The sequence below is a fragment of the Budorcas taxicolor genome, chromosome 15 (assembly GCF_023091745.1).
Source record: "Budorcas taxicolor isolate Tak-1 chromosome 15, Takin1.1, whole genome shotgun sequence".
Lineage (NCBI taxonomy): Eukaryota > Metazoa > Chordata > Mammalia > Artiodactyla > Bovidae > Budorcas > Budorcas taxicolor.
Window position 1 is genome coordinate 54,125,085 of NC_068924.1, and position 142,933 is coordinate 54,268,017.

General features: G+C 50.7%; 2 protein-coding genes across 3 annotated transcripts; both read right to left on the reverse strand.

Moving 5' to 3' along the window:
- Positions 1–20,422: 20,422 nt before the first annotated feature.
- On the reverse strand, positions 20,423–34,371 carry LRRC32 (leucine rich repeat containing 32). Of its 2 annotated transcripts, none has more exons than XM_052653368.1 (3): positions 34,245–34,371; positions 29,500–29,590; positions 20,423–24,634 (listed from the first exon to the last, which is right to left on the reverse strand). In XM_052653368.1, exons 2-3 carry the CDS (start codon positions 29,584–29,586, stop codon positions 22,730–22,732), a joined length of 1,992 nt encoding a protein of 663 aa, XP_052509328.1. In that variant the 5' UTR covers positions 29,587–29,590; positions 34,245–34,371; the 3' UTR covers positions 20,423–22,729. The 2 variants fall into 2 exon arrangements, with proteins under 2 accessions (XP_052509328.1, XP_052509327.1); XM_052653367.1 differs by lacking the exon at positions 34,245–34,371 and adding an exon at positions 33,487–33,689.
- A 23,929-nt stretch (positions 34,372–58,300) lies between these two features.
- On the reverse strand, positions 58,301–93,617 carry LOC128059923 (guanylate cyclase D-like). The gene is given in 21 exon segments (XM_052652173.1): positions 58,301–58,422; positions 59,783–59,881; positions 60,804–60,978; positions 68,533–68,721; positions 69,137–69,304; positions 72,566–72,714; positions 76,678–76,827; positions 77,115–77,144; positions 77,147–77,270; positions 77,499–77,626; positions 77,629–77,674; positions 79,808–79,889; positions 81,121–81,274; positions 81,425–81,507; positions 82,160–82,239; positions 85,742–86,095; positions 88,512–88,777; positions 88,780–88,824; positions 92,900–93,006; positions 93,008–93,365; positions 93,368–93,617. Coding segments are annotated over 21 exon segments (3,159 nt in total).
- Positions 93,618–142,933: the final 49,316 nt, after the last annotated feature.

Sequence of the window (142,933 nt, forward strand, 5' to 3'; positions counted from 1 at the left end):
CAACCATCCTCACAACCGTCCAAAGGCTTGAATAACATGAGGGACCCAACACGGGAAGGCAGCTCATTCTCCTGCTGTGCACCAGAACCTGCTCGATAACGAGGGGCACTGAAGATGCCTTTGGCTGCAAGTAAGAGAAAACTGTCTCTAGCGTCTAAATATAACAAGGAAATGTATCACCTCTCACCACTACAAGCCCTCAGTGGGTGGTTCTGGCTCCAGCAGCAATTCCTTGTATAATCAAGAACATAAGCTTTTCTATTTCTTCCTTGTCCTTGGCTGGTTCTCTTTGTGGCCCCATGACAGCTATCAGTGACAACAGAGGCTACACATTTCCGTGTGAAATGTCCAGCAGGAAAGTGCAAGAGAGGACTTCTCTCCCAACTCTGGACTAAAGTCCTTTTCTTTAGTTTGAATAGGACAACCTGGGTCATGTTTCCAGCTGGTGATAGTCTCTCAGGGAATGCCTGTGCTGGTTGGTTTAGATCAATTGGCTTAGATTAATTGGGCTTCCTATGTGGCACTAGTGGTAAAGAACCTGCCTGCCAATGCAGGAGATGTAAGAGATGCAGATTTGATCCCTGGGTTAGAAAGATCCCCTGGAGGAGGCCGCAGTAACCCATTCCAGTGTTCTTGCCTGGAGAATTTCATGGACAGAGGTGCCTGGCGGGCTATGGTCCATAGAATGACAAAGAGTTGGACACGACTGAAGTGACTAAGCACGCGCAGTGTTAAACTTGCAGGTTGAGAGGTTGAGCAGAATTGAGGTCGTGTAAGTAAGGCAAGCAGACTGCAGTAGAGGCTGGATGGGCAACCAACACGTCTACAGGATGATAAGCCTCTGTCCCCCCTCGGCTCATCCAACCCCCATTCAGCCTGGGGGTCAGCAGGATGGGCATCCTCTCCAGGTGACTGCTGAGGTCACTGAGGCAGAGGGTAGGTGGGGTGCCTTGTTTGTGTCACACAAGTGGGTAAGTGGCATAGCCTGAACTGAGAAAAATACACAGCAAACAAACAGCAGACCTCCAGCTGCGAGCCTGAGTCAAGCTCCTCTGGGTATCCACAGCGCCTGTCCCCAGTGGCTCAGGGTCAGAGCCCATCTTGCGGTGTGGAAGGCCGCCTGCCTCTCCAGCCTGAGTATGCACTCACTCGCGACGCAAGGCTTCCCAGGAGCTCTGGGACCCAAGGCCAGGGCTGGGGGTTCAAATCCTGACTTGGAGCTTCTGTGTCTTCCTCTGTGCGATGGGAGGGCTAACCCCACCTTCTCTTCTTGGCATGATTGTCGGGAGAATGTAATGAAATGAGGACATGGTGTTTTCCTAATCGTGAAGTGCATCTGAACCATCATGCCTCCCCTCTCCTGGTGGGAAGTGGTCATTCCATGGGCCTGGTCTGTTCTAAAAGGCAACAGGAAACAGGCAGCCAGAGGGATTGCCAATGAGATCGCCAGACATGGATCCATTTGGTGAAATGTGTAGTTCGATGCATCACTCGATAGATGAAGAAATCTGTTCAGAGAGGGGCAGTAACTGCCCAAGGTCACAGAGGACTAGAACCCAGACCCTGGCTCTCAGCCCTGTTCTCCTGCATCAAGTCGCACAGGTCAGGTGAGGTCTGCTGCCCGGCCTGAGGTGGTGGTGATACAGCTGCAGTGTGGTCTGTGCCTGCCAGCACGTCCCCAGGTTTCTCAGGGGCCATTCTTCAGGGGTTCACTGAGGCGAGGCCACACTTCCCCTCTGGTGGCTTCCTGTTTTGGCCAAACAATGACTCTTGCCGGGACCTAGTGCCAGCTGGCTGCAGCTGTTGCCAAGGCGTTGACTTCTTGCATGCAGAGAGGTGTGATCCTGTCCGCCCCCAACTGTGGCAGCCAGGAACCCCACACTCACACATGGTCTTTGGGGCCCCACTGAACTCAGCAATCCCTTCACATACTGATCACATGGACTTCCCTGGTGGCTCAGGTGGTAAAGAATCTGCCTGCAATGCTGGAGACCCGGGTTCGATCCCTGGTTTGGGAAGATCCCCTGGAGGAGGGCATGGCAACCCACTCCAGTATTCTTGCCTGGAGAATCCCCATGAGCACCTTGTGGGCCAGGTTCCAGCTGGGTATCCAGAACACAGAGGTACATCAGAGGAGAATGTAGCCTTTCTACAAACCATTACCCTCTGCCCATGAGGAAGACATTGTGTGAGGTAACAGTGATGCAGATATGAACAAGAGACACCCTATAATCTTGATGACTGAGGCACCTATTTGTCCTCCCAGGCCCTTGCAAGAGCTCTGAGTGAGTTGTCAGTCATTTACACACTCATGTGAATTAGTGCCCACAGCTTCCTCCTGAAGGAAAATCTCAGAGGACGTGGGAAGGTGTACCAAGGGTATGAGCTAAAATAATAAAAATGCACTGTTTATGGTGACTATTCTAGTAGATGAGAAAAGTCAAGATTCAGACATGTCAAGGGACTTTCTTAAGGTAGGGGATGGAGCCATGGCCTTGACCCAAGTCTTCAGACCCCAAGCCTTGCACAGCAAGATGCTTCAAAGAACATCTCGTCTGACGTAGAGATAAACAGGATTGGAGGTGCAGTGGGAGTGCCCATGTGTACATGGAGTAGGGAGCTTTTTGCTGAGTAGAACTGTGGGAGAGATTGGACCATGGAAAGGAAACATTGAGTGCTCTCTATGTGGCAGGCATCTCGCCAGTTGTCTCTCTACGAATGAGGAAAATGAAGAGGTGAAAAGCCTCCTTGAACATCTGGAAAGCGGAGCAGCTGGCACTTTCACCAGAATCCATGCCGCACTGGTCACTCTCCAAACGCCCCAGCTCTGTCCTCCGTTCTGCTCTGTGTCCCGGGGGTCTGACTTCTGTGGAGGCTTCACCCTTCTGTTAGGTTCAGCCAAGAAGAAGCTATGGTGGGAGGCCAGGGAGGGAGGAGAGAGAGGGCAAAGCATTCAGTCTCTCTGCTCCTCCCGCCTGGCCACAGTGCAGGCTCTGCTGGCTCTGGGAACACCATTGCTGCAAGTGGGGAACTGCTTCCAGCCCCTCCGTTGCTGGTCTGGACGTCGCTCCTCACCCTCTGTCGGTTCCCTTCATCTTCCCATCATGTCATTCATCTCTCTTCAGCCCCTCACCTTGAACGGCCCAATCTCCTGCTGGGGTCCCAGCTGAGACCAAGCTGGACCTTCTCCCGCCTTACTACCATGTTCCCCATCTCCACTGGGATGCTCCCCACAGCCCCATCCCCACCCATCTGAGACAGGAGGGTGACTTGGCAAAGTCTGCCTCCCCGTTGAGTCTCCTGCCTCCCCGTCGAGTCTCCAGCACCTCCTGCCTTTCTGGGCTGGTGCTGCTGTGAAAACAATGAAACGGGTTTCCAGGGGCTAGGACTGAGTTCCTCTGGAGTCCTCATCTCCTGGGACATGCTGGGTCTCCTGGGCTTCCACCTAGAAGAAGCAGAGTGTCCCGAGGTTGGGGGTGGGGTCTGAAACTAGGTTTTGTCTCCTCCTCCCCCAGCTGGGGGACACAAAGAAGAAGAAGCAGCAGAGGTTCTCCCCACAAGCTGCAGGACACTTAGGAGTGACCTAGGGTGACCCCTTGGAGAAGGCAATGGCACCCCACTCCAGTACTCTTGCCTGGAAAATCCCATGGACAGAGGAGCCTGGTAGGCTGCAGTCCATGGAGTCGCGAAGTCAGACACGACTGAGGACTTCACTTTCACTTTTCACTTTCATGCATTGGAGAAGGAAATGACAAACCACTCCAGTGTTCTTGCCTGGAGAATCCCAGGGACGGGGGAGCCTGGTGGGCTGCCGTCTATGGGGTTGCACAGCGTTGGACACGACTGAAGCGACTTAGCAGCAGCTGCAAGGTGACCCATCTTGGTTTCAGCAGCAGGAACAAGCCTGCAAGTGATGCACACACTAGGTGGATGCCCCCTGTGTCTGCTTCACACCCAGGCTGTCCCCTGAGTACCACACACAGGCCTCCAAGTGCCCCAGGGACCTACCTAATCCAGGATCACTGACACCCAACACACTCCCCTCCCCCCATGTCGCCTCCATCAGGGAAGACACCAGAAGCCTGAAGTCATCTCTGACAGTCTCTCTCCATCCTCAACCTCTGACCTTATACGGGTTCTCATGAGTCCAGCAGTCTGACTTGCTAAACTGCTCTGGACCCTGCCCTCTCCTCCCCTGGCCATCTCCACTCCCCTAGTCCAGGCTTCATTTTCTACACTCAGTTGCAACAACGGCCTCCTCATTTCTCTCACTGGTCCCAGGCCTGCTACCTCCCATCCATCCTCTGTTGAGCAACTAGCCTGATCTTTCAGAAGTACAAATCTAGTTAAGCATGTCTCTTCCATGCTTAGAAGGAGCCCTGGGTCTCTAACCTCTGTGATACACTCAGGCCTCCCTCTCCAGCTTTGCCTTGGAAGCAAAACCCTATTCGATGGTCTGTGATCCATGAGCCTCTGCTGGCTTCTTCATGCGTGCCTCTGAGTCTCTTTCAGAGGGGCCCCCTGGAAAGGGTTCCTCCTCATTCCCACCAGCATCAACACTGTTGTCGTAGTCTGAGTTCCTCCAAATGCATGACTCAAGGTCCCAGTGTAAGCAGTTTATAGGGAAGTGATTCTGAGAAGCGGGAGGAAAGGGGTGTGAAGAATGCAACAGGGAAGGGAGAAAAGTCCACCCTCGTGTATTCTATCATCTGTGCACTGTGCGATGGGGCTGCGCTGCACCAGGACCCTGCAGAGCCTACGGAACACCTCCCAGAAATCGTCTACCTGCAGAAAGTTGCTCCGGACACTCACTCCACTGGGTAAGGGCCTTTACACCCCTTGTCTGCATAGCCTGCCCCAGCTAGTCAGGTGCTGAAGAGCCTGCAGCCAATGTGGAGATGCGCAGCACAAGCTTGGGGTAAGATGCTGGCTGTGGGAGGTGACCTTTGTCTGAAATCAGAAGTGAGCCAAGAGCTGTGACTATATCCTCCTGGCCTGGCTTGTTGGGGCTCAGTGCACATGAGGTGCCCCAAGTTGCTGAAGAGGAGGCTGTGGTCAGAGTGTACCTCTGGAAGGAGTTTGGGCTTTGCTGTTTTATTTCCTGGGTTCAAACTTTGGCGCCTGCAGTAGGTCTTCTAGTAGGCCACACCACACTGGAGCCACCATGTCGATAAAATAGGGACAATAAATTCTACCATTATAAGGTGTTTATGAGAATCAACCATGCCATCAGAAATGAGTGCATATGGCAAAGTCTGATGTCACACACAGCTGGTTGTGTTTGTTTCTTTCTTCCCTCATAGAGCTGGTGCTGTAGGCTCTTCCTTACTCTGCTCCCTCAGCCAAGAGCACCCCAGCTCCTCCATGCTGTAGATGTAGCCTGTGTTACCAGGAACCCTGGCCTCCTGGCCTGGCTTTGGGGTCAGCATAGCTGCAATCTCCTCCCCAACTCCAGGGTACAGAGCTGAAGTAGCTTTAGTGGAACATGGAAGAGACGTCAATGCGTGCCACACAGCAATAACACTCTTCTAAATTTCCATGAACCGTTTCTGTCTTTCCCCCCAACCCCTCTTCTGACCCAGCTGCCTTTCTCACATGGGTGAATTTAGCTTGAACCGAAACTTCCAGTTCTACTCCTCCATGCTCAGCCCTCCACTTTGGCCTCTGGTCTCTGTTCACCTGTTATGGGTTGAATTGTGCCTCCCCCCCGACAATTTCATATGTTAAAGTCCTAACTCTCAGCAACTCAGAATGTGACCATATTTGGAAATAGGGTTGATGCAGACATTCACTATTAAGATGAGATCAAAATAGAGTAGGGTGGGCCCCTAACCCAATGTGACAGGTACCCTAAGGAAGAGGCAAAATTTGGACAGAGACGCATACACAGGAAGACCTTCCTGTGAAGACCAGAATTGTGCTGTACATGCCAGGGACCCACCAGGATGCCAGGAGAGTGGCCTGGAACAGTTCCTTTCCTAGTGCCTTCAGAGGAACACGGCCCTGCCAACACCTTGATCTTGAACTTCCAGCCTCCAGAACTGGGAGACAATGTATTCCTTTTGTTTTAAGCTTCCTAGTTTTTGGTGCCTTGTTCCAGCAGCCTGAGCAAACTGACATACCACCTAAAAAGGCAACTTATTTTCTGTGTCATAGATCATGTTTCTAGCCCTCTTTTCTTTTCTATTATTTAATATTTATTTATAAATGAACAATATTCCTGTCCCCATATTATCCCTTGGTTTCTCTGTTCGTGTTTATCTTTCTGGACTCCCAGTTGGACTGTGAATCCCTTGGAGGCAGGCTAAATGTCATTCTCCTTGTTGTATCTTCAAGGCCTGGTGCAGAGCCTGGCCCACAGGAGTCATTAATTAAGGTTTGCTGGAGATTTTTTGAAAGAGGTAACTCTGATGCTTGCCCTTGAAGTGTGGCCCTTTGGACAGGCAGAGCCATCCGGAGAAGGCATTAGAGGGATGACAACGGTGCTAGTGAAATTCAGAGGCAGGATACACACTAAAGGAGTGAGTGAGTAACTCACTGTTGCCTGGACGATGGGGTTCGGGATTCTGGGAGAGATGGAGGCAGGGTGGGATAGAGGGTTGGGAAAAGCGGGCATCAGAGTTTCAGGGTTTGGGAACGTATTTAACTGAGAAGGCAATGGAGTGGTGGAGAATCATGGATAAGAGAGGGAACAACAGCGGGGCTCTGGGAAGATTATTTAGCTACGGAAGAGTCCAAAGACAGGGAGGCCAGGGAGGTCAGTGGCTGGGGCCACCATCCAGGTGAAAGATCACAGAGGCCTGAACCCTCAGGGACATGAGGATGAAAAGAAGATGAAAGACATTTCGAAGAAAGAAATGTGTGCCCGATGACTAATTTAGAGATACCTTCCCCTTTGAGGTGCCTGTCTCCAAGCTCTTCCTCCTTCTGAAGATGCCACGCTGAGAATTTCCATGATGTAGGCAGTGACGTATAAATCACCCCACCCCTGTGACCTCTGTGGCAGCTGTCAGTCTTGGGGATGGAGCAGAGGGATGAGCAACTCCCACCTCAGGCTGCTGAGGTTTCTGGTCCAGTATTCAAAATGTCATGGAAGCAAGTGATTTTTCACCTTTTTAAAAAACATATATAAACTTATTTTCTTTTCATTCATGACTAATGTAAGTTAACTGTATTTAAAAAAAAAAAGTCTGAAAGGATAGTAGCATTAGTTCTTATGAGTGTAAGGCGAAAACTGTTTTTGATAAAAACAACCTTGGGTAATCCCTTAAGTGGAAGGACCTGGGATATTAGAAATTCAGAAGACAAAGGTTATGTTGTATAACAACCTTTTGACTGTGACCTCTTTTTCCATGGAGCATCAAGGACCAAGATCTAGTTTGAAGTGGGTGAAAGGGCTGTTTGGAGGTGGTGGGTAGATAGATTAAATGTTTGCTGGGTATGAGTCCATAATATGGATAAGTCAAATAAGAAAATAAAAATCACCTGAAAAGTTACTCATTTTTTGGTGAATATCCTCTTTCCATTCTTTTTTCTTTTTCCCCTAATGCATTTTAAAAGCTATATTCAGTGGAGTCTAAAGTGCCTCTTGATGTGGTGACTGAGAAAGACACCTCATGTCTGTGGTATTCCTGCCAAAAAGGCAGAACCTGACAGAGGAAACATCAGACTAACCCAAACTGAGAACCAATCTATAAGATTATTTGTCCAGACTCATCCAAAGTGTCAGCGTCGTAAAGTGAAAAAGACAGTGAAAAACTGCTTCAGATTAGTGGAGATGAGATGGCGACCAAGCAGAGTGCATGATTCTGGATTTCATCCTGGGCGAGAGAGGAAATTGCTGCAAAGGAGTCGATGTTGGAGGGGATGTGGAGGAAAGGGAACCCTCTTGCACTGTTGGTAGGAATGCAAATTGATCCAGCCATTATGGAAAACAGTATGGAGATTCCTTAAAAAAAAAAAAAAAGCAACTAGGAATCAAACTACCATATGACCCAACAATCCCACTACTGGGCATATACCCTGAGGAAACCATAATTGAAAAAGACTCATGTACCTTAATGTTCATCGCAGCAATATTTACAATACTTACAAGAACTAGGACATGAAAGCAACCTAAATGTCTATCGACAGATGAATGGATAAAGAAGTTGTGGTACGTATACATAGTGGAATATTACTCAGCCATAAAAATGAACACATATGACTCAGTTCTAACAGGATGGATGAATCTCGAGCCTATTACACAGAGTGAAGTAAGTCAGAAAGAGAAAAACAAATATCATATATCAACACATATACATGGAATCTAAAAAGACGGTACTGATGAACCTATCTGCAGGGCAGCAATGAAGATGCAGACAGAGAAGAGACTGGTGGATACAGTGGGAAGGAGAGGGTGGGGTGAACTGAGAGAGTAGCCCTGAAATATATACGTTACCACATGTAAAATTAGATGGCCAGTGGAAATTTGCTGTATGATGTAGAGAGCTCAAATCCAGTGCTCCGTGACAACCTAGAGGGGTAGAATGGGGTGGAGGGTGGGAGGGAGTCTCAAGAGAGAGAGGATATATGTATACCTGTGGCTGATTCATGTTGACCTTTGGCAAAAAGAAACACATTAATGTAAAGTGATTATCCTCCAGTTAAAAAGAAATAAATTTTAATTTTAAAAAGGACATTATTGGAGCACTTAGTGAATTGGATTAGATAGTGGTATTATGGCAATGTTAAATTTCCTGAATTTTATAACTGCAACCTAGATAGCATGTTCAAAAGCAGAGACATTACTTTGCCAACAAAGGTCCGTCTAGGTCAAGGCTATGGTTTTTCCAGTGGTCATGTATGGATGTGAGAGTTGGACTGTGAAGAAAGCCGAGTGCCGAAGAATTGATGCTTTTGAGCTGTGGTGTTGGAGAAGACTCTTGAGAGGCCCTTGGACTGTAAGGAGATCCAACCAGTCCATTCTAAAGGAGATCAGTCCTGGGTGTTCTTTGAAAGGACTGATGCTAAAGCTGAAACTCCACTACTTTGGCCACCTGATGCGAAGAGTTGACTCATTGGAAAAGACTCTGATGCTGGGAGGGACTTGGGGCAGGAGGAGAAGGGGACGACAGAGGATGAGATGGCTGGATGGCATTACCGACTCGATGGATGTGAGTTTGAGTGAACTCCGGGAGTTGGTGATGGACAGGGAGGCCTGGCGTGCTGCAGTTCATGGGGTTGCAAAGAGTCGGACACGACTGAGCGACTGAACTGAACTGAACTGAACTGAACTCTTCTTTAGGAAAAAGAAAGTCTTTTTTCTCAGAGGAAATGAATGTCTTTTTTCTTAGGAAAAAGATGTTTAAAGATTTGGGTAACGATATATACAACTTATTCTCAAATAGCTTGGGGAAAGTGTGTATAGAGAGAGATAGAACATGACAAAGCAAAATGTTGACAATTACTAACAACTGGTGAAACTGAGTGAAGTATATTTGGAAGTTATTTGTACTATTCTTGCATTCTTCTGCAAGTTTGAATATGTTTCAAAACTAAAAGGTAAAAAAAGTCCAGTCCAATTAAAATTAAAACTTTGGTCTCTGGAAGAAAATATTTGAAAAGATATATCCAGTAAAAGACTATTATACAAAGAACTCTTAAAACTCAACACTAAGAAAACAAACAACGCAATTTATTAAATGTGCAAAATACCTGAACAGACAACTCACTAAGGAAGATCTATCAGTTGCAAATAAGCATGAAAATCATATGTTATCAGGAAATTGCAAGTTAAAACAACAATGAGATATCACTACAGAGCTGTTTGACTATCCAAAATCCAAAATACTGACAACACCAGATGTTGGTGAGGATGTGGAAAAATAGAAACTCTTATTCATTGCTGGTGGGAATACAAAATGGTATTCTTGTCTGAAAAATCCCATGGACAGAGAAGCCTGGTGGGCTACAATCCATGGGGTCACAAAGAGTCGGACACGACTGAGCAACTGAGCAGGCATGCACAGCCCCTTTGGAAGAGAGTTTGACAGCTTCTTACAAAATTACACATACTTTTACCATATGATCCAGCAATTGCACTCCTTGGTGTTTACCCAAATGAGTTAAAATTTTATGTTCACGCAAAAACCTGCACACAGATGTTTATAGCAGCTTTATTCATAATTGCTAAAACTTGGAATCAACCAAGATGTCCTTCAATAGGTGAATGGACAAATAAATTGTGACCCATTCAGACAATGGACTATTATTCAGAGCTAAATAGGAATGAACTATCAAACCATGAAGACATGGAAGAACTTTATAAGCATATTAGTGAGTGAAAGAAACCAATCTGAAGTGGCTACATACTGTATGATTCCAACTATATGACATTCTGGAAAATGCAAAACCATGGACACAGTTAAAAGATCAGTGGTTGCCAGAGGATGCAGGGAGAGGGGATGAATAGGCAGAGCATGGAGGAGTTTGGGGGCAGTGAAACTCTTCTGTATGATGTTACAATGCAGGATACATGTCATTGTACATTTGTCCAAATTTGAACACTGAGAACACCAAGAATGTCAAACACCAAGAGTGAACTTTAGCATAAACTATGGGCTCTGGGTGATAATGCTGGTTCAGTGTAAGTTCATCAGTTATAACAAATGTACTGTTGTGGTGGGGGTGTCAGTAGGGAGAAGTTGTGCTTTTTGGGAGACAGGGAATATGTGAGAACCCTTTGTACTCTCTGCTCAACTTTGCTGTGAACCTAAAACTGCTCTTTAAAAAATCTACTAAAACAAAATTTTAGTCTCCTACTATACTCCTATTAGATGGATTAAAAACAGCAACAACAATATCAAACTCTTGCTGAAGATGAATAGCAACTGGAACTCATTCATGGCTGCTGGGAAGTGAACGCTGTACAGTTTCTTTGGAAAACCAGTTTTTCAGTGTCTTTGAAAATTAAATACACACCTGCCATGGAACCCAACACTCCCACTCCTAGCTAGCTATTAGTCAAAAGAAAGGAAAACTTATGTTCACACAGAAATCCTATATATGAATGTTTATACCAGTTGTATTTATAATTCTATCCCCAAACTAGAAACAACTCAAATGTTCTTCAATAGGTAAATGGCTGGACAAAGGGTCATGTATTACTCAGTGGAATACTACTCAGTAATGAGAAGGAAACGATTCAGCAATGCAGATGACACTCAAGTGGGTTGTACTAAGTGAAAGATCCCACACTCAAAAGGCTACAGACTGTGTGGTTTCATTTATTCTGGAAAAAGCAAAATGACAACAAGAAATAGATCAGTGACTTCTAGGGGCTGGGCATGGAGGAAGGAGTTGATAATAGAGGGGTGCAAGGGAACTTTTTAGGGTGATGGGAATGTTTTACATTGTGGGTGTGGTGGTAGTTACACAACAGTATGAATTTGTCAGAACTCACAGGATTGTGTATTAAGGGTGATGGTAAAGAAAGCTGCCTGCAATGCAGGAGACCCGGGTTCGATCCCTGCGTCAGGAAGATCCCCTGGAGGAGGGAATGGAAAACTACTCCAGTATGCTTGCCTGGAAAATCCTATGGGCAGAGGAAACTGGCAGGCTATAGTCCATAGCGTGCAAAGAGTCGGACAGGACTGAGTGGCTAACATAGCTTACCATGACTAGATTATATCTCAGTTAGACAAAAAGACAAATGAAAAGAATTCCTCAAAGCTTCTCTCCTCCCCTACAGCTCCCAGGCAGACACACTTCAGAAGCCTGCGGTGGGGAAAGGGAATCTTATCTCTTTCTCCTCTGCATCTTCATATTGGGCTCAGGGTTGAGTGGGAGTCGGGGAGGTCAAGGAAAGTGCCAAGTCTGCTAGGAAGGGAGACTTTGTAAACTGTAGTCAGATCCCTCTAAGCAGCAGATGCCCAAACTCTAGTTCTTGCTGTCACAGAGTAAACAGTTTTGTGGTTATATGGAGCTCCCTCTGTGGTCTCCCCTCACTGGGCCCTGGGCTTATGACACATTCCCTGGCTAACCACCTGCCCTTTCCACTCTTGCCCCCCTCCAATCTTGCTGAGGGGGTCCTTCTCTAGTTCCCCTGCCCTGGAGAGCAGACTTGTTGCAAAAGGATACTTGGGGATGACTCATGCCTAGTACCCTGCACTGTGTCCCGTAGGTCCCTTGGGAAACAGTCCTCTCTTTTGTTGCCAAACTCTGGAAGGCGCATCCCCCAAACCCACCCTCCCCAGGGACAGCTCCCATGGTCCCCTCATCTTCAGACTTTTCTGTGTGAGAGGTGAGCTCAGGCACTGGGTCCTCTGAGCTCTAAGGAAGTCCTGGTGGCTTGAGCCACGTGGGGTGAAGCACAACACTTGGGCTATCCCTTGGTGGAAAGTCTCAGCAGCTGTTCTCCTCTCCCGGGTCAGCGTGAGTCTGGAGGCAGGTGATGGCGTGAGGATATTGCAATCTCTTGCTGAGTCCTGCAGTAATTCTGAGATAGGAAAAGTCCCACTTAGCATCCTATTACACATAACTAGCATGCAGTTTAACAAAACTGGGATCTCACCCATGTTTTATAATCTGCTTTTCCACTTCACACTGTTTGGAGCATCTCTTCATGTCAATAAACACATGTCAATAAACATGTCTACATTCATACTGTTTAAAACAGCTGATCAGTTTTCCCTTGTATAGATATATTGTGACTTACTATCTTGAACCCTGATTGTTGGCAGTGTGTTTCTAATTTTAGATTTCATTAACAATGCTATGATTGGGCCAATTTAGGTCTAGTTGATGGCACTTTAACTGTAGGGTCCTCACTTACTTTGGCCACCTGATGTGAAGAACCGACTCATTGGAAAAGACCCTGATTCTGCGAAAGGTTAAAGGCAAAAAGAGAACGGGGTGGTCAAGGATGAGATGGTTAGATAGCATCACCGACTCAATGGATGTGAATCTCAGCAAACTCCAGGAGACAGTGAAGGACAGGGAAGAGTGGCGTGCTGCAGACCATGGGGTCCCAAAGTGTCAGACACAGCTTAGCGACTGAACAACAACAACCTCACTTTGCACAGAACTTTTTTACACGCCCAGGAGAGGAGCTTAACAATATTTTATCTTCTTTTTGAGAAAAGGGCCCTCTAAATTGTATAAGCGTCAGGCCCCACAAAAGCTGGATGTGCCCTTGGCTATGATAAACATCCTCACAGTCAATTTTCTTTTGGCTACATTTTTATTTCCTTAGGATAAACTCCTAGAAACAGAAGTGCTGGGTTAAAGCAGATGCACATTTTTAGGATTCTTGGAACATATTGTCAAGAAGCCCTCCAGAAAAAGTGACCTAATTTACATCCCAACCCTGCCCTGGACGAGAATGCCCAAGATTGCGGTGGTTTCTATGGGACTGTTTCCCTGTTACTGATTTGGTCATAGCTGCCATTAGCGCCTTTTCCCAAAAGCAGGGGTCTTGACCTGAGATCCTTGGGACACAAGGGTAGAATTCCTGGGGCGGTGAACTCAGATGAGAAAAATTTACATCTTCCTTTTCATCACTAGCCTCTAGGTAAAATGTAATAGATCTTTCCATCCTGAACGTGGGCCACAAATCCCTGAACCATTACCAGGAGGTAATGGGAGGTTAGCAGCCCCACTACCTATAGAAATCACAGATGTTTTCATGTCAGCTGTTGAACTCATGCTCAACAGCACTTCAAAGTTATAGTAATTATCATATCTGCAACTAGATTTTGTTATTTTAACATGTTAATAAAAAGCATGTATCATCCAATCACAATTATTTTTTAGTAGTTTGAAAGCTGCGTTCAGTAGGATTGATTTCCTTTGCAATCACGTATTTTTTTTGTTTTATGAATTAGAAAACCTTGTTCTGAAAAGGGGTCCACAGGGTCATTAGACTGCCGAAGTGTTTATGCACAGCCATGGTCAGAGCCCTTCCTGTATGGGCCTCCTGACTCACTTGTTCTTGAAACTTGTGCATAATACAAAAGGAAAGGAATTAAACTTTCATGACCCCAGCCTGGAGTCAGGCTCTGTGTCGGGTGCTGGGATACAGGAAGGGCTGGATGGCCGCTTGCCCTTGAGGCGCTCACAGTCTCGCTGGGAGATACAGTTTCACAGATTCTGCCACTCACTGTCCTGTGGGCTGGGGACCCAGGTTCTCAGATTCTCCATGATTAAAAAAAAATAAATCAGAAATCTAGATCTTTTTTTATATGGTCCCATATAAAACAACTCTTTCAAGTTTTAAATGTTGGCAACAAATCCAGATTTTTATAAACCACTGTGTGGGCCAAATAAAGCATGTCTGAGGGCTAAATCTGGCTCAAAGGCCACCACTTTTCAACCTTTGCTCTAGGAGGAGAACAGAATTTCAGTTAGTGTGGAACGAATCATTCTGTGGAACAAATCGGCTGGGATTCTGAGTGTCCACCCTGCCCTGCCATGTAACACCTCCACTCTACTCCTGCAAATCAGAGACGGGATTGGAGCCCTGGTCTTGGAAAGAGAAAAAACATAGGAGAAGGAGCTCCATGGTGGGTTATGGTGGAGGTGGGGGTCGCTGCAACCTGGCTGCCATCCAGGTGAGGAGAGGTGGCTGGAGACAGATGCTACAGTGATGAGGGCATCAAGGGAGCTATGAGAACAACGAGGTCGATTAAGTGATTGTATACCCAGAAAACCCAAGAGCTTCTAGCAGAGAAGCAAAAAACAAAACCAAAATGAACACACAAAATAACCCTATTTGAATTAAGAAAAATTGATGGGCTACATCAATTTTAGGGTACAAGATAAATATGCAAAAACCAATTCTGTACTTTTTTTTATTCTGACAATAAACACATACAAATGAAAATAGGAAAAATATTCCATTTATAATCTTGACAAAAAATCCAAAATAGGTTAGGAATAGATTTAACAAGAAAAACATAGGGTCTTTATGAAGAAAGCTATACAGTCTTGTGGAAGGACTGAACATGAGAACTGAATATATATGGGAAGAAGTACCAATACTTCTGGATGGGAAGACTTAATATCATAGAAAGGTCAAAACTCCCCAGGTCAGTTCCAAATAGAGTGAAATCTTTATATGGAAGAGTAAATACCTGGAAATAGCCAAAAAGTTATGGAAAATAATAACAGTGCAAAAGAACTTGCATTATTTTGTATCAGAACAAACAACAAACTTCTCTATTATAGGAGCAGAGAAGTAGATCAATGAAATATACAGAACAGGAAATACAGAGATAGACACCAAACATATATCAGAATTTAGCATTTGACAGTGAGCTTTTGATTATTTAATACATGATGCTCTCACAATTACAGTACATTCAATTCAGTTCAATCACTCAGTCACGTCCAACTCTTCAAGACCCCATGGACTGCAGCACGCCAGGCTTCCTTGTTCATCACCAACTCCCAGAGCTTACTCAAACTCATGACCATCAAGTTGGTGATTCCATCCAACCATCTCATCCTCTGTCGTTCCCTTCTTCTCCTGCCTTCAGCCTTTCCCAGCATCAGGGTCTTTTCCAATGAGTCAGCTTTTTGCATCAGGTGGTCAAAGTATGGGAGCTTCAGCTTCAGCTTCAGCATCAGTCCTTCCAATGAATATTCAAGACTCATTTCCTTCAGGAAAGGAAATAGTACATCCAGAAGCAAGTAATTTTTCCATCTTCATAATAATTTCAGATTATTTAAAGATTTAAATGTAAAAAAAGAAAAAAGAACATTTAGACTCTATGAACAATCTGAGTGAAATACTCAAATTGAGAAGCTATGAAAGAAAAATGAGCAATTTAGAACAAAGATACATAAGCAGAGTCAACAGACAGATGAGAGATTTGGAAAATGTATGTTATAAAAATGTTAGATGAAGTTAAAAACTGCAAAGCATAGTGAGGTTTAACAAGCTGATAAGGAACCAATAACTCAACAAAAGTGAACATAGGACAAAAACAGGCAATTCATGGAAGAATAGGTCCAAACAAGCAACAAACAAATGAAAAACTGCTCAGATTCAGTAGCAGGGAAATGCAATGTAAAGTAACAATGAGTGACTACTTTATATCTGTAGCTATTACCCGCATTTCTGGCAGGAAGCATAGGAAAAGATTATCTCACAAGTTGACTGTGGAAACATGAAACATCATTGTTTTTTTGAAAAGTAGCTTTATTAAAATTATGTATCATATATATGGGCTTCCCAGGTTGCGCTGCTGGTAAAGAACCCACCTGCCAATGCAGGAGACGTTTATTATTTCCTCTTTATTTGTGTGTGTGTGTGTGTGTGTGTGTGTGTGCACGTGAGCATGTGTTTATTGCCTATTCCCACCCATCCCCCCAAAAAACAGCACCACCAGGGGAGGGAGCTTGTATGTACAGCATAGTATGACAATTGAATTAAACAATTTCCTACTCACTTATTCTTTTTTATTGACTCACTCTTTTATTCATTCCTTTATTCATTTATTCCCTTATTCATTCCAGAAACATGTTCTATTGGCCAATGACTTTTCCCCTGATCTGAATCTTCCACTTTCTAGGATGACTTTGGGGAGAAGGGGAGGCTGGGAGTGGGGACAGGACTGCAGAATTCCGGGAATGCATCTACAACTTGGGAGAGCTGGGTGAATGTAAAGCTCTCTAGGGAAGCAGGAAAGATTTCAAAAAGCATAAGGTGCTGGAGGATCAGAGAAGAGGACAAAGTTGGGAGTGATAGGGTGGAAGCTGGGCAGATGGAGATTTCTCTCTGCCCCCACCACCCTCAGGCCCGCATCTTCCCACTGCCCAGCATCTGGTCTGCCAGGCAGAGGCTCTCCCCATCTCTGCATGTTGAAATCCTCCCCTTCCTCACAGGGCCAGACCAGATGTCCTCGAAGTCTTCCTTGACTCCTCCAGCTGGAAGGGCCGCTCCCTGCTGCAAACAAACTTCCAAAGTCTGGACCTCCCTCGTGGTGCTGACCACTTCCTGCTTGTGCTATGGTGCGGCCCCTCCCTCTGCCCAATAGGCAGAGGCTCTGCCTGCCTGTTCCCAGGAATCTCAAGGGGCCCAGGGCCCAGCACCAAGTGGATGCTCAAGCCTAATGTGTGAGCAGCATTGTGTGTTCAGAGGGCAGTGATAATGACCCCATTTTACAGATGGGGAAATGGAGGCACAGATGCAGGGCATGATTTGCTTCCAAAGCAAAGCTGTAGCACAGCCTAGGCTCAGCTTGCATATCTGGTCCCAGCGGCAGGGCTCTTTCCAGGGCAGCTTGATGGGAGGTGGGGGTAGGGTGCGGTGGGGTGGGAGCTGGGTCCTGAGAACCAGCAGGCCAGAGAGATTTGGAGTTCGAATAGCCAAGTTCAGGGAAAGCACAACTGGGGAGGAGCCAAGGTATTTATTATGCTTGGTCTCCAGCTCCAAACAGAGCTGATGGATGGAGCTGCTCCAGTTCCTATAAACAGCTTGGGCCTCCCTCCCCTCCATGTTCTCAGCACCACAGCCCCAGCTGATCCCAGGGAGATGAGGGTAGAGGGGAGATGACTGAGGGAAGGGAAGGAGAAGAGGAGAGTAGAGGGCAAATGGGGGATGGAGAAGAGAAGCCAGGGTCCTAGAGGCAAGAGGAATCGAGGGGAACGAGGGTGGTGAAAGAAGATTCCTCTTCCCCAAAGCAGTCCCGCTGGGTCTCCGGGGTCTGTCTGAGAAGCCAGTCACCCATTCCTGGTTTGATCTTAATCTCCACAAGACTTTAGGTCCTAGAGGGCAGGGCCATCCATTCAGGAAGCCTTTTCTTTGAACTTGCCTCTGTGCTGGCTCACGGGCCCCAGGGATACAGGAGGGACTCTGGGTAGGACCTCCCTCCAGGAGCTCCTGGTCTAGTGGCAGGTCAGGCCGACACCTGATGTTGCGGCCCAGGGCAGCCAGAGCTGTCAGTGGCTGGAGAAGGGAAATCAGGATGGTCTTCTCAGAGGAGGTGATACTGGCAAGGGCTGAAAAGGAGGGGTTTGGCAAAGGGGTCAGGGTGGGTGAGACATTTTGAGTAGAGGAGGTGGGAGAGAGCTGGGAGCTGAGAGGGTCAGGAGGCAGTGCTGCCTAATGGTTAAGACCACTGGCTCCAGAGAGAAGCAGAGTGAACCTGGGTTCAGTCTCAGTTCTGGCATTTGGTAGCTGTGGGATCTTGAGTCTCGGTGTCTCTAAAGTGAGGATGACAATTACAGAAATGGTTTTAAAGTGTGTTAGACGCCAGTCTATGTCTGACGCAGGATACAGCATGCTTGGGGCTGGTGCATGGGGATGACCCACAGAGATGTTATGGGGAGGGAGGTGGGAGGGGGGTTCATGTTTGGGAACACATGTAAGAATTAGAGATTTAAAAATAAATAAATAAATAAATAAATAAAAAATAAAGTGTGTTAGAATTATCTTCGGCCATGTATGTCAAGCGTTCAGTGCAGGCCCCAACCTGGAGCTGCTAATTAAGGGTCAGCTTGGAATAAGAGGTGGGAGGCAGCCAGAGAGAGATGGAGCTGGAGGGCTGCAGGACCTGTGAGCTACTAAACAGCAAGGGTGCAGAGAGCAGACAGTGGAGCTTGGATTCCAGGGAAGGGGACTGAGGCAGCATAGGGAACCCACAGGGTGCAGCAGCTGGTGGGCCAGGGCTGCTAGCCTCCCACCCGCCCACCTGGCCTGCAAGCCTAGCTCCTGCTGGGCCCTGGCCCTGGTGGAGTGCCGCAACAGCTCACTGGATCAAGTGAGCCTGGTGACCTGGCACTACAGTCTGTCTGTGACAGGGCCTGTGCACTGGCCTCGTCTCTCTCTCTGGAACTTGCCGGATGCTCTGATGACCTAGTTGGCAGCTGCGTCCATGTTCAGCTGAAAACAGGAATTTCTGCCTTGCTGGGGGTCTTGGCCAGGTGAGCACACGCCTCTGTTTGCCAGGAAAAGAGGTTAGGGGCCTGGAGGCTCCCGCAGAGCCCTGGACTGAGCTCAGTCCGTGCTACTGTCCTCCCGTGGGCCATCAAGGAGCATCTCCTGTGTGCCAGGGCATTGAGTCACATAAATCCTCACCCCCCCAGCCCCATCCATGAAATAGGCATTTCAATTTTTCCTTTGGAGAGTAGGAGCTGGGAGCAGAAACCTCAGAGAGGTGAGAGGCCACAGGCCAGAGAAGAAGCTGGGCTGGAGAAATCTCCAGGGTACTTGGGGGATGGGGGAGGCAGAGCCGGAGCCTGTGGGAGAGAAGGTGGAGAAGAGAAGGTGGGCACCTGCAGAGGGGGTGGTGTCTCGCTGTCAGGCCGCTGAGAAGGGGTGATGGGACCACATGAAGATAAGCACAGGGGGCTGCAAAGTGGGAGAGGCCGGGGGCCCACTCTCTGCCCTCTACTCTTGGCCTCAGTGCCCCTCATCGGACTCCCACCCCCACCCCAGGTGAGGTGGCTCTTGTTGCTTCCCCTAGACCCCACAGCCCACACTCTCACCCTCCAACTCCCTTCTAGGAACCATGAATGCTCTTCTTCTGACCCCTCTTGATTCTTCCAAGTTCAACCTTGAGCAGCCTGGCTGCTCACTCTCAATCCTCCAGCCCCTGGGAGGTCTTTAACTCTCTAGCTGGGGAGGCCTTTGGGGGTCAGGGTAGCAGGGCTGGATGCTCAGGAAGGCCTGGGGCTGGAGACAGAGATGTGGGCCTCATCAAAGCGATGGGGCAGCCACATCAGTGAGGATGATGATGTTCCTGGGAGAAGAGTCCTGCTGATTGCCATTCTGATGGCTTGAGGAAGATGAGCACACAGCAAAGCCCCAAAAGGAGGGGCATCTAGGGTCCTAGATGTCAGGGGAGTGTCCCAAGGGGAGGGTGCGGGTGATAGGGGGATAGAGGCGGGCCCCACAGTGGAGAGGTCAGGGAGGCGTGGTCTGAAAAGTACAACCTTGGTGACCTCAGCCCTGGGTTGGGGAGATTGCTGGGGACAGCTGGAAGCGGTCTGGAATAGATTAGGATAGAGGGGAGGGGGAGGAAGCTACTTTACTGAGAAGTTTATCCATGATGTCGGGAAAGGAAGGGGAAAAGTGGTTTAAGGGTCTTTGTACTGTTTTTAAGATGGGCAAGACTTGAGCACAGCTGAAATCTGTGAGGAAGACAGAAGCAGAGAGGAGAGGCTGAAGTGAGAGCAAAGTGAGAAAATAAATGAGTGAGAGAGGACAGGACATGCCCAGTGCTGCCTCTGAACAGGGTGGGGAGCGGGTACAGAGAAAGCAGAGAGAGAAAGGCACTAACAGGTTCCTGCTGGAAGTCACCGTTTTCTTCGTAGGTGGGGAACGGGGTTTGCCGAGTGTGAGGAGACAGAGGTGTGGCAGGGGGCATGATGGCGGCTGAGGCACCAAAGGTCAAGATGGTGAGACCCAGGGCCTCAGTCTCCCACCCAGTGGTCCCCAGCCTGTCTCCCCAGGGGTCTGCCATGAGGCTTCAAAGGCTGGAAGGGAAGTAGAGGAGGGTAGGGTTCAAGTGGATGCAAAGATTCCCAGCAGCAAGGAGGAGGCCGGCAGGCTGCACCATTTCTCCAAAATTATTTTTTAATACATTCATGTGGGTTACACAAAGAGTGGGTCCTGAGGCCTGGGTTGTGGCCTGGCTCCCGGGAGGTGAAAGCAGCATCCTGTAGTGTTTTCAAAGATCAGGCATGAAGGGGCCCACACCGTGCCCTCAGGCCTGAGGAAGAGTGTTTGTGTGCAGTGAGCACCTGTGGTCATGATCCCGAACAGGGCTGGACCCACCAGCTGCCCCATTCACCACGAGGGCCCCCGGCTGGGGCCAGGCCACCAGGCCAGCTTCTGGCCCTGCTCTGCCATGGACTCCCTGAGTCTTTGACCCTCTCTCAGCCTCAGTTTTCTCATCTGTAAAATGGGGTGGACAGAGGGCCATTTTCATCATCTCATACTTAACCGAGCACCATCGTGAGCCTGAGTGCAGGCCAAGCACAGTAAGAAGGTGAAGACAATGATTCAGAGTCCTGGGTTCATCCCAGGGCTTCCTTTGTCCCCAGACAGCCCACGATTCCATGGGTTATATCTGCATGGGATTTTTCTATGCGTTTTTCTAGGGGGAAAAACTCCCTGCATGACGAGGACCAGAAAGGGAGGTTGGAGCCAGCATCGTCTTGTGATGTGACAGCTGAGAGAGAGACGGAAACTGCCCAGGTCCAACCCCCAAGCCCCCCAACCCTGACTCCCTCAGTGAGGTCTGAATCCAGCTCTTTTCACAGGCTCTGTCCTGACTTGAGCAGCTCTGAGCAAGCCTCATTCTCTTCCTAAGTCTCAGCTGTTCTACCTATGTACCAGGGAGGCTGGACTCCATGGTCTCAAATTCCAGGTTATGCTCAACAGAGGAAGAAGGAGGGAGGGAAGGGCTAGATGAGAATAGGAGAGCCCACCCAGTCAGCAAAGGATGGAATAAGAGAAACAGAGGCACAGAAGGAGGAATGGGCCTGTGGCTGCCCGTCTTCTCTCTGCCCGCCTGGGAGAGAGGAAGGAGAAGGGATGTGCCCAGATGCTCCCTGGCCCCTTTCCAGCCATATGGGGCCATTTCCTGTCCGTCTTACTGCCTGCAGCCCCTGCAGTGGCCAAGCTCAGGCTCTGGACACAGGAGGATGTGAGTCTGGAGCTCAGTTCTGGCATTTCTTAGCTGGAGATCCCTGGAGGGAGACTTTCAGAGCCTCTAGTTAAATGGGATAATATACCAACCTCAGAGGGTTGTCATAAAGAGGCAAATGCAGGCTTGGGTTTGTCACTGCTGCCAAGTGTGGTGTAAAATAGAACCAGAAACCTAAGGGTCTCAGTCCTGGCTCACTGGCCAGGGTGGGGCTGAGCTGGAGCAGCAGGCTTGAGCAGGACCTGGGCAGGGAATGGCGGGTGGGGGGGTGCGGCTAGGGCAGTTATCTGGACCCATGTGTGCAACCTGAGGGTGCCAGGTAGTAAAGCACCTGTTCAGAGCAGGAAACAGACCAGTCCAGTGCTGGGCCAGAGCCCAGGGAGACTGCCTCTTAACTGACCCTGCCAGAGCTGCCGCAGCCTGCCTGAAAGCACTGGATCCAAGCCTTACTCAAGTGGCTGCAGCTCTCTTCCGGTCACAAGCTCTTCATGTTCCAGAGAAGCTGAAAGTCATTATCAGAAGATGTGACAAACAGTCTGCTTGGAAATGTCTCAGACAAATTCTCTTGGTCTTGCCCCTTTCGTGCCCTGGCCTGGCCAGGGCAGGACTATCCACAGCCAGCTGAGGCTGCAGAACTTTGGAGCCCTGGCTTTCATACTCCACGTGGTGCCCACACACTCTGCGACCATCTGCCCACTCAGACTGGGCAACGCTGACGGCAGGGATGTGTCTCATTCCCCGGCGCCCCCAGTGCCCAGGGCAGGGTGTGGCACAAAACAGATGCTTGGCAAAGACCTGTAGATCTGATGGGGTCAGCCTTACACTCTGTCACTCCTGAAACTGCCCAACTTCCGGCTTCCACAGCTGGACCACGTGATGTGTGGCCTGAGAAGTGGGTCACCTACTGCAGGACAGTGCAGTGCAGCAGGACACGGGGAAAGGAGCCCTGGGCTGGAACTGAGAGACTGAGGGTCTTGGACCCTGGCTTACTGTGTGATCGTGGGTCAGTCCCCACCCTTCTCCGTGCCTCTGGCTCCCTCACTGCCCCAGCAGGGTCTCCTGACAGAGCCCGTGTGTGGCCTCCAAACTCTCTAGGCTTTGTACTGTTGGCTGAACTTCTGCCGGCGCACACAGCAGCAGGTGGCCAGCGTGGTGAGCAGGATGGCAGACACCACTGCAAAGGTGAGAATGATGATGAGGTTGACATTCTTGAGACCCCCCTTCTCACAGTCCTCGGGACGCACGTGACTCAGGGACACCTCCTCCTGAGAGCCAAAGCGGCAGATCAGGTCCTGGGTGGCATCCACGTCCACACGGCCCTGGTGCAGCTGGGCCGCCAGCCAGCCATTGCCGCAGCAGCTGAGGGGGTTCCCCTGCAGGTAGAGGCGCCGCAGGCTGTTTTCCAGGCCGCCCATGGCACTGCCCGGAAGGAGGCTGAAGCTGTTGTTCCTCAGGTCCAGCACCTCCAGGGACACAGCCTGTGTCCAGGCAGGCAGGCGGCTCAGGCGGTTCTCGGCCAGATTGAGCCGCTTGAGGCAGCTGAAGCAGGGCAGGTCCACCTGCAGGACGGCCAGCCCATTGCCCTGCAGGGCCAGGACCTCCAAGGAGCCCTCCAGGCCCGCCAAGGCCCCTGGGGCCACATCCAGCCCAGGGTTAGAGGAGAGGTCCAGCTCGGCCAGTGGTGTGTGGAGGAAGGCACCTGCCGGCAGTATCTCCATCTCATTGTCTGCCAGGTTCAGGACACGGAGGGAGGAGATGCCAGAGAAGGCCACACAACCTGAGGGTCCAGGCTCAGCTGGGCCCCTGCAGGGGCTGAGCCGGTTCCCCTGCAGGTTAAGCCTCTGCAGACTGGCCAGGCTGGTGAAGGTGTACGGGGGCAGGTCCCACAGGGCATTGTCCTGTAAGAGCAGCGTCCTCAGGGACCCCAGGGCCCTGGAGCCCAGATCCAGTGTCTCCAGCGCATTGTGGCTGACGTCCAGGAGCGTCAGGCAGGGCAGGGAGCCGGGCCGGGCCTCAAAGGTCCGCAAACAGTTCCGGCTGAGGTTCAGGGAGCGCAGGGAGGTCAGGCGCTCAAGAAAGCCCTCTGGGATGAGCTCAATCTCATTGTAGCTCAAATCCAGATTCAAGAGCTGGGAGAGGGGTTGGGTGCTGGCATTGCGGCTGGGGTTGGAGAGGGGCAAGGATGACCAGCCCTCGGAAGGCGCATGGAGGCCCTCGCCTCCACCCCGGGGTGGCTCCGCAGGGAGCCGGATGAGGTTGTTGGACGCGTTCAGGTAAATGAGTCTCGGGAGTGCGCTCAGGTCGGGAAAGTGGAGCAGTTTGTTCTCCCGCAGGTCGAGCCAGGCCAGCTGGTACTCGGCCCGCGGCTCCGGGGCCGTCTGAAAGGCCTCGATACTGTTGCAGCTCAGATCTAGGACGCGCAGCTGCTGGAGGCTGAAATCTGAGATGCAGGTGAGGGAGTTCCTGGAGAGGTTGAGGTGCACCAGGCGGGGCAAGGCCTCAAAGGCGCCGTCCTCGATGTCCATCAGCACGTTGCTGTGAAGGTCCAGCCGCTCCAGCGCGGGTGTGCCTGAGAAGGTGCGGCGGCCCAGGCGCGTCAGGCTGTTCTCCGCCAGTGAGAGTGTGCGCAGGGCAGGCGCCTCCCCCAGCAGCTGCTCCGCCAAGCCGCTGTACAGGCTGTTCCCCGACAGGTCCAGGGACGTCAGGTGCGGCAGGGGGCCCAGTCCCCCAGTATTCAGCGCCGTGCCCACCGCCAGGCGGTTGTGGGCCAGGTTGAGGTGCTCCAGGTGGGGCAGGGCCTGGAAGACCCCTGGCTGGAGGAAGCTGATCTCGTTGGCGCTCAGGTCCAGGTGACGAAGTGCCGTGTAGAAGCCCAGGGGCAAGGCCAGGATGCTCCGCAGCTGGTTCCCAGATAAGTTGAGGACCTCGATGTCCCGTGAGAGCACCGAGGGGACCTGGAGCAGGCCACGGCCCTGGCACCAGACCTCCTTGTCCACCTGGGGAGGGTGGGAGGGCAGGAAGAGCAGTGGGCATCAGTGCATGGGGTAGGAAGTAGAACCCGACACTCGCCTCTAGGAAGGATGACTTGAGCCCCTACCAGGCTTGGCTAGGCCTCTCTTCTGTCCTCCCAGCATGATTCAGCCTAATCCCCCTAGGTCTGCATGATCCCTACCCCTCCCTGCCACTGTCTTTGGTCCGCAGTACAGCAGGGCTGGCATCAGGGAGGGACTCAAGGAAGCTTTCATGGGTAGACCATACAGACGATAGACAGAAGGAAAAATGTAAAAACAAAAAAAATTCTGTACTGATTATTATCCTATTTTACCGGAAACTAAGCCACGTATCATTTAGAATGAGCCAGAGCCAGTGAGGAGCAGGGCCACGCTGGGACCCAGGCCTCCTCGTTCCACATCCCAAGTTCCTTCTATGGACCCAGAGAGTTAAACTTACCCAGCCGATGTTAGATTAGAAACCACTTTGGGAGAAATGTTTCCAAAAGGGAAAAATGCTCTTTCCACTCTAGTCTTCGGTTTTAATTCTGGTCTCGCAATCTCAGATCTCATTCAAATCCTCACTCCATGGGGCACAGCTCTGGTTCCAAAGCCTGCCTTCCTTGCTGAAACTCCCTAGATGTGACCTCTTTCCTGCTGCCCCATCTACCCCACCCCACCCTCACCCCCTCAGTGGCTTCAGTTCTCATGGTCCAGTCCAGATGGGCCCCCAGAGATGGGGTTGGGGCAGGGAAAAAGATGACCAGCGTCCCAACCCATATTCTTTGTTGACAAGAGCTGATTTTGCTGTGTGAGCTCCATCTGGTTCTGATCCAGAATGTAACTCATCCTTCCCCAATGCCTACTCAGCATTTTATATTTTATTTCACATTTTCAGACCCATGGTCTCCTTGGATTGTCACGGTAGCCTGCCCATCAAACATGATCACCCCTCTTTAAGAAACCCAAACTCACAGAGGGGAAGAGAGGGTCTAGGATCACCCAGCTGGTAAGGAACAGAGCTAGTAGCTTTTGAACCCCAGTCTCTTAACAACCGAAGACCCCACTTTTGTCCTCCACCACATGTGCCTTCAGGGGCCAGAATTCTTTCCATGTGAATGCAGTCTCCCTCTGTCATTTCCGGCACACCAGGAACCCCAGCCTTTCCCAGCAAAGGCTCTGACTTCCATAAGCACCCAGCTCAGGCCCACTCCACCCCAGCCTGTCTCCCCTGACCCCTTCTGATGGGTCTGCCAGCCAAATGCCTGGCAACTGTCAGAAAGTCCACACTGACCATGTTGCCCTTGACTTAAACCCCTTCCAGGCAGAGCCAGGACCCTCAGCAGGGTTCAACGTTTGTGGTCCCTGCTGATCTTCTCCTAACCCACCCTAGCCCAGCCCACACCTGACTACGGCCCACTGCACCCTCCCACACCCACCTCTCAGCCTCCTTCCTGCTGCTCCACGTGCTGGCTGTGCTCTGCCCAACGAGAGCAGGATCATGAACTCTGTGCTGAGCACCAGGGTCTCCTCCACCCAGAAGACCTCCCTAAATGCCGGGCAGGTCGGGGCCTCCTCTGGGCTCTCACAGTCCCTGTGCTTCCCTTTGTTTCTCCCTGTGACTATCTGTGTGTGGACCAGCTAGAAAGTGAGCTCTGGGCAAAGGGTTTGATTGAGTGGATATTTGGACCTGGCTTTTCTGAGCACCAGAAAGTGCTCAGTACATTTTTCAGTAGATGAAAGACATCATCAGCTTAATACAGTCACCTTTCTGAATGATAAAAGAAAAGGGATGATCCATTCATTCAGGGTTTCCCAGGTGGCGCTAGTGGTAATCAACCCTCCTGCCAATGCAGGAGACAGGGTTTGATCCCTGGATTGGGAAGATCTCCTGCAGGAGGAAATGGCAACCCATTTCAGTATTCTTGCCTGGGGAATCCCATGAACAGAGGAGGCTGGCAGGTTACAGTCCATGTGGTCGCAAGAGTCGGACACGACTGAAGCAGCTTAGGACACACGATCCATTTACTCAGACTAAAGTCAAAGACTATTAGAGCGCAAAGGGTTCAGCCCACCCCCTCCCCAGATGGGGAGACCAAGCCTAAAGATGGCAGTAACCTGAATGAGGTCACAGGTCAGCAGCCAGGCCGACAGGGTAGGAATACAGCCTGGGTGTTCCCTGCCTGGCCCAGCTCTCAGCTTCCTCCCAAGAGCCCAAGGTAGGGGGAGGGACGGGGGGAGGAACGGGCTGTCTTCCATCAGGCATGTGCGACTCTTCCAAGTCCACACGGCACAGTGACCAGCATTACTCAGAGGCCCAGGGACAACCCCTGCCACTGGGCGCCAGTGCAAACTAGAATCCTCATACTCTAGCCACCTTGCCATACCTGCCTAGCTCCTTGCTTCCTCCTCCCTCACAACCTCTCTGCCAGCTGGGGCTACTGGGCATAGACTCCTCATCCATGTTCTCAGCTCCCTGAACCATCCTGATTAAAGAAGAAACAACAAAATGAACAGACATAATGTGTTGTGTGGGGTGGGGAGCGCTTACCCCATGTATACACCCAGCCCCATTTCACCTCTGGATACTCAAAGGTCCCCTGGGGCACCAGCCCCTGAGAGTTGAGCCAGGACACAAAGCTGGCCCAGTCTAGCACCCAATCCTGCTTTCTGCCCAGTGCCCAGAACCCCTGTCACAGAGGCCCAGAGGGGGCTGCCGCGAGGCAGGACTGCTCAGCTCTCCAGTTCAGTCCAGGAAGGAGCTTGAAGGCCAGGGCAGCTCTCAGGACACCGTCTGTGGGGCACCCACTGCTCCCTGATTGCCGAGCCCCCAGCATGAGTGACATGTGGGGAGGGATCTTGGGAGCATCCACCCTTAGTCTGGTTCTGAGCTTCCCCCGATGGCCCCCTATTCACTCTCTCTGATGTGCCAGGATGCCATTTCCCAGCTTCTTTTTTGTTTAAGGAGGGAAGAGGGTGCCACTCAACCCCATCATACTATCTGCACACAGAGGGAAGCAGGGCAGGGAGAATCTCCCAGCAGTGGACAGCATGAACTTGGGAGGGAGAGGTCCGAATCCTGGCTCTGCCACTTCCTGTCTGTATGACCTTGGGGGTCCCGTCTCTTCTCTCAGCCTTAGTTTCCTCAGCTGAAAAGAGGAGTTCTGGGCAGGACAAAATGAGAGATAGTCCTTAGTGTAGAGTAGGCCCCTTGCTAGCCCTCGGCATGTGGCCATTTCTTTTTAATATTAAAAAGCATCATAGTGCCTTCCGTAGGAGTTCAGAAAGTCCTTTCCTGTCTGTTATCTCCTCTGCCCCAAATCCAAAGTTCACCCAGCTCCCTTCCGCCTGTTGGGTGGCCCAGGCCCTTCCTCCCTCTGAGCCTTCTGCCCCAGGTAGGATGTGGGGCTGCATGTGGCGATGTCAGTCCTTCTCTGCCCATTACTCTGGATTCTGGGAACCCTGGAAGGGCTCCAAGGAGCACGAGTGAGGTGGCGACGGCAGACACTGCAGACCCTAGGGAAGTGCTGCTGGCCCTGGCTGCTAGCACAGGCACTTCCCGAAGCAGCTGCCCACCCTGTGTCTCTAGGGCTTCTCCAGTGGCTCAGCAGTAAAGAATCTGCCTGCAATGCAGGAGACGCAAGTTCAGTCCCTTCGTTGGGAAGATCCCCTGGAGAAAGGAAGTGGCAGCCCACTCCTTTGCCTGGAAAAATCCCAATCCATGGGGTCACAAAAGAGTCAGACACGACTGGGTGACTAAAACAACACCAACTCTGTGTCACGAGCTTCCAGTCCCAGGTCCAAATGAGGCTACTGGAGGCCCTGTCCCTTCCCCAGCCCGAGCTCTGGCCTTGACCTCAGTGACTGTCCAGCCTTCCAGTTAGGCTAGATAATCTCTTTTCTCTGTATCCCACAGGGTCACAGTAACCTCAGAGCTAGTTTCCCTGACTCCAGGAAAATGGGACAAAACGGATCAAACCTTGTCACTGCCCTTGAGGACCTCTTGGTCTGGTAGCTGAGTCAGGCGTGGACCCATTTACCAACTACCCCATGTGCTCAGTGTTGAGAAGGAGGGAGGCTTAGGACTGTGGGAGCCCAGAAAATAGATGGCCTGGGAGGGGTCAGGGAAAGCTTCTTGGAGAAGGCGGCATTTGATCTGGGCAGTAATAAGTGAGAGGCATCACACAGGAATACGGCAGTTGGGCTCAAGTTAAGGAGCCCAGTTAGGGAGGGGATTTGCCCAGGACAGAAGAGCCTTTCCCAGCAGCCCACCCCAGGTTCCCCACACATATACATATTCTTCAGAACTTCACATGTGGCACCAGTTGTAAAGAACCTGGCTGCCAGTGCAGGAGATGTAAGAGATGTGGGTTCGATCCCTGGGTCGGGAAGATCTCCAGGAGGAGGGCATGGCAACCCACTCTAGCATTCTTGCCTGGAGAATCCCCATGGACAGAGGAACCTGGTGGGCTACAGTCCATGGGGTCACAAAAAGTCGGACACGACTGAAGTGACTTAGCACGCACACACACATATTCTTCAGCAGCCAGCTGGACCCACTGCCCTGTGGGGGCGGCTTGAGGAAATAGAGTCCCTAATGGCCAGAAGTGAATGACCTCGGACAAGTTGGCTAGCTTCTCCAAGCGGGTTTCCAATTCTCTGAAACTGGAATGATTATACTTAGCTGGCAGGATTAATAGTAACCAGGGCATTTGGACATTCTAGTAGGTGCTCATTAAATGTGAGCTTTAATGGCATTAAGTGGATCCCCTTTCCTCTTCTGAGCCCTCTAGCCTCTGGCTTCTGGGGCAGTAGGACCCCCGGAGGCAGGGGATATGAGGAGCTCTCCCTTACGAGGCAGAGCATCTTACCTTCCTACAGGGCACCTTGTCTCGGTGTTGGGAGGTAGCCAGGCCCAGGGTCAGCACGGCCAGAAGCAGCAGAATCTGGTGGCTCATGGCTCTGCACAGGGTAGGAGGAAAGGGGGAGATGGTAAGACCGCAGGCTCCTTCCCACCGCGGGCTCCCACCGCCCCCTTCTGTCTGCAGCTGCTCTCAGGGAACCCCAGACCACAGCGGGAGCTGGACTGAAGGTGCTGTGAATGGGGCCCCTTGTGAAGGTGGTGGGAAACAGCGCTGCAGCCCATCACAAAGGGCCTTCGGTGCCAGATGGAGGGGCTAAGCCATTACCTTGGACAGGAGTTTTTAAGCAGTGGGTGACAAGGTCAGATTTGGGTTTCGAAAGGCCCCATCAGGCAGAAACAGCATGGAGGAGGCGAGCAGGAGGCAGACAGGCCTGAAGGCTGCCCTGGGCCAAGCTCAGGGCTGGGCCTCTGACTCCAGGTCCACACAGGCCACAAGCAGGCCCCCCATCTGAGCTCAAGTTCCAAACGGAATTCCTCAATCCCCCCACCCGCAGAACTTTATTTTGCCCTTTCTCTTTTGATTTTCTGATCCCCGAGTCCCTGCCATTGTTTGAAGGCTGAGCCTGGAGCCTTGACAGGAAGCCCCGCCAGGAGGCCTGCCCTGCCCCCAGCACTGTGGCCCGTGGACTTCCCCAGGAACAGGCTGCCAGGCCCTTAACTTTCACTGAAGCCACCGCCTGCACAGTGGGACACCCAGGCCTGCTGGGCCAGCCCTTCTCTCTATGAGCAGCCTGGTTGAGGTTGAGGGGCACCACAAAGCCCCCAGATGGGTAGCATCCCAGTGCTGCTAGAGGCTCATTCACTGAGAACTTGGGTCAAGTGCTAGCAACACACAGCTCAGTCCGTCAATTTCATTCATTCATTCACTCATTCACCCACATCTTTACTGAATGCCTCTTCATGTCTGGCTCTGTACTGGGAACTGGGGACACAGATAAAGGCCCAGAAGTGACCATAATATAAATACATACAAAACATTAACAAGGAGAGACATATAATGCTCTCCAAGAGCACTGGACTCAGAGTCACCCACACCAGACTGCTTCCTCTGTCTCCTCCACTTACCTGCTATGTGACTTTGTACAAGTCGCTTCACCTCTCTGAGCCTCAGTTTCCTCTTCTGAGGCTAATGCCAACCTTGCCAAGTTTTGTTAAAGATCAAATGAGACGTATTCTATGAAAGTGTCACACATAGAGCTCTCATGCGCTAGGCACTCTTTTCGACACTTTACAGCTATGAACTCATTTACTCTCTCCAATAATTCAATGACTTGGTTTTATGATCACCATTCCCACTGTTCAGACAGGAAAATGGAGGCTCAGAGAAATTAAGCAACATGCCCAAGGTCACACAAATAACAAGTGACAGACGCAGGAAGTTGGGTTTCTGGATCTGTGCCCTTAACCTCTACGCTACAAGGTCTCCTGCAGGTGCTCAATAAGTATGTGCTGAATTGTGAATCTGAGGGATGCTTTAGATGATGCATGTATAGAACCTTTATGGGCTGAGTCTTTACTGTTAGAACCCATAAACATCCTTGCTATGATTTGTAAATGAAGATGGGTGCTCTGAGGTCCTTCCGTGTTCAGATAGGCAAAGAACGCAGTGGTGTCTTTTAAGCCCTGTTCCCTGGGTTCCCCCGGGGCCATGGGCCCCCTGCCCCACAGCTGTTCTTCCTCTCACCTGCGTTACAGGTTGGGCTCTTACAGGAAATTCTGTTCTGCTGTTTAAAAAGCAGAACATCACCACCCTTTTGAAAACCAGTATACTCAGAATTGAGTGGAAACCCCTCAGCAGGGCCTTCGAGGGCCTTGAGGAGTGTGCCTGCCTTACCAGCTCTTCCCTCCAGCTTCATTTCTCACTGTCCCTTCTCCTAGTCTGTGTTCTGGAAGCCTCGAATTCCCTTCAGTTCTCTAAGCATTTTTCACTGCCCCTAACCTTCACTTCCTCCCCTCTATTGTGCTGAATATCTCCTCATTCTTTGGGTCTCAGCCTAGATGTTACCTCCTCCAAGAAGCCTTCTCTGGTTCTCCGAGTCTGGGCTATATATTGGCACCAAGCATCCCATCAGCCCCTGGTTCCCTTCCCTTCACCCCTCCCCCATCACCATGGGGCGCATCCCCAGGGCAGAGGGGCCTTACTCTCCACTGGGCCCCATCTCACACTGCACAGGTCCAGGAAGGCAGTGAGAATCGGCACACAGCGCCTCGGTGACATGGTGACACTGGAGAAAGCAGTTTCTTTCCTGGACCCTCCCTTTACCTCCCTGCCACACTCCCTCCCCTCATCAGCAGGTTCTGTCTGCTCTTCCTAAAAAACCAGATTCTGGATCTGCCCATCACCCCACAGACTGAGGCACCACCATGACCCTGGGCCTCAATCCCAGCAACACCTTGTTTTCACCCTGATCTCTTCCAGTCTGCCCTAAGCATAGTAGCCTGAGTGATGTCTTTAAATCATGTATCAGACCATGAATCTCACTGCTTGAAAGCCTCGCATAAAATCCAGATGTACACAACCTCCTCTCTAACTCCATCTACCATTTGCCCTCCCTTCAACGAGTCCTAGCTTTCTCTCCATTCCTCAAGCAAGTGCCCTCCTGCCTCAGGGCCTTTGCCCTGCTTGCTCCCTCCACCTCCCCAGATCTGCATATGTTTTACTGTTTCCCTCGTTTTGGTTCTTTCCTAATAGCTTATTTCTTATTCTGAGAACAGGGGTCTAATAAGCAGTGCTCACTAAAGATCTATTGAATAAACAGAAAAGTGAGGGGTAGCAGTCCACTGCAAAGGGCCGAGTGGTGAGTAAGGATAAGGTAGGTAAGGATAAGGTAAGGATAAGAGAGGACGTGGGTTAGTTCTGAACCTTCTAAAGGGGCTCTTGTTTCCTGTTCCCCTGCCAAATCCCATCTTATCTCCCAGGTGGGCAGCTGAACATCCAGGGGGGCCCTTCCCTGCAGCATGTGGAACTCTGCCCTGCCATCCAAAGGAGAGGGGCCCCTTGATGGTGGGCACCCTTCAGCAGTACCCAGACAGTGTGTAGAATCTGAGGGCTACTTGCTCTCAAAAGGGAGGGCTGGGATCACTGAGACCCAGGCTCCCATCCTGACGCTACTGCTCACCAGCCCTGTGCCCTGGGGGATGTCCCTTCACCTTTCAGGGTCTCCATGTCCCATCTGTAAAGCATGTAGCCTGGTTCCTGTTTTGCCACTGTTTGCCCCCAGTGGTTGTGATGATCAAGCAGAGATGGCTGTGAGGGTATCCTGGACACATACTGTCTTTCCCAGAGGGAACAAACTTGCAGGGCTGAGCAGCCCAGGTGAGGCGAGGAGTGCTCAAGAGGAAGGCCTCTGGCCAGACAAGTGGCCCAGGGAAGAGGAGGCAAGAAACATCTTAGGACTATGGGAGAAGTGCCAATAAAATGTGTAGGTGTGTGTGAGAGAGAGAGGGATAGAGAGAAATGAGGTGGAGGGGCACTACAAATATTAAGCCCATCTCTAGTGTTTAAGGATGTTAGATACTCTTCTTAGCACTTGACACGTATCATTTCATTTAATTCTCACAACAGCCCAGTGAAGCAGTTACTATAATTTCCATTTTACATATGAGAACACTGAGACTCAGAAAGGTGAAGTGACTTACCCCAGAGTTACCCAGCTCATAAATGTTTTGGGATTTAGCCCAGATCTGTGTGTTGTGTTTTTTCCAGCAGGTGCTGAGCTGCCTGCCTCCTAGAGAATTTGCCTACGAGGAAAACTAGGCTCAGGGAGATGACTTACCCAAGGTCACATAGGCAGTTAATGGCAGAGTCAGGATCAGAATCCAGTCTGTCTGCCTCCTAAAGCAAGTGTTTCCACAACACCAGGCCAAGATCTCCTTTCTAACTCACTCCACACATCCCCCAACCCCCAACACACACAGCAGCAGACAGGCTCACAGTGCCGGCTTCGGGCTGCTCCTGGGTGCTCCTCTCCCTCCTCTCAGCCTGGATCACGGGCAGAGTCGGGTCCTGGGAGAGCTGCTGTGGATGTTCCCAGCCAGCAGTGAATCACTAAGGGCAAGCCCCGTTCTGGAGACATGTGCAGCCCACGGGGGAATTAGACCTTAACCCAAAGGAATGTGTCTGTGATGGCGGAATTTCAGGCAGCTGAGAGTGGGGGTGGGGGTCCCTCACGTCCTACCACCCATGAAGAGGGCTGGCTGCGGAAACCCTAGGAGAGAGGTGGGTGCCTCACCCTCTGCACCCCTAGAGATGGGCAGGCTATCTGGTGCGGTGGGATGGGAAGACCCACATACCCGCCCCCAGCCCCCTCCCCCCCGCCCCCGCCAGGGTTAGAGGGCAGAAGGAGACCAGAGACAAATCCTGAACTGCCCTTGACTAGCTTGTGTGTTCCCTGGGCAAGTGCTGGCCTTTCTGCGGTTGTTTTCCCATCTGTCAAATGGGAACGCCGGCCTCGCCCTGCCCTTCGCGGGAAAGATCCGCTGAGCTAGGAGCCTGGAGCCGAGGCAGGGTCAACCCTGGCCCCACGCACAAAGTATTGGTAGTGGGGTGGCGGGGGGGGGGGGGGCGATTGTTGAGGATCAGTGTCTCGATGAACCAGCCCCAGCCCAGCTCCGCGCCGGGTGCTCGAGAGGGGCTCGGGACCGCCAGTTCCCCGAGGGGCCGGCCAGCCTCGCCCGCTGGGCGGCTCCTACCTGGCTCAGCGCGGCCGCCGCTCCTCTCCCGGGCAGCCCCGGCACATTTTGCGCAAACCTGCCCTCCCCGTCCCACCCCGCGCCAGACCCCGGGGTCACGGCCCGAGGAGGCGCACAGCCGCTCCACCGCCCCACGGGAGCCCGATCCACGAGAGGGCGACCGGGGCTCCAATTTAAATACCTCTCCCGCCGACCCGCCCCACCACGCCCCCCCTCGGCCCGGCCGCGGGGTCCTAGCGCCCGGCCGGCGCGCCCCCGCGTGACTCGGTTTATCCGGAACCCGCGAGGGGAGGAAGCATTTTCTCGCGGCCGAAACTGCGAGGCTGGGGAGGGGCGGGTCGAAGAGGACAGGATGAAAGGACGGGGAAGGAGAGGGGTCCCTAAGGAAGCGCTGTGCCACCGAGGCCGCCGCTGCACGTGCAGTTCGTGGCCCCGCGGGGTCCGGAGGGGCGGGTGGCTCTAGCAGGTCCGCAGAGGAAATCCGGCCTGCCCCCGATTTCTCCCGCTGTTGGCGCCGACGCACTTAGGGGAGGCAAACAGGAGAGGTGACGGCGGGGCTGAACACGGAAGGAAATGACCCTTCACTGGCCCCGGGGCGGCTACAAGGGGGTTCCCCACACCGCAGCCATCCCCTCTGGTGGGTCCACAGTCCCCTCTCTGGATTGGGCTGTAGTGTTCAGAGCCTCCTCCAGCGTCTCCTGGACCCTCAAGCAGCTGTGGAAAGGTACCATCTAAGTCTCCAGGATTCAGGTGGAGAAACAAGTTAGGGATGAGGTCGTCGAGTATAAATAAAAATCATCTGTCTGGGACTAGTAAGGTCCCCATTTGGGGAAACTGAGTCTCAGGTTAAGTGGCACATCCAAAGTCACACTGACTATAAGAGACAGGGATTTCAGCCCAGTCTTCACAAAAAGCTAGCTGTGCTGTGCTTAGTCGCTCATCCATGGCCTGTCTTTGTGACCCCATGGATTGTAGCCCGCCAGGCTCCTCTGTCCATGGGATCCTCCAGGCAAGAATACTGGAGTGGGTTGCCATGCTCTCCTCCAGGGGATCACCCCAACCCTGGCCAAACTGAATCCCCATTTCCAGCACCATCTTACTCAGGTTGTCTTCAAGTGCTATTCAAAAAGCAGCACAGTGGTATCACTGTCTTTTACACATCTTCCCCAAAGCCACCTCCTCTTCTAGATGCCTCGACTCTGCCAAATCACAGCTGCCCTGCCCTGCTGAGTGTGGACCCGAGGGAGGGGTGCCAAGCGGAAGAGGGTCACAGCTATCCTCCAGACTCCGGTTCCAAGGGTGGTAGAGAATTCCTCTTCCACAACGCTTCTCTTCCCTGATGGTCACCAGCCCTGAGAGTAGCACAAGTGCCCCATTTTACAGACGGGGAAGGGACCACCCACAGCCTTGTGGGAAATCAGGGTGAAGCTGGACTTAACAAGCTGAGTTCCTTGAATTCTCAATGGCATCTGCTTTTCCTTCCTCCCATCTGGCTCACTGTGGGTACAGGCCTGGGCAGATGGGGACAGCTCAGAGATGACAATCTGCGAGCACTAGGGGAACAGGGTGGGGATGGGGCAGGGCCTAACGTAGACTCAGAGGAGGAAATCGGCAAAGCTTTGCTAAGAGGGGACCTGAGCTGCTAGGAGAGCATGGGTAGGAAAGGTCACAAGACATGGGAAGGGTGTCTACACCTTCTTCTCCTTCCTCGCCACCAGGAACCTCAGATCTATGCTGATGGAGGGCCCTGCTGGTCATCACTAATATTCCCCCCACCTACCCCCAGCTCTAGTCCTCATCTCATCCAATGGAACCTCAGTTTCCCCATCAGTAGAGTGAGAAAGATAGTAGCTTCTTCTCAGGTTGGTGCCTAAACTAAGAATAACGGACCCAGCCTGGGGCCTGCACCCAGTGGTTGTTAGGCAACTTCTGGCTGTCTATTGTACTGATTAATGATGCTTCTGCCACTCCCCGTGCGCTTCCTTTTCCAGATCCTTGTCCAAGGGGCCAAATGCCCGGGAAGTGCCTCACAGCAGCCCTGCAGCATTGGCAGAATATGGCTGAGCTGGAATCAGACAGTTCTCAGGCTCTCCCACCCAACCTGCTCCCCCCACATCCAGTGCCACTTCACTCTTCTCTGAGCTGCTGCCAAGCAGAAACTGCTGGGCTGGCACAGAGCTTTGGCTGGGGCTGGGGTAGGGCGGGGCTGGGGCTATGGCGGGCTGGGGGAGAGCCACTCTCCTCCTCCCACACACCTCCGAAGACTGTGGTTGTGGTTAGTCAGTTCACAGGGGTCCACCTCACTCAGTGCCTAGATGGGGCTCCCCAGGAGTTGGAGACAGATGGGCAATCAAGCGAGCCTACCCGCTGCAGATGCCTCTGGGGACCAGGGCCTGAAAGCGGGAACCCCATGTGCTCAGCGCCCCTTCCTTCATCTCTTCACGTCTTCAGCGATCACATTGCTGTGTGACTTTTGGCATATTGCTTGATCTTTCTGACCTCAGTTTACTGATCTGCAAAGTGAGAATAATAGTAACACCTGATGTTCCGGCTTCTTGTGAAGCCTAAATCACAGAAACATGTGTAAACATCTGATGGGGGCCTGGCCTGTGATCCTTGCCCAGGAAGCATAACCTTCCTTCTGTGGCAGGTCCCGGAATCAAAATGTCCAGGACCTACCCTTGTAGAGCCCCCAGACCAGATGGGAGGCAAATGAGAATCTAGGATGATGGAGTCCAGAAGACTCACAGGCCAAGTCCAGGAGTCAAAACTGGATCTGAATGGGAAGGATAGGGCAGGACTGAGCAGGCTCGGATTTTCATGGCAGCCACGTGGAGGGTGGCTTTCTTTTAAAAGCCACCAAAACTAACATTCCATCCAACGTTGCTTAGTGCCTCCTTGCACCCCTCCAGCAATTCTCCCAGACAGCCCTTCCATGGGAGGCTCAACTTCAGTGTGTTGGTTTTTTTGTGGAAATGCTTCTATTCCCCCAAGAATCTTTCAGTGAAGACAGGAGACACGTCTTTTCTTGTGTCTCTAGGACTATCACTCTGAGATGAGAAAACCCTCCCAGGCGACAAGGCAGGCTCAAAGTTCCCTGGGAAGGTTTCTGAGACCAAGCTGATACCCGAGGATCCCAAGTAGGAGTGAGTGGCCCAGGAAGGCAATGATGTGCACAAACTGTGTGACCTCGGACAAGTTGCTAAACCTCTCTGAGCCTTTCTGGCCTCATCTAACCATAGAAATGGGATGGGAAGGACTGTGGCACCCTGGACCCCCAACTTAGTTTCTGCTGCCTTTTTCACTGAATACCCACTGCAGGCCAGTCCTTCATCTCCTGTGGCAAATGGGGATAAAGATAACCACAGACAGCCTCAGGTATCTTTAGTCTCAACTACTGACTTGGAAACTGAGGCTCAGAGAGGTTAAATAACTGGCCCAAGTCACACAGCTTGGGAGCCAGGAATTGAACCTGGATCTCCAGACTCCCAGACCAGATTTCAGTGCAAGAGTGTGGCTCTCCTCACTCTCTGCCCTGCCCAGCACCTCTGTGGGCCCTGGGGAGTCAGGGAGTTCCCTCATCAGTCCCTTTTGGGGCCTTGCTTTCTGTGGGAAAACCCTGGGTTCCCCAGTTCTTCTTTGCCTACCCCCCTTGCTTCCTAAGGCAGCTAGGCTTAGAGCGTACCAGCCATGGGCCGCCCTGCAGAGGTACAGTAGCATAGGAGAGAAAATCCTGGCGGGTGTCAGCTGTCGGGAGTTTGTGAGCCAAAAGACAACATGGGGTGCTTCGGAAACAAATCCTGATAAAGAGACAGCTGGAGTGTCCCTTCCTCTGAAAACTAGCCTACGTGTTTAACGGGAAAAACGAGGGCTTGCAGGGCCGGGCGTGGCGCCAGGTACTTGACTCGGGTCATCTCCTCCTCACAGCCACCTGACAAAAGGAGGACGATGGTTGCTCCCTTTTGACAGAAGAGAGACCGAGGCTCAGAGAGGTTCTGTGACTTGCCCATGGTCACACCGCTGGTGGGGCGGGGCATGGCAGCCCTTCCCATCGGGTCCTCAGACTCCAGGGACCCCTTGTGTGGCCAGCTTGGCTGCTCGTCTGCTTGGAGCCTTCCATGCAGGGGAACCAGGTGCTGGGAGCTCCCTGTCTACCCCGCAGCCACCACACAGGAGCCGAGAACCACGGCTGAGGATCTGGAGGCTCCCAGAGCCCCCAAGGAAGAGGGGGGGACGTTAGGTGAGAAAATTTGAGAGTGAGTGAAGCTGGCAGGGCAGGATCAGAAGCGTCTCCACAGCTTGACTGTGCTGCTCTGTGGACCATGAAACCACAGCTTTCTGCAAGCCTCTGGCTGCTGGGAACCTGAGGGTTTGTCCCTTTGAGCCTCACAGCTTTTTCGTCTGTTTTAACCATTTGGAGGTTAAACCACACGAACCCTTTTCTTGAGGATCCGAGTTACCGGGACAGGCCTTGGTTAGGGTCCGTGATGTCGTAAAGTGTCATGTCCAAGTTAACACATCAGCAACAGAACCAAGCCCAGGTGAGACAGCTGCAAACACATGAGCGCCCTGAAGTCAGCATTAATAAGTGGCAAGGCTGCTGTGGGGCAGCCCCCTCACCCAACACGGGAGCTGGGCAGTCATTCTCTCTTGGCAGTCTCGATTTCTCATCTGTCAAATGGGGACAGTCATTATGCTCACTTCAAGGGGGTGTTGAGAGGATGACTTGTAGAAACCCATGGAATGGGGGCCGGGTCAACGTGACCGACATGGTCTTCCTCACATAAAAGTCTGTGAAAGATTGAAAGGACCTGTGGACAGATGGAGCACCCAGTGGTGGGAGGCAATGACGGGGAGGGCCTGCGTCAGAGGGACCACGGCACTGTGGGCTCAGGACCCAGGCAGAGGTGTGTCCTGACCCCCAGGTGTGCCCCAACCCTGACCCTGACCCACTGTGGCCAGGATAGGACAAGCCATAGTGGGGGGACCCTGCTTCTCGGGGTTCTCTGGAGGTCCCTTTCCAGATTCGCAGTCCTCTCAGACTTTGGGTTCCCCACTGTGCTAAACCCCTGCAGGCTGTGGACTCTCGTCTTCTTCTAGGTGGTCGAAGCCCCAGGGCCTGGCAGAACTCAGACACTGGCTCACCTGGACCCTGACCATTCCCACAGATAACGGTCACCTCCCAAAGTTTCAGAGAATCCTGCTTGCCTCCTGTACTATCACTCCTGGAAGGAGAGCAGATTCTAGGCCCAGAGAGTGTGAGGATGTGGGCTGAGGTCACACGTGAGCTGAGGGGGTGATTCCCCTCCCCCCTCCACTTTCCTTCACTTGCCTCACGTGAGGTATTTCTGGTTCAGCAATCTTTTCAGAGGCCTTGCCCAGTTCCTCTTAAAGTATCAGAATCATCTCTGAGGGCTTGTGAGGACAGATTGCCCCTGAGAGTCTGCTTCAGCAGGTCTGAGCTGGGGCCTGGAACCTACCTCTTGAGCCACCTCCCAGGGATGCCGATGCTGCCAGGGTGCAGGCGCCCTTTGAAAAGCCCTGAGTGGGCATGGGGCAGGCGGGCTGTCCCCTCACTGTGGTGCTACCTTCGCCTCTCTGTGAAATGAAGGTAACACCAGCCCCTCCCCACTGAGTTGCAGAAATGAAGGGCTGAAATATAAAGGTTATGGTTAACAGGATTTTGACGCTTTCTCACCAGGAGTGAAATTCTGAGATGGGTGTGAGGCCTCTGTACTTTTGAGAAGGGGATGGGCTGGCCCAGGCAGCTTTCTCAGGAAACTTTCATATTGTAACCCATTTAATCCTACAACACTCAGTGAGGTAGATATGGTTATTATTATTATTAACCTCCATTTTACAGACAACATATGAGAAAACCCAGAGAGGTTAGGTAATTAACTCTAATTTGCACAGCCGGTTTTGGATGAGTCCACTCAGTGGGGCTGTAGGGTCCACCCACTTAATACTCCGTTGTATTGTCACTAGTGGAGCATTTATTAGCCAAAAGAGCATGTCATTTAGAATTCTTAAAATTTATCATGACATCCCCCATATGTGTCGAGTTGTATATTCCCTCCTCTTGGGTGGGGCAAGGAGGGACGTGAAGAGAACAGAACTGAGGAAGAGAAGCAGCCCGGGTTTCAGAGAGGGACTGGAAACCGGGGGTCCTGTCCTCACTGTTCTGCGCACGCACGGCTGTGGGACTTTGGGTGCGTGGCTTCACCACTCTGAACCCATTCCATGTCTAAATTGGAGCAAACGTGGGTGGACAACCAGGGCTGTTGGGAGAGAGGGACCCTTGGTGTCAAGTGCCCTCCCGCCCGTGGCACTAGCCCGTCTGTGGAACTGCTTGTGGTTCGTAACCAGGCATTGTTTTCCACTGAGGGCAGCAGCTCTATTTTCTTCACACGAGTTTAGTTCAGGGTGGGAGTCAAGTGGTTCAGGAAGCTTCTCCAATCTGTGCTCGAGGGATGTGAGGAGGAGACCTGCCTAAAACGCGGCTGTGGCTGCCCCTCTGGGGCAGTGAGAGGAGGCGGCAGTTGCGTCCTGCCAGGGCACAGGTGGGGCCCCCGGGGGCTGGGCAAGCGGGTGGAGGCCTGGCCACATCCTGGGCTGTCATGGGGAATGTCCTCCTTCTCCTCAGTGTAGCTCTCGGCGATCCCTTCTTGTCCTGCTCACATTGCCTTCCTCCTCAAGACCATAGGGCTTTCCTAGAATTCACCAGGTACTGGTCTTTAGTGGGAATCTTAGGCTGGAGGGGGCGGTAGCTAGCTCAGGTCACCCAACCAGGAGATGGTGAACTGAGTGCTGGAACTCTGCCCCTTCTGCTGTGTGGGGCTGTCACATCTCCCCCCGTGACATCCCTCCTCACACACGCTCCCTCCATAGACACAAACACCTGCAAAAGCACACTCTCCCTTCCACACACACACACAACCTTCATAAATACCCTCAGAGACAACACGGACGCACAGGGCCACAACTCCTGAAAACAGGAAGCGTGCATCCACCTCACAGAAAAATGTCACACGGACACAAATATTTCCAACATTTCAGAGACACCCTCAAAAGTCACACAGCCACCACACGCAGGCACAACCCCCCACAAATTCAACACTCAGATATCTACCATGCATGCCACATCACAAGCCTGCACATTAAACATCCACGATGCGTACACAGTGCGTATATCTCCCGTACAAACACCAGTCACAAACACTCCACACACATACTTCAAATCCCAAGTATACAGCAAAGACTTGGAATACCCAGATTCCCAAACTCATTGCACACACGCACAGGACATAGTGCACAGATAAACACCATATGTGTGTGTGCAGGTGCCCTCACACGGACCCAAGCGCCCACGTGTGCACACACTCATGGAGCAAGACTGTGAGCTCACGTTGCTCACGACACTGATTTTCTCAGAAGCAGACCACACACAAGTCGAGTGGCTCCCAAGAGTGCCAATTCCCGGGGGTGTGAAAGGGAAGAAGGGGAAAGGGCACAGTGAGACTGCCGTGGCGCCCCAGGGATCCTGTGATTCATCCCTGTGGGATGCTGTGGCCTCAGGACTCTAGGAACTTAGAGGCTGGGCTGGGGCTCCAGCGTGCAGAGGGCTGGATCCTGTCTCCTGAGGAGGGAATGCCTTGTTTCCAAAGCCAGCCCCTCTCTCTGGGTCTGGAAACTTAGGAATGGGTGTTCAGCCTTATAGACTCCTGCTCTCTGGCCTTTCTCTGGGCTGTGTGGCTTCTTCCCGCTCGCCATCTCTACCCAAGGGGGTAGGAGAATTAGGTTTGAGACCTGAACTAGACCCTAAAAATCAACCTCACCTCTCCTGCATCAGGGCCCACGTGGCCTCCTAGGGGATGCACTGTGCTCTCTGCTGGCAGAGGCTGCCTCTTGCGAAATCTGAACAGCCCCTCTCCCTGCAGGTTCTCCCATCAGCATGGACACCCCCTTATTTCACAACTCCCTGTTCCAATCCAAAAGAGGGGCAATGCCAAAGAATGTTCAAACTGCCATATATAATTGCGCTTATTTCATATCCTAGCAAGGTAATGCTCAAAATCCTTCAAGCTAGGCTTCAGCAGTACATGAACAGAGAACTTCCAGATGTATTAGCTGGATTTAGAAAAGGCAGAGGAACCAGAGGTCAAATTGCCAACAACTGTTGGATCATGGAAAAAGCAAGGGAATTCTGGAAAAACATCTGCTTCAAATGCTAAAGCCTTTGACTGTGTGGATCACAAGGCACTGTGGAAAATTCTTAAAGAAATGGGAATACCAGACCATCTTATCTCTCTCCTGAGAAACCTGTATGCAGGTCAAGAAGCAATAGTTAGAACTGGACATGGGACAACAGACTGGTTCAAAATTGGGAAAAGAGTACATCAAAGCTGTATATTGTCACCTTGCTTATTTAACTGATATGTAGAGTACATCATGCAAGACGCCAGGCCGGATGAATCACAAGCTGGAATCAAGATTGCCGGGAGAAATATCAACAACCTCTGATATGCAAATGATGCCACTCTAGTGGCAGAAAGAAGAGAGGAACTAAAGAGTGTCTTGATGAGGGTGAAAGAGGAGTGAGAAAAAAGCTGGTTTAAAACTCAGCATTCAAAAAACTAAGATCATGGCATCCAGTCCTATCACTTCAGGGCAAATAGAAGCGGAAAAAGTGGAAACAGTGACAGATTTTATTTTCTTGGGCTCCCAAATCACTGCAAACAGTGACCGTAGCTATGCAGTTAAAAGACGCTTGCTCCTTGGAAGAAAAGTTATGACAAACCTAGACAGAATATTAAAAAGCAGAGACATCACTTTGCTGACAAAGGTCCATATAGTCAAAGTTTTGTTTTTTTCCAGTCGTCATGTATGCATGTGAGAGTTGGACCACAAAGAAGGTTGATGCTTTTGAACTGTGGTGTTGGCAAAGACTCTTGAGAGTCCCTTAGAGAGCAAAGAGATCAAACCAGTCAATACTAAAGGAAATCAAACCCTGAATATTCATTGGAAGGACTGGTGATGAAGCTGAATCTCCACTATTTTGGCCACTTGATGCAAAGAACAGACTCATTAGAAAAGACTCTGATGCTGGGAAAGATTGAAGGCAGGAGGTGAAGGGGACTACGGAGGATGAGATGGTTGGATGGCATCATCGACTCAGTGGACACGAGTTTGAGCAAACTCCAGTGGATAGTGAAGGACAGGGAAGCCTGGCATGCTGCAGTTCATGGGATGGTAGAGTCGGACTCAACTTAGCAACTAAACAACAACTACAGGCCTCCCAGATTCCCGCCAGCCACTGCCCACCCTTCCTGTAGTCTCCTCCTGGCTGAACCTATCAAGGCTGTTGTCTACTCTTGTGACCTCCATTTCCCCCACTCCCCTCACTGCTCCTCCACTGTCTCCAGCCCTATCATTCCACCCAGCCTCCACATCTGGAACTGATACGGACAGATGCTCTTCCATGCCCAGCTCCTTTGGTCACTTGGCTGCATTCTTCTCTGCTGCCTGCTAGAGTGGCTCCTTCTAACACCCTCTCCTTGTCCTCTTCCCCGCCTCTCCATCACCACCTCCTGTATCCTTTTGTGGCAACTCACCCCCACCCCTTCCTCCTCCTGGTCTTTAAATGGGTCTCCCTCCTCCTTGGCCTTGCTCATTTCTCTTCTCACCCTTCTCTCAGGAGAGCTTCCTGCCCCAGGGTCTCCTTTTCCTGTTCATCCAGCCAGCCATGCACCCGCCACATGGTGGCCAGATGGAGTCTCTCTAAAACACAGGTTTGACCAGGTCACTCTGCTGCTTAAAACTCTTTGATGGCCCTGGGGGTCCAAGCATATGTCACACTTCCCGTTTTCCTGTCTCTTTCACTACTCGTAAGGCCAGAGTCCCTATCAAGCGGCCACATACATCCTCCATTGTCCCCTCTCTCCTTTCCGGTTTTCCCAACTCTGTGCAGTCATCTGTCAAACTCCCTATCCTCGCCTCTCTCTTCTCCCTTCTCCCTGCCGCTTCCATCTCTCCCGTCTGTCTCTCTCTCCATTAAAGAGCTGGCAGACGGGAGGACTGTAAGAACTAGCTAAGGGGCTCCCATACAAAAAGAAGGGGCTTCCCAGGGGCACAGTGGTCAAGAATCTGCCTGTCAGCAAAGGAGACCAGGAAGATCCCCTGGAGCAGGAAATGCCAACCCACTCCAGTATTCTTGCCTGGAAATTCCATGGACAGAGGAGACTGGTGGGCTGCAGCACATGGCGTCACAAAGAGTCAGACAAGAATGAGCATGCACACATGGATGCATGAAGAAAAGGGGAAAAAAAAAAGCTAAGCCTTCCGACTGAAAGGGTGCATCATGTCCATGAAATACAAGGCCAGGGGCCAAGAGAAGAGATATTGTGGCTGTAGACATGAGACACCCATGCTCCCTTGGGCTGCTCACAAGGGGAGCCTTGAAGACATCCTGGCCAGTGTCCAAACTGGCTCTTTAAAAGGCTTCTGGATGGTCAGAGTTAATTCACTCTCCCGCTGCCCCACTCACACTGCAGGTTCCAACCTTGACCTCTGTCCACAAAACACGCAGCTCCTCCATCCACCATCCAGGCCCCTGGCTGTTGGTCTTGGCTTCACCCGGGTCCCCAGCCTCAGCTACCTGCCCCTCCGGACCTCACCCCAGGACTCACGCCACTTCCTTTGGTTGGTCTCACCCCGTGGCTGGTGACTGAGGCTATCACTGAGCGTGCGTCACTTTTTTCCGTGCAGTGTGTGGCTGTGGCTGACAAGGAAACCAGGATGGCATGTGTTCTGGGGGCTTTGGAACCACTGACTTGCTGGGTGACCTTGAGCTGAGTTCAGTAGCTTCATCGAAAATACGAGGGGAACGTGTCTATCTTGCATGACTGCCTCAGGTCCTTCTTTACAGTGAAGTACAGCATATTAAAAAGCAGAGACATTACTTTGCCAACAAAGGTCCATCTAGTCAAAGCTATGTTTTTTTCCAGTAGTCATGTATGGATGTGAGAGTTGGACTATAAAGAAAGCTAAGCGCTGAAGAATTGATGCTTTTGAACTATGGTGTTAGAGAAGACTCTTGAGTGTCCCTTGGACAGTAAGGAGATCCAACCAGTCCATTCTGAAGGAAATCAGTCCTGAATACTCATTGGAAGGACTGATGCTGAAGCTGAAACTCTAATACTCTGGTCACCTGATGCGAAGAACTGACTCATTGGAAAAGACCCTGATGCTGGGAATGATTGAAGGCGGGAGGAGAAGGGGACAACAGAGGATGAGATGGTTCGATGGCATCACCAACTCAATGGACATGAGTTTGAGTAAGCTCTGGGAGTTGGTGATGGACAGGGAAGCCTGGTGTGCTGCAGTCCATGGGGTCACAAACATTTGGACAATGAGCGACTGAACTGAACTGAACTGAAAGACCCTCCTATGGGCTGCCTGCCGGGGAAGCCTTGAAGACCTGCCCAGTGTTTAGAAGGCCTGAATCAGCCCTTCAAAAAGGCTCCAGGCTCTGGTCCTTTGATCAATCCTGCAGTTGCTCTTTGGGTAACTACCAATGGAGCAGGAAGCTGAGACGAGGTGCTGGTTGACTGGGAGCAACAGAGGGTGACAGGGAGGGACAGTGGGAAGAGCAGGCAGCTGCCAGGGAGAGGCCTGGGAGAGAGAACTGAGGTTCAGAGTTCATGAAGCTTGGCTGCATGAAGGGTGAGGACATACTCTCTTCTCTGGCTCCCAGGAGATCTCCAGCAAACTCCACATGTCTCATTGCTGCACTGGGAGGTTGGGCCTGATTTTAGGGCTGTATCAAGTACTGAGCGTGGGCTCAAGGTGGACAAGCATGAGAACAGAACCTGTGTCATGATCTAGCTCCACCCAGGCCAGGCACCTAAAGACAAGTCTGGAAATGGGCCAAGTGGTTATTGTGATGTTCCTCAGACTGCAAGGGTTTTGCCCCTGGACACAGTGGTGACAGGGCAAGGTTACACAGTCTCCAGACTATTGCTCCCCGGTCTTAGGGGCATTATTATAATGACTAATAGGAATGCGTTTACAGTAAAGATCCTCTAGGTTGAAACTGGGGATCTGAGCAGTTTAAGGGGATAAGACAGGACTGGACATGGGGGTGGGAAAGTCTGGGCGTTGGGGGAGATGGTGGGAGGGTCCTCTGGTAGGAGTTCTAGGAAGGGCCTGGTCATCAGAGGTGGGGGGCATGCTAAGTAGGAAAGCGACATGGCGAGGGCTGCCCAGGGGGTCAACTGGGGCCAGCATAGGCTAGTGGGAATGGAGGCCAGAGGGTGACGGGGAGGCTGGGGCAGTTGCCAAGGACCCAGATGATGGAGCCTAGACTAAGGCAGACTTCATCATGGTAGGTGGGACTTGAGGATTGATTATGGGAGGTGAAGCAAAGGGTCATGGGAAGGACAGGGAAGCGAGGGTGGTCACCTGTGGTCCTGGGCAGGGAACAGGAAAGGGTATAGTCAAGGTGATCTGCGGCTCACTGGGGAGATGCCCGACAGGTGGCCAGGCACTAAGCTGGAGCCCAGTAGGAAGGCCTAAGTCAGCAGTGGAAGAGAACTGCCAGAATTGCCACTCACTCTCACTTGAGGGCGTGGTAGGCCGTGTCCAAAAGAGCCCTGCATGAGGTTAGCATCAACTTTGTGTTATTTATCAAGAAATGCAAATGGCTAGAGACCAGACAAACCTCTGGCACATGCCTACTGGGGCCAGGCCTTTCTGATGGTGACAGATGCTGAGATCTGTTGTCCTGTCCATCCATCGTCAGGGAGATCCTCAAGCACCGCTCCTCGGCGTGGTGGGGTCCCGCCCATCACCCCCTCCTGGGCTGGAGGGCTGAGCCCAGGGACCCTGAGGGCTTGGGGAAGGGCTAGGAATCTTGGGGTTGCAGCAGGGGCTCTGGTTCTTTTGGGAACAGCTTGCCTGCCCCCTAGTGGACTTCTGAAGAGTCTCAAGGACTCAGGGAAACTTCTGGGAAAGGAGTCCACCCGTCCCTGTCTTGACCGGGAGACTGGAGCCCTAAGTAGGAGTGGCTTCTACAAGCAAGTCTGGAGGCAGAGCCAGGACAAGAGGCAGCATGGCCGGCTCCCCAGAAAGCACCCGGGCTTTGTCGTCCCGCAGCCCCAGATGAACTCCAGAGCCATTGTGGTGAAGGCACCCGTTTGCTAGGGCTGCGAGGACAGCTCCCTGACACAGTGCACGCAACAGGCCGAGAACACGCGAGGGCCTTCCCGCCGCTCTCGTCACTTCATCCCCCACCCCCTCGTAAGTGTGTAGACTCATCTCTAGTCTTTGAATGAGTATGAATTTGCAGGCAGGTTTATTTCCTTAAAGCAATGCTCACCCACCATCACTGTGGCCTTCTTTACCTCCTCTGCCTTGTTATATTTCTTCTTCCACTGAAGTCACAGAAAGAGGGTTTCAACCCAGCCCTGCCCACAGGAAACCCCCCGTATGCAAGGACAGGGCTGGACAGGGTGACTTGGGGGGTGCTAAGAGGGCAGAGGAGGGGCCCTTCCTACAGTACGCAGGGGTGGAAGGGAGGGTTTCAGGGAAGGCTTCCTGGAGGAAGTGGCAGGGAAGGCTTCCTGGAGGAAGTGGCAGAGAAGCAGAGGCATGGAGGGTGTGGAGGAGCTGGCCAGAAGGGGTGGCAAGCAGAGGGGCTGGGGAAGAGCACCCAGGCCAGAGCAGAGGCTGGAAGTGAGGAAGAGAGACAGGGCAGCCAGGGAAGCCACAGGCTGACACACTGCCCGTACCTACCTGGTGGGGAGGATCCTGCCTAAGCTCTAAACTCAGCAAGCCCAGATACAGATACAGCAGAGGAGAGACTAGGCAGGAGACTCAGGAGCTGGTATTGCAGGAGAGGAGATTATGCAGTGAAACCTCTGGGCCAACTAGTTCATCAGTTATCAATTCATCATTCATCAATTCAGTCTCCCAGTGCACACCTCTGTCTGGGCACTAGAGGAAAGCAATGAACTAGACAAGGTTCCTACTGATGTGAAGGTCAGGCAAGGCAACTACTAATTACATACGGAGGGAAGTTGGGAAAACCTTCTAGCTTTTTTTTTGCCAGGCCATGCAGGCTGTGGAATCTTAGTTCCCCCACCAGGGATTGAACCTGGGCCCTCAACACTGAGAGCATGGATTCCTAACAACTGGACAGCTTGGGAATTCCCAGGAGATAGCTTTTTAGGTGGACACTGAAGGATGTGTTCACCAAATGTTGAAAAAGAGATAAGGTCATTTAGGTAGCGAAAACAGCAAGCGGTGGCATCGTGAAGGGAGTAAGAGGCCTGACGTGGCCAGAATGTCAGAGGACAGGGAGCTGATGAGCTAAAGACAGTGTGAGGAGAGCGTTGAATGCCAGGCTAAAGCATTTGTTGTTTCCAAGGAGACCATCCCAAACTGTGCCGGCCTGAAGGACCATGAACTGAACCACTCCAGACCAGGCCCTGCAAGGACCTTCCAGAGCCCCGTGGCCCCATCTGTCATATCGAGAACCCCAGTCCCCAGAGAGGCCAGGGGTGTCCCATTGCTGGGAACCGACCCCGAGGGACAGGAGGATGGCCCCAGGCTGGTGGAGGAGAGTAGGGGACTTCATGGGGACCAGCTGGCACTGATTCATCGTGAAAGTCATGACTTGGGGCCCCATCTCTGGGGTTCCATCTGAGCTTATGCACGGAAGCCCCATGCAAATGCTAGACCAGCTCCTCAAGAGGGGAGGGCCAGCTCCGAGCGCCTCCTCAGCCTCAACTCCTTCAGGGAGAAGACAGTTGCTCGCCCCTGAGGCCACCCCTTCTGAATGTTCTCTCCTGGCTTCTGTAGCAGCTGTGCAGCCGCCTTGCATCAGGAGACAGCGGTGGCATGGACAGGTCCTTTCACTCCTCTGAGCCTCTGTTTTCACTTCAAGAGAGTGGGTAAACACCTCCTGTCCCGAGAGTGGCTGTGGTTAAGATAATGTGTGTGGAAGCTCCAGGCATAGGGGCTGGCCCACAGCAGGCAGCTCGTGACTGTAAAGTAAATAAGCCCCAAAGCCTCTGGGACAGAGGAAACCGGCCCAGCCCAGGAGGGACCACAGTGCAGGAGCCAGGTGGGCACTGCCTGTCCCCCTGGGTGACCGCCTCCTCTACTAATGGGGGGAGGCTGGGGAGAGATGAGGACCCCAGAGTCTCGGGGTCTATTCATAGGCAGTGTGTTGGCTTTAGCACCAGAGTTTCTCCCTGGAGCCCCCAGGTTCTACCCTGGAGGGTCTGAGTAGAGGCCTCCGAGAACAGAGCCGCCTTAGCCCTTCTCAGCACGGGCAGCTCTGCTCTTCCACACTACCATCCTGGAGGGCAGAGCAAGGACCCCCACCCACGGCCGGATCCAGACACCCCCGGACACACACCCACATACACACAAGGCAACACACACCACACCTGCAGACCCACACTGTGGGCATGGACACAAATATTGGAAGCTTGGCCGCTATTCCCAGACTTTGGTGCCCAGAGAGACACAGACACATGATGTACACAGCTAAGGCAGCATACGTGCAGACACACCAAGGTGCACACACATATCAGTTCACATGTACACAGATGCACAGCACACACACAGACATCTGTAGACAAGCACACACATGCAGACACAGTCACGTGCATGGAAACACGGTCACCTGCCTGCTTAGGGCCCCGAGTGCTGACATCCACACGACGTACACGAAGCCACCGGGTCTGTTTGCACACGTGTGCCCTGAGTCACGGTGGCAGCACCCTCCCAGGGACACCAAGCTTTCACTGCTGGCTCCTGTGACCTTCAGCGGCCCTGTAAGGCACATGGGGCCACGGGCTGATCCCCAGTGTGCAGTGAGGCGCTAGGGGCATAGAGGTGCCCACAGACCAGCTCCTGGGAGGAAAGTGGAATGGAATCCTGGTTTGAATTCTGGTCTTGTGTCTGCCCACTGCTAGCTCTCCACTAACCACTTGTGTGCCCATGGGTACGCACAGAGGCTCACACCAGGGGCCTCATGGCGATTAGACCAGAAGTTTTTACAGATGAAGAGGCTGAGGCCTGGAGAGAAAACCCACAGGCCTTCTGTGAGCTGTGGAGAGTTCAGTGGAGGAACCAGGGACATGCTTCTGGCCAGGCCACAGGGGCACGTGGAGACACGGTCATGCACAGAGCCCCGGGTGCATCCCAGGATGGGCACGTGGACACCCTCCCTTCTCAACATGGACACCATAGGCTTGCTGGGGCCCATTTGTGGTGTTTCCAGTCCTTTCCACGAATTCTCACAACAACATGGGAGGTAAGGGTGACCCATCCCACTTGGCATTTGAAGAAACTGCAGAGTAAAAAGATTAGGCCCAAAGCTGTGCAGGTCAGGATGGCAGGGGCATCTCCCAAAGTGGAGTCTAACACTTTCCACGACACAGCAGCTCATGGCTCCACACACGTCACTCACATCCCTCTCACATCTACACACACACACACACACTCGGCACAGCCCCCAGTAGAACGTTCTCCACACTACTCCCAGTTCAGTTTAGTACCAGCTCTGCCCTCCCCAGGGGTCTCTTGAAGAAGGACGAGTTTGTTCAGGGCTTAACCTGTCCCCTGGCCCGCACCATCTCCCCTCAGTCAAGGAAATGAATTCCATGTGTGCCTGGTCCGGCTGCTCTGAAATCAGCCTCGGGGGTTTGGAAAGTAACCCTTTGATGTTGGAAGCCAGTTTAATGAGCTAGTTGTGGTTTGGTTTTTTTTTTTTTTTTCCTGTAAGACAGAAGTCTCATTTTCCTAAGAGCCCAGGAATTATCACTCCCCTGCTTACCCTTCCCTGAGATCTTGGGAGCCCAAGACCTGGACTCCCAACACAGTGCTCACGGCGCTTAGGCCAGCTAGGGAGGAGAGGTGGGGAAGGAGGCAGCTCGCTCTGAACATTTGCTGTGGACAGAGCCCTGCGTTAGGAACAAGCCTCGTGTGGGCCCTCTCCAAACCCATTTTAGAGACGACAAAACAGAGGCTCTGAGAAGTGATGTGACAGGAACAGGATGACCTCCTCTCTCTGGGCCTGGGCTCTGTGACTGTACAACGGGGACAGCGTTCTCGATGGAGGAATAGTGAGCTCTATAATGAGCTCTGACAGTCAGAACTGTTTGTCAAGAACAAAGCACAACAGGAAAGGAAGGGACTATTTCTGTGTTTTTTATTGTATCTGTGTCAAGAGGCAAGTTTACCCGTAGGATTCACAGAGGCGAGCCATCAGTGACTATTGCCCTAGGGCACATGTTAATGGAAGCCGGTTGGCTGCCGGAGAACTCAGCAAGGAGTTTGTTGCAGGGGGTGGAGGAGGGAGAGAGCTTGGGGGTGTCCAAGTACAGGAGTCTCTGGGCTGGTGCTGGCCCCTGCCACACTCCATCCTGCTCCTCAGGGCCTGGCCAAGGCCCTCCCCGCACCCCAGGGTCCCACTGCGCTCTGGAGGGCTTTGGCAAAGGCCACCTTGATCTCTTGGTTTATGAGCTCCTGCCAGGCAGCCCTAGGGGAAAAGGATACACAAGAATAATAAATCCACCACTCAGAACAACAGTGGTGGGCATTCAGAGCCCACAGCTGATTACAAGGAGCCCCCTCACTGTCCTTGGCGTCTCCTGATTCCCGCAGCTGCCCAGCCACGGGCACACACCACTGCCGTCCACACTTCCATCTGTAGGGGACGGGGCCCAGGGAGGTGAAGAGCCACTCACTCCTTTACACGTGGGTCCAGAGGCCTCCCAGGAGTTGGGCAGCTAGCCCCAGCTCTGTGCCCTAATGCTCTGGGGTGAGAAGCTCTGTGGCTCTGGGGTTTTAACACAAGTCAGAGCAGGGACACTGGCTCCCCAGCCTGCGCACACTTTCATTTTCTCACCTGCTTCCCACATATGCCCAGAGGAGTGTGGAATGGTGTTATTGCCTGTGCACGGAGAAGGGAGCAAGGCGGTGGGTGACAGCCAGGGCCTCACAGTAGCCTGGCAGAGCTACTTCTGAGCACAGTTGTCAAGGGCAGAGCGGAAAACAGGTCCCAGTGTGGAGTGTCTCTGTGACAGGTGACGGGAGGCCCTTCTGTGAGCTCTGCTGCCTTGGTCACGGCTATATCAAATCACGAGGTAGGGGGTTCCCCATCCCCTGATCTCACCCAGCTTCCCCAAACAGCCCTCAAAATAAAGGTAAGTGACTTCAGCAGATACAGCAAATACAGAAAGTCAGGATAGAAGCATTGTTAGAAAACTTGACTTAAAAATCAAACTATTTAAAAAAATCAAGTTTTAGCATACAGTTCAAGCAAAGATTTGGTAACTGCCTCATAAACAAAAGTCCAAGGCAAGTTCCCACCCAGCTGGTCCTTCCTGCAGAGATTCTGTGTGGCTGTCTAAGCATCTCTCCGTGGGCCTATGGGTCTGTCTGTCTGTGATCTCAACCCCCAGTAAACGGAGGGGCACGTGGTGGTGTTTCCATGTGCACATGTATCTGATGCTCATGCAGGGTGCAGGGTGTGTGTGCACAGTCGGGTGTGCTTGGACTCCCGTCCCCCACCTGCTGTGTCTAAGTCCGTGGGCCTAAGTGGATGTGCGATTCTTCTCTGCTTCCAAGAGGCCTGGGAGGCTCCCAGGTCAGGTCGAGCTCGCTGGGCCTAATCTCCGCTCTCTTTCCTCCCTAAGCCAAGAAGATGAAAACGTTGCTGGCACTTTCTAAAGTTTCTGGCCTGGAGTGGAAAAGTCATCAGCTGAGAGAGCTTGGGGTGACACATAGCTGCCAGACCTGCTGGCTCCCACTCCCAGGATGAGGCGGGGGAGTCGGGAGAGAGAGAAGATGAGAGCTCACCTCCCTGGGAGTCTGTCACCTGCAGACCCTCCTGGGGGAAGTTCCGTAAATTCTGTAAATGCATCAGCAAGGAAAATCAAGGAGTAACAAGAGCTGCAGGAACACACGGCTGGGAGATGGGGGTGGGACGGCGGCAGGACTCTGATTAGAGTGTGTGGTGAGAGCCTCTTCGCCAAGGAGGCAGCAACAAAGCTGAGACCTGCAGGACCAGAAGGGACCAGGCGCAGGGCACAGTGAGAGTGAAGGCCCTGAGGCGGGAAGCTCAGTCAGTGCGTCCTAAAGGGCATGAGGGAGGCCCCGAGGTGGTAACTCACAGTACAAGGTGCTAGAAAACTGAGCCCACGGGGCAGGCCCAGGCCCGACAGAGCAGGGCCTCAGAGGCAACATGAAAGAGTTCAGGTAGGAAGACCCAGAGGGTGTTAAACAGGGAACCGCCATGTGAGTCACGTGTGTGTCGTTATTTAACGATCACTCTGGCTACTGAGCAACGATGGATAAGGGTGAAAGCTGAGAAGCTCCTGCGGCTGCCAGGAGAGAGGAGGTGATGGAGGAGCTGTCAGCTTGGGGCTGCGATGGAGGCAGGGCGGCGGAACTGGCTGACGTCTCCGGGACAATGTGTGGCTTTCTGATTGTGGATGGCGAGGCCACCCATGAGAAGAGAACTCTGGGGGAGGCCAGGCGTGTGGTGGACCTGGCGAGTCTGAGGTCCCGTGACAGCTCCAGAAGAAACTGTTGAGGGGGCAGCGAAAGCTCCGCAGGCCTGGAGCTCAGGGCAGGTTGGGGGCCGAGACCCGGAGGGGAGGGGGGTGTCATCAGTGTCAGGAGAGGAAGGGCCGCCTCGTGGAGGAGCTCTGTGCAGCCCCAGCGTGGAAGGCCTGGGGAGAGGAGAGGAGCGGCAGGGAGCCGGGGGAGGAGGAGATGGAGATCGGGGTGCACAGGCGGGGTGCCTCGGAGGCCTTGGGGAGCCTTTCTAGGAAGAGGGAGGTGGGGGAAATGCTACTGCGCAGTCAGGTTGGGAACTAGAACTGCCCATGGAGCTGGTGACATGGGTTCAGGTCACCAGTGACCTCACAGAGCCTTCTGGGTGGGTGAGGGTGGAAGTCAGGCTCCGGGGGCCGGGCAGGAGTGGGTGATGAGGAAGTGAGGTCAGCGTCAGCAGATGGGACTTCTGAGAAAAGTGTCTGCACGTGGAAGCAGAAACGGGCCGCTGCTGAGGATAGTAATGTCAGAGGACAGTGGCTCTTGGGGGCTGGAAAGGTGGCTGGAGTACAGGACCTCGAGGGACTGAGCAGGGCCAGGGGGCTGCAGCCACTTGCCTAGGGGAAGGCCCTGGGAGGTCAAGAGCCTACTCCAGGTCACAGAGCCCAGCTGGAGCCTGGTCCTCACCCAGCAAGCCTTCTGCCAAGTTGAAGGACCCAAGGCTCTGTGGAGGCTTCTGTGAACACAAGCTGGTTTTGCACCCAGCAGTCTGGAGTGTCCTTATTTTTTTTTTTTTAAAGGGTGCACCTGTGTGTGTTCTGCACCCTGGGGGCTTCTCCATATGCCAGTGTGTGTGTCCCCCTCTTCCTTCCTCGCTGGACCCCAGGGATGGAGATGAATAGGGCACTGCCTGCCCCCAGGCATGGCTCTGCCTGGGCTCCCTGGGGTCCTAAGGCCTGGGGCACCCCAGCAGCGGGGGTAGGGAATGGCCACTCTGTCTGCCCTCAGCCCCTGTCCACACCAGTCCTTCCACACGGAGGATGTGCCGCCGAGGCTGCTTCAGCACTGGTCTTTTCCCAGGAAGCCCGTGTCTGCCCCACATGGGGTTTCTCATCTTTGAGAGACAGCAGGGGGGCAGTGTGGGATGGGGCCTGTCCTGGAAATGCTGAGAGGAGCCAGTTGTAAGTTCTAATGAAGGAAAGATCCCGCTCAGGAAGCTCTGATGTGGTTGTGCTGTGGGCCCCTGATGGGGCTCTGTCCATCCCCAGGCCAGCCGCCCTCTGGTGGAGTGAGCCCATGGGCCCCTGTGGTCCCTAGGTCCTCCTCATTTCTAGGAAACTAATTCTCAACAAGAGGCAGCACCTGTGCCCTCTGGCCTCTGCAGACTGCCTGTGGCTCCAGTGGAAGGGAGTGAGGAGCAGCACGTTACAGTACAATGTACTTGCTACCCCCTTACCAGGCATCCCCGATGGCTCAGCAGTAAAGAATCTGCCTCAGTGCAGGAGACTGAAGAGATCCAGGTTCAGTCCCTGGGTCGGGAAGATCCCCTGGAGGAGGGCATGGTAACCCACTCCAGTATTCTTGCCTGGAGAATGCTATGGACAGAGGAGCCTAGCGGGCTATAGTCCATGGGGTTGCAAAGAGTCGGACATGACTGAAGCGACTTATCACCCACTCACTATTATTTATAGGAAGTTGGGGATGGCGGGGCGGGGCAGCGGGGGGGGGGGGGGGGGGGTGCTTCCCTGGTGGCTCAGATGGTGAAGAATCTGTCTACAATGCAGGAAACCCAGGTTCAATCCTTGGGTGGGAAAGATCCCCTGGAGGAGGGCATGGCAACCCACTCCAGTATTCTTGCCTGGAGAATCCCATGCACAGGGGAGCCTGGTGCAGTCCATAGTGTTGCAAAGAGTTGGACATGACTGAAGCGACTGAGCACAACACAGCACCCTCCTACCTCACCTGCGTTGCCCTCAGAGAAGGATGTGGGATCGCAGAGGACAGAGGACCAAGGGAAGAGCCCAACTGCAAGGCAGGCACCAGCTCTCCGAGAATTTGCTTCTTTTGACCTCCTAAAATGCGATCTGTAAATTCCTCATCTGCAGAAATAGTCTGACTGGTGACAAACGCCCAGTGATATTTATCAACCTATCACCTGGGGCTTCCTTGGCAGCTCAGATGGTAAAGAGTCTGCCTGCAATGCAGGAGACCTAAGTTTAACCCCTGGGTGGGGAAGATACCCTGGAGAAGGAAATGGCAACAGAGGGCATGGCAACAACCCACTCCAGTATTCTTGCCTGGAGAATTCGGTGGCAGAGGAGCCTGGCCAGCTACAGTCCATGGGGTCGCAAAGAGTGGATCACTGAGCGACTAACACTTTCACTTCACCTCTAACCGGCTCAGAATGGGAAGAGTCTCCATGCTTGGTGACAAGAGGGAGGTTGAGCCAATCGTGGTGCCCACATGCTGCAATCCCGATGCTATAAGAATGAGTGTGTATGTAAATTGCTCTGAATAATACAGAAGGGCGCTCAGGACGCTGAGCAGAGAACACAGACCAGAATGAGAAGTTATGGAGACAGAATGATCTCATTCATGAAAAACCTCCCAGAAACAGGCTGGCAGGAACCACGCTGAAGTACTAACAGCAGCTGTCTCTCAGGAGTGGAAAGACGGAGATTATTTAGTCATGAAACAATCCTGTATTTTCCAAGTTTTCCACACTAGGCAGGTAATACCTTTATAATTAGAAAAATAGCAAGTGTCAAATTTCAAACAAAAGAGGCCAAGCTTTGGGGGGAAATTCCTCTTACTCACCCTGGTTTGATGTCCAGAGGTGTGGGGAGGGTCTGGGGAAGCCCGCCTTCCCCACCAGCCCTTCCCCTGGAAGAGAGAGGAAAGAAGCTTAGCAGACCTCCTCAAGCAGAGAGCAAGGGCAGAGGCGTGATTCCCACCACTGGCAGAGCAGCCTAGAGCCTGGAGGCAGACTGTCTGGGTCCAAATCCTAGCTCTGTCACCTGCTAGCTGTGTGACTTTGACCAACTTACACTCACCTCTTTGTGCCTCCATTTCCTAAATACTTTACAGAGTTGTTGTGAGGATTCAATGAATTTATGTTTATCCACTAGAGAAGTAAATAAATCATGAAATTTGAATTCTATAACCAGCAGACATGGAATGCTAAGATCCCAGGATTCTGTGATCTATGAGTCTCTCGAACAGCCAAAGTTTCCGGTGATCTTCCCTGGGGTGGGGGTGCAGCTGCCTGGAGGTTAGAAGTGGAGGGGCCATGAGGGGTACAGGGATCAGGGCTGGCTGTCCTAGAAGTTTCATATCCCGCCTGGCCCCAGGGATGGATATAGACCCTTGGATCCCTCAGGTCAGGCCGCAGAACCTGAGGTTGGCATGCTGCCCTCCCCAGTCCCACTCTGTGTCCCCTCCTGTCATCAGAATCCTCCGCTCCTCAGGACTTCTAGCACCCACTCCCCTGAACAAGACATGCCTGCCCTTACTCCAGCTCACTGTCTCATAACCTCAGCCTCCAGAGCAAAGTGTTCCACTCACACTGGCCCTCTCAGGCTACATGACCCAGGGCAAGTTACTGTTCATCTCTGAGCTGCCCTCTCCTGCTCTGACATCTCACTGTGTAATGAAGTCAGTCCCATGGGGCACCTAATTGCTGGGGCCCAGTCTCAGCCCTCAGCCTTTAAAGGCCTTGGCTGCTTCAGTCACTCAGGAGGCCCGGCTCTACCTGAGGAATTGGGGAAATGAAAGGGGATAGGGTAGGAAGAAAAGTCATTCACAGGGTGGTACCATTATTGAATGTGAATATTAAAAAAAAAAAAAGAATACAGAGGTGACAGACCAATCCCTGCCTTTTCAGAGCTGATGGGCAGGGACAACCCAGCATCACTCTACAACATCAGAGGGTCAGCGGGGGACTGGTGGGCGCACAGAGAAGACAGGATAGTTATTGTTGGGGGAAAGGAAGAAGAAGAGTATTCCTGGGTCAGGGCAGGCTTCAGTGAGAGCTGAGGTCTGTGCTCAGGTTCTGAAGGATGAGTAGGAGCCCAACAGTGCTATGGAGAAGGCACAGGCTTTGGAGCCACCAGATCTAAGATCAACTCTGTGACTTTGGACAAATCTCTTTGCATCTCTAATTTAATTTCCTCAACTATACAGTAGGGACATGGATCCTCCTTTCATCATTCCTGTGGTAATAAATATGTTAATATCTGTTGGGCATCAGTATGCTGCCCAGGTAGGCCATCAGTAGAAGTAACTTCTCTGCCCTGGCACTTCTCCTCATGAGGAGCCACATGAGGGTGTGGCTCCCAGGAAGAAACGTTTCCGCAGAACTAGAGGAGTCAGAAGGACACGGAAGGCGGTCAGCTCCCAGGCTGGCCTTGCTTCAGCGACATCAGTCAGGTGAGAATCTCTCCCACTGCCCACAGAAACTGGACCTCTAGAGACATTTCCAATCAATCCCGGGAAAGAAAGTCTCTCATCTTTATCTCAGTCTGCCCTCTGATGTCAATTCTGTAGCCTTCATCAAGGCTGAGCAGTGTCTCGAAGGTGCTTCTGCTGACATGAATTCTGTATGCAGAGGAGAAAGGTAATAGTCAAGTTACTACCTGGTGAGAGCATACCTAGTGTTTGGTAAAATCACTGAGCGCCTGTAACGGCCCCCAGTTCCAGCCAGCAAGGCACACAGTTCTGATTCATGCAATGCCCTTTGCCTGGCCCTCTTGTCCCCCAGTAGATTGTTGGGCACTAAAGCAGCAGTCTCAAGGAAAAGCAAATTACGTGCATTGAGGTTAAGAAGAACACAAGCTGAAGTCAAAACACAAGCTGAAGTCGGGACATAATCTCTTCTTGTAGGGGAGTCTTTGAAGGCTGAACAGTGCAGATAAGCAGTTATTTCACTTTTAAGGGCAGGACTCCCTACTAAGGCCACCACATCTGGTTAAGCGAGATGCGTATGGAACGACATCAGAGCGCACACAGTCTATGCGGCCAGAGCAGAGGCTGGGCTTTTTCACTGCTATAATCAGCCATCAGAGTGGCTCCTGATGCCAGAAGCGGCTAAAATGGCATCTCAAAAAATCGAAAGGGGTCCACTCACTGCGTGTGTGTGTGTGTGTGTGTGTGTGTGTCGTTTCTGACTCTACGCGACGCTATGGACTGTACCCTCCTGGCTCCCCTGTCCGTGGGATTTTCCAGGTAAGAATACTGGAGTGGGTTACCATTTCCTTCTCCAGGGGATCTTCTTGATCCCCGGATCTAACCCATGTCTCCTGCAGTGCAGGCAGATTCTTTACCACTGAGCCACCTGGGAAGCCCATTCATTTTAAAGATGGGGAAACCAAGACCTAGAGGAAGAGCATTTTGGCTCAAGGACACTGTGCATGCTGGGTCCAGCGGAGGACCCAGGTTTCCTGCCCCTCACGTCATTATTTTCCCTGCTAATTCTCTCATGAGATCATCACAATAGCCCTGTGCTAAGTTTAAAAAAAAAAAAGTAAGCGACATACATCATCTCCTTATACCGCAGTGGCTTTACTGGTAACTAGGGTACGCTGCCATCCGGTGGTGGCTTGGTTACTAAGCACTGGTTCAAACAGCCAGGCTGTAGCTGGAGAAGGCAATGGCACCCCACTCCAGTACTCTTGCCTGGAAAATCCCATGGATGGAGGAGCCTAGTAGGCTGCAGTCCATGGGGTCGCTAAGAGTCGGACACGACTGAGCAACTTCACTTTCACTTTTCACTTTCATGCATTGGAGAGGGAAATGGCAACCCACTCCAGTGTTCTTGCCTGGAGAATCCCAGGGACGGGGGAGCCTGGTGGGCTTCCGTCTACGGGGTTGCATAGAATCGGACACGACTGAAGCGACTTAGCAGCAGCAGCAGCGGTTATTGAGAGAGTTCCTCCCTGGACAGAATAGAAGTATGAGACACTCACGCAGCCCTGTAGACTCCATCCGGGATGTGGTGTTAAGAGTGTCCCCAAAGAGGCAATACCGAGGCATGGTGACACCCACGACCCCTGCCACGCAGGGCCCTGAAACTCAAATGTGCCCAGTGAGCTCCTAGACCCAAGAGAAGTCCCTGCAACAGTGTAGTCCTTCTCACCCTTCCCCCTAAACTGCTGTCCCCACCCTACATTTTGGGCCCCAGCTACAGGGTGAGGATGAAGCTGTGTGGCGTCTCCAGCAACACCAAGAGAAGAGGTGACATCTGTGCCTGGCTCTGGGCTGGGGGTAAGAGGACACAGAAAAATCTAGGCTCTGCTCTTAGGGAGCCCTCAGCCTGGCAGGGGGAGATATGTCAACTATAACCAATGTCATGAAGAGGGAAGCACCAGAGCTGTGCCAGTCCAGAAAGGGGACTCTGACCCAACCCTGAAGACTTCCTGGAGGAGGAGGTATATCAACTGAGTCTTGAATGATAAGAAAATGAGTGGGCAGGGAACAGCAGGTGCAAAGCCACAGAAGCAGAGAGCCCACATGCCTGTGGGAAATTGCAAGTGGCTGAGTATAGATGGAATACCAAGTGGGACATGAGGCTGCAGAGATTAGCAAGGGTCTTGGAGGCTGTGTGGGGCTGAGAGTTTGGACTTTATGGGGTAGGGGCATGAAAAGGATATACTATAGTAAAGACCCCGAGGCATCTCCTAGTCCCCACCCCACAGATATTTAGTTGTCTGCTTGACCACAGAAGGTCTCTGTCCTGCCTCTTCTATCAGCTTCTCACCAGGGACTTAGATGCCCTTGACAGATGCTGAGACCAAAAAAAAAAAAGTGAATCTAAGCAAAACAGATTCTTTGATTTATAATATCTTAGAAGCTTAAAATAATAGAAGAAAATTATTTTTAAAAATTATATTATGGAGTTTTAGAATCTCAGAATTTCATAACCCATTGGGTTGCCCCAGCCAGCGCCTCAGGCAGGGCTGCGAGGCTCCCACAGCCCCAAGCCCTTACGTGAGTGAGGGCCAGCCCTGATGCAAATCAGCACAGTTGGCACACGCCTCATCAGGAAGTCGCCCACAGAGCTGAGGGTGTCCAGGGCCATGTTGGCAATCTCGGCCGCGTGCCGGCTCCCGTTGCACCTGGGCAGTCCCAAGGCCACCATGTAAGCATCCCCAATGGTCTCCACCTGGAAATCACAGCCTTCGTGCTCCAGTACAAGCACTCCCCTCCCTGGACTGATCCATGTGCCACACAAGGCCGCCTCTCAGGAACCCCTGGCCCACCCCTCGAGTCTCTGGCCCACAGTGGCATCTTTCCCAGCCTCTCTGGCAATGATTAAATCTGCATGTTTAAGATCACCGTTGTCTGAATTGAAGGTAACCATGCCTGTCTCATCTCCTTTGAGCCCAGGCCATGAGCATCTTGGCAGCAGAGCTGGGTGTCCCAACTGCACAATGCTGCAGCAGCAGATCAGGGCTTCATCTGGAGAGAAGCGCACGTATATTGGCTACATAGCCTCCTTCCCCAACCCTTGATCTTCCAAGGTGTACTCCAAGAATGTAGAGTTTGAAAGCCAATAGATGGATATCCACCCTGGGTCTGCCATTTACCTGAGTCTGGCCGCTTCACTTGTGTGAGCCTCTGTTCCTCTTATACGAAATGCATATTAAAGATAAAGTAGTAAAGGGGCAGTTTCATCGTAGATGTTCAATAAGCAGAGACTTCAGTCTTTACCACCATCACCATCACCACCATCACCATCATCACCACCACCATCATCTCCTGCACTAACAGTTTTGGAGACAACAGAATCCCAGAATCTTGGAACCAGGAGGGGCTTTAAAAGGCCACCCATCTGCCTCCCCAGTGGCTGTCTGGGCCTGTTCACATCTCCTTCTTGAGGTGGCTGCTTCTCCTTCTGCTGCTGCTGCTGCTAAGTCGCTTCAGTCGAGTCCAACTCTGTGTGACCCCATAGACGGCGCAACTCTAATTTACAAAAGTTGAGTTGAATGGCAACTGCCTTTCCCCTGCTGGCTCCAGCTCTACCTTCGGAACTCAAGCCACAAACCTTTCCTATTCTCAAGCTCCTTCTCTATTCTGAAGATATCGTTCCAGTTCACATGGCACACATCTGTGTGCCATGGCCTTCTCCCCTGTCACAGGCCAGGCCAGCCAAGCTTGAAGGTAGCCACTCTACTTCTTGAAGCTTCCCATTTGCAAGTTAAAGAGCCCCGCTCCTGCACTGCCCCTCCTTCAGCGGGCACCTGCCAGCATCACGGGACCTGAAGAGCAGAGCCTTCTCTCCAGCCAAGCACGTGCACTCTCCCTTAACACCTGGAACATGGAATAACAGACTGGTTCCAAATCAGGAAAGGAGTACATCAAGGCTGTACATTGTCACCAGGCTTATTTAACTTATATGCGGAGTACATCATGTGAAACACTGGGCTGGATGAAGCACAAGCTGGAGTCAAGATTGCCGGCAGAAATATCAATGACCTCAGATATGCTCATGACACCACCCTTATGGCAGAAAGTAAAGAAGAACTAAAGAGCCTTGATAAAAGTCAAAGAGGGGAGTGAAAAAGCTGGCTTAAAACTCAACATTCAGAAAACTGAGATCATGGCATCCAGTCCCATCACTTCATGGCAAATAGGTGGGGAAACAATGGAAACAGTGAGAGGCTTTACTTTTTGGGGCTCCAAAATCACTGCAAATGGTGGCTGCAGCTGTGAAATTAAAAGACGCTTGCTCCTTGGAAGAAAAGTTATGACCAACCTAGATAGCATATTAAAAAGCAGAGATGTTACTTTGCCAACAAAGGTCCATCTAATCAAAGCTATGGTTTCTCCAATAGTCATGTATGGATATGAGAGTTGGACTATAAAGAAAGCTAAGCGCCAAAGAATTGATGCTTTTGAGCTGTGATGTTGGAGAAGACTCTTGAGAGTCCCTTGGACTGCAAAGAGATCCAACCAGTCCATCCTAAAGGAAATCAGTCCTGAATATTCTCTGGAAGGACTGATGCTAAAGCTGAAACTCCAATACTTTGGCCACCTGATGTGAAGAGCTGACTCAGTGGAAAAGACCCTGATGCTAGGAAAAATTGAGGGCAGGAGGAGAAGGGGACGACAGAGGATGAGATGGTTGGATGGCATCATTGGCTCGATGGACATGGGTTTGGTGGACTCCGGGAGTTGGTGATGTACGTGGAGGCCTAGTGTGCTGCAGTCCATGGGGTCACAAAGAGTCGGACATGCCTGAGTGACTGAACTGAACCGAACTGAGACAGTGATAATAATGATGATGCTTCTCATGTCCACAGGGGGTGCTGTAACTCAGTACATCTCCTTCCCCATCATTAGCCGTGGACCCACTCCAGTACTGTTGCCTGGAAAATCCCATGGACAGAGGAGCCTGGTAGGCTGCAGTCCATGGGGTCGCTAAGAGTCGGACACGACTGAGCAACTTCACTTTCACTTTTCACTTTCATGCATTGGAGAAGGAAATGGCAACCCACTCCAGTGTTCTTGCCTGGAGAATCCCAGGGACGGGGGAGCCTGGTGGGCTGCCGTCTATGGGGTTGCATAGAATCGGACACGACTGAAGCGACAGCAGCAGCAGCAGCAGTGCCCTCCTAGCTCTGTCCCCCAACTTTCCCTCTCCCTCACTTGGGATATCTCTGCCCCGGTACCCAGAAGTGATCTGCCCTAATCACGCCCTATTGAGCTCAGATACTTAAATTTGCTCCCTACAGCCAATGGCTTAAAATTCACTCCCCATGGAGCTAGCGATCAGGGATTCCCATGATTTGTGGAATTCCCTGACTTACTCCCAACAATTGCTACTGGTTTTCCATGCTTCAGCCAAATGGGAACCTTTCTGCTCTCTGCAAAGACACTCAGCGCTTGCTCACCTCCAGGCCCTGATCACCCCTGAAATGTTCTCTATCTGCTGAGATCTCTATCTGTTGAGATCTGGGCCCTCCATCAGCCCAGTTCACATCATATTGAGACCATAAAGTCTTCCTCATCATCAGCTAGGAAACATGTTTCCTTCCTCGGGGCTGTGCCCTCCATCTCCCTTCCATCATTCACTGTCGCCCAGCACTTACTTGTGGGCTGGCCTGAATGCGGCAGGGACAGGACACAGCTGCCCCCCTACTGTGTACATTTCCACAGAGGAGAGCCCTCCCACCTCACAGCCCATAGGGAAGAATATGAGCAAGCCCTGGCTTTCCCTCTGCCCACACTCTTCTTCCTCACAGGAGGACGAGCGCATTATCTGACTGGCAAGATGGGAAGAAGCACTAAGTAAGTGCTCCTTTAAATACTTATACAGCAGTCATTACATGCCAGACACAATTCCAAACCCTTTACAAATATTAATGCTTTTGATCTTCACAAAAATTCTGTGAGGCAGGTACTAGTGCCATTTTGCAAACAGAAAACTGAGCCAGAGAGGTTAAGTCACTTGCCACCATCACACGGCACAGATGTGAGCTTGTGCAGTGCAAATCCAGAGCCCATGTTCTATGCGGCCTCTTGATGCACATGGCTGGGGCCCTTTCTCTGTCTCTTGCGGGGAGAATCTGCCTGCTATGTGGGGTTCCCTCTTTCCTGCCCTGCACATGGTTAGCACGGATGTCTGGGCCAAGTCCTGCCTCCCCGAGGCAGCCCAAGAGTCCTGCTGCTCGCTGGCCCCACTCCCAGCTCACCAGGTGTTCCGGGGCAGTTCAGGAACAGTACACTCGCTCTAGGCACCCAGCGCTGCCTCAGATGGGTGACCCAAGGTCCAAACTGGCGCGGAGGAGCAGGAGAAAGCCCCAAGGTGGCCGCACATCCAGCCTACATTCTCCAAGCTGCTAAGCTGAATTCTAGCCCTCCACCTGTCTGCTACCTGAGCGAGAAGGGAGAGTTTGATGTAATTAATAACCATCCTACAACTCTAGCAGCAGAAAGGTGACCAGGCACAGGCTCTGCTCTCTAGAAGCTCAGACTCCCAAAGACGATCACCAGAGACTTCTGTCGCTGGGGGCACTCAGCTGCAACTGAGAGCTGCAGCTCCTTGTACCCAGGTGTGGTCCTTTAGCAGCGGAGAGAACACAGCCAGAGGAGAGGCTTCCATACCAACAGACACAGACCTGAACTGCTGTGTGACCTTGGGTGAGTCACCTACCTCTCTGAACCTGTATCCTTATCTGTACAGTAGGGATAATAATCCATCCCTCTGAGGGGCACTGCGAGGATTAAATGAGATATCCTGTGACAGTCCCTAGGCCAGGTCAGTCCTCTGTTGATGCTTAACTTGTGCGTCTGTGTGAGTTCAGTTGCTCAGTCACGTCTGACTCTTTGCGACTCCATGGATTATAGTTCACCAATCTCCTCTGCCCATGGGATTCTCCAGGCAAGAATACTGGAGTGGGTTGCCATGCCCTCCTCCACAAGAGCTTCCCAATCCAGGGATAGAACCCGCATCTCCTGCATGCCCTGCATTGGCAGGCAGATTCTTCGCCACTGGCGCCACCTCCCCCTATTCTGTGCTTTCAGGAGGAGGCCTCAATGCCAGAACATGCTGTGTTCATCATCATGTTGGCGTGAACGAGCACCTTCTCTCACATTCTGCTCGATCTGCAGGGCCACCCTAAGCCAGAGTCACTTTCACCTCTCCTTTACAAATGGAAGCTTGAGGCTCAGAGAGGTGAAGTGATGTGCTCAGAGTGACTCAGCCATGTGGGCGGGGCTAGGCTTACCCTCTGGGCGAGGGTAAAAGCTGAGGACTGGAGTAAAAGCCCTTTCCTCCCCACTCTCCCTCCATACCTCCGCGTGCAACACCCCCCCCCCCGCCACCCCCCAGCCACCCCACCCCCAACCCGGCAGCCCACGGGGCCCTGCTGTGGAGTTCTGTCCATGAAAGTGCTCTTTCAGTACCTGCTGGGAGGGAATCGCAGACCCCTGGGGAACCAGGAAATGATCCCCTGGCTGCCTCCCAGCCCAGACCGGATTAAAGAGCAGTAACCAGATCCTGCTGGAATGGAGGGGAATCCAAGGCAGCTGAGTGAGCGATGAGAGAGGCGCCTGCACTTGGGAAGGACCTGGCCTCCCGTTTCCCCACATCTGGACGGGTGTGCAGGCCTTGTTTTATTTCATTCCGCTCTGCCAGAAAGATGCAGACCTCCTGGCCAGAGTTCAGAGCAGATCAGTAAGCGTGATTCAGAGCTGAGAGGGACGCATGTGTGAGAAAAGACTAGCAGGAGAGGAAGAGACAAGGCCAGGGGTGACTCAGGGCACATCAAAGCTGCAGGGCCCCGCAAGACAGGATGAGGAATCTTTTCCTAGGCTCTGGAGGCAAGAGGGGAACACAGCCAGCATGACAGAGAATGCCTCAGGCTCTGGGCTGGGGCAGGAACTTCGAGTCCTGAATAGAAAATGGGAGGGAAGCTGTGTGCTAGGAATGTCAGCAGCTCAGGTCTCCGCTGGCCAGTGTGGGGCAGTGGACAGATCTGGGCAGTGGAGGTGGACTTGGCAGGCTCCTGTCCAGGCTCTGTCACCTATCAGCTGTGTGATCTCGGGGAAGTCACTTCCCTCTCTGGGCCTTAGTGAGCTCCTCATTTAGTCAACACATATTTTCTGAGGACCCACCACATGTTGGACATTGCCAAGCACTGGGGACAGAGTGGTTTAGGTTGGAACCGACACGTCCAGGGGTTGTTCTGCGAGCCTCACACAAGCGCTCCTAACCATGTGTGCGAGGGCAGGGAAGCTAACCTGACACCAGGAGGGAGCAGAAGGGGAGAGTGAGCAGGGTTCCAGGAGGAGGGAACAGCATGTGTGAAGACCTCGTGGCTAGAGAGAGCAAGAGAGCAAAGCCTGTGTGAGGAATGCAGAGGGCACAGAGGCAGAGAGAGAGTCGCTGGGGAGGGAGGCGGGGCCCATGCCTGGAGGGCCACCTGTGACCCTGTGGCTTTATCCTGAGGAGGTCTGGGTCCTGGGAGGACCATGAGCCCTGAGGAAGCTAGTTTTCAGGACCAGAATGTCCAAGTTCAAGTCTCAGCTTCACGTCCTGCTGAGAACAGCTGCTCAACCCCTTGTTTCTTCATCTGTAAATTAGGGGTGCTAGTACCTACCTCACAGCTTGTTATGTTGTTATGATGATCAAATGGTACAACACATATAAGGCATCTAGACTGCATACCAGTGTGTGGTATACAGTAAGCACTCAATAAATACTGGTGACTACCGCTGCCTGGATACTGTGTGTAATGCTATCAGCAGGTTACCTGGCACCTCGAAGAGTGAGTTCTCACCTCTGAAACTTCCCACCCATGCATGCTTCCCTTCCTGGCTTCAGCTCAGCCCAGGGCCTGCCCCTCTCCAGCCCCAGTCTTCCTGGAGGGCTGTGGCAGGAAGGGGGCTGACAGGTCACAAATGAAGGCGAAGGACGGGGAGCCCAGGGTATGGCTGTCTCCTGGGAGCTCCCCCCCACCTCCTCCACCATGTCTGAGGCTGATCTGGGACCCCAAACAATGGGATCCGAATAGCGGCAGGGTTGGGTTGGGAAGGCCCTCGTGGCGGGCAGAGAGGACAGAAGGCTATTCACTTTCACAGGCTCACAGCTTTACACAGAATTTCTACCGGGGGGAGACAATCTGCCCATCGTCTATGAACCCCCTGGGACATGAACCATTATTCCTGTTTTATATTAATAGATAAGGAAACAGAGGCCCAGAGAGGGGAAAGTCCCCGTGTCACCAAAGTGACACAGAAGCTGGTGTCTCAAACCCAGGACTGAGAGATGACTAGATCTTGGAGGAGGCTGATGACTCTGCCAAGGCCCCTGCTGCCCCCTCCAGGGTCTCCCACCCACTTCCACTGATAGCCCACTTCATGTCCAGCCATCAAAGCCCATTTAGCATTTCTCACACTTACTAGGGCCACCCTCTCGAGCCTCAAAATTTAGTACATTATTACCCATTGCTTGCCCTGAGCAACCACACCCAGGATGGACAATGCTAGGAAGACAGCACCTCTTCCAGGAAGCCTTCCTTGCCTTCCTTTACTCTAAACATCTACTCCTAGCTGGATTAGAGACCCTCTCAGCCTCCTCTGCCTCCCCAGATCATCAATTTCATAGTGGGTTGTCTTCCTCTTTTACCGACAGCACTGAGAGCTCCCTGTGGGCAGGCACAGAAGCTGATTCATCTGTCGACCCTCACCTGGAACAAGTAGAATTTATTTTCCTACTTCTTGAATCTGGGCTGGCCTTTTGACTTACCTTGACCAATAGAATATGTCAGAAATAATGTACCCAATTTCAGCTTAGACTTCAAGAGATTTCTGGACTTCTGCCTTCTCTCTCAGAACTCTGCCACACCTTTTAAATAATACCAACTCGCCTGTTGGAGGGTGAGGTACCATATGGACCAGAACTGAGTTGTCTCAGCCAAGGCACCCAGAGTCCAGCCAAAATCAGCAGAGCTGCCTCTCACCCACACTGACCACAGATGTGGATGTACGAGTGAGCCCAGCCAAATCCAGAGAATTTTCTAGCTGGACCTATAGACTTGTGGGCAAGAATAGATGCGTACTGTTTTACACTATTGGGTTTGGGGGTTGTTAGTTACATAGCAATAGCTTATTGATAAAAGATGCATAAGCAAATGACTGGAAATGTAGGTATGATGCAAACACAGTGTAGAAGAGAGAAAGAGATGGAATGCCTGCCTCACAGTCCTCTTACCTTATACACATCATGGTTGCTCAGAACCTCATCAAACAGTGTGTAGAGGTCATTGAGCAAGCCCACCACCTCAACGGGCTCACTCAGGGATGCGATGGTGGTAAAGCCCATGTCACTGAAGTATATGGTAACCTGATCAAAGGACTCTGGCTCCACAGCTGCCCCCATCTTCAGAGCTTCAGTCAAAGACTTGAAGGGATAGGAAGGGCCAGAGTCACAAGGTGGGAGCACCCTCTTTCCACAGTTGGAAGTGAGGGAGGGATATCTGTGGGAAAGTCCTGGGATGAGTGTCAGGGGGTCTGGGACAGGTCTGCTGTGTGCTGGTTCCCCTGCCCCTCTCTGGACATTACTTCCTCTGAAGTCAGATGGGGGACACTGCACTTCGTCCTTGTTCCCAAAGGAAAGAGGCAGCAGAAGTTCAACACTCATGTGCACAGCACAGTGCCCAATGCATGCAAGGGCTCTATGAAAATATGATGGGTAAATAAACAACAAATGAACTGAATCAGTTCATGGAACCCAGCTTTACTGAGTACCTGCTGTGTCCCAGCTTCCCAGGTCCCATGCTCAGAGGCACTGAGGCTAGAGGCACAATCAAGTCCACTCACAGGGGCAGCATCCGAGAGAGCAACCTTTCTATCCTCTCTCTCTCCAGCTCCAGCTCCTCAGTCTGCTCCCGGATCAGGTCCTCCAGGCTTTGGGAATACTTCTCCAGCATCCGCAGCATAGGGTCAGCAACACTGGTCTTCTTGCCTTGGTTGATGCTTTTGAACTGAAAATGGAATGAAAATCCCAATTTATCCATGAAGATCAGCAGAGCACTTGGCCCTCAGGTTGAGAATCTAGGCCACAGGAATGAACCAGATATAGCCCCTTCCTGGAAGAGTTGGATGGTGGGGAGCAGGTAGGTAATAGGCAAAGAGTGGCAGCTCTGACAAGGGAAAGCAGAGACAGCAGGGAGGGAAAATGGGCTAGTCCTCTGTGAGGCAGACAGGCATGGAGAGGACTTTGCAAAGGAACCCGTGCCCAGCATTGTATCACCATTAACAGACACTTTGGTTCTTACAGAAACACTGTGGAATAGGCATTCTTTATCTCAAAGATAAGTTGGTTGGGTGAATGGATAGATGGGTAGATACATAGAAGCGTTATTGTAGGTTGTTCATGTATATAATCTATTTCTACCTGTTTATTTCTGTCTTTGTTAAAAAAAATTTTTTACAAAACAAAATTATAAATATGTAAGGGCACTGAGACCAAAGGAAAGCAAAAGCTAAAGAAGTCAATCCAGGAGTGAGGTCTATATGTAAAATGCAGGCTCTCATTTGGTCACAATTTTGGATATAAGCTCCCTAGCAACAAAGAAAGGAGAAGACAGTGGCACCCCACTCCAGTGCTCTTGCCTGGAAAACTCCATGGACGGAGGAGCCTGGTGGGCTGCAGTCCATGGGGTCACTAAGAGTCAGGTATGACTGAGCGACTTCAATTTCCCCTTTCACTTTCATGCATTCGAGAAGGAAATGGCGACCCACTCCAGTATTCTTGCCTGGAGAATCCCAGGGACGGGGGAGCCTGGTGGGCTGCCGCCTATGGGGTCGCACAGAGTCGGACATGACTGAAGTGACTTAGCAGCAGCAACAAAGAAAAGAGGGAAACAGCGATTACATAATATATGGAGTCCATGAGACAATGGCGCATTAAACTAGTTTCCCAGAAGGAACACAATTACTGCTGGTGCTGAGCAAAGATAAGTACCTCTCCTAGGTCTTTGTAAGATGATGTTATAAACTCTACCTTCAACAACAACTTTAGAGGAAACTTTGTTTCCTAAGGAGACTTACTAGAACTTTCCCCAGTGTGGTTTGTACCTTACCAAAGTGCAATCAGTAGGAAAATCAAATTAATGATGATCAAAGTGGAAGAGTTTATTCCTGTCTAAATCCAGCATCTTGACGTGTGTGTGTGTGTGTGTGTGTGTGTGTGTGTGTGTGTAGGTGTTTATTCCAACCTCATTAATACTGCTTTTCTCAGGCAAATGTCTGTAAGGTGGGGAGTGTCAGCAGCCCCTGAAAAGCACATATTTTGTACTGGCCACGAGAAGCAGAGGCACAAGCTTTAGGTCGCTTGCCATGGGTGTGACAGCTGCTGACCCTGAGACAGCAACATGGACAAGAAGCTGACTGTAAGATCAACTCTGCAAGGGGGGCTCCCATTTTATAATGAAGAAACAAAGGATCTGAGAAGTACAACTTGCTGAGAACAACGTAACGGTGGAACTGAGTTTCAAACAGAGGTCTGTTATATATCAATCTTATCACCAGCCACCCCACTGAATTATTTTATCATTTGGAGTGTGTTTTCCATTGTTTCCCTTGCATTGCCCAGGAACAAAATCATAGGCTATGCAAACAATTATTTTTTTCTTTGTTGTTGTTGTTTAGCTTCTCAGTCACGCCAGGTTCTTGTAATCCCATGGACTGTAACCCGCCAGGCTCCTCTGTCCATGGGACTTCCCAGGCAAGCAGGTTGCCATTTCCTTCTCCAAGGGATCTTCCTGACCCAGGGATCGAACCCGAGTTTCCTGCATTGGCAGGCAGATTCTTTACCACTAAACCACGAGGAAGCCCATTTTCTTCTTCCTTTACGACGTTCATTTTCTTGCTTAGTTACATTGGCTGATACTCCCAGAACACTCTTCTATGAACACGGTTTAAGTCTTTCAACTCCCAGGTGAGTGCTCTTTCTCCTCATTCTCTTCTCAGAAAAAATACTTTTTAAAAATTTCTTAGTTATTTCACTTGATGGCCCCACCAGTGTGTCCAGTTGGATCAGAGTTAGTCCTTTTAGACATCACCTAAGGAGATCTGAGGCTCAACGGTGGAACTGATTTGGCCAAGGTCAAGTAGTAGGTAAGTGGAAGCACAGATCTGAATACAGGCTCTCGCCTCCCCACAGTGTGATATGGTTCTCATCTTCTGCGTGTGGAGTACATCATGTACCAGTCTCTGCCTTCTCTGCCGCTGAACCTGAGGCAGGCTTTCCCCACAGTCGCCCCTCTCAGGGTAAGAGCCTTCTTCCCCACCTCACTAGCCACGGCAATCTCGAACCCTGGAAAGATTCTAGGCTGGTGTTTTGAGACCTGTGCTTTTGGCCTAGGTCTGCCACCCCCCCTCACAGGGGCCACTGAGAGCTCATTCACTCTGAGGTCCAGATTTCCCGTAGGATGCCTGTGCATTTCTCCTGGCTTCCTATCTCTCGCTCCCTCTTCACCTGTCTGGATGCCCCTCCGGCTCACTGAACCTCTCCTTGGCAAAATTCCACTGTGGCTGGGGAGTGGAGGGCAGGAAATAGGAGGCACAAAAGCTGTCACCGCAGGCTTGATGAGTTGGCCCTATGAGAGCCGTTAGCCAGCTCAGTCAGGTCCACACACACCACGTCCACCCAGCAAACTCCAGGCTTGCCTCACCCCTCCCGGTGCAGTCCCCAAGGCAGGTCGGGGGTAGAAGGGGCACCCCCCACCACACCTTCCACTCCCTGATGCAGGAACCAGTGCTGCCTCCGTGGCTGAAAATGGCCCCTCTGCTCTGGTGCCAGGAGGCCTGGCGTGGGGTCGGGGTTCCTAGCATCAGTGCTGCAGAGACAAACGTGGGTCTATGTTCCAGCCCCACCTTTCACTTCCTTGGTTACCTTTGGCAAGTCCCATCACCTTGCCATGCCTCAGTTTCTCTCTTGTAAACCCCAGATAATAGCAATGCTTCCTTGGAGGGCTATCAGGGGGGTATAAAATATAAACACAGGACTTAGCATGGAGCTTGGCACTCAGGAAGGGAGTGTCTATGAACCTGGAGTTCTGAGAAAGATTCCCTCAGATGGTAGACCTCGGGTTCCACCCTCAGGAGTGATGATGCTGGCCCATTGCCCGCTCTATGCACAGGGTTTCCAGGCCCCGGGATAGGGGGGCCCTCACTGGGCAAAGTGAGGTGAACTGATTGGCTGTTTCTTGTGAGTAGCCAGCTCCTCTGGTGGCACTGACCTGGCTATAGATCTGGTCCAGACTGGGTCTGTCCTCTGGAGCCTCCTCCCAGCACTGCTCCATTAGCTGGATGCACTCAGGTGGCCCGTGGCCAGGGGCCACCAGGGGCTGGCACAGGGGACGGGGAGATACCACCTTCCTGATGATTTCTGCAACAAACACAGACTGGCCAGTGGGGCTGAGGTCCCCAGGACAGCTGGTGGTAAGGCACTGGCCTGGGATCCTGAGATGGAGGGCAGGGTGGGCCTGTGGGGTGTGGATATCAGGCTGTGAGAGTGTTCCTCAGCCGCTTGTTCTCTGCTCTAGGGCATGCTGGCCAGCGGTCCAGGATTGCTGTTTTCCTGGGCCCATTCCACAGTATGGCGGGGGAAAGGGTCTCAGCTCGGAGCTTGGAGACTGGGGCTTGAATTCTGGATCCACCACCACCTCTCCATGAGATGGTGAACAACACAGCCATCTCTCTGAGCCTTGGTCTCCCCATCTATGAAGTGAGCTTAACAAACTGCCTTCGTGAGATGAGTGCTAAGGAAGGAAATGACAGGTGCTAGATATTGGGGTGCTAAGTTCACCCCAGCCCGTGAACCCTGCACGACTTGCTGCTGCTCTGTTGCCAGCAATGTCCGAGAATGCTCCCGACCTGGGCACTGCACGTCTGTCTGGCAGTCCCACCACCCGGAGGCCAGCTGGGGTGGACTCTGCACAACTGTGAGGCAAGACTCTCTGCCCTGCATGTTCACCATCATCATGACTCTTTCCCCAGGACAATCCCTGCTGTGGCTCTTCCCGTGCCCATCCCACATGATAAAGACCGCAGACTGAGTCGTGATCTGATGGATCAGCGATCCAGCTCTGTCTCTGTCACTTGCTGTCACTCTGTGCCTTGGTTTTCCCACCTCGGGCAGCCCTAAGGGTGCCTCAGGGAGCTGAGAGATTCATGGGCACACCGGGAGGAGGAGAGGCTGGGTACAAAGCTCAGGCCTTCAGCGGCACAGGAGGAGATGTCAAGATTATCCTTCTAATCCTGTGCAAGCTAAGCTATATCTCTGAACCTCAATCTCCTCACCTAATGATAATAGGACAGACCTCACAGGCCGTTAGGGGTGGAACAGGGTCACCTCTGAGGAGGGCTGGGACCCTCCTCAGAGGAGGCAAAGAGGTGAGTTCCTTGGAGAGAAAGTTCCTTGGAGAGTGAAGAGAAGCTTCTCTCTGAATTTCCCTTTGCCAGCCTCCTTGTTGGGGGAAGCCCATGATTCACTGTCCCATTTTACAGACAGGGAAACTGAGGTTCCGAGGAGGTGGTAACATCGGTCAACTGAGCCACAGGGCCAGTAAAAAGTAGATGCTAGTACTGGGCCTGATAGCCTCCCGGCCTGCACTTTCTTCACTGCCCAGAGGCTCCCAGTCTGCAGGCGTCAGACCCTGAGGGCCTCTCAGTAGAGGATCTAAGAAGCGGTGTATGCGTATAAAGGAGTGTGCACAGGTGGAACCCATAATAGCACACACACACACACACACACACACACGTCCAGCTCTTTTTCAAAAGCATTCTAATGGTGTCGTGATGAATACATACAGATCCATTTCAAAGTGTTGCATGTTTCAGAGCAGATTTTTGTTTCTGGGCATTTTCTCAGTCACCAGATACTAAAAGTCAGATAGTAGCATGTGAGGCTCCAAACTTTTTTGTCATTAAAGTGGAGTTCTCACAGGTGGTCATGTTGGGAACCCATAGCCCAGGCCAGGCCAAGATCTCTTTTTTCCCTCCCCATGCTGAGCCCACTGTCCACAACCAGCCCATCACTGGGATGGATCAGTCCTGCTGGCAAGAGGCTGTACATCCTCCGTGGAAAAGATGCTTTCTGGATGACTCCAGGAGATTTTAGGGCAACACTGAGTGCACTGGGATCCAGACCCATAGCTTCCTGCTGGGGAGTCTTGCCCCTCTCTGAACCTCACTGCTTTCATCTCTGAGAAGAGTGCACTTACCACCTCACAGCATTGTCCATTGGCATAACACAAATGACAGTGCTTAGGAAACCGCAAGTGTCCACCCCCGCCACAGAATCTTAAAAAGATGCTATTTCTGGGACTTCTTGGTGGTCTGGTGGTTAAGAATCTGCCAGCCATTGCAGGGGACAGGGGTTCCATCCCTGGTCAGGGAAGATGCCACATGCTGCAGAACGGTTAAGCCCAAGCACCACGACTGCTGAGCCCAAGCTCTAGAGCCCGTGAGTCACAATTACTGAGCACCCCAACAAAGAGTAGTCCCCCACTCACTGCAGCTAGAGACAAGCCCACTCACAGCAACGAAGACCCAGCACAGCCAAAAATAAATAAATAAATAAAAATTAATTAATCATTTTTTTTCCAAGATGCTATTTCTTAGAGCAAGGAGGTCCGCTTCTCAGTAGAAGTGTGGAAAGAACCTGGGCTCTTCCCCACTCGCATACCCCTAAAACCACCCAGCGTCTAGCGTGTGCCAGGCTCTTGTCTAAAGCATTTCACTGAATCCTCACAAATACTCTTGGAGCTAGGCATCATGGTCCTTATTTTACAAATAAAAAAAACTGAAGCTCAGAGTCTGAAAGAGATTAACTCAGAGTCATGAGGTAAGTTGGTGTAGAGCTGGGCTCAAGTCCATGTCCCCCAAAGGCTGTGCTCTGGACATTTCACTCTCTGAGGCCAGGAAAAGTGCAGCCAGGAAGCAGCAGGTCCGGGATTGACAGCCCAATGCAGGGGTGACCCTGGGGTCCCCGAAGTGTGAACAGAACTGGCCTGAAGGGCCCTGCATGGCAGCATGACTCACAGACCCCATCTGGCTGTTCACCTTCCCACCCCCTCAGCAGGCAGATGTCAGCGAGTTGGTGGGGGCGGAGCAGCCAAGGAGAGTTGAACAAATGGCGTGATCAAGCCCTTCCCCTTCCCACTCCTCCACCCCATAAATTTGGGACCCGGAATGCTCATGATTCATGGAGCAATACTTCGGTGGAGAAAAGAAGTGAGGCCAGGCCTCCCTGTGAGGTAGATTCTCCATCTGGGGTGGGAGGAAAGTGGGCTCCATCACTCCATCACTGCCTGTGCTGCGGGCTGAAATGCAGGGTATCCGTGGGCCAGGTCCCTGGGACTGGACCGAAGCAGCTGGGGTGGAGGGGGTGCCGCAGGCTACTGAAAGAGCAGCACAGAGCCCAGGGAGCCCTGAGAGGGAGCACAGACACAGCGTTTCTGAAGTTGGGCCCTGGCACTGGGGTCTGAAGAGGAAAGAATGTGCAAGACCAGGTGATGACCGGGAAGGTGTGAGTGATTACCCCAGAAGCACAAAGATATGTGCTAAGGGGGTGGGAAGGCGAATAGCCAGATGGGGTCTGTGAGTCACGCTGCCATGCAGGGCCCTTCAGGACGGTGCTCTTCAGACTTCGGGGACCCCAGGGTCACCCCTGCACTGGGCTGTCAATCCCGGACCTGCTGCTTCCTGGCTGCACTTTTCCTGGTCTCAGAGAGTGAAATGTCCAGAGCACAGCCTTTGGGGGACATGGACGTGAGCCCAGCTCTACACCAATTCACCTCATGACTCTGAGTAAACCTCTTTCAGACTCTGAGCTTCCCCACTCAAGCAGAAGACCATGTCTCCAAACACCCAGCAGACTGGTGACATCAGACAGGGATTGGATGCCTGACACATTTTAAAATTGATCCCCACTCTAAAGATGGGAAAACTGGGGCTGAGAGAAGGTAAGTAACTAGTGTAAGGTCATGCAGTAAGTGATCCAGGGGAAGAACTGAGGTTTCCATAGAAACAAAGTCTGTGCTGGGCAGCCGGATGGTTAGGGCATAACAACCTCTGGACATGGCAATAACATTGGGAGAGGAAGAAAGGGGTTGGGCTTTTACCCAGAAACCAATGTGTTTAGTTCTAGCAATGGTGAGCTGCCATTTTGGTAGTTGCTAAAGGCTGCTTGGCTTAAGCCAAAGAAACCCATTTCTCATCATCAAATCAGGCATGTGTGTCTCTGTGGTTATTTTCAGGCCCTGATTTCCTGATGCTCACAGAGCTACTCAACTACGTGGGGACTCTGCCAGAGACAGGCTGAGGAAGGAGGAGGAGGACGGTGTACGTTCCGCTGGGAGCCCCGAGGAACCGTAAGGCGGGCCTCGAGTCAGTGCCTCCTGCAGGGTAATGCCGATGCTGAAGGCGTCTCCTCTGAAGGTGCCCCGCCTGGGTGCTCCGGGCCCCTGCAGCAGCTCTGAAGCCGTCCACAGCAGCTCTGCGACCACAAGGCAGGGCCACCAAGCTGGCCAAGCTGGGTGGGTGCTTCATAAAGTTGTGTCATTGCCCTGTCCCAACAGTCCCAGAGGAGGGAGGTGCTTCTGCCCTCCCCCATTCACAGGTAAGGGTCCTGAGGCTCAGAGAGAAAAAGCCATCCACCCCAGGTCACACCACAGGAAGTGCTGGAGGACCAGGCATCTCCCCCTTTCCCCTTCCCTCCAAGCGCCTGGCTTAAACAGAGGCCTCAGCACCTACTGGCAGCCCCCTGCCCACCCCTGAGCTGACCCTCTGGGGCTGGCTGGGGCGGGGAGCCCTCTGAGCATCCAGAAGCTCCGCATAACCGTGGTCAGTGAGCTTCAGCACAAAGTGCCCATCCACCACGCAGTTTCGGGACTTGAGGCTGCCATGAGGGAAATGCTGATGGTGTAGATACCGCTCCCCCTAGTAGAGCGGAATCATGAGGGTCCCTTAGGCCTGTGGTGAATGAGAAGGACTCCTGCTTCTTTCAGAATTCCCAGGAAATCTCCCTGCGTCCCTTCACCTTTTGCCACACTGTTCAGATTTTTCTCAATAAGACAAAGTGGAAAATGAAGCCTGGGAAATGAGCCTCTCTTGTCTCCCTTCCGTCCCTGTTGCCCCCACAGCTCCAGGCCTGGGAAGGGTTCTCACATGGATCAAATCCAGCAGCAGGGAGGCCTTGAAGGTCCAGTCCAGCCGCAGAGCCTCATTCCTCAGCAGGTCCTCCAGGTTGCCCTGAGCGCAGTGCTCCAACACCAGAGCACTAACCCAGGGGCCATGAAGAAGCCCCGGAAGGTGGTGATGTTCTCATGCCGCAGCTCCCGCATCTTCCAGCACAAGAGCACCTTAGCAGCCCCTGGGGACTCTCAAAGGTGGACATCTGGCCCCTGTACTTAGAATCCAGCACAGGGCTGAACACAGAGAGGCCTCAGAAATGTTGGATGGAAGTGATGGGTGGACGGATAGATGAATGGATGGGGTAGATAAAGGATGAGTGGGTGGATGGGTGGATGATGGATGGACAGATGGATGAGCCAGTGAAATGAGGGCATGGAAGCATCATGGATGAATAATTCAATACACCACAGAATATGGATCTAGGCCTATTCTCCACCTAAGTGACATCATGGCCCGTAAAACTGTAAAATCTCCCCCCAAGACTCAGAGACAGATGAGGAGAAGAACCGAAGGGATCAGGAACAAGCAGAAAGCAGCCCAGCAGGTCAGAGAACTTGAGTCCCGCCAGCTAGGCTAGCATTTGCCCGAGCAGGAAAGAGGGAAACACTGTCTGGCATGGCTTTCCTCTCAGATATAGTTCAGGGGTCAGCTAAGTGAGGGAACCTGAACACTCTCCCTACCTCCCTAGAGGTTTGCATGCTGACTAGTATATGTGGTGAGGTAAGAATGGCTTCAAATCCTTTAACCCTGCTGCCATCAAGAGGCTGGGCCTCTGACCCCTCCCTTTGAATCTGCGTTGGCCAGTAGAATACGGTGGAAGTGAACTTGTGTGTTTTGGGTCCGGGTCTTAAGAGACTGACAGCTTCCATTTCCTGTTTCTTGGAGCCCTCTTTGTTGGAGGACTGAGTGTTCATAAGAAGTCCCTCCATCCCAAGTCACCCCACTGGTGAGATCATATGGAGAGGCCCTGAGACTATACTGAGTGGAGAAGCAAGTTCTGTTGAGTACACTTTTCTAACCACCCAGCCAAGGCATCAAGAACCCACTGAGTAACCCCCAGTCAAGGCCAAGTGGAACAGAAGAACAGCTTGGTTGAGCCCTGCTCAAATTTCCTACCACAAAATTGTAAGATATTATAAAATGGTTGATGTTTTAAGCCACTAATTTTGGGATAAGTTGTTACACAGTTATAGATAACCAAAACAGACTTATTAAATGTTCTGAGAAGTCCTGTGCCTAAGCCAAGCAATTTCTAAACTCATTTGACCACATATAGGACCTTCTCTTTTAAGAAGCATCTACACGTCTCAGTTGTAAGATACCCACTGGGGAATGTCTAACCTAATCTCTAATCACTTAATCTCTCTGAATCTGATTTCAGATGACATGATGTTGGAAATAACAATAAAATTCACCATTTACTAAAGGCACTCTTCTTGCCAGAGACAGTTCTAGGTTATTCTATATACTCTCTCTGTGTGTGCTATGTCGCTTCAGTTGTGTCCGACTCTTTGTGACCCCAAGGACTGTAGCCTGCCAGGCTCCACTGTCCATGGATTCTCCAGGCAAGAATATTGTAGTGGGTTGCCATTCCCTTCTCTAGGGGATCTTCTCGACCCAGGGATTGAACCTAGGACTCCTGCATTTTTTACTGTCTGAACCACCAGGGAAGCCCTCCTAACTCCCATTTCATTAGCTCCATTTTACAGGAAAACTAAGTGTCCTAGGGAGGCAGAATCCCATCTGGGATCTTCCTGACTCAAATCTCATGCTCTGCCCTCCATCCCACAGTGCTTCTCAGGATGGTGATAATCTCAGAGGTGAAGGGGCTTATATGAGTAGTGATGACAAGTGGCTGGAAGTTCCCTGAGGGAAGGGATCCTGTCTCTCTTCTCCACTGCTGTGTCCCCAAAGCCCAGAGCATAGAAGGTGCTCAAAAAACAGTGGACGGATGAACGGATGCATGGAGGGATGAAAGGTACAAGATGAGGTCCTTCAGCAGTGCTGATCGTACCCTGTGATGATAGTGGTGGAGATGTCTGTGCCCCTGGTAGTCACGGTGATGATCATATGGGCTGGGGGTATGACATGGGGGATGCTGGTGTGGGATGCTGAAGTGATGGTGCATATCTGTCATGACAATGGGCCAGTGATCGTGATAATAGTAAGCCCTTCCTTTTTGGAGGCTAGAAGCTTCTGCATTGAGTAGGGACCAATCCAGATTGGTAGAGGTCTCCTGACAGCACCCCTCCGCAGCCCACCCTCCATGCCCTCTGCCCTACATTTCTTAGGACCCTAAGGCAGCTTGGCCGCAGCTCAGGGGCTGTTTCACCTTCAAATCTCTTCAGCCACACCCACTCTCCCGGTTTAAGAAAAGACAGCGAAAGTTTATCCACTGCTGGTCCCCAACTGGAGTCAACTCCTCCACCTCTCTCAGCCTCAGCTTCTTCCCCATACGTGTGTGCTTTCTGTGTGCTCCAAGCCAGGAAGAGCCTGGGCATTGGAAACAAAAAGTCAGACTTTGTCTCCTTCAGCTGACAGACCCGAGATCCAGTCCTTACTCCACCACTTTCTAGCTCTGTGACCTTGGACAAGGGACTTCAGTTCTCTGAGCCTCATGTCCCAGTTCTGTAAAGCCAGGATGATATCTTCACCTACATGAAGAAGGCTAACAAGATTGTAGAGAGAAAACATGTTAGCTCCTGGCCTTGGGCACCTGCAACATTTCAAACCCAGTGAAGTGAGGGAGGCTCTGTGACCCAGAGACCCTAGGGGAAGAGGGGAGGGTGAGAAAGGAAGAGCCCCTCAAGCTGGGGCTCAGTCCTCGCCCAGAACTTTCTGTAATCTTCACCCTCTCTCCTCTCATCACTAGTGGATTCCTGCCTCCTCAGCCTGGCCCGAAGTGCTTTCCATGGAGCAGTCAAAACATGTTTTGTACATCCTGAAAGCCTCCTTTCAGCAGAAGAGAAAAAAGATGGGATTCTCCAAGGGAGAAGGTGGAAAGAAGGAGCACGAGCCTCATGTGGCTTCCTGTAGAAACTATTAACCCACTTCATCCACCGTGAGACAGAGAACAGGAGAGTCAGAGATCAGTTAATCGCTGGATTTGAGAAGCCAGCTCTGGAGATATCAGTGTCCTCAGCAACTTTAGTATCTGACTGGTCTCACCTCTGTCCTGTCAGCTGGTGACCCAGGCTCTGTCCAGAGGCTGTCCTGGGCCCGGGTGCTGCCCCACACTCAGGGCCTAGGGGACCCCGGACCGCACCACCCCTTTCCAAAGCCCAGTTGGCCCAGTGCTGAGAGAGGTCCCGGGCCAGACTCACACCAGCAATGCCCGGGTCCAAGTGGCCGGGGACTGGTTGTTTCCCAAGGTCAGGTCACAAAACATGGGTAACTGGGAGTTGGAGTCTGCTTCCCACTCTAGTGCTGCCGCGGACTTGCTGTGAGACCCAGAAAAGTCACTGTCTGTCCCTTAGCCTCAGTTTCCTATGTCATAGCAGGAGTGGGGCATACAGAGATGCTGGGTTCCCTCAGCTTCTCCCAAACTGACAAGAGCTCTCAAAACCTGGGCCTGGGGGTGGCAGAGGCCCTCACCTGGTACAGAGCCATGTTGGCGGGCTCCTGGAGGGCCGGTAGGCTCCTTGCTGACCGCTGAGCCACAGACCTCAGACTCCCGCCATCTGCCATATTTCTTGATTCACTCACACTGTCCATCTGCAGCCTCTGGAGGCGATAGGTGTGGTCAACAGCTAGAGCAGCTCTGTCCATGCCCTGCCCACCCCCCCAGCCTGATGCCTGCCCCCCAACCAAGACTGGTGCCTGGCCCCCCCAGCCTGGTTCCTAGCGCCCCCCCCCCAAGCCTGGCACCTGCTGCGGCAGCCTGGTGCCTGCCTACCCACCTGTCTGCTCAGGGGCTGCTGGATGAAGGTGCAAGGCCTCCCGGTGGGGGCCCTGCACCAGCTGCAGCTGCCAGATGCTCCATCTGGAGGTGAGCAAAGTGTAGCACAGAGAAGATGGAGCTGTCGTCACTCCCCTCATCTGGCTCCTCAGAGCTGTCTCTGACCCAGAGCCCTCCTGGTCCTCCCCATTTCCCTGCCTGTCCCCCCCATCAGTCCCTACTGGGCTGAGAGGGCACCATTGAGCACTACCCCTCGGAGCCCCTCAGTCTGGCTCTGGGCTGGATGGACCCCAGGCCTGATGTGTCTTCTGGTCCCCAGCCTCGGTGTTTCCAACCCGCCTTGGGGCAGAGGGCTGTCCCTCTTGGATGTAGCTGAGGCTCAGGGAGTACAGAGGACTTCAGACGCAGACGATTGTTCTCAAAGCTGAAGAATTCTGGGGTCATCCTGACCAAGCCCTCAATACATAGGTGTGTAGCCCAAACTTCAGGAAGGATGGAGTCTTGTCCAAGGTCCCAGGCTTCTTCCTCAGGTCTCTCTAAATCCCAAGAGGCATGCCAACTTTGACAGGGCCCTGACCGAGGCTCTAAGATGGACAGGAGGGTGGGTTGTCCTGAGGTCGGGATGAAGATTGGGATGAAGCTCCCTGCAGATGCCAGGGCTGTATACACAGCCGGGAGGCCCAGCAGGGTTGGGGGCACAGAGGGCAGAGCAAGGCTCAGGAGACCAGGATCTTACCTGATGAGGCAAGTGAGGGCCCTGCCGGCCAGCCCCAGGACACAGGCCAGGGCCAGTACAAGGAGGCCTCCGGGGGGCTGCTCACCTGTGCGGGAAGCAGGGGCGGCATGAGTCCCAACAGTAATTAACAACCACACAGGCGCTCAGCCGCTTCACTCAGCTCCTGCATCTACTGGCGCATGGGGACACACTCCAGTCCAGTGCCAGCCCTCCAGGGGAAGGCAAAGAATGGCCCTGGACTGTGGCCTGGCCATCACACACGCAGTTGATTCCCAGCACTGCTCTTAGGGTTCTCACTTCAGGCTCCTGGCCGCAGGGGCCCCACAGACCCTGCACAGACCCCATGACTGTCCTACACTCTGACCCTCATCTGCCAGGATGCTGGGCTCTTCCCACTAGACAGAGCAGCTGGACAGCAGGGCCTGTTTCTTATTCAACTTGGGGCCCCTGGGCACTTTACACAGGGGCTAGACAGGCAAGATACTGAATAAAAATGGTAGATCCCTATCAATGATTACTCTGCTTCTTACATAACCCCCACCATGCGCTGCTCATTACCTATTTCAGCAGCCATGTTCAGTGTCATTCACTTTGACTTTTAGAAGAGCCTGAATCTTACACTGAATCTTAATCTCTCTAGCTCTCATATCAGGATTGGATGTGTAAAGTCTTCTTGGGACTGCTGGGCAGGGTGGGGAGGGCCACTTGGGCAACTCCAGCATCAGCTTGGGCTGGCAAGGTGGCAAAATGCCAGGCCCTGTTCTGGAGAGAGGATAATGATCTCCACTGTCACACAAGTGGGGGACTATCTCTTCTTCCTTGCCTCCCTCCCTTCCTTCCTTTTGCTGAAGGACAGCACTGTCCGCATGCCCTCTGATGAGATGAGCCTCCTCCAGTTTTAGTCCTGATAATAATAACAGCAGCAAATAGCTTGTAGCACTTATTATTCTGTTGTCTAGTTGCTAAGTTTTGTCCAACACTTTTGCGACCCCATGGACTGTAGCCTGTCAGGCTCTTCTGTTCATGGGATTCTCCAGGCAAGAATACTGAAGTGGGTTTCCATTTCTTTGTCCAGGGGAATCTTCCTGACCCAGGGACTGAACCTGCATCTCTAGTATTTACAGGTGGATTCTTTACCACTGAGCCACCAGGGAAGCCCATTTATTATACTCCTGTATATTATACTGCGCTAAACACCTGTTCTGAGGATGTCACATATTTCAACTCAGTTATTCTGCACAGTGACCTCTGGAAGTAAGTATGGTCATGATCACAATTCCACGGAAGAGGAAATAGAAAGACAGGCAACTGTCTCTGAGTGGCAGAGCCTAGGTTCCCAAACACCATCCGCCCTGCCCCTTCACCCAGGAAGGAGGCTTGACTCCTGATCTGGAGGAGGTAAGAGAGGAAGCATAGACAGGAAAGCCTTCCAGGTCTAGGGAGAAGCAAACACAAAGAAACAGGAGCGTGGCTGGTGTGTTCAATGGGAGGAAGATGGAGGGCAGGGAGCCGAGGGTGGCAAGGGTTCTGGCCATACTCTAGGCGAGGCGAGCCTCTGCAGGCTCTGAGCAGGGGAAAGCCAGATCTATTAAAATATTTTCCAAAGATCCTCCAACTGCCATTGTGAGGTCCAGAGACAAGGGCAGAAGCACAGAGGCCTGTTGGGAGGCTGCTGTGGTAATCCAGCAAGAGATGATGGGGTCTGGACCAGGGAGGAGGCAGAGGAGTGGTGAGCAGGGCAGGGGAGTGGTGAGCAGGGCAGGGGAGTGGTGAGCAGGGCTCTGCTTCTGGGCAAATCCTAAAGATGGAGCCCCCAGGGTGTTCTGATAGGCTGGGCCTGGGGGTGGGGAGATGAGGGTACCTGAGCCTTAGGGAGGATGGGGTTGCCGTCACCTGCAGTGGGAAATGCTGGGGAGGAAAATGGGAGGAGGCTGGGGGCAGATCCGGAGTTCAGTTTCCGACAATGTCAAGTTGAAGACACCATCTAGGCATCCAGGCAAGAGGGGCTGCTGAGCGGTAGCAGAAACCTGAATGAAGCATCATCCCTGCCCTCCTAGAGCTGGTGTTCTTGAAGACCAGCCCCAGGCTACACTCTCCGGGGACTTCCGTCTGGTGGCAGAGACAAGGACAGCAGAGATAACACCATACAATGTGGCCAAAACTTTGACAGGGGCAGCCAGAGGCTGATGGCGATCTTCATAAACACCTCCACCAGCCTGGCTCACAGACTTTACCCTCTGCCAGGAGTTTTCTCATTCATTCAACGAATCAATCCCTCAGCAAACATTTCTAGAGTGCTGTGTGCTGCGTTCAGTGCCGAGAACTGAAGATACAACAGCGGATAAGATCCAGAGTCACTGCCAGCACCGTGATGGAGCTTACCGTGTCCTGGGGGTGGAGGGCAGGTGCTCTAAGCCAGTGCAGGGACAATGTTTCATTCATTCCTCCTTCCCTGGGGCTGAGCACCGTGCCTGATGCCCAGTAAATCCTCAGTCAATATTTGTAGAAGAAAAGAGAGGCAAAGAAACAACTGGGTGAAAGTTTCTTTGTGTGACCTCCTATGATTACTTTGGGGACAGATGGTACTGGTCTCCCCAACACGGGACACACACCCTAGGAAGCTATGCCCCCAGGAACTGTGGGGAGCACAGTGGTTGCACACACACCGCACCCCCCGCCCCCCTGCCCCATGGCTCAGACTGGAGAGTTATTCTGGAAGGGAAACAAGGATTTAGCCAGGCAAGGCCAGAGCATTCCAGGATGAGGAAAACACACATGCTCAGGGAGGCTGGAAAGGGTGTCATGTGTTTTGGGGGAAAGACAAAGAGGAACAGTGTCAGGAGATGGGGCAGGAAGGACAGCAGGGTCTGGGTTATGGGGTAGGGGGGTGGCTGCTGAAGGTTTGGGGCAGACAAGGATGTAAGCAAGCCTGGCTGACCTGAACTTACCCCCCAACAGCAGTCACCGCAACTAAGTGTGCATAAGGAAATGTGGGTGCATTTGGTATACATGTAGGAGTGTGCTCATCTCCACCTGTGCACTTGTGTGTCAGTGCAATTTCATCAGAGATCAAAGCCTGGGTGGATGAATGTGAGAAATGAGAATGTGTGGGTCTCATGTCTCACACGCCCCAGTGGTCATAAGCTAAAGGGAATCTTGCCCTTGGAGTTGATAGACTTGGGGCCCCCCATGTAACCTTAGGCAAGTTACCTAAACTTTCTGAGCTTCAGTTCTCCACTGGGGCCCTTAGAGGATAGTGTCCTTGTCACAAAACTGTGGTGAAGTTTAGGAGAGCTGAGAGGTGGGAACGTGCTCTACAAATGCTTTAGCTTGCTGGGCTGAGGGGTGGCCTTGCTAGGCTTCCCTGGAGCTTCACAACGCCTGGTTCAGTCTTTTCAGTGGCAGGTCAAGTCTCTTCCTTGCTGCTGCTCCTCACATGACTGTCCACATGGAGAGCCTTGATGAATGATGGATGGATGGATGAGTAAATGAATGATGGATAGACAGATTATGGAGAAATGGATGAATGGATGGACAGATGGACAGATGGGTGGATGGGTGGATAGGTAAATGATGAATTACCCCCTTGCGTAGTGTATTAGGGTCAAACCAGTAGCTGGAATTGCAAGCTGGAGGGGCTCCTCCTGGAAAGTGGATAGCTCTGTTCAGGGGCTTCACTTGCCATGGGTCTGTGTCCAGGATGTGGGTGGGAACCAGCTGGCTTCCCCGACCACCTGTGTTCAAAATGACGTACTGAGCCAGCCTCCTCCCCTTCTCATCTGTCCAGATCCTCTGGCTAAAGCCAGCCACATCCAGAGGCCCTGTGTGGTCCCCCAAGTGGGCCCCTGAGAGTCCTGCCCCATGGCTCTCAGAGCGGCTCAGGGCGTGGGCCAGCAGGACAACAGCATCACAGATGGTTCCAAAGAGCGGGGACACCTGAGGAAGAGGGCCTTCCAGCTCCATAACCCCCGGCATAGGCTCCCAGACGTTCTGAGTCCTGGCTCTCCTGCCCTCAGTAATTGTTTGAATCACCACCCCCTTCCCATCCACAACACAGTCCTCTCTCTTTAGTCCCATGACCTCAGTCCCCACTCAGAAGCCTCACCATCTCCACCGCCACCACCACCACCCTAGCCACTTACCTGATGCTTCTAAAACAAACTCCCAGGTCTGCAAGGTTCTTCGTGGCTCTGCTGCACCAAACCCCATTCCTCCCAAATTTGGAGAACTGGAACTACCACCTGTCCAGTTTCACAAGCCTAGGCTTAATTCCCAGTTCCTGTCTCTCTCTCTCTCTTTTCAGTTCATCATCAAATGTTTTTAGGTTTATATCAGAATTTGTTCCCAATCTAACTGACTTTTCACCACTTCTACTCCAGCCAGCTGGATCCAAACCCCCTTCACTGTTTACCTGAATGACACAGGAGCCTCCCAAGGGCCTCCCAAGGGCCTCCCTGCTTCACCCAGCACTCTTCAGACCACTCGCCACAAAGCAAGCAAACCATGTTTTTTTTAAAAAAACATAAATCATTTCTTACTTAAACCTTGTTGGTTGTCTCCCATTTCACTCATGATAACTTCAGATGCCTTACCCACTTTACACAGCCTCACATGACTGGGCCCCAAGCCCACCCTGGAGCCCTCTCCCCATCACTCATGACAGTCCCCCCACTCCACACTCCCACAGCTGTTTCCCTGGCCACTGTTGCTCACTCTGCCTCTGGGCCTTTGCACTTGCTGTTTCCCCTGCTTGGTTGCTTGCCATGCAGATCTTCACCTGGCCGTCTCCTATCATTCAAAACTCAGCTCAAGTGCCGCCTCCTCCACGTGAGCTTCTCTGCCTGTCCTGTGTCTTGTTGACACTACTCCATCCCAGTTACTCTCTGTCACTTTATCCTGTTTTACTTTCTTGATGACACAGTCACTACTTGAATTTGTTTATTAAGTTGCTTGGTTATCGTCAGTCTCACCCTAACAAAATGGAAACTTCTTGAAGGCCAAGGCTGTCTACCCATCCTCACATCCTTGATGCCTGGCACAGACCATGTGAAAGGGACTCAACCCACATTTGTCAGATGAATGACTGGTTGAATGACCCTCCCTCATCATCCGCATTCCCATCACCACCTCCAGGCACTGCTGGCTTCTTATCACCAGGAAGCAGCCATCCTGGGAGAGACTCAGGCGGCTGAGTCCTGCGAATCAAAACTAGCCCGGCAGCTGCATCCCCAACCGTTCATACTCTTCAGATCCACAGCAGTGACTTCAGAAAACCTTTCCACTCTCCCATACTTCCATCACTCTCTCTTTCTGACGTCCACAGTGTGTTAGAGAAGTGTGGGGAAGGGGAGGAAGACGTGTGTGAGAAAGAGCAGATGGACTGGAGATGGGAATCAGAGGAACCGAGATGAAGACAGAAAAATGGGGGCAAGAGAGACACAAGAGAAGGAGAATCAACAAAGTGGCCGAGAGAGAGAGAGATGAGAAACAATGAGATGGACACACACACACACACATGCTCACACACTCACATACATGCTCACACTCACACACAAACACATGCTCACCCACACACATGCTCACACACATGCTCACACACATGCTCACACACACATGCTCACACACACACATGCTCACACACACATGCTCACACACACGCACACACACATGCTCACACACACATGCTCACACACTCACACACACATGCTCACACACATGCTCACACACTCACACACACATACGCTCACACGCACATGCTCACACACACACTCACACACACATGCTCACACACACACGCTCACACACACACATGCTCACACACACACATGCTCACACACTCACACACATGCACACACACACATGCTCACACACTCACACACACATACACACACATGCTCACACACACATGCTCACACACACACATGCTCACACACACACGCTCACACACACACACTCTCACACACACACACTCACACACACATGCTCACACACACACACACATGCTCACACACACATGCTCACACACTCACACACATGCACACACACTCACACACATGCACACACACATGCTCACCCACACATGCTCACACACATGCTCACACACATGCTCACACACACACATGCTCACACACTCACACACATGCACACACACTCACATGCTTACACACACACGCGCGCTTACACACTCACACCTATAAGAGAACGAGACAGACAGAGCGAGACACTTTGTCAGATAAGGGACAGGCGATGTGCCCACAGCGGAGAAAGAACTGGTTGGCCGGGCGGGTGAGGGACGTTCGCGCTGGCCTGCACCCTTGCCCCTTGGGCCCCGTGAGGCTCTGTGCCGACCCACCTGCTCTGGCTCCAGGTGCCCAGCCGCCTCTCCATCTGCCCCAGAAGCTTCAAAGGCCTTGTCTCTGAGGCTAGACTCCAAGCTGATGGGCAGCGCAGCATCGCACGCCTCCTGCAGGGGCCCGCCAGCGCCCAGGGCCCGATAGGAGCGGTCACGGGAGGGCAAGGTGAAGAGCAGCGTGTCGTAGGGCAGGAAGGCCAGCCTCCCGTCTGTCAGGCCCCGGGCCCATGGCCTGCTCAGCAGGGCGGTCTGCTTGGAGCCTCCAGGAGCGCTGAGTGCATGCACAGCACCACAACCGGGTGAGAGTCCGGGGCTCACCCTCCAGGCCTTCCCCAAGCTTCTGTGGCCCTGCAGAGCAACGGCGACCCGCAGGTCCAGCCGGCCCCCTTGCTGTCCCTCTCTTCCTCCCACTCTTCACTCTGGTGCTTAGTTGCTCAGTCATGTCCGACTCTGTGACCTTATGGACTGTAGCCTGCCAGGCTCCTCTGTCCATGGAGATTCTCCAGGCAACAATACTGGAGTGGGTTGCTGTGCCCTCCTCCAGGGGAATCTTCCCAACCCAGGAATCGAACCCAGGTCTCTTATATTGCAGGTGGATTCTTTACCGTCTAAGCCACCAGGGGAGCCTCAGTCTGGGTGAAAGAGGAATTTCCCCTTTATCTGATGCCCCCGCAACAATAACAGCTAAGGTTGATAAACCCAGGTTTAATCTGGTGAAAAAAAGCCCTTCAGCTGAGGATAAATTTATATTAATATGTACCTTCCAATCTTCCCACCGAGTAATTCTGACCAAATTTTCACCCTCCCTCTGCCACTGGCTCTGAAAATTGCTAATATTTATTGACATCTTATTATGTGTTGTCCTAAAGTACTTTAAAAAACATTTACTCGTTCAGTTAACAACAATATGAAGAAGTATGTTCAGGACTCCCTGGTGGTCCAGTGCCTAAGATGCCGTGGTCCCAGTTCAGGCGGCCCAGGTCCTCATAGGCCACAACTAAAGATCCCACATACCGCAACTAAGACCCAGCACAGCCAAATAAATAAATAAAAATAAATATTAAAAAAAGAAGTATGTTCATCATTATCTCTACTTTCAGATGAGCAAACCAAGGCGCAGAGAGATTAAGGAGTTTCCCCAAGATACACAGCCACCAGGGTGATAGAACCAGTACTGGAACTCAGGAAGGCTGGCTCCCAACTTGTAATCTTTCTATATTTTAACATTTTCTAAAATATTAGATAATTCATATATCATAAAATTCACCTTTTAAAAAGGGTATAACTCAGTAGTTTTATACATAAGGTTATGAAACCACTACCACTATTTAATTCTAGAACGTTTTCATCACCCCAGAAAGAAATCCTATACCCAATACTGGTCACTCCCTATTTCTCTTTCCTCCTAACCCCAGGCAACCACTAATCTTTCTCTGTCTATGAATATGCTTCTTCTGGACATTTCGTGTAAATAGAATTGTACGATATGCAGCCTTTTATGTCTGGCCTCTTTCAGTTAGCATAATGTTTTCCAGGCTCACCCATGTAATAGCCTGTATCAGTACCTCATTCATTTTTACTGCTGCACAATATTCCATTGTATGAGCATTTTGTTTATCCGTTTATCATTGGCTTGTAATCTCAACTGTGGCTCTGAGAGGCATCCTCAAGGTCTGAGCAGACATGAATACATTCCCCTTGGCCTATGTAGCAGAGACAAAGCCCATGATCATAAAGCAGGCAATTCCATTCCCAAGCACCCAGGACGGAAGAGAATCCTGCCCAAAATAAGGGCCCCATGTAGCTGCTCAAGTAAAGGTTTTTGCATCTTGGATTCCTGACAAAGGTTGCAATCCCTGCCAAAAAAGGGCCACCACTTGTTTTGGCTGGGGCCAGGTTCCTACTGAAATTGCTTCTCCAGAAAAATCCAGGAATATGGAGCCATCAAGGAAGACCAAGAGTCTCCATGCTGAGGAGGGATTCCTATCCAGGAATCGGGGGCCTTCGTAGAGAAGACAGACCAGGAACCCTGGACTCTGCTGACTCCTGGGTGGCCATAATATGCGGGCTATGGCCTCGAGCCACCCTTCTCTGCCCCTCAAATAGTGGGTAGGGCCCTGGGAGAAAGGTCCACCAGGACTGAATGGAAACAAAACCGGGACTATCTTGGTCCCCTCCCCTCTGCAGTGCTTCTATTCAGCTTCTCCTTTCTCTTGAGGCGCTTTTCTTCATTTTGGCCACAAGGGGGAGCTAATCCACACAACAGGGGAGGTTAAAAAAATCAAAGTCCACGTTGATTACAGTCAAGCCCTTTATCTGCAACAGTCCATCTTATCTTCACAACCCCAAGAAGTAAGGGCTTTCATTAAAGTCATGTCACTGACAAGGAAACCACAGCACAGAGAGGTTTAGTGGCTTGCCTGAGGTCATGCAGCTGGTAGGAAATGGGTCCAGGAAAGGGATCTCAGTAATCTGATTTCAGAGAATGTGCACCTAACTACTCTGCCTCCTGGTTACCAGCGTGGCTGAAACTCAACCCCTATAACAGGGGTGGAGTAAGAGTCGACTGAGGTTTCCCCCATCCACTTCCGCCATGCTCCAGCCACACAGAAGAGAACTTGCTCATCCTCTTAACCCTGCTACCAGGCTACCTCCATTACTCTGCTCTAGCTGGCCTCTCTGTCAGTAGTTCCTCTGCCATCAGCTTCCATTTCAGGCCCTCCCCTGGTGTCACCTCCTCTGGGAAGCCCTGCCCACGCCCCTGCAGATCATTCCCCCCAGGCTCTGGGTTCCTCTGTTCCCGTATCCACATCTGTCTCCCGCCAGACTCGGCTCGCCCTGCTGGTGCCCGGCCAGTTCCTCTCTGTGTCCCCAGAGCCTAGCAAGGATCATGCTCCATGACCGTGTAGGAATGAAGTGGATACAGAGCACTCGACCCTGTGAAATAGGTCTCATTAGCCCATTTCCCCTCCTGCCAAACTGGGCTCAGAGAAGCCTGTCTTGAGGGGCGGTGGGCACATCTGGGCCAGGCCTCCCCCTCCACTCATCTCTAATTCACTACAGGCCTCACGAGCTCAGAGGCTGCCCACCCTGGCCCTCCTCACTGGCACTGGCCTCACATTCCAAACAGACAGAACACAGCGCTTGGTCTTTGTGGCTCTCAAACTGTTGCCAGTGCCACAGTAAGAAGCGCATTTTAGCTTGGTGTGCTCTGAAAGCTGGGTATAGCAATGGAGTAGCCCAGGAAACTGGAAGTTTCGCAGAGTGACACTTTCCCCAGCTGTCTGCCCTCCATTCTCACCTTCACCACATTTATCCTATCCTAGTCAGTTCCGTTCTTGTCCCTCTCTTTCTCTTTCAGTCTCTTCCTCTTTTTGTGTGTGTGTGTAATTTTATCTTTTTTTTTTTTAGATTTTAATTAATTTCTATTAGATTCACTTTTATTATATTTTTAAATTATTTTTAAATTTTTTTGTGATGCCACATGGCCTGTGGGACTAGGGATCAAACCCGCATCCCCTGCATTGGAAGCACAATTCTTAATCACTGGGCCACCAGGGAAGTCTCCTGCAGTGCTAGGCTTGATTCACTAAATTGGTTTCTTGACCAAATAGGCCATGACCCACAGTTTGAAAAAGCTCTAGTTCAGATGAACACTAAGCATCTTCTGTCTTCCAGAGGCTGCCACTCCCCTATACCCCACCCCACCGTGACTCTCCATGCCCAGCTACTTCCTTAAAGACAGGCCAAATGCCACCTCCTCCAAGAAGCCTCCTCAGATTCCCCCAGGGCCCAGCCGCATACTCCTGTTGTTCTCCAGGCCTCCACTCCCGGGGGTGACTGTGACCTCTGTCGTAATCTCCTGCTTATACACCTGTGTCTCCATCACTCTGTCGTCTCCTAGAGAAGGCACTGTCTATCCCGTTCACCAGGCAGCCCAGCTCCCAGCAGAGCAGGGACTTGATGAATGCAGGAAGTCTTCCATCAGTCAACAAATCCATGAAGGTTCTGACTCTAACTTCAAGAAACTAGGAACGGCTCTAACACCCTTCCTGGGGCTCAGGTCCTACTACACTCTCTTTTTCTTCTCTCTACCAGGGAAGAACCAAGAAAGCCCTTGGCCCCCACTCCACAATTGACACGTACACTGGGGCTCAGAATCCAGCTGTGCTGCTTGCCAGCTCTGTGACTTGGGTCTGTTACATACCTTTCCTGAGCTGCAAAGTGCAAACCACGGCAGAACTGTTAATAGCTCGCAGGGCTGCTCTGGGGTGAAATGTAGGCCTGTTGTCAAGGGCTCAGCCTACCGTCTGATACAAGAAAACTCCCCATCACCAGCCATGTGAAGTCTGGGCTAGGGTAGGAGGAAAGAACCCACATACACTTACTTTTCAGGCCATCCACACTGCAAAGCTGCTTCGGGACCTCCGTGGCCCCCTGCTCCCCAGGTCCCAGAGAGGTCACCAGCCCCACAGGCAGCCCGTGTGTCCTGAGTCATGGCCACCTGCTGGGCAGTAGCCAGCCTGATGTCCTGATGGGAGGACACGATGGGCACGTGAGCCCAGCCAAAGTGTCTCATGACAGAGAGCAGCACGTGGACAGCCAAAGGCAAGGTGGGCACCAGCTCACCTCCTCCCCCTGCATCCCCACACGCCCAGGAGAAGAGGGTCTTGCCCCAGCCTCGGGCCAGCAGAGCTGCAGCTGGACAGTTACCAGGACTGACAGGACCCACGAAAGCAGCCATGGTGTTCTTGTGGGCCAGGAATGTGGCCAGGGCACTAGGGCTGTCCCAGCCCATGGGAAGAACCATGGAAGCCAGGCGTGAGCCCAGCATCAGTGAGCGGTCCTGGTTGGCCGGTCCACAGCCAGCTGGGCAGCCACACTGGGGAGGGCCTGGGCAAAGATGAGGTCACAGTCCCAGGGACCCAGCACCCCCAGAGTGAAGGTCTCTGTCCCCCAGGCCCGATCAGGGAGGGAGCCAGCCCACCGGAGAGCACCCCAAAGCAGCACAGAGAGAAGTGGCAGGGAAGGGACTGTGCTCGGAAGGCTGAGAGTGGCCCCCCACAGGCCCAGGCGGGGCTGGCGGGCCTTTCCATGCAGCAGCATCTGAGACTAATCTTCAGGATAAAGCCCTCCCACAGTCCTGGGAAAGAAGGGTAAGGTCAAGGCATGCTTTCCAGCATTCTCTGCCAGTGTTTCCTGCATGGCTTTGAGGCAGACAGCCCTCCTGCCCCCAGAACATCAGCCTCTTCATTGGTAAAAATGAGGGATTCAGATCCTTGATGCCCAAAGACCCCCAGATCTGGGGACCTAAACCTCCTTCCCAGAACTGGCTCACAGCCTGCAAGGCTCACACTCAGTCCTAGACTGGAGGGTGGACTCCGGAGTCAGAGCCAGCCAGACCCAGTCACTGTTTCCCATCCTTGTGGCCCTAGGCCAATCTCTGAAGTTCCTGAGCTTCATTTTTCTCTTCTGTAGAATTCGGATAATGAAACCTACCTTGTGGAGTTATTGTGATGATTAAATGACGCAAGGTGAGGCACTTAGCACAGTCCCTGATACTTATATGTTCAATAAATCTTACCTCTTTCAACCTATTATTATTTCTTCCTTCACTCATCCTCCAAAGTGGGCCAAGTTCTCTGTCTGAACCTCCGCTGCCTCTTACCTCTCAAACCCAGCCATAGCACTTAACTCTGCAGGACTCCGAGGGCCCCACAACACAAGCAGTGCCTGGGTCTGGGTAGCATCCCCATTGTGTGTTTGTGGCTCGAGGGGCTACAGTGGGGATGGTCATTGCAGTGAGTGGGTAAGTGAGTAGGCATTTATTAAATGGAATAATTATCATTATCACCACCACTATCATCACCATCATTGGATCTCTGAGGGGAGGCAAATGTACCATGGGGTAGAGAGAGTTGGACAAGTGAGTGAAGGCCTGAGTTTCAGTCCTGCCCCTGCCCCGTTCAAAACCTCAGCCTCCCCATCTGTAGAAGAAGACAGTTTGCCAGGCTGGCCAGCTCTGAGCCCTTCTGGCTTGTGATGCTACATTTCTCCCATCTCAGAGGCTGGTGACTCGGGGAGGGCTGCTCATCTACCAGTCTCTGAGGGGCCCTCTGTACACTTCCTCCTCTGTGATGCTCTAAGTGGTCTCTCTCCTAGCATCCTGCCCCAAGGGACGAGCCCATCGGAGCAGCTAGCTTGTCCTGGGCTCACAGTGAATCATTTCCGGGTAGAAACATAGACATATGCTTCCAGTACTGATGACAGGCACCTCTGCCTTCAGTCTCTACCTCCCAAAGCACCTGCGATCCACTGTTATGTCTGGTACTTCTACAGGCACTGAGGAGAGATCACTTATCCTTCTTTTGGGTGGGGGTGGGGGACTGACTCTGGGCAGGGCAGTGACTTGCCCAAGTTCTCATCAAAACTTAAGGCTGAGTTGAGACTGGAGCCAGGCTCCCACCTCCCAGTCAAAGACAAAAATCATCTCTTTTATCGAACACTTAGAACATCAGAGCTCAAGAATCCTAGAGATCTAAGCATCTGAAGCAACTCCTCTGTGCACAGACAGGGAACCGGGTACAGAAGGACTGTGGACTTCTCCATCCCACAAAGCTGCTGCAGGCTCCCCTGGCCGTTCAGCCCTGCTGGTCCTGCTCAGTGTCATGGAAATCCTGCAGCCAGTGGCCTGCAGGGGTCACTGAAGGCTTAGGTCCTTAGCGAGGCGAGCCTCTGGCCAAGGCAAAAGCTGAGTTTAGCCCCAGCTCCACCCCTGACTCATGAGACAGTATTCACATCCTTTTCTGTACCATCTGTACAGGGAGGACTTAGTCAGATATTTAGGTCTCCAAAGATCCTTCATCGCCAATGTTTTAGTTGTCAGTAGACACCAGGAAACAGGTGACTTTCATCTCTGAAGGCAGCCGCATCCCCTCTCCAGGCTTCCCCCAGGGACGTGTAAGCTGCCAGTGCACCCACCTCTAACAATAGGTTCATGTGCCATCCTCCTAGGGGATGGTCTCCTAGGGGAGACCATTTGTAGCTTTAGTCTCAAGGAAGTGGACACTAAGGATTAGCCACAGTGTGGCTCACAGAGCCAAGTATATGAAGCTAGTAAACTCCATACTACCATAACCTAAAAAGATAAAGATACCTTTAGCTCCATTAACAGACAAGTGGCCAACATATTCCAGGGAAGAGGAGTGGGTGATTCCTGTCAGAGCCGGGGCTTCTTAGACCCCAGTGTCCAAAGGTCACCCTCCTGCCTCCAACCTGGTCTTTCTTGCCTTCATTCAGGGAAACTTCCCCAAAGACCCACCTGCCACGCTGTGCTGTTGGGCATGACTCACTGTCTCTTTGCAGACCCTAAGACTCTTGAATGAGGCCCTCAGATGTCAAGCTCTCCATGCAGGCTGTCCTAGGACACCACCCCACCCCCACCCCTCAGCCCCCTGAATCCCCTCCATTCCGACCTTGGCCTGCACGGTCACACAGTCACCACTCTTGCTTCCTGTCATCTTTCCAAGACTTCTGCCAGTGGAGAGGGTCTCATATATGGTTCATTCCTTCCTGTCCCCCTCAGGGGCTTGAAGAAGTCACTTGGAAAATTCGATCTGTTCAGACCCTAGGGCTCTGGGGAGCCAAGCACAGAAAGGAAGGAGGGAATGCAGGAGAGAGGACCTGAGGGAGGGAGGCAGGGAGGGAGGCAAGGAGGTAGGGAAGATGTCTTCAGCACTCCGGACAGCTCCACACCTGGCCGGGACTCCCAGGAGGGAAAAAGGATGGGCGAGCACTACAGAAACTGGTCTTACTGAGCATCCACCACATGCCAAGCCCTGTGCTGGGCACTATTTGCACAATGCACTGAGACAGGTATTATCATTACTATTCCTACTTTATATATAAGGAAAGGACAGCCTGGAGAGTTTAAGTAATTTGACCAATGGCACAGAGCTCGTAAGTGGTAAGGCTGCCTATGGGTCCAGGTTTCTGCTCATCATACCACCTGGATTCTTTGGGAATTATAATAGAGGTTTTTCTATCTTCTCTTTTAATGTGGACCTTATGTGGAGATTCTTTACCAAGTGAGCTATCAGAGAAATCCTTGAGAATCTCCAAATAGCTTCCCTGGTGGCTCAGACGGTAAAGCGTCTGCCTGCAATGCGGGAGACCCGGGTTCGATTTCTGGGTCAGGAAGATCCCCTAGAGAAGGAAATGGCAATCCACTCCAGCACTCTTGCCTGGAAAATCCCATGGATGGAGAAGCTTGATAGGCTACAGTCCACGGGGTTGCAAAGAGTCGGACACGACTGAGCGACTTCACTTTCACTTTCTTTTCACTTTCAGACTCAGTGATGCCATCCAGCCATCTCATCCTCTGTCATCCCCTTCTCCTGTCCCCAATCTCTCCCAGCATCAGAGTCTTTTCCAATGAGTCAATTCTTCACATGAGGTCGCCAAAGTACTGGAGTTTCAGCTTTAGCATCATTCCTTCCAAAGAAATCCCAGGGCTGATCTTCTTCAGAATGGACTGGTTGGATCTCCTTGTAGCCCAAGGGACTCTCAAGAGTCTTCTCCAACACCACAGTTCAAAAGCATCAATTCTTCGGTGCTCAGCTTTCTTCACAGTCCAACTCTCACATCCATACATGACCACTGGAAAAGCCATAGCCTTGACTTGATGGACCTTTGTTGGCAAAGTAATGTCTCTGCTTTTCAATATGCTGTCTAGGTTGGTCATAACTTTCCTTCCAAGAAGTAAGCGTCTTTTAATTTCATGGCTGCAGTCACCATCTGCAGTGATTTTGGAGCCCCCAAAAGTAAAGTCTGACACTGTTTCCCCATCTATTTCCCATGAAGTGATTTATTAAGAAACTGCTCCCAGGGTGACCGCTGAAAGGCTTTCATGGAGAAGAGGGAGTTTAGGTAGAGAGGGGCTGCCTCTGCTCATGAAGGAGGTTTAGGGGAGTCAGCAGATCAAAATTCCCAGCCCCACCCATGTCTCCTCGTCTCCACCTTCTGTCTTGGAGTCCCAGTCCTTCCGTATTAGTGTCCCTCCTTCAATATAAGAGATTTGGGGCAGAGATTCAGCAACCTTGCAACTTTTGCCATCAGACCCCAAGTTTGGTTCTCAGTTAGACCTTAGCACTCACAGGACAGGAGGGACTCCTTCAAGTTCTTGTGGACATCTTCTGTTGTTCACACACGTTTTCAATTTTATGATCATAATTTTAATTTATTGCATATACATTCTCCTTCTCTCTCTCTCTCTCACAGGCTATAGGAAGAAGCCAAGTGCCTCCACTGTCTTTATAACCAGGACTGTTGCCACCGAGCAAAGCACCACAGCCATCTGATGCGCCAGAGAACGGCCTTCCAACCTGCACTGCCTCCCCTGCTACTACCCGCTGATGAACCGAGTTACTGTGCCGACTGGGCTGCTGCTAGTGCCATGGATTACTTGCATCCTGTTTCCCCTGGCAGGAGATTATCCCCGTGTTGCTCAAATACAGGGAAAGTGGAGTCGCTCAGTCGTGTCTGACTCTTTGCGATCCCCATGGACTGTAGCCTACCAGGCACCTCAGTCCATGGAAATTTTCCAGGCAAGAGTACTGGAGTGGGTTGCCATTTCCTTCTCCAGGATATCTTCCCAACCCAGGGATCGAACCCAGGTCTCGCACCTTGCAGGCAGACACTTGACCGTCTGAGCCACCAGGGAAGCCCTGCTCAAATACAGGACCAACTCAATTGAAGAATCCTATTTGGAGGATCAGGTTCCTAAGGCCACTCCTGGCACCAGACAGAGTCCCAGCAGGAAAGCGAGGGCAGACTCAAATTACGGCAATCCCGGGGTTGGGGGGGGGTTGCTTGGGGGTTTGGGGTGGTTGTTTACAAAGGCCTGTCCTAAAGGTGGGAGCAGCGGTATCTAAAGACTATTGCAGCAACTTGAGAACAATGGTAGCAGAACCATTGTCTCCCCAGGCCCAAAGAGACTAGGAAAAGAGTATTCTGGAGCCCAGAAGGCAGCTGGCTGTCTTGAAAGGTGAAAGGACACATCCAGACTATGGCGCCCCTAGATGGAGGAATCCAGGGCAGTAGAAACCCCAGCCCACATGTCTTATTCTCTGACTGCTGCTAGGGCTTCTCATGTGCCAAACCCAACCAGAATCCAGGCTCTCTCCAGGGATGCTGGATGTTTCTCTGCCCCCCGGAGAAACAGAAGCGCTTAGTGAAGAAGGAACTTAAGTTGCTTTCGTGCCACCTCTCAGACAGGACAGGAACTCCACGTACCTCCAACCACGTCTGCACACCTCCACTCATTACTGGCCACTCACTGCTCCCTGGGCCGCTGCCCTGCTGTGAGCCACTCAGCTGCTAAATCTCCTGTCCTGTTGCACTGAGAAACCCATGCCCCTCTGACTTCCACTTCCCTGTTCTACACTTTCTGCCAACAGGGCAAGCCTGCCCCCTCTGGTGGTCATCAAACCCAGACAGTCAAGTTGTTCAGTAGATAAGTTCTGTCTGACTCTTTGTGACCCCTTGGACTGCAGCATGCCAGGCTTCCTTGTCCTTCACTATCTCCTGGAGACAGTCAAGGGGCATCATCAAACACAAAATACTGGTAAATATCATCCACAAAGTCTTTGCAACAACTCGAGATAGTCCTAATAGCAAGCACGTTATGCTCAGGACCATAATAGGTATCTGGCATATAACGATTCATTGCATCATCATGTTCCTATGAAATAGGACAGGCCTTCCCTGTCTTGTTCATTTCTGAGTCCTTAAGACCCTCCCTGGCACTTATTAGACATATAATAAGTATGTGTTCTATTACTATCTCCATTTTGCTGCTTCAGGTCACAAAGCTCAAAGGGGCAGAGCTGGGATTTAGAACCTGGTGATGAAGCTCCAGACCCTATGCCCTCAACCCCAGTATGTGCAGCTTTTTTTTTTTTTAATATAATGTCAAGGATTTCCTCATCTTTACTTTTCCCAAGAAAGCATCTCCAAATCCTTTCACATTTCTCCCATAGGCAATGACATGAAATGACATAAAGGGCACTTAGGTGGCATTGTGGTATATTCTCACCTCATTTAAGCCTCTTTATAACTTCACAGTGTAAAGCTTGAAGGGGCAGATGCCTCTTCAGTCCGATTCATTGCTGCAGCCCCAAAGCCAAGACTGTCACAGACCATATGCACATTGAATATCAGTTGGGTGAGTTAACTTTACAGAGAAGGAATTGAAGTTCATAAAGCTTAATATACCTTCTGAGGGTGATGCTTCCAGACATTGGTGAAACTGAGATGGTTGGGGGTGGGTGCATGGGTGGATGGGTAGAAGATGGGTGGATGGGTGAATGAAAAAAATAAATGCCATTTTGGAAAAGATGTTAATTTAACAGTGTGGACTCAGACTGGTCTTCCAGTCTTTATCCAGCAGAGGGCACCAAGGCTCCAATAATTGGCCTAGGCAATACTTTGGCCACCTGATGCAAAGAACTAATTCTGGAAAAGACCCTGATGCTGGGAAAGATTGAAGGCAAGAGGAGAAGGCGACGACAGAGGATGAGATGGTTGGATGACATCACCAACTCCATGGACATGAGTTTGAGCAAGCTCCAGGAGTTGGTGATGGACAGGGAAGCCTGGCATGCTGCACTCCATGGGGTCCATGGGGTCGCAAAGAGCCAGACACGACTGAGCAACTGAACTGAACTGAATTGAAAGCTTCCTGGCAATAAAAGCCTCTTGTGGGGTCAGGGCGGGTGCGGACTGTAGCCAGCCCTGGTCGTGGTCTGTATATCTTGGCAGCTCTGGCAGGTGAAAGAACAGAAGACCAGGTCAGAGACCATGGGGTCCAGGGTGAGGCGCTAAGCGCACAGGCTTAGAGACAAACCCTCACACCTGCATCCAGGAATAGTGGGCCTTGGGGAGAACACTTCACACACAAGAGCCCAGTTGCCTTTTGTGAAACTGGGAAATAAGAGTACCTTTTAGTTGTGTCATGAGGATTAAATGAGGTATAGCAGAGAGCGCTCAGTATGCTGGACGCCCTCAACACTTACAAAGAATGTGTTCATTGCCCAGAATGGTTGTTCCACTTACTCAAGGCCACCCAGCAAGTACAAAACGGGAAACAAACATGATCTTTAAGGACCTTGGGCTTCCCTGGTGGCTAAGAGAGTAAAGACTTTGCCTGCAGTGCAAGAGACCCAGATTCAATCCTGGGTCAGGAAGATCCCCTGGAGGAGGACATGGCAACCCACTCCAGTATTCTTGGCCTGAGAATCCCATGGACAGAGGAGCCTGGCCGGCTACAGTCCACGGGGTCACAAAGAGTCTGATACAACTGAGCAACTAACACCAAGGACCCTGATGTGACTAGGAAAATTTCTGTTAGGATCAATGTGGTTCTGGGGGATGGAGACAGTTCTAGTTGAGAGTGGAAGTCTTGAAGGCAGAAGCTGCTCTGAAGCTGAGGAAGTATTCTTAGAGACAAGGGCTGAGTTAAGTGAACTCATACTGCCACCTGGGGTGGATACCAAATAACCACTTACCCGCCTGCCCAGGAACTCCTGGTGCACCTCTGGAATGTAGGAAATTAACATTTTAATGTGGAACTTGACTTGCATCTCCTCAGGCTGCTGGGTGTAAATGTGCCATCTGTTTCAGAAGGCTGACTTTTTCCCTAGGCATTTATTTTATGTATTGTTGTCATTTGTGATCCTTGCCAGGGATTTATCACAGGGACCAGGCCTGGCTTGAATTACCCTGGAATGAGCTTGTGAGCTGGTGGCAACCTGCAGAAAGCCAAGAGCTTCCAAAAATGAATAGAAAACCAATGTCGTGTTTTGCTGGATCAAGTGGAGAGTCCTCCATGGAGCACAAAAGAGTGAGAGGTCTTTGATCATGAACTGGCCCCCTGACCCTGATCCTGAGGAGGAAGGTCTAAAGCAGTGCTCCTGTTTTAGAAAGTGACTTGTAAAGCGTGGGGCTTCCGTGAGACTGGGTGAGGACCCCAAGGAGAAGAGGGGGTGCTTTATTAGCCCTTTTCCTTCCCATAAGGCTATTTGTAAGGCCTCCCTGGACAGCCATATTGCTTTTTTGCATTTCTTTTCCATGGGGATGGTCTTGATCCCTGTCTCCTGTACAATGTCACGAACCTCATTCCATAGTTCATCAGGCACTCTATCTATCAGATCTAGGCCCTTAAATCTATTTCTCACTTCCACTGTATAATCATAAGGGATTTGATTTAGGTCATACCTGAATGGTCTAGCAGTTTTCCCTACTTTCTTCAATTTAAGTCTAAATTTGGCATTAAGGAGTTCATGATCTGAGCCACAGTCAGCTCCTGGTCTTGTTTTTGTTGACTGTATAGAGCTTCTCCATCTTTGGCTGCATAGAATATAATCAATCTGATTTCGGTGTTGACCATCTGGTGATGTCCATGTGTAGAGTCTTCTCTTGTGTTGTTGGAAGAGGGTGTTTGCTATGACCAGTGCATTTTCTTGGCAAAACTCTATTAGTCTTTGCCCTGCTTCATTCTGCATTCCAAGGCCAAATTTGCCTGTGACTCCAGGTGTTTCTTGACTTCCTACTTTTGCATTCCAGTCCCCTATAATGAAAAGGACATCTCTTGTGGGTGTTAGTTCTAAAAGGTCTTGTAGGTGTTCATAAAACTGTTCAACTTCAGCTTCTTCAGCGTTACTGGTTGGGGCATAGACTTGGATAACTGTGATATTGAATGGTTTGCCTTGGAGACGAACAGAGATCATTCTGTCGTTTTTGAGATTGCATCCAAGTACTGCATTTCGGCCTCTTTTGTTGACCATGATGGCTACTCTATTTCTTCTGAGGGATTCCTGCCCGCAGTAGTAGATAAAATGGTCATCTGAGTTAAATTCACCCATTCTAGTCCATTTTAGTTCGCTGATTCTTAGAATGTCGACGTTCACCCTTGCCATCTCTTGTTTGACCACTTCCAATTTGCCTTGATTTATGGACCTAACATTCCAGGTTCCTATGCAATATTGCTCTTTACAGCATCGGATCTTGCTTCTATCACCAGTCACATCCACAGCTGGGTATTGTTTTTGCTTTGGCTCCATCCCTTCATTCTTTTCTGGAGTTATTTCTCCACTGACCTCCAGTGGCATATTGGGCACCTAATGACCTGGGGAGTTCCTCTTTTGGTATCCTATCATTTTGCCTTACAAATAGATGTGAAAAGAAGAGAGGCGAAAAGCAAAGGAGAAAAGGAAAGATATAAGCATCTGAATGCAGAGTTCCAAAGAATAGCAAGAAGAGATAAGAAAGCCTTCTTCAGCGATCAGTGCAAAGAAATAGAGGAAAACAACAGAATGGGAAAGACTAGAGATCTCTTCAAGAAAATTAGAGATACCAAGGGAACATTTCATGCAAAAATGGGCTCGATAAAGGACAGAAATGGTACGGACCTAACAGAAGCAGAAGATATTAAGAAGAGGTGGCAAGAATACACGGAAAAACTGTACAAAAAAGATCTTCATGACCCAGATAATCATGATGATGTGATCACTAATCTAGAGCCAGACATCTTGGAAAGTGAAGTTAAGTGGGCCTTAGAAAGCATCACTACGAACAAAGCTAGTGGAGATGATGGCATTCCAGTTGAGCTGTTTCAAACCCTGAAAGATGATACTGTGAAAGTACTGCACTCAATATGCCAGCAAATTTGGAAAACTCAGCAGTGGCCACAGGACTGGAAAAGGTCAGTTTTCATTCCAATCCCAAAGAAAGGCAATGCCAAAGAATGCTCAAACTACTGCACAATTGCACTCATCTCACATGCTAGTAAAGAAATGCTCAAAAGTCTCCAAGCCAGGCTTCAGCAATATGTGAACCGTGAACTCCCTGATGTTCAAGCTGATTTTAGAAAAGGCAGAGGAGCCAGAGATCAAATTGCCAACATCCTCTGGATCATCAAAAAAGCAAGAGAGTTCCAAAAAAACATCTATTTCTGCTTTATTGACTATGCCAAAGCCTTTGACTGTGTGGATCACAATAAACTGTGGAAAATTCTGAAAGAGATGGGAATACCAGACCACCTAACCAGCCTCTTGAGAAATCTGTATGCAGGTCAGGAAGCAACAGTTAGAACTGGACATGGAACAACAGACTGGTTCCAAATAGGGAAAGGAGTATGTCAAGGCTGTATATTGTCACCTTGCCTATTTAACCTCTATGCAGAGTACCTCATGAGAAACGCTGGGCTGGAAGAAGCACAAGCTGGAATCAAGATTGCCAGGAGAAACCTCAGTAGCCTCAGATATGCAGATGACACCACCCTTATGGCAGAAAGTGAAGAGGAGATAAAAAGCCTCTTGATGAAAGTGAAAGAGGAGAGTGAAAAAGTTGGCTTAAAGCTCAACATTCAGAAAACGAAGATCATGGCATCTGGTCCCATCACTTCATGGGAAACAGTAGAAACAGTGTCAGACTTTATTTTTGGGGCTCCAAAATCACTGCAGATGGTGACTGCAGCCATGAAATTAAAAGACGCTTACTGCTTGGAAGAAAAGTTATGACTAACCTAGATATTATATTCAAAAGCAGAGACATTACTTTGCCGACTAAGGTCCGTCTAGTCAAGGCTATGCTTTTTCCAGTGGTCATGTATGGATGTGAGAGTTGGACTGTGAAGAAAGCTGAGCACCGAAGAATTCATGCTTTTGAACTGTGGTGTTGGAGAGTCCCTTGGACAGTAAGGAGATCCAACCAGTCCATTCTGAAGGAGATCAGCCCTGGTATTTCTTTGGAAGGAACGATGCTAAAGCTGAAACTCCAGTACTTTGGCCACCTCATGAGAAGAGTTGACTCATTGGAAAAGACTCTGATGCTGGGAGAGATTCGGGGCAGGAGGAGAAGGGGACGACCGAGGATAAGATGGCTGGATGGCATCACGGACTCGATGGACGTGAGTCTGAGTGAACTCCAGGAGATGGTAATGAACAGGGAGGCCTGGCGTGCTGCGATTCATGGGGTCTCAAAGAGTCAGAAACGACTGAGCGACTGAACTGAACTGAACTGTTCCCATAAGGCAGTATCTAGAACCTGCCAAGGTACCGCAGGCCAGTGTAGACTTGAGTGGGGCCATACTGAGAAAGTCAGTTCCTAGGTAGGTTGATAAGAAGTCCGGAGTCCCAAGGAGGAAAGAAGGGTCTGGAATTCTTAAGGAAGAGAAAATGTTTGTTTCTACATTGCTTTGTCTTAGTCAGTATAGCAATGTATCTTGCTTGAGGACATGTTTCTTCTCAAGACCCTTCTGACTAATCCTATCATCTTAAAATGTAAATTGTGGGAATGAGTCTGGTAAGATCTTTCTATTGTTAGTTCTAATCCCATTATCTTAAAATGTAAATGATGGGAGTGGGTCTGAAGAGACCTTTACAACCTTGAGACATTCTTTTGATTTACTGTAATAACCAATTGAAAAAAGTATATAAAGTCTTTGCTAAGACTTAGCAACGGGGGCACTCTCCGTCCCTCTTCTGATTTCTACATCAGAAACTTTCTCTGTCCTATTTTACTTCAATAAAACTCTGCTACACAAAAGCTCTTGAGTGATCAAGACTGTTCCCTAGTCCCGAAGCTAAATCTTCTTTGAAGATCCCACCCAACATCATTCGCTGTAAGCTGTCAATACCCACCCTGGTCTGAACCCACTTCTGCAGCCTCCATAGCTGCTCCCAGGATGAGTGACAGGCCCTGCCACCCGAGGGTCTGCCTCTTCCACCAGCAGCTCAGGGCCCCACTCCTCTTCCTGGCTCGTGCAGGATCTTTGCATTTGTCCTTGATAAAGCTCCTCCCATTCATGAATCCATCTTGTTCAGATTCAACCCTTCATCTATCTGTGAGTTCAACTTTTCCTGAGCCCCTACTCTGTGTCAGCTCTGTCCTTGGTACCAGGGGGAACTAGGCTACTAAGTCAGGGCCCTTGCTGTAACCTAGCGGGAGAGGCAGAGGTTTGCAACCTAGTGGAGGGTGTGTGTGGAGATGGGTACGGCAACCCACTCCATTACTCTTGCCTGGAGAATCCCATGGGCAGAGGAGCCTGGTGGGCCACAGTCCATGGGGTCCCACAGAGTCAGAGACGACTGAAGCAACTGAGCGTGCATGCATGTGAAGGATGTGTCGTAGGAAAGAACAAATCTGACTCCATATTAGATCTGTTTCTTTGACTTGAGCCTTGTATTCCATTGCTCTTGCTTCAAATGAGTATAGCCTGAAATAAGCAGGACAGCCCATTGTCAAGGCTCTGACCCTTAAAGGTAGAACGCTTTCCCATTCATGTAGAAACAGAAAGTTGTAGTACAGAGAATGACATTTGTCTTGTGGTTTACAGGAACATCATGACCTGACCTACGCGGACAGCTGCAAACAAAGAATTCTGGCACCAAGACGTTTGCAACAACCAACCAAGCCCCTCCCTTACCTTGCCTTTAAAAGTGATTTGCTGAAACCTTTCAAGGAGTTCAGGGTCTTGGGGGTGTGACCCAGCCGTTCTCCTTGCATGGCCTTGCAATATACTTTTCCCTCCTCCACACTCTGATGTTTTGGGTTGTTTGGCCTCACTGTGCTTCAGGCACACAAACTTGTGTTTGGTAACAAGTGGAGGCACAAAAGGAGGTGGGAACAACCCTCTCTGGTATGGATCCTATGGTCTGGTGAATCTCAGCCCCTCCCTTCGTCGCACGTGTGCAGGTTGACCCCAATCTCCAGCAAAATGCTTGAGCAGCACAGAGGCAACAGAGGGCGGATTGGCAGAGAAGTGTCAACTGGTGAAGAACCAGCAGCAAATAGTAAAGAGTAGATGGGAGAAGCCAGAAAACGTGAGCAGCAGCCTGATGAAAAACTGAGCCATGCTTGTCAGATGCCCTGGCAGCAAGCACCCTGAGAGTTTGCTGTCTGAAGTGCTGTCAAAGTCTTCGGCATGGCCCCAAGACCCCAGACAGGGCCAGCTGAGTGCCGCGTCTGCAGAGCTAGCCACATTCTGGGAGTGGGGCTGAATGCACAGGGCTGACACCAGGCCGTGGAGGCTGCCTCCATGCCAAGGGTCCTGGCAGTGAGTCGGGGGAGGAGACAGCCCCTCCCTGTGCTATCAGACCACCAGCCAGCACCTCCAAACAGGCAGCCTGCCACTTCCGACTCTGACATCTGAGGCCACCCTGTGGGGATATCTTGTTTCCTTTAAAATTGTGCTATCAATATGGCCTACCCCTCAACTCTTTCTGCCATGCACCCTCCCCACCAAAATGCAGACATCAAGCCTTTGGTCAGAAATCTGGCTATAATATGACACCTCCTGGGACAGAAGATCTGAAACTCTTGTGCCTTTTCCAGAGCTGGAACCAGCTGCTAGTGGTCTGCTCCGGCAGGATCTTTCAGCTCCTCCTCCCACTGTCAAATTTTCATCATCGGGTTCTTACAGTGGGTGGAAGACACTGTAGACAGGTCAGATTCATGCTGGGCTTAAAACTCTGCCTCTGAACTGACCTGCGATCTTGGCAACCAGTCTCCCCATCTATGGAATGAAGGACAATTGTGCCTGCCCCTCAAGGTTGCTGTGAGGCTTGTGTGGGGTGACCGGTGTCCCTAGCAAGGGTTGGGAGGTGGGAGGTGTTCAGCAAATGTCTGTTAGGTAGGGATTTCTGGAAAGCATGGGGCCAGACTGTAAGGTGCAGAACCCGTGGGTCTGATAGGATGGAAGCCAGATCCTAACCCCTGGATGGATCAGAACTCTCTCTCCCTACAGATCCTTGATCTGTGTCTCTATGCAGAACATTCCAAGGGTTGAAAACTTGCACATAAGGCCAGAGTGAAACTGCTAGGAGGTGTTTTGGGGGCTCCGAGGAGCTCTTGTCCTTTCTGATAAGAATTCAACAAGAGGCAAAGTGATAGATAAGAAGTGATTGATTAGAATAAGATGCTTGTGAGGCTTATAAATGGGCAGACAAGTGGGTACCACATCCTGAGAACTTATGGGCTACAGTTTTATAATCAAAGGAAAAGTGGGGAGGTGGGAAAGACCGCCTTCTTCCTCATTTTTTAGTAGACATCACATTTCCATCATCAGTTCCTTGTCAGGACTATCAGCACTATGGAAAATTTACTTTAGGTCTCAGTAAAATGAAAGTCTTTAAAATTTAACCTTTCCATAAATTACTGTTTCTTATGTGTGCAGAGAGCACGTCTTGGGGTCATTAACTTGCTGAGCTCACTGGGCAGGATGTGGGCCTCACACCACCATTATTTTATTGTTTTGAGGCATAGCTCCTACTTCTGCTGCGTGGTTTTGTTGCTAAGCAAGCCTGCTTGGTTTTGTGGTTAAGCAAACCTGCTTTCTCAAGTGATCTTTAACTTACTGTGGTCTCCCAATGCCCACTAAAGTTCCCTCTCCATTTACAGTCCCCTAAATGGGGTTTCTGAGCTATTGATTATCCACCTCTATCCCTATCAAGAGTAGACTCCAAGGAGAGGGACACTCTTTCAGCAAACCTGAATGCCCACTCAGTGAGAGATGACTGCCTGTGCTTATGCCCCAGGTGTGTGTGTGAGTATGCATGCGTGTGCATGCACTTGCATAAACATGAGATGGGATTGCTTGTGCAGCCAATGCCTCCTCTCCAGGTTTGGGCTGTGGCAGGACCTGACACCCCATCTGAGCGCTGTGCCTGATTTTGGGAGCCTCCCTTCAAACAGAGGCAGCCAACTGGACCCAATGTGCCTGCTGGAGCCAGCCTCACAGCTGCTGCTTCCATTACAGGGAGGAGCCTGGCTCCAGTAGGGACCTCGTGGCATCAGCTTGAGGTCCCAGCCCCAGGCCAGGGCATGAATGGGAAAAGGGATTCTGGGCAGAGACAGAAGGGGAGGTGGACCCAGAAACACTGGTCTAGGGATAGGCTGAGAAAACAGCGCTGGGCAGGGAGTTATGGAGCGGTGATCAAGCAGCGATGGGGTAAGAAGGAGAAACAGTTCAGAACAAAGTTGTCATGGACAGGGAAGAGGTAGAAAGCCAGGGAGAAGGGCGAGAGGGAATGGAGACCACAGCGTTGGAAGCAATAGAAACAGAGAAAGGGAGAGAGGGAGAAAGAAACAAAGAAATTCAAGAAAGAAAAATTAAGGTAGGAAGTAGATGTTCAGAGATGGAAATAAAGTCATAGAAAGAGGAAGCACTTAAACTAAGAGAATCAGAGGCAAATAGGGAAATAGTTGTAATGAATAAACAAGGAGCAAAGAGCCGTGGCAAATGAAACAATGTGTGCCAGAGACGGGGTAAGGAGGGGGAGAGCTGGGAGGGACCTTCAGACCTACCACATTCAACCCTCACCCTATTTTCCAGATGAGAAAACTGAGGCCCAGCACATCAGTGGCAGAATCAGGTTTCAAATATATAGGTGACAGAGATAGTGAAAGGGGAAAGAAACCTAAAGAAAAGTGGAGAGCCCTGCAGAAAGCCCCAAAGAGAGAGGATCAAAAAGAGAAGGGGAGAGGGTCTGGTGCCTGGGTAGACCTGGGCACCAAAGCAGTGAATACCTGGCCTCTCCTTCAGCTCGGGGGCTGGCATGGGCCCACAGACCCAGGGCCTTCCTACCTGATTCAGGTCGCAGCTGAAGGCAGAGACACGTGGTGGGGGTGGTGGGGGCTGAACAAACACTAACATGGTGAATCCGCATCCACACATCCTCACCTAGCCCAGTGACTTGGCTCCTCAGACCTCTTCAGATTAAACCAAGAAATCTGAAGGAAGTGCCCTGCGGGTGGGCACATGGGCAGGCCTACGGAACGTCAGCTGACAACCAAGAAGGACGTGGGATGATCGTGAACAATAGACGCCAGAGGTCACCTTTTCTCAGCCAGGGACCAGGCAGAGCAGGAGCGTAAGAACAGTAACACTGAGGGTGCTTAACAGTGAACCATAGTTTTCGTGATTGTGTAACCACACTAGTGAATGCTGCTTACAAAGGTGCAGAAGCATAACACACATTTCAGAAAAATGGTCTCAGATCCGTGGTCCAGCAATGAATTCTGAGGGTACAAGAATTCTCTGAGAAGTTAACCGTGTGTTTTCCTTGTCGCTGTTGTTCAGTCACCCAGTCGTGTCAGACTCTTTGCAACCCCATGGACTGCAGCACGCCAGGCCTCCCTGTCCCTCCCCATCCCCCGAAGTTTGCCTGAGTTCATGCCCATTGCATTGATGATGCCATCCTGTCATCTCACCCTCTGGCATACCCTCCTCTCCTTCTTCCCTCAGTCCTTCCCTTACTTGACATTATTTTTAAAATTGTCTTCCCAGTTACAAAAGCAAATGATTTCCTTTTCAGCGACACTTCAAAGTTAAAAGAGGTTTTCATAGAATAAGATTTGAATTTATTGGTCAGTGTTAAGGGTTGACCATTGAGTGGGTCAGCCAAACAAGTGTTGACTTTACCTCCCCTTTGTCAGGCCTGGAGCCCACATGGAGGCTGGCCTAGCATAGGGTATCATAGGACAGAAAGGGTTAGGAAGTTACCCACATGAAGGAGCAGGGCAGCGCCTGTGATGAGAGACTGGTTATATATGATCAACTTCAGCATAATGAAAGCCAGTTTTCTCACTGTGGGATGAGGGAGTTAAAACTGTGGAAAGAGAGAAATAGAATTTTCTGTGTGGTATTGTAGCGGAATTTGAGGTAGTGAGATGAACACATGGTTTTCCGGATAGATAATGCTCTCTAGCTCTCTCCACTGAGAGGAGATGGGAGCAGTAACATTTCAATAGCAATGAGAACACCCTTAACACTTAGCTTCTAAAAGGAACCGGGGCTCCTTGTAGAAAAGGCTGATTCCAAGCCTGGGACAAGGAAGGAGCAAGATGAGCCCAGAACAGCTTGTTATTTTGGAAAGTAGGGATGTGCTCAAAGAATGATGGGGATATATGAAAAGGACACAGAAGTCACTGGTCAAATCTGGAATACTCTGTGTGTCAAAATAAGTCATAAGATTAACAGATTATAATTCGTTGAATAAAATAAGAAACCAGAAGTCCGGTCAGGGAGGGAGGGAAAGGAGGGAAGGGAGAGAGAATTTGATGTCGAGTCTCACAATACTTCCCCACAAAATACTTTTTCATCACAAATGGAGAAGGGATCATTTTCTGCAGTAATTTTCTTGTAGAGAAACTTGGCAAGCACCATCAGAGTGATCAAAGTGAACATCACCAGTAATGGAGCAAATGAAATCCACCTGATGGAAGGCACTGCGAAGAACACAGCGTCAACTTCTGTGATGTTCCTGCTCAAAATTCTAATCATGAGGGAGCATCAGATGAACCCAAGTTGAATGGCATCCATCCTACGGAATAACTGGCCTGTAATTCTCAGAATATCAAGATCATGAAAGTCAAGGAAGGGCTGGGGGTCCATTTAAGCCTGAAGGAGACAAAGAGGCATGGCACAACACAGGAGTTGGAACTGGATCCTTTGGCTCTAAAGGACATGATTGGTACAATTAGGACTTACCTTGTGGTCCAGTGGTTAAGAATCTGCCTGCCGATGCAGGGGACACAGATTCAGCTCCTGGTGTGGAGGATTCCACATGCTGGAGAGGGAGGGGGGCAGGGGGCAACTAAGCCCACACGCTGCAACTAGACCCTCGTGCCCTAGAGCCTGTGCACCACAATGAGAGAAGCCACCGCAACAAGAAGCCAGCGACGGCAACCAGAGAGTCGCCCCTGATCCTGAAGCTAGAGAAAGCCCGAGTGCAGCAACCAAGATCCTACACAGCCAAAACCACGTAAATAAATAAAAGTTAAATGTAAAAAATAAAATAAAGGACATTACTGGGACAATTAGAGAAAGATGAATCAGGTCTAAGGAGTACAGTAATGCATACATGTTCATTTCCTGATTTTGATGGTCTTATAGTGGTTATGTAGAAAAATGGCCTTATTTATAAGAAACATGAAATATTATTTCAAGAGAAAATAAATTATGGGTACTATCAACTTTCCTGTAAATGTGAGGTTGTTTACAAGTTTTTAAAAAATCTTCCTACAATGAAACTCCCAAATAAAGAGTTTTTCATATGAACAATGCCAAATTTTCAAGGAATAAATAACCCCGAATAAATTCAATACTTCCATACCAAAATCAAAGTTGATGTGATAAAGGAAAATTGTAAGCTTATAGAATATACAAATACGTATGTAAAAATCCCAAATAAAAAATACAAGCTAAATCTAAGGCAACAGACTCCAGGGCCTTTCTTGAAAGCCAACTCTCCGACCTCATGCCCCTCCCTGGTGGGTCCTCCACTCCCTAAGAGGCAGGAGAGCCCTTTGAGAGATGATGCAGCCTGGGCCATTGAGGACTTTCCCAGAGCAGGTGGCCAAACTACCCCTGGATTGGCTACTCCAGATTGGTATATGAGAAAGACATGAACGCCTCTTATGTTTACGATGCTATTATTTGGGGGTTTCTGTCATTTACAGTTAAATCTTAACTAATAGTGAGCAATAAATAGCAGATTAAAGGAGAAAAGTCATATTTTCATTAGGTAGACTTAAAGAAAAAGGATTAAGTAAAAGCCAATGTTTGTTCATAGTTTTTAAAAAAACTTTAAGCTGACTCAGACAAAAAACCTCCTAAAGCTAATAAAGAATACCTATACAACTCAGATGGTAAAGCGTCTGTCTACAATGCGGGAGACCCGGGTTCGATCCCTGGGTCGAGAAGATCCCCTGGAGAAGGAAACGGCAATCCACTCCAGTACTATTGCCTGGAAAATCCCATGGACAGAGGAGCTTGGTAGGCTAAAGTCCATGGGGTCGCAAAGAGTTGGACACGACTGAGTGACTTCACACCATACAACCCACACAAACAAATACTATAGTCAGCACTCAGCAGTGAATTGTTTTTTAAGACATCCTCTTTAAAATTAGGAACAGAACAAGGATTCCTGCTGTCACAATTTCTATTGAATCCAGTTCTGGAGCCCCAAGGCAAGGCAATACAATAAAGAGAAGAGATGAGAAGTGTAAAGTTTTAAGAGGAAGAAAGTAGGGAATTCCCTGGTGGTTCAGTACTTAGGACTCTGCACTCTCACTGCTGAGGGCTCTGGTTCCATCCCTGGTTGGGCAACTAAGATCCCACAAGCTATGTAGTGCAGCCAAAAAAATAAAGAGAGGAGGGAAAAAACAAAATTCTCATTGTTTACTTATTGTTTATTGTTACTTTCTACATGGAATCTACAAACAATCCTGAAACATAATTAATATAGTTTAACAAATGAGAGAATATAAGATAAATACATTACAAGCAACTGCAGTTTTATATACTGGCAACATAAAACTCAAAAATGTAATTTTTCTAAAAGATGCATTTATAAACAACAAAACAAAATTTTATGTGTACTTTGAAATAAATTTAACAGAAGATGTCAAGCTCTTTTGTGAAGAATATTTTACTGAAAACTTTTGTTGAAAAACATTTTAAAAGACTTTTTAAACATAAGGGATAGAGAAGAATCATGGATAAAAAATCATCATTAATTATCAGTGTCAATTATTTCCAAATTAATTCATAGATTCCATATCATTCCTATCAAAATTCCAGCAGACCTTTCGGAGAATTTTGCAAGTTGATTTCATTGTGTTTTTTTTTAATAGGTAAGCAAAAAAGCCAAAATACTCCACCACCTCCCACCCCAGCAAAATAAAATCAGATGCGGAGCCTGCTCTACTGGCTATTAAGACATCATTAAACCATAGAAATTAAGAAAGTGTGGGTATTGACATGGTGGTAAACAACTAGAGCAATGAAAAAGAATAGAGACCCCAGAAATAGGTCCTTGGAAACACAGAAACTTGAGCTATGACAGCTGCATTGCAGACAAAGAAAGGACTATTCACAGAGTGGGGCCGACACTGCTGGTTAACTTTCTGCAAAAAAGGAAAGTGTGAGCTGCACCTCACACCATACACCGAGATGAATTCCAGATGGATTAAGAACCTAAATTTGAGTGCCAACTTTTCCGTTAATTTTTTGGAAAACATATAGGAACATTGCTTTATGAACTTGAGAGAAGGACTTTTTAAATAAGAAGTTAAAAATGCAAACATAAATGGAAAAGTGCAATAAATTTTATTGCTATGGAATTTAGAACTTATGCTCCTCAAAAGATCCCAGAAAGAAAGTGGAAAAAAGAAAAAAGAAAGTGAAAACAGAAGTTGCAAAGTGGTGTGGCAAATTTTATTTTCCAAAGATGACTGCAATGATGTCTCCTATCGTTAAGAAGCAGAGTCCATGTCCTCTGCCCTTGGATCTAACAGGTGTTTGTAACTGCCTTGACCAATAGGGCACAAAGTGAAGATGTGTTGACTTCCGGGTCTAGGTCATAGAAACACAGTATATGTTGACCTCCATCCCCTGCTTCTGGCCTCCTCCCCGACTCCCCACCTGTGCTTTGCAGGTGACACATTGTTGCTTTTTGCTTCAGACCCAGCCTTCACCATATCTGATATGCTGATGTTTGCCTGGGCTTGGTTTCTCCAGCTGTCCCAGCAAGAGCCTCCCCCAGCAGCCCCAGGCCTAGGCCTTACTGTGGGTATATACTTTCACAGTCTCCATCTTGAGACGTGGAGAGAAGCACAGAAAACAGAAGTCAAAGGCATATCCAACCTCCACTTGTGCTGAGGAATGGGGGTGAGAGGGATGATCTGGAGTACGCACACATGAGAACACTCAGAGCGAGCAGCCATGTCCCCACCACTGCCTGGCACTATCCTCTGGAGTCATGCCCAGTAAGGGTGGAAAAGGTTGAGACAGAGAGTTCAGTCTTATCTCTACCCCTGATGTGCTATGTGACTCTGTACATGTCAAGTTGTCTTAACACCAAGTTTCCTCTCTTTGTTGTTTTCACGCATACAATAGCTAGCAGGGGGCCTAACATATGGAGCACATGCTCCATAAACGGAGTTGAAGGAACAGCCTCTTGCTCTGATGCCAGCATATTTCCTACACAGAAAACTTCTACTCATTCATCAAGACCCGTCTCACTTATCACCCTTGCAGAAGTGTCTCCCCGGTGACTCAAAAAGCTACCTGGGGCTTTCCACACTTCCTTCCATCACAGTATGGAATTCTGTCTCCTATCTCAGCTACTCCTGTGAGCCTCTGCATTTTAATATGCTGTCTAAGTGTGTCATAGCTTTCCTTCCAAGGAGCAAGCCTCTTTTAATGGCGTGGCTGTAGTGCTTGTGAAGGGTGATCCTAGGAGTAAACCAGGCAGTGGGGAAAGTGAGGAGAAAACTTAATAAAGCTCAGCCTCCCTGGGGCCCCTGAAGTGTCCGTAAGGCAGAGCAGGCTAGCAGGCTACTGGGAAAGTCTTTTTCCTGGGCAGAAAATAGAAATCACCAGAAATCATGTCTGAACCACCTCTGAGTCCCAGGGCCTGGCACAAACAGGTATCAGGAAATGGCCGCTGAACTAATTATTTAATCAACACATGATGAAATTTGTTCCTTAAAGAGGACCCAGAGGGGTCTGCTCTGGCTGCCAGCCACTCAGCTTGCTTTACCAGCCAGACTGAGAAGCGAGCCCCCAGGCTTTGAGATTCCTGTGAGTGACGGCAGTCACCAGGCTATTGGGGAAAGTCCTAAGCTTCCAGACAGCTGTTTTCTCAGTTGATCTCATGATACACATGAGTCTTTCATTTTCCAGCACTGGCAATATTCCAGTAGTGCCATACTTTTTTTTCAAGTAAGAGCAACAGATAAATTTATCCTCTTATATAAGAATATAACAGCGGTGGCTGTGCGGGCGCAGGAGAGCCTAGAGGAGCTACTCCACGTTCAAGGTCAGGAGGGGCGGCCAGTGAGGAGATACCTCTCATCCAAGGTGAGGAGCAGTGGCTGCGCTTTGCTGGAGCAGCCGTGAAGAGATATCCCAAAGGTAAGAGAAACCCAAGTAAGACAGCAGGTGTTGCAAGAGGGCATCAGGGGGCACACACACTGAAACCATAATCACAGAAAACTAGTCAATCTAATCACACTAGGACCACAGCCTGGTCTAACTCAATGAAACTAAGCCATGCTCTGTGGGGCCACCCAAGACGGGCAGGTCATGGTGGAGAGGTTTGACAGAATGTGGTCCACTGGAGAAGGGAATGGCAAGCCACTTCAGTATTCTTGCCTTGAGAACCCCATGAACAGTATGAAAATGCAAAATGATAGGATACTGAAAGAGGAACTCCCCAGGTCGGTAGGTGCCCAATATGCTACTGGAGATCAGTGGAGAAATGACTCCAGAAAGAATGAAGGGATGGAGCCAAAGCAAAAACAATACCCAGCTGTGGATGTGACTGCTGATAGAAGCAAGGTCCAATGCTGTAAAAAGCAATATTGCATAGGAACCTGGAATGTTAGGTCCATGAATCAAGGCAAATTGGAAGTGGTCAAACAGGAGATGGCAAGAGTGAACATTGATATAGCAGGAATCAGCAAACTAAAAAGGACTAGAATGGGTGAATTTAACTCAGATGACCATTTTATCTACTACTGCGGGCAGGAATCCCTCAGAAGAAATGGAGTAGCCATCATGGTCAACAAAAGAGGCCGAAATGCAGTACTTGGATGCAATCTCAAAAACGACAGAATGATCTCTGTTCGTCTCCAAGGCAAACCATTCAATATCACAGTTATCCAAGTCTATGCCCCAACCAGTAACGCTGAAGAAGCTAAAGTTGAACAGTTCTATGAAGACCTACAAGACCTTTTAGAACTAACACCCACAAGAGATGTCCTTTTCATTATAGGGGACTGGAATGCAAAAGTAGGAAGTCAAGAAACACCTGGAGTAACAGGCAAATTTGGCCTTGGAATATGGAATGAAGCAGGACAAAGGCTAATAGAGTTTTGCCAAGAAAATGCACTGGTCATAGCAAACACCCTCTTCCAACAACACAAGAGAAAACTATACACATGGACATCACCAGATGGTCAACACCAAAATCAGATTGATTATATTCTTTGCAGCCAAAGATGGAGAAGCTCTATACAGTCAACAAAAACAAGACCAGGAGCTGACTGTGGCTCAGATCGGGCTCCTTAATGCCAAATTCAGACTTAAATTGAAGAAAGTAGGAAAAACCCCTAGACCATTCAGGTATGACCTAAATCAAATCCCTTATGATTATACAGTGGAAATGAGAAATAGATTTAAGGGACTAGATCTGATAGATAGAGTGGCTGATGAACTATGGCCGGAGGTTCGTGACATTGTACAGGAGACAGGGATCAAGACCATCCCCATGGAAAAGAAACGCAAAAAAGCAAAATGGCTGTTCAGGGAGGCCTTACAAATAGCTGTGAAAAGAAGAGAAGTGAAAAGCAAAGGAGAAAAGGAAAGATATAAGCATCTGAATGCAGTGTTCCAAAGAATAGCAAGAAGAGATAAAAAAGCCTTCCTCAGCAATCAATACAAAGAAATAGAGGAAAACAACAGAATGGGAAAGACTAGAGATCTCTTCAAGAAAATTAGAGATACCAAGGGAACATTTCATGCAAAAATGGGCTCGATAAAGGACAGAAATGGTACGGACCTAACAGAAGCAGAAGATATTAAGAAGAGGTGGCAAGAATACACGGAAAAACTGTACAGAAAAGATCTTCACTATCCAGATAATCACGATGGTATGATCACTCACCTCGAGCCAGACATCCTGGAATGTGAAGAAAGCATCACTACGAACAAAGCTAGTGGAGGTGATGGCATTCCAGTTGAGCTTTTTCAAATCCTGAAAGATGATGCTGTGAAAGTGCTGCACTCAATATACCAGCAAATTTGGAAAACTCAGCAGTGGCCACAGGACTGGAAAAGGTCAGTTTTCATTCCAATCCCAAAGAAAGGCAATGCCAAAGAATGCTCAAACTACCGCACAATTGCACTCATCTCACATGCTAGTAAAGTAATGCTCAAAAGTCTCCAAGCCAGGCTTCAGCAATATGTGAACCATGAACTTCCAGATGTTCAAGTTGGTTTTAGAAAAGGCAGAGGAACCAGAGATCAAATTGCCAACATCCTCTGGATCATGGAAAAAGCAAGAGAGTTACAGAAAAACATCTATTTCTGCTTTATTGACTATGCCAAAGCCTTTGACTGTGTGGATCACAATAAACTGTGGAAAATTCTGAAAGAGATGGGAATACCAGACCACTTGACCTGCCTCTTGAGAAACCTATATGCAGGTCAGGAAGCAACAGTTAGAACTGGACATGGAACAACAGACTGGTTCCAAATAGGAAAAGGACTACGTCAAGGCTGTATATTGTCACCCTGCTTATTTAACTTCCATGCAGAGTACATCATGAGGAGGGCTGGGCTGGAAGAAGCACAAGCTGGAATCAAGATTGCCAGGAGAAATATCAATAACCTCAGATATGCAGATGACACCACCCTTATGGCAGAAAGTGAAGAGGAATTAAAAAACCTCTTGATGAAAGTGAAAGAGGAGAGTGAAAAAGTTGACTTAAAGCTCAACATTCTGAAAACGAAGATCATGGCATCTGGTCCCATCACTTCATGGGAAACAGATGAGAAAACAGTGGAAACAGTATCAGACTTTATTTTTGGGGGCTCCAAAATCACTGCAGATGGTGACTGCAGCCATGAAATTGAAAGACACTTACTCCTTAGAAGAAAAGTTATGACCAGCCTGATAGCATATTGAAAAGCAGAGACATTACTTTGCCAACAAAGGTCCGTCTAGTCAAGGCTTGACCTGCCTCTTGAGAAACCTATATGCAGGTCAGGAAGCAATAGTTAGAACTGGACATGGAACAACAGACTGGTTCCAAATAGGAAAAGGACTACGTCAAGGCTTTTTCCAGTAGTCATGTATGGATGTGAGAGTTGGACTATAAAGAAAGCTGAGCACCAAAGAATTGATGCTTTTGAACTGTGGTGTTGGAGAAGACTCTTGAGAGGCCCTTGGACTGTAAGGAGATCTTTGGAAGGAATGATGCTAAAGCTGAAACTCCAGGACTTTGGCCACCTCATGCAAAGAGTTGACTCATTGGAAAAGACTCTGATACTGGGAGAGATTGAGGGCAGGAGGAAAAGGGACGACAGAGGATGAGATGGCTGGATGGCATCACCGACTCGATGGATGTGAGTTTGAGTGAACTCTGGGAGATGGTAATGGACAGGGAGGCCTGGCGTGTTGCAATTCATGGGGTCTCAAAGAGTCGGACACCACTGAGCGACTGAACTGAACTGACTGATGAGAATATTAGTTATTATCAGTGCTGATTTAAATGCATCTGTGCACTTTTCATGCCTTAGTCAAAATGCACAGGGTAAGCTCTCAGTTCCTGCATGTGGATTGTCCACGGCAAGTGTGGATTCCCAGGGGTCTTGCCTGGGCCTCCTGAGCCACCTGCCCCCCTCATCTGATGCAAGGACTCAGTCTTTTTATTTAACCTGAACCAAAAGAAATCTGGTGTCTTGAGGCTTGCTTAGTCCAGCCCAGCTCAGTCCAGCTCAACTTGAACTGAACTTAGACACAAGGCAGCCCATGAAGTAAGCTGCAGCATCTGAACGAGCCCCATTGTGGGAGCCAGTCTGTCCCAGCATCTCTCTGCCTGCTTCCTCATTCTCATACACTTTATCCTGGGACTCTGTGTTTCAGAAAGACCCCTGTGGCTATAGATGAACCAGAGAAAGACAGACTAAGGCCAAAGACCAGTGTCTCAGTTGCTATGATGTCTGGCCCCAGATCCCTTGGTCCACCCCCCAAGTTCTAGGCACAGGACACCATTCCCATACCTGCTGACAGTTTCCTACTCCAAGAGACATCCTCTATTTTATGCCCAGGAAAAAGACTTTCCCAGGAGCCTGCTCTGCCTTACAGACACCTCAAGGGCCCCAAGGAGACTGAGTTCTATTGGTTTTTCTCCTCACTTCCCCATTGCCTAATTTACTTCTAGGATCACCCTCCAAAAGCACTGCAGATGCACAATTAAAAGAGGCTATGACAAACCTAGACAGTGTATTAAAATGCAGAGACATCACTTTGCCAACAAAGGTCCTTGAAGTAAAAGCTATGATTTTTTCCCATAGTCATGTATGGATATGAGAGTTGGACCATATAAAAGGCTGAGCACAGAAGAACTGATGCTTTCAAATTGTGCTGCTAGAGAAGATACTTACAAGTCCCTTGGACTGCAAGGAGATCAAACCAGTCAATCTTAAAGGAAGTTAACCCTGAATAATCATTGGAAGGACTGATGCTTAAGCTGAAGCTCCAATTCTTTGGCCACTTGATTTGAAGAGCTGACTCATTGGAAAACACCCCGATGCTGGGAAAGATTGAAGGCAGGAGGAGAAGGGGGCAGTAGAGGATGAGATGGTTAGATAGCATCACCAACTCAACAGACATGAACTTGAGCAACTTCCAGGAGATAGTGGAGGACAGAGGAGCCCAGAGTGCTTCAGTCCATGGAGCTGCAAACAATCGGACATGACTTAACGATGGAACAACATCAACGACAATAACAACCACATTCCAAAAATTGTGTGTATCCAAGTTCTTATACCAGGATCTGCTTTTGCAGGGACTCCAAAGAAGACATCCTAGGAGTACACTGGTGCAGCTGTGCAGGGGAGAGATGATAAGGGCCTAACTAAGGAGAGGAGCTTTGAGAATGCGGAGAACTCACTGATCCCAGAGGTGTTTTAAAGATAGAATGAATGAGACCTGGCAACTGAGGACTGGGTTGGCAAAAGGGAGGAGGCAAGAGTGGCATCCAAATTTCTAATTCAATCATCACCTTTACTGTGATAAGAAATGATGAAGAAGTAAATTTGGCAAAGAAAGGTTTGAACATATTATAATTTCAAATTTTACATATATTATAGCTAATCCTCATACCACCCTTGTAAGATATTCATAAATATATTGATTTCCTATAATGTCATAAGTAAGAAAAGGATTTAAGATGTCTGGGCTTCCATGACAGCTCAGTTGGTCAAGAATCCACCTGCAATGCAGGAGACCCTGGTTCAATTCCTGGGTCAGGAAGATCCATGGAGAAAGGATAGGGTACCCACTTCAGTATTCTGGCCTGGAGAATTCCATGGACTGTATAGTCCATGGGGTCACAAAGAGTTGGACACAGCTGAGTGACTTTCACTTTAACTATAGGATATTATAAAAATACATGTGGGTGTGTCTATAGTATTGAATACCAATGGGATGTTAAAGGCAGTTGTAAAAATGGTGATATAGAATATTTAATGCCATGGAAAGATGTTCCCAGCATTTTATTAAGCTAAAAAAATCAGCCCATAAGAGTACTTATAGATGAGTGCTAACTGTGGGAGTATGTATGTGCATGGGTGTATATATAGTGGATTTCAACTGCAGACCACTCAGATTTACCAAAAAGGTGATAACTTTTTTTTGGACTAAATTTAATTTCTATTATGAACTCCCATTATGTGAGGTGGAAACTTAATCTCAGTCATTTCACCCAAACATACCACCCCCATCTCCTTTCACTTGTTATATATATATAAAATATATTTTAATATATATTTAAGATATATTTTAAATGTATATTTTTATATATAATCTGAAAGAGATACTACCAAAAAAGATTAAAAATTATTATCTTTGGGTCATATGTATTTTTTTATGGTGCTTTATATGTCTGCTTCCTAAAATATCTAACATTAACAGGTAAATTTTTTGTAATCGATGAAAAACTTATTCTGAAGAAATTATTTAAAGGGCATAACATTTTAAGAAAACTTTTAAAGTAGGTGTGGGAAGAGCCAAGCACAGGAATAAAGCTGCAAGTATCTAAAGATGGACGAGTTTGCTCTGGGCAGGGCACGAGCTTTGCTTTCTGCTTCCCAGCAGCCAGGGAGTGTGAGAAGCCCATGAGATTGAAACAGACCAACTGCTCAGAAGGACTGCTATTCTTAGGCCTAAAAGCAGACAGGCATTTCTGCCAAGATCTGTTAGACACATACTCTTCATCTGCTTTTATACAGAGAGGGAACTGAAACTGAGTGGCAAGATGTCTGGCCCAGTGATGCAGCTACAAAGAGGCGGAGCTGGGATTTGAACTCATAGGAGAACCCTGCAGAGTGAGCCTTCTAAAACGTGAGCCATAGGAGAAGGAGGTCAAAAGCTACAAACTTCCAGCTACAGGATGAAAAGTCCTGGGGACATAATGTTACAGAATGGTGAATATAGTTAATAATTTGTTGTTGCTGTTTGCTGCTACTGCTGCTAAGTCGCTTCAGTCGTGTCTGACCCCATAGATGGCAGCCCACCAGGCTCCCCCAACCCTGGGATTCTCCAGGCAAGAACACTGGAGTGGGTTGCCATTTTCTTCTCCAATGCATGAAAGTGAAAATTGAAAGGGAAGTGGCTCAGTTGTGTCCGACCCTCAGCGACCCCATGGACTGCAGCCTTCCAGGCTCCTCCATCCATGGGATTTTCCAGCCAAGAGTACTGGAGTGGGATGCCATTGCCTTCTCCTTGTTGCTGTTTAGTCACTTGCTAATAATCAGTGTCCCCCTCTTTTGCAATCCCATGGAACCCTGCCAGGCTCCTCTGTCCATAAGATTTTTCCAGGCAAGAATACTGGAGTGAGTGGCCATTTCCTTCTCCAGAGGATCTTCCCAACCCAGAGACTGAACCTGCATGTTCTGCATAGACAGGTGGATTCTTTACTGCTGTATTGCAAATCTGAAAGTTGCTAAGAGAGTAAATCTTAAAAGTTCTCATCATAAGAAAAAAACAAAACTTATTGTGATTATCATTTATTTTGCAATATATAGATATGTCAAATCATTACATTGTACAGTTACAACTAATACAGTGTCATATGTCAATTATATCTCAATAAGATAAACCACATCAAATTGTGTCATTCTTAGGCTCAACACCTCCAAGGGCTCCTTTTTTTTTTTTTTTTTATGTGAACCATTGAATTTGTTACAATATTGCTTCTGCCTTATGCTTTGGTTTTTTTTGGTCATGAGGCTTGTGAGATCTTAGCTCCCCGACCAGAGGTCAAACCCACACCCTCTGCACTGGAAGGCAAAGTCTGATTTTTTTTCAATAATTGTATGTATTTATGTATGTTTGGCTGTGCTGGGTCTTTGTTGCTGTGTACAGACTTCCTCTAGTTGTGGCAAGCAGGGGCTACTCTGTAGTTAAGATGTGCAGGCTTCTCATTGCGGTGGTTTCTCTTATTGCCGAGCTCCAGGCCCCAGGGCATACAGGCTGCAGTAGTTGCAGCACAGGCTCAGTAGTTGCAGTGCATGGGCTTAGCTGCTCCAAGGCATGTGGGCCCCTCCCAGATCAGGGGTCGAACCTGTGTCTTCTTCATTGGCAGGCAGATTCTTTACCACTGAGCCACCAGGCTGGCCCTGGAGAAATCTTAACCATTGGGCCACCAGGGAAGTCCCTCCAAGGGCTCCTTAACTCATTCAGGGCAAACAAAGTCCTCACAATGGCCTCTTAAGCCTTAGCAAAGTAGCCCAGGAACTGCCCTGCCCTCATATTCCTGTTCGCCTTCTCCACCCCTTCTAGCCAGGTAAGGCCCTGCCTTATGGCCTTTGCCCCAGCTGTTCCCCTGGCCAGGAACACACCGCCCATGGAATTATCTATATGGCCAGCTCTCTCGTCTCCTTCAGGCACTGGCTCAAATGTCCTCCTCTAAGGAGTCCTACATCAACCACCCAATTTAAAATTGTAGCCCATTCCCGTCCTCGCACCCCGCATGCCCCCTTGCACTGCACAATGTTTATCCATAGTGCTCGTCACCATCGAACACTCACTACACTTGCTCTTTGTCACCTGCTCCCTCTGCTAGAAGCAAGCTCTGCAAGGACAGGATTTGTGGCTTTAGTTAACTGGTGTTCCTTAGTGCTACCGACAGTAGAAGCCAACCACTTGTTGATGCTCAAGCGAATGCTCCTCACATTGCTCGGCACATAGTAAGTGCTCAGAGAGTGTGGCTCTGTCTTGGGGGGATCAGGGGTGGGGCCACTTCCTACATGTGTTGTGTTGGGTCAGGCACTGCGGATGGGAATAACGTGGTCCTCAGGGACTTGCCATTCTGATGCGGAACATGTGCCAATAGCATAAGGGGAAGAGCAAGATAAATGTTTTAAAATGTCAAGATAAGGGAGAATTTTCATGTGACTTTTCTCACTAAGTGCTCGTAAGACCCACAGCCAAGTATGAACAGCCTTGCTTTACATCTGAATAAACTGAGGCTCCATGAGTCAGGTAACCTGCCTGAAGTCAGCTTAGTGAGTGAATCATTTGGACTCTGGGAGATCTTGGAGGGTTGTAGCAGAGGCTCCAGCTGAAGGGTAGAGTGGGATAATAGAAAGAAAAGACTGGACTGCATATCCTAGGGTGGTGGCCTGGGGGTGTGGGCAGCCAGAATTAGGTAGGGGCTGTTATGTCTGGCTTGCCATGCTGGCCCATGCTTAAGTGGAGCAAGGGTTCAGGGACCCACCTGGAGATAGGGTGTGCCAGGCCCACTATCAAGCTGGGGTGAAGCGTGTAGTCATGGAAACGGCCTCTCCCCTGGACTCAGTCCTCATGGCCAGCACTGGCTCCCTGACCCCGGCCCCCTTGGGTCTGCTCTCCATTGCAGCTTCCCTTGGTTTGGCGTTCTGGCTCCTCGGTAGCCACCTCGGCCACTTGGCCAAGAGCCTGTAAAAGCAACTTCCAGGCCCCTTCACTCAATCTGCTTTGAGCCTGATGTCCACTGGGTCCTTTGCCCAGGCTTCTTAGCTGTTTAGGCTTAAATAGGGCAACTGGCCACATATGTAATGATAAGAATTGATCCTTCTATATTGAATTTTAAAATTTATTAATTTTGTGAATTTATGGCTGTGCTGGGTCTTTGTTACTGCCCTTGTGCTTTCTCAAGCTGCAGCGACCAAGGGCTACTGTAGTTGCAGTGCACAGGCTTCTCGTTGAGATGGCTTCTCTTACTGCAGAGCACAGGCTCTGGGGCCCTGGGGCTCAGTAGCTGTGGCTTGTGGGCTCCAGAGCAAGCGCTTCACAAGGTGCGGCACTTGGGGCTAGTTGCCCCGAAGCATGTGGACTCTTCCGGGACTAGGAATCAAACCTGTGACCCCCTGCGTTGGGAAGTGGATTCTTAACCACTGGACCACCAAGGAAGTCCTTGATTTTTTTCTTTTAATTCTTGTGCTGTGATTTATAATTTATATAAGAGCTAAGATTTATCAAGCACTAACTATGCACTTTTAAATTCCTTATTTAGAAGGAGGTGGGAGGGGGTTCTGGATGGGGAACACGTATGTGCCCATGGCTGATTCATGTTGATGTCTGGCAAAAACCACTACAATATTGTAAAGTAATTAGCCTCCTATTAAAATAACTAAATTAATTTTCAATAAATAAATTAAATAAATAAATTCCTTATTTAATTTTATTCTCATAATAACCTTACAAGATAGGAATTACCCCTCCCTTTTCCTGAGGACCTGTGATTTATGCAAAGCCACTATTGATCAGTGCCTGAGATTAAATCATTCACTCCCTCACCTTTTCATTTATTTACTCTTTAACTCATTTTGAGCATCTCATCCTGCTCCCCACCCCCAACCCTGCTCCCAGCCCATGTCAGTCTGAGAAAGTATAGGTGGCATTTGACACAGATCTGATTTTTTTTATCAGGCATTCAGAGTCCACCTCTAGTAGTTTATTGTGAGCCTTCAGTGTTGGGTTTTATCCATGGCTTAGCATTCAATTCTTATAACAGTGCAGGAGGGAATCTTTTGTCCCATTTTACAAGAAAGAAAACAGAGGCTTACAAAGGGGACGTGGTTTGTGTCTGACTACCCCACTGTGAGGGGCAGAGCCCAGGATCCAACGGGCAGAATCTCACAGGTTCAATTCCCACCTCAGGGTTCACATTCCAGCCTCACATATGCTCCTGGTTCCCTCACATCCCTCTGGCTAGGTCCTGGGGTCTGATCCCTCTCAACTGAAGCAGCCCTGAGATCCAATAGCCCAGCTCCCAGCAGGCTCTACGGGAGGACGCTAGCAGAGAAAAGCGGCCCCCTTGGGGAAGCCATGAGTGCAGCCCTTGTTTGGGGGCTGCTCCCTGGTCAGGGCACCCCAGGCATCAGGGAGAGGAGGGGGCCCCCGGTGCCTCACACAGGGTCGGGGTGAGGTGTCTCCAGGCTGGAAAAGGCACGAGCAGCCCTCCCCATGGGTCATGGTCATGCCCTCTCCTGCTTCCCCTCAGGAAGACGGTGCTAGGATGCTGTGGGCCCAACATGCTCTCCCTACTGTGCTGGAGTGACTGCCTGACAGAGGGGCAGTGTGGGAACTCAGGCTGGCCAAGGTTTTGGGAGAAACTGAGACCACCCCTAACCTGACCTGCCTCTTGAGAAATCTGTATGCAGGTCAGGAAGCAACAGTTAGAACTGGACATGGAACAACAGACTGGTTCCAAATAGGAAAAGGAGTATGTCAAGGCTGTATATTATCACCTTGCTTATTTAACTTCTATGCAGAGTACATCATGAGAAATGCTGGGCTGGAAGAAGCACAAGCTGGAATCAAGATTGCCAAGAGAAATATCAATAACCTCAGATATGCAGATGACACTACCCTTATGGCAGAAAGTGAAGAGGAACTAAAAAGCCTCTTGATAAAAGTGAAAGAGGAGAGTGAAAAAGTTGGCTTAAAGCTCTACATTCAGAAAATGAAGATCATGGCATCTGGTCCATGGGGAAATAGATGGGGAAACAATGGAAACAGTGTCAGACTTTATTTTTTGGAGCTCCAAAATCACTGCAGATGGTGATTGCAGCCATGAAATTAAAAGACACTCACTCCTTGGAAGGAAAGTTATGACCAACCTAGATAGCATATTCAAAAGCAGAGACATTACTTTGCCAACTAAGGTCTGTCTAGTCAAGGCTATGGTTTTTCCAGTGGTCATGTATGGATATGAGAGTTGGACTGTGAAGAAAGCTGAGCACCAAAGAATTGATGCTTTTAAAGTGTGGTGTTGGAGAAGACTCTTGAGAGTCCCTTGGACAGTAAGGAGATCCAACCAGTCCATTCTGAAGGAGATCAGCCCTGGGATTTCTTTGGAAGGAATGACGCTAAAGCTGAAACTCCAGAACTTTGGCCACCTCATGCAAAGAGTTGACTCACTGGAAAAGACTCTGATGTTGGGAGGGATTGGGGGCAGGAGGAGAAGAGGACGACAGAGGATGAGATGGTTGGATGGCATCACTGACTCGATGGATGTGAATTTGAGTGGTGATGGACAGGGAGGCCTGGCGTGCTGCAATTCATGGGGTCGCAGAGTCGGACACGACTGAGCGACTGAACTGAACTGAACTGAACTGAGACCACCCCTCAGCAGGGTTAAGGGGACTGTGGAAGGCGAGGAGCCTCTTGGATGGGAAAGGGGTCTGGAGAGAAGAAGCTGGAGAGGAGAATGCAGAAAAAGCAAGGAGCGAGGAAGAGAAAGGGAAACATAGACGCAAAGAGCAAGCAGCTGCTGCTGCTGCTGCTAAGTCGCTTCAGTCGTGTCCAACTCTGTGCGACCCCACAGACGGCAGCCCACCAGGCTTCCCCATCCCTGGGATTCTCCAGGCAAGAACGCTGGAGTGGGTTGCCATTTCCTTCTCCAATGCATGAAAGTGAAAAGTGAAAGTGAAGTCGCTCAGTCGTGTCTGACTCTAGCGACCCTATGGACTACAGCCTACCAGGCTCCATCCATGGGATTTTCCAGGCAAAAGTACTGGAGTGGGGTGCCATTGCCTTCTCCGAAGAGCAAGCAGAGAGAGAGAGAAAGGCAGAAGGAGAAAAAAAGACAAAGCCAGAGGCACAGAAGCCAAAAGATAGCCACGGAGAGGGAAACGGGAGAGGGATACAGTGATGGAGGGGAGAAGAGCACAGAGAGAGAGAGAGAGAGCTGCCTGAGCAAGAGGGATTCCCCCCAGCCCCCAAGTGTGGGGGCAGGGAGAGGCCTCGGCAGCTCCTCAGCTGGAGCTAGCCAACTGGACTCCAGGAAGGAGGCAGGAAAGCCTGCATCTGGAAGCACTCAGGGTCCCTCCAGGAGCAGGGTGTGGGGAGGGAGTCAGACATGAGCCACATCTGGAAAAAGAAAGCAGCAGAATTTTGCAAAGGCTGAGTTGGCAGTGGGCAGGGAAGTTACACAGACTGGATTCTCTGGTCTGGGATTTCTCAGTGGGCAGAGAGGACAGAGGTCCCGCCCCATCCATCCCATCTGTCTTGGGCTCTGCAGGAGGACTGGGTGGGTCCGGTTGTCAGAGAGAAGCCCGCCCCGCCTCTTTGTGGAAGGAAAACAGGCCCAGGGTGGAGGGTGGGGGCTGGGAACATCTGGCCTGAGGTCACAGAGTTTCCAGGTCTTCTATACAGGCAGCCCCTCTCCCTCATTCATCCATGTAGCCATTCATGTTTCAGCAGGCATTAACTGAACACCTGCTGTGGGCTAAGAAGTACTGTGCCTGGTCCTGGGATTCTTTGATGATTAGCAGAGGCCCCTGCCCCTCAGGCTTCCCTGGTGGCTCAGACAGTAAACAGCCTGCCTGCAATATGGGAGGCCCGAGGTCAGTCCCTGGGTTGGGAAGATCCCGTGGAGAAGGAAATGACAACCCAACTCCATTATTCTTTCCTGGAGAATTTCATAGACAGAGGGGCCTGGTGGGCTGTGGTCCAAGGGGTCATCAAGAGTCTGAGCAACTGAGCGAGGAACACTTGAATTTCTGCTCCCCAGAGCTCACAGTCTGAAGGGGGAAGCAAGCCTGACAACACAGTGGGCTAGATGCTGGGATAAAGGGAAGGTGTGTGGTGTGCAAGCCTGTCTGGGGATCCAAGGGCAGCTCCCTGTGGGGGCCTATCAGGGCATACTGAGAGGTGAGTAGGAGCCATCCACAAGGAGAGAGGAGGGAGAGTGTGCCAGGCATAGGAAACTGAGCGAAAAAAGTACAGATGCACCAGGGTCACAAGCTCAGCCCCCTATGCGCTCCAGTGCACAAGGAAGCTGTAATTATTTTGTTTGTTACTAATCCGACTTTCCTCCCAAACCACTCCTGCCTTGGTCAGTGGGAAAACATTACATAATGTCATCTAATGTGACTTCAAGTTCAGTCTGATCTGATCATTAAACAGTCTCTTTTTGGTAATATTCAGTCTGCCTTGTATGAAAACATTCTATCCCTCAGGTAGCTTTCACCTCTACCTGCCTCCCCAGCTGTGTGGGGAGGTATGGGTGTGCAGGCTGTCGCTTCAGTCATGTCCGACTCTTTGCAATCCTATGGACTGTAGCCCTCCAGGCTCCTGTGTCCCACGGGATTTCCCAGGCAAGATTACTGCAGTGGGTTGCCATGCCCTCCTCCAGGGAATCTTCCCCATCCAGGGATCAAACCTGTGTCTCCTGCGGCTCCTGCATTGCAGGTGGATTTACTTTACTGCTGGGCCACCGGGGAAGCCCATGTGGTGAGGAGGAGGACTCAATGGGAGCAACCAGGCAGCTATAGGATTGTCAGGAAGAGGCAGTCACCATCAGTACTGCCTGCTTCTCCAGGGCAAAGCTGGGTTCCTTAAGGGAGGTCTCCAGCCCAGGTCACATGCCCACTGGTGGCCCTGCCTCATCTGGCTCCACCTTGGCTTGTGGTACCTGCAGAACCACAGTCTCTGCCTTGTTCTCCCTCTAGCCCCCTGCCTGGTACTCTATCCTTCCAGGCCTTTTAGTTCACTGGGTCTTAATTCAGTCTCCAGGTCCCTTGGAGTTCAGGACAGCCCGGGGAAGCACATGCTCAAGCCGTACTCTAAGTTCAAGTTTATGAGTGCACATGCCTGTTGCTGCTATTGCATAGAATGAATGCACCATCTCCTATCCTTGTGCATTTCCCTCCAATTTTTCACTGTTATGAACAACGCTATAATAAATATCTTTGTGCCGTCCTCTCTGTGCACACGTGCTGGTGTTTCACTGGGGTAGACTGCAAGAGGTGAAGCGTTGGGTCCAATACACCAAGATGGTGTATTTTTATAGTCTGATAGAGTCTGTCCGCTGGGCTCCAGAAAGGCTACACCAGCGTACACTGCCAACAACTCTCATTAACTTTGGATATCATCGATATTTTTCAAAATTTGTCACCTTTATAGGTGAAAATGAATTTCCAGGTCAGCATTCATTTTGAACCGAGGGAGACTGCTACTGGGGCTGGAGAGGGGGATCTGGGAGGAGTTAGAGAAAGGAGGACGGAAGGCATGTGGAGCGGGAAGGGCTTGTACCTGTCACTGGACACAGTCAGCTGGACACAGGTGGGGGACCCTTGAGAAGGAGGAGCCCTCAGAGGCAATGAGAAGACAGAGCCTAGGGAAGAAGGAAGAGGCAGCTAAGTGAGGGAAGCCGATCACTGGCATCAGGTGGGGTGTCTGAAGAAGCAGGCTGTGTCTAGAGCACTCAAGAAGATAAGAGGGCCAGCCGGCCAAGGCCGAGTGAGAGGTATTTGGCACGGAGCTCATGGGAGACCTGTGGAGAGCGTGGTCTGTGGCGTGGTGTGTGTGCTAGACTGCACCAGGACGAAGCCGGGGAGAGATCAGGGACAGTAAAGCACTCGGCTCTGCCACTGTAAGCATGAGACTGGTCCTACTGAAGTCCACCCACCTGCAGGCCGGGCCCTACCTCCTGCGAGAAGCGGAAGCCATCCTGCTTCTCCCTCTGTCCTCCCCTCTCCCCAGCACCCTCTCAATCCCCAGGGTCAGTGGGAGCTGCCCTGCTGCTCCAACTAATAGGGTTTCTCATGGCCAGCTTTGTGGAGGAAGGGTATGGAGTAGAAGGTGATGATTCGAGATGAAAAATCTGAAGGGCCAGGCAATTCTCCAAACAATTCCACTCTTTATCTGAAAGTTAAAGGTTATTAGAAGGTATAGAAGTGGGAATAGCTTCACAGGGAAAGAACGAGAACAAAGAATTCCCTATGTGTTGTTCCTGACACAGAGCAACTTTGGTCAATGTCCAGGTTCTCTCTTACCTGGGGACACTCTCCTCTTTGCTTTCCCCAGATGTGGCACCCTCATGCCAACCCTGCAGAGATGGGACCTCCTTCCCAACACCAATGATGACAGCCACGAAAGAACATTGGGTCAGGCCCAAATGCTTCTCTCACAGTAGCTCTGTTAACCCCCATAACAATCTGATGAAGAGAGTAAAGGGTATCAGTACCCCCATTCTACAGGTGGGAAAATTGAGACTCTGGGAAGTGAAATGATGAGCCGAAGATCACCCAGCCAGGAGGCTGCAGACACTAACTCCAAAACCTCTGTGTGCTTCTAAATTCCACCTGGTCAGGCTCCCCTAAACCAGGCTCTTCGAATGTTGGAGTCATGTTAACTGCCTGCTCTGTCCTTGGGGCAAGCCCAGGCCTGACCCCTTTCCTCCCCACTTCTTGAGGCAGAGGTTCTGTTGTGCTTAGGGAACAATGTGGCAACATGATAGAATGGAAATTTTTTTACTGGCTGCATGACCTTGGGCAAGTCATTCTCCCTCCAGGGCAATCACTTTTGCTTCTATAAAGTAGGCGTAATAATCTAACCTGCTCGGACCATGGTGACGAGGAACTGAGTTGTACATGAAGACGTCTCTCATCCCAGAGAGTTCCATTCCTTCTTTCCTCCAGTTTCCATTACTTGGCCTTCCCTCAACCATTCCCTGCCACAGAGCTGGTCCTCTGCATGAATCTATCCTGTGATGGTCTTTCTGTGAGGTCTGAGCAAGGACTCATGTTTGCTTTGCGAGACACAGAATGTCTCCTTGGCTCCTGACATTTGACTCTCCCTAACCTTTCAGCCTGAGGAGACCCTCACCCCAAGATGCTGATGGAACCTGCAAAAAAAAAAAAAAAAATAGGGCTGGAGTCTCTTAGTCAACTCCAGGCTAACTGCTGGGCTCTTCATCTGAAACGCACACCTTGACTTGAAGGCTGATGGGCCAGTAGCACTTGCTGGGTCTTTTTTCAATGTTCTCTTGTTCAATTTAAGGAGGTTTCTCATGTGGGCACACATTCTCGCACAGAAGCCTCGTTCACACTCTTAACACACACGGTCAAGCCTACAGTCACACATACTCTTTGCCAAGGAGTCGCCTACTACCAATCGAGCAGTGGCAGGAGGGGGTGATTGCTGTCACAGCGGTGGGCAAGGATGAAGAATTTTAGCCCTCACTCCAAAAAGGGTGAGATGCTTTTAGCTGGAAAGGGCTTTGAGCCAATACAGAGGAGAAAACCTCAACGATACAGGCTTGAGCTGGAGAGAGGGATGGCCTACCTCAGCCATGCTCACGAGTGCAGAAGTGTAGAAGCAGAAATTCTGCTGTGGGTGGACACAACTCGGGTCAGTTCCGGGTTCTCACAGACACTTGAGGGCTTTCCCCTTCCCCCCCTCCCAGGGCACTAGAGTTCTGGAAGTGGGTAGGATTCACAGTGACATGCAAGGATAAGGGCACCTGTCCTTGGTCACTTTCGTTCCACAGTAGCAGTCCCCGCAGCCCCTCATTTCCACTAGTGGCTCTGGTCACCAGCGCCTCTCCCCACTGGCATCCACTGAAGGGTCCACATCCCCATCTGAACAACGACCATCGTAAATCTGGGCAAAAGGGTCTCCTGCCTGGGTCGTGCACTCTAGAGCCTCCTGCGTATCACAGAGATCAAACTGCAGAATGTCTACTCTGGTAAGAAATGATCTTGGAACCCTGCTAACTGAGCAAACAAGAAGACCAGACACGGAAGTAAAAGACAAACTGCCCCCATCCCTGGCAGGCCAGGCCCCAGGGCCACAAATGCATCACTGGGTGAGCGTCGAGCATTCCTGTGTCAGAGAGGAGAGGCAGACCCCTCCTCCCACTCTCACATACCCTAGTGGACTCTCAGTTTGCCCCCAGCATGCCTGGACCCCCTGGATCAGCACTACTGGCACCATTAACTTCACAGCAAGCCTGAGTACCCCTCAGAGGGGCTTTGATGTGGTAATTAAATCAGGACCAATGGGAGAGATGGTAATTGAGTGCAAGGAAGTGGGGTGGCAGCTTCAAGGTCTTGAGGGGAAACAGAAGTACAGAGGCATTCACATGGGGCCTGGCCAGAGCTCCAGGGACAGGAGGGGGAAGGGGACAGGAACCCCAGCTTCTTCCCAGACTCACCAAAACTCAGAGCTGGAGGTCCCATCAGCCTCTGTATAGCTGGGAAGGCAGGTCCAGGGAGAAGCTTCACTCCTTCAAGAGCACACAGCTGAGCTGGAGTAGCAGCCAGGCCTTCAGTAAGTGGGCTCTGCCTTCCTCCCCAAGCACCATAAGAGCCCTAGAAGTTCTAGGCAGTGACTTGCTCCCCTGTGGCCGGGCTTTGTTTCTTCATCATAGCATAGCAATGTTAATGAGGCTGAGTCTTGGTCCTAAGCAAGGCCCCTCATTTCTGACTGCAGCCCCCATCCGCAAAAGACGAGTACAGTCTTAAGAACACTTGGTCAAACTAGCGAGTCCAGCACATACGCTTCCTGCTGGTTCGTCTCCGTCCGTCTCACCTGACCCATCTCCCCGTATCCCCTGACCCACACAAGAGAGCAGGCAGCCCAGGTCACATCGCAGTTTGTGATCCATGCAAGGGCAGGATCCTCTCCTCCCTGTGTTCTAATATCCAGCGTGGAGCTTCTCACAGAGGCCTACACAGCGCTTGGTGAATGAATGAATCACATCTCTTTTGCCTGGAATAATCTCCTGTGTGGCAGGGCACGGCGCCAGGAGAGACGTGCAGGACAGAGAGTTGGATGGTGTGCAGGGTGTCCTCCCTTTGACCCTCCAGCTCTGTTTTCCACCTTTCCGAGCACCCTGCCCTGGGCCCCAGACCTGAAGGGACTGCAGGAGCAGCTCCAGTGTCCTATGGCTTCCAGTTGGGCCAGCTGATGGGGAGCCCAGCAGGAGGGGGAGGAAGAGCAAGGGAGGAAGCTGCTGGGGGCCTTACTCCTCACTGCAGGAGCCTCAGATGGGCCGATACATCTCTTGACAAAGGGCGTGGCTTCTATCAGGTCCCCTCTTCCCAGGTCCCACTAACATTTCATCCCGCATCTCCCCAGGCTCCGACACTAACCATCCCACTGTTCCTAACTCTCAGGCACGACAGGGTCCTGCATACTTTCCCTTCACTCCATCTTTATAAATAGTCCCTTTATGAAGCCCACCTTGAATGATCCTGGCTTTACATGTGAATCTCTTTTCTACTGGCACCTTGTCTGATACAAATGGGTAACTGGGGAGATGATTGGATGGATCGATGGATGAATAGATGGATGGATGGAACTAGTATAATGTAGTCATTAAAAGCCCAAGTCTTGGATTTCCCTGGTAGTCCAATGGTTAAGAATCCACCTGCCAATGCAGGGGATACGGGTTCAATCCCAAGGGTCCAGGAAGATGCCGCATGCCTCGGAGCAACTAAACCCGTGTGCTACAGTGACTGAAGCTCACACGCCCTAGAGCCTGTGCTCCCCAACAAGAGAAACTACCATAATGAGGAGCCCACTGGCCTCACCTAGAGAGCAGCCCCTGCTCGCCAAAACTAAAGAAAGCCTGTGTGCAGCAATGAAGACCCAGCACAGCCAAAAATTAAATAATTTTCTTTTTCAAAGTCCAAGTCTTGTAGCCTGGATTTGCATCCTAACTCAACCATTTACTAGATGTCTGAACTTGGACAAGTTATATAATAGCTCTAAGATTTTGTTTACTCAGCTGCAGAGTAGGAATAAAAGCAGTCACTTACAGGGCTGTTGTGAGGTTTGAATATGATAATAAATGCAGAGAGCTGAGCATCTTGCTTGGCACATAGTCGGTGCTCAATAAATGGTCACTCTTGCTACCATGGTTGGCGGGTCAGGTGGTAAGAAGAGGGCTCATATGCTGCCCTCGGCTTGAGCCACCTGAAATTCACGAACAAGGTCAAGGCAGGTTTTGGTGTACAGCACCTGTGAGTTCTCTCCCTGGCTGGCTGTGGGCAGTCCTACCTCGGTTCTCCCTCCTGCCCTCAGAGCTGGGTGGGCAGACAGCTGTCTTTTCCAGGTGTGCCCATGACTTGGTCTTCTTCCTCTGGAGTTGGGAGCATGGCTGAGTCCTCAGTGACATTAATGACTATGGCAGTTCAGAGGAAGCCTCTGGACACTGCAGTCCCTTGCAAGCTTCCCACTCCCACCTTCAGGAGGCCCAAGAAAGGTCAACAGCTGCAGGTCTTTCTGTTAAGGAGCACCCCAGGGTACGAGTCCCCAAATGAGGCTGACAGGGGTCCCCAGAGCAAGGCCTGCCTGAAGCAGGGAGCACTCTTCCCCATCAGGGAGACTCCTACCCGAGAGGAATAGTTCTGGAACCCCTTCCCACTCACTTGGAGACTGCAATGCCCACCCACAGAGCACCCACACATGCTCCCTCCCACCCCAACAGTCAGCGAAAGTTCACGGTGGTCCCCTCTGAGCCAAGGCACCCCAGGCATGGGGAGGGCAGAAGAGGCAGGCGTGGTCCCAGCCCGCCCTGCACACAGCACACATCCAGAGGCGGTCACAGCTGAAATGGGTGCATTCCAGCCCTCCCTTCAGAGATGTGGACAGAGTCCCAGAGAGGGAGGGCCCTGCCACCCAGCACTTTGGAGCAGGGCCTGTTGCAGCTGGGTTTCCCAACCACCAGGCCAGTGTCTTTCCACCTCTTGAGTCAGTATGAGTTGCAGGGAAGGAAACAAAGTGGTTTGTGGCTCGAGGTCAGGAAATTGAAGGGCTTTAGAAACTGACCTGAGTTCAAGGCCTGTCCCCACTACTGATTTGCTGGGCCGTGTTATCGGGTCGCCTAATCTCTCTCAGTTTCAATTTCCTCAGCTTTGAAATCAGGATAATAACTCCTTCCTTGCAGAGGATTCCCGTGAGACTATAGAAAGAACATCCCAGGTTGTGCCGGAATAATGTCTTAGGTGGAACTGTAAGAAATTGCCAGTTTTTCAAGTAAGAGTTTCACCTCATAATTATCGTTTTGTTAGTATTGGCATCATCAACTCTGTGCATCTTGTACAGGTTATTTTATTTCTCGGCTTCCTCTCCACCAAAAATCTGACATGACATACCAGGCTGTTGAAACCTGGCACACAGTAGGCGCTCATTAAAATTTCCTCCCTCTCCTTCCCCTCTTCATGCAGTTACTTCTTTCGTGGGAGGCTACACAGGAAGCTGTCCTCCTTTCTGAGTATATAGTCCCATGGGGCTAAGGACTGCGACATGGGAGGAGAGTCAAGATCTAAAATCATCTTCTCAGAAAAGTTTAAACAGTTAAAACAAAACAAGAAACACACATACCAGGTCATTTTTAAAAAGTGGCACCACGCAACCTACCAAGTTATGATGGCCTTGGGGACAGGAGATCAGAGATCTGTGGCTGGAGCTTCTCTCTCCTCTTCTCCCTCAGCCCAACCCTCTCCCAGCCTCCCCGAGGAGGATTTAGCCAGAAAGTCAGTTCACTGTGTTCTAGGTCACAGCTGAGCAAACAACCAAAATGTCCTTTTGGCAGCTGGATGCCACTTGGATCCAGCAGAATTGAAGATTCCAGATTGAGAAGATCCCGGCGTCTCTGAGTCCAGCCTCCTGCCTCGATAGGCGTAGCTGTTGCACTCTGCACTCTGAGGGCAAAGGCTGGTGTTCTCCCAGGATGGAGATGCTCCCCCTCTTCTAAAGTCCCCTGCAAGACTCTCTCAGGCCAGCCAGGAGCTCCTTCCGTTTGTCCCGTCATAGCCAGCGCTTGCTTCCATGACCCATTAACCACAGCTCCTGACAGCGTCACTGGTTGGCTTCATATGTGCTGGTAAAGGGGACCCAGGTACAAACAGAATGGCCCCTGGACACTCCCCATTTGTCTCACTGGACTGTTTAGCATCAGCCTCCCCACCAGTCTGATCCCAGATGAGGCTGGACCCAGGTAAGCCTGGGATTGTGAAATTGTTAGTCACTCGGTCATGTCTGACTCTTGGCGACCCCATGGACTGTAGCCCACCAGGCTCCTCTGTCCATGGTATTCTCTAGGCAAGAATGCTGGAGTAGGTTGCCACTCCCTTCTCCAGGGGATCTTCCCAGCCCGGGGATCAAACCCACATTTCCCACATGGCAGATTGATTCTTTACCATCTGAGCCACCAATGGTTCAATGTTTAATGAATGGATAAATGAATAAATGAATAGCTATGTTCCACAGGTGGAGAAGGCAATGGCACCCCACTCCAGTACTCTTGCCTGGAAAATCCCATGGATGGAGGAGCCTGGTAGGCTGCAGTCCATGGGATTGCTAAGAGTCGGACACAACTGAGTGACTTCACTTTCACTTTTCACTTTCATGCATTGGAGAAGGAAATGGCAACCCACTCCAGTGTTCTTGTCTGGAGAATCCCAGGGACAAGGGAGCCTGGTGGGCTGCCGTCTATGGGGTTGCAGAGTTGGACACGACTAAAGCGACTTAGCAGCAGCATGCTCCACAGAACAAGATGCTCACTGCTTCACAGGGAACCCATGTCTCTGGAGGAACAGGTTGGAGGTGGTCAACAGCTGGCCCTCTAGGTCTCCTTCTGCCTCCGGGGAGGCACCATCTATTGGAGAGGCCACGAGCCTTCCCACACACGCCTGGGCTCCAAACCAGTTGCTGGGGGATCCCCGGGTCTGGAAATTCCCTGGTGCCTGGCTCTGGGCTTTCTTGTTCCACCCTCCCTCCCCACGAGTCTGGACATTCTCAGCACCATTTCTTGGAAGGAGATCTTGGCTTGTGAACACAAGTTCTGGAATTCAGTACAGGAAGTGGCCACATAAACAAGGCGGTAGGACCCTGACCCAAGAGCCAAGATCTGCAGTTTCTGGTTCCCACTTGAGCAATCACAGGCATGGGCTGCAAGATCAGCAGACCTGTTTTTGACTCTAGCTCTACTGTTTAGGAGCTGTCATATTTTTGGCAAGTCATTCACCTCCCTGAGCCCCGGTTTCCTCTTTTTAAGAAGGGATTATAGTATCTGCCTCAGCAGATTCCTATGAGGATTATATGAGGAGCCAGTAGGGCTGATATTCAGCTGACCTGCAAAGATTCTAACTTACTGCTTGGTAAACAGCTGCTACTCAGAGTCCCCTGAGTGCCCCTCCCACCCAGCACATCATCAACCACTGTCCCCATGATTCAGCAACTAAAGGATTAACATCTGGCCCACTAGAGTCTCCAGGGCCCTGGTGACCCTTCTAATTGGTTGGTGCCCATGTTAAACTAATGGGTGTGAGTAAATGCTTTGTAAACTGCCTGATGCTGGTTAATCCACAGATGTCTTATGGGCAAGGCATGCTCCCCACTCCCAGCCTGAGCTGAGTCCTATTAAATCCATCCCAGGAATTGGCTCCACCTCTGCCCAGATGCTCCAGGCAGCCTCCATACCCAGTCTGTCTCCAATCTGGCAACTGTCTGACTCCCCTGATCAACCCCTCATCATTCCTCTGTGAAGTTGGCACAACCTCCGCACTGGCCTCTGGACTCTGACGTCTCCCTCCCTTTCATTCTCACGCTGAGCAGAGCCACTTCCAAAAGCAGGGGTCTCTCTTTGACCCCTAGACAAGGTGTCCGCTGTCACTGACCTCCCTCACTGACGGCTGTCCCGGGCAGGGTTCTGGGGGAAGAGGTTCTGAGCTGTATATTGGCTAGCAGGAGGTTTACTGGGGATTGACATCCAGATCAATACCTATCAGGGGAAGGGGCGTTGTAAATGAAGCAGAACTGAGCAGAGGGACAAGTTAGACTGTTATTCAGACCCCATGAATGTCTCAGCCCACTCTCAGGAGCTTTGGAGCCGGAATGACTTTTCACAGGTGTGCCAAATTGGGGCCAGGAGCCCTTTAAACCTCCAAATGGACCAGTCATTGGATACAGGCTGGTCCTGGGAAGGGGAGTGACATTAGATAAGGAGGGTTTCATCAGCCTAACATGATGGTGGAAACGGGAGTCTCAGTCTCGGGGGCGAGCTGTCAGCCATCAGAAGGATGAGTGAATACTCCAGTCTGAGGGGGAAGGTGCCAGCATTTGGGGAGTGCAACACAGCACCCCCTACAAAGGTGCACTGAGTCAAGTAGATCCTCGGGAATGCTTTTATACACGATGAAAAGAATTACCCTCTGCTGCCTTCAGGACGAATTTGGGATGTCTATTTAGGACACTAGGCTCTTCATGGTCTGCTCCTGACATCCTTTCCACCCCACTCTCTTTTCTCACCCCTCCCCACTTGCTCCCACCTTCTAACCATACTGTGCTTCTTGCAGTTTCCCAAGCTCAACATGCTATTTCACACCTCTCTGCTTTTGCACATGGTATTTCATTTGCCTGGAATGCCTTGAAGTAGAAAAAGAAATCCTTTTCTCTCCTTCCAGCCCATCCCTACTCCTTCATTGAGACTGGTGAAACTCTGCCTTCCCGAGAAAACTTCTACTTCCTCCAAACCTCATGCCCCCAGTGTGCCCAGGGTGCAGGAGTCAGACACGGATTTGCATGAGATCTTGGTCCAAGGTCAGATCCACAGGGCCAGGTACCACCAGAGCCCTCAGTTATTCCAGATGCATTTTGGCACCCGAGTAGGAGAGTCTCTGGGAATGGCAGCCAGGAAGTGCCAAACCTTGGAAGAGGGAAGAGAAAAGTAGCAGCGTGTTGAGAGAGGGCCGCGCAGCGTCTCACACTGCCCAACGTAACCGTGTCATTCTCCCCTTCACCACCACCATCACTGTTATTATGCTGTCATCAAGGCCACACGGCTGAGCACTTACAACCTACCAGGCTCTGAGCCAAGTGTTTCTCAGACGCATTTTTCTTTAATCCTTATTGTATCCTCACTATTAATAACCCCCAGTAGTAGATACTATTATTATCATACTTTACAGATATGGAAATTGAAGTTCAGGAAAGTTAAGGGTTCTGCCCAAGGTCACGCAGCTGGTTAATGGCATGTCTGACCCTAGGACATTATTCGTCTCACCAGCAAGCTGCTGACCACACTGACCTCATTCTTTCCTGCCCCTCCCATCTAACCACTGTCTGCGGAAACTCCTTCCCTATATGAACGGACGTCCCACTGAGAAGACAGCCATAGGGTAGGCCCAGCTGTCACCCCTAGAGACTTGGGAGGGGTCTTGGGAGGGGCTGGGGGAACACATTCAGAATCACGTGTGCCCTTCTAGATAAGATCAAGACAGCATTTGATTCAGCTGCAGTTATGAGTGTTGCTTAGAGAGCTTGTTCCCCTCCCCCGTCTGTGAACACGGAATCTGAAGCCCTGAAGGGGAAGAGTCCCATCCAAGGTCACTCTGCTTGCCAGGGGCCAACCAGGATATAGCCTGGACTGACTCAAGGCTCCCAGACCAGAGCCCTATCAGGCTACCGCAACAAAGGCCACTTTTAACGGGGAATTTAAGAGGACACGAGAGAGCCCCTACTCACGCACACAAACGTGTACCTCCTAAGGCTGCAGGCAATACCTAGAATTCCTCCAACGTGATGAGCCTCCTGACTCTCCACTCAGGTCCAAAATCTCCATGCCAGCTGGGAGCCTCCCACCCCACTCCCTTTCCTTAGAAAATGAACTAGCAGCCAGGGTCTGATTCTGGTTCTAACAGACCCCAAACTCGGTCATAACAGGCACAGATGGACAAATAAGAGGCAGCAAAGCCTAGAAAGAGGCTTTTAGCCAGATTCATTCTCATCAGGCTCAAAGTATACTGACCGTGTGAACTTTTAGGGAAGATACCTGGTTGCTCTGGGCCTCGGTTTTCCCATCTATGAAATGGGAATAAGCATTACCACGGGTCAGCATTGTTGTGATGATTCGATGAGCTAGTTACTGAGGGTGGTTGATGAGGCACTGAGGCCTGGTACCCAGGAGATGTAGATGACAGCCAGGATTATTATTGAACCTGGGGCTGAACAGAACTGGTGGATCCATACCTCTGCAGTCCTTGCTGGAGAAACAGAGAAGTTTCTTGGCCTGGTACCTGAGACACCCAGCCTGCCTTTTCACTTCTCACTCACTGGTGCTTTTCTCCAGTGGTCTCAGGATTCTCTTTCATGCCCTAAGCTTTGACTGAAATTACAAGTTTGTTTACTGGTCTGTCTCCCCAGCTTGACAATGACAGCCTGGAGGACCATGAGCATTTCCAATTCCTCCATGTCTCTGGAATCTAGCGCAAGGCCTGGTCAGGTGCCCAGGGCCTAGTCTGTTGAATTGTATGGAGTTTCGTAGCCTCCAGAGGTAGGACTGATCCCAGTGTTTGGGTGATGCCGAAAGGAAGACAAAGAGTATGAGGAGGGCCCTTCTGCTAGAACTGTCCGAGGCAGAAGGAAGCAGCAGGAGATGTGGTGACTCAGGGAAGCACTCCAGCGCACTTGGGCGAGTATATGCCAGTGGTGCGATAGCTAAGAACCAACTGATCCAGAGAATCTATGAGCCTCGGGAGGATGTCTGCGCAGGAAATCCCCTCCCCTGATGACCGATCCCCTCAGCATACAGATGAGAAGACTGAGGCCCCCAAAGGGAGCAGACTTGCCCAAGGTGAGCCGGCACCAAATCCAGGACGAGGAGCAGGTAGGTCTCCAGCCTCTTGGAAAACAAAGCAGGCACTGTTATAACCTGTCTCACAAAAGATGAGTTTATGCTCCCGCTCAGTTGCTCAGCTATGTCCCCACGGACAACACCCCGCCAGGCACCTCTGTCCATGGGATTTTCCCAGCAAGAATACTTGAGTGGAATGCCATTTCCTTCTCCAGGGACAAAAGAGGAGACCAAGGTCTAAAAAGAGGGAGAAACTTGCTGGGGTCACCAAGAAAATCTGTGATAGATCATCTCTCTGGCTTCCGGGCTCCCCCAGGACTGGCTATGCCCAGAGGCTTCTCTGGAGAGCAGGAGTTAGGAGCCTGATCCCCACCCCTAGCGAGACTGAAATGAGTCACGCTTCCTGGGGCCACTGAGGAGGTCTCCTGACTGGAAAAGCCACCAAGTTGTCCCCAACCCTGCTCCATCTCTCAAAATCCAAAACTCCAGGGAGGGAGGCCTAGAAAGCACTTATTATCCATCCACTGTGAATTTGAGCAGGAAACTGGGCTCAGAAAGGGGAGCAGCTGTTCCAAGACCCCACCACCACCCCACCCCAACCCCACACACCGCCTGTCGTTGATGGGCAAGCCTTGACCCCAAGCCTATTCTTTCTCAAGAGAGAGACGGAGAGAGGCTGAGACAGATACCAGCTCAGCGGGGAGAATGTGCTTACCTGGAAGTCAGGCAGTAGGGAGGAAACAGCCACAACTCCTTGGCTAGCAGTGGCAGCCCTACCTTGCAATAGGTGGGAAGGAAGCCTTGAGACCTGGGAGGAGAAACAGCTTGGATTTACACATCCCCCAGCTGTGCTTTCAAACTGTGGTACTAGAGAAGACTCTTGGGAGTCCCTTGGACAGCAAGGAGATCAACCAGTCAATCCTAAAGGAAATCAATCCTGAGTATTCTTTGGAAGGACTGACGCTGAAGCTCCAATACTTTGGCCACCTGATGCGAAGAGCTGACTCATTGGAAAAGACCCTGATGCTGGGAAGGTTGAGGGCAGGAAGAAAAGGGGGCGACAGATGAGATGGTTGGATGGCATCACCAATTCAATGGACATGAGTTTGAGCAAACTCTGTGAGACAGTGAAGGACAGAGAAGACTGGTGTGCTGCAGTCCATGGGGTTGAAAAGAATCGGAAAAGACTTAGCAACTGAACAACAACTGCTGTGCTCCCAACAGACTCCGCTGTTTCCTCAGGTGCCCCTCCCTGCCCCCAGCATCCAGGGTCCCAGTGCTCCTCTGCCTTGCCCGTCTCCACACCAGATGCCTCTAACTCCATGTAACCTCTCTTGCCTTTGTGCCTTTGCGCGTGCTGTTATTGCCTGGAAGGCTATTCCCTCCTTGTCTCTCTAACTCTGACTGTCTTCTATTTCTTTAGCAGAGGCTGCTCTGAGAGCCTACCCAAGTCCTCCTATGTGGCCCTTCCTTCCCCCTGAAGTGGATCGATGTCCCCTGCCCCAGCTTCTCCCAGCCCAGGCACCTCCTGGAAGTGCAAGTCACACCCTGGTCACAGTCTGTGTCCGCCTCCCCATAAAGGCTGGAAGCCTCTAGAAAACAGATTGGGGCTCTGACTGGAGCAACCTCCACAAATGCAGAAAAGAGCTGACCACAAATGCTCACCTCATTCATTCCTTCCACACATAATGAGTGAACACTACGCACCAGGC

Bases quoted from the DNA above. Each gene is read 5' to 3' on its own strand.
- LRRC32 (XM_052653368.1), bottom strand. From the start codon at position 29,586: ATGAGCCACCAGATTCTGCTGCTTCTGGCCGTGCTGACCCTGGGCCTG. The intron at 24,635-29,499 runs GTAAGATGCTCT...CACCCTCCCCAG, and splicing joins ACAAGGTGCCCTGTAGGAAG to GTGGACAAGGAGGTCTGGTG.